This window comes from Ptychodera flava, chromosome 19 (genome assembly GCF_041260155.1).
Source record: "Ptychodera flava strain L36383 chromosome 19, AS_Pfla_20210202, whole genome shotgun sequence".
NCBI lineage: Eukaryota > Metazoa > Hemichordata > Enteropneusta > Ptychoderidae > Ptychodera > Ptychodera flava.
Window position 1 is genome coordinate 28,459,134 of NC_091946.1, and position 144,179 is coordinate 28,603,312.

Sequence of the window (144,179 nt, forward strand, 5' to 3'; positions counted from 1 at the left end):
CTTTTTGGTATTTATATATAAAACCAAATAAGAGCTAATAAAAATAAGCTCAGCACATGACTTACAAGAAGACAGATTTGACGAAAATGCATTTGGGTCGGAAAATGGTGATTTTACGGTACCCTTCAAAACATGACCATAACAGCTATTGCATCCCTACATTTTTTCTGTTAAAATTCCATTTCGTATTCTAGGGATCCCAAGGCTTCTGAAAAATACAGGTTTGTTATCCTGTTGGGGGGGGGGGGTGCACGTAGACCCCCTCTAGCCCACGGACTAACATAATGACCAACTGGCATTGCTATAAAAAAAATCACGATGCAAATGTGTCGCCAAGATTGCAAAATATTTGTGAGCTGTGCATTTGAAAGTTCTTGTGTAAGGTTACTTTTCCTCTTGGCAGTCAATACAGGTGAAAGTTCTGGTTTGGTTGATCTCTTCATGCAACATTGCAAGAATATTTTACAATTCATGGAACGCTAGTCATGATGAATTATCAGGACACCATCCGTCGACAGGCGTGCACGCTTGGCTTTGCAATCACCTCACAATCAACACAAAAGTCGTCTGCTGAAGTTTATTTCTTCAATGACACAAATATACAGCCATCAGACTTGGAGTGAGTTGAAAGTTTCAGCTTTATTTCATATCCATTATAAGACAAGCAGCATGTCATCAAACACGCGTTACCAAAACAGGGAAAACATGTCCGTGGCTTGACAAATTCTTAGTAACGGTAAACATTGAGTGGACACAGACATAATTTGGCATTAATCATTAGAAACCTAGGGAGTCTTTTCGGTGAGTGCTAGCACCCCCCAGTAATCTAGGGAGTCTTTGGCTAGCATCCCCACCCCCACCCCCTCCACAAATCTTTACTTGTACCCAAAGTCTCCCTGGAAGACTATTGTCTCACATTGTCTTATGGATTGACTGTTTGTATCATAAGTGTCTGCAAATTGGCATCACACTTTGCAATATAAAAGTACAGTATTATGTTAAATTTGCTGATAGCATGATAGGAGCAAGATAACTCAGCTAGTTACAAAGCAGTCATCCATGCGGCAACAACAAAATGAAATTCCCAGTATTCTAGCAAAGTCTTTCCCCATTATACTTACGGATAGCATCCTGGACAAAAACCTGATAACACATGGAAAGGATATACAAATATACTCAGTCTGTAGACAAACAGACAAATTGATTCAATAAGCACTTCTTGGCAAAAGGAAGAGCAGAAAATCACATATATTATACCACAACATTTACATTGTAATATTCATGATTCTTCCATCTTCAAAAACTACTAATAGAGTTGCTGACATTATTAAAATTAGTGTTCATTAAAAATGAAAACCATAATTATTTGATAATCGTGATGCTATAACTTGCTTTGCACATATGGCTGACAGTCTCAAGCACAGTTCCAATATAAACATTAATGACAGTTCAGCCTAAAAAAATCCTGCACTTTTTCTGTTTCTTTGACTAGCCTGTACCGTTACCTATCACCACCTTGACATACCGTTGAGGGTGCTGTGAGTTTACATTACCGTTATTACGATACAGATACATCACGCAGGTTGTAACTACACCATGTATAATAATGAAGGTTTGGAGAGATTCTGTTTTAACATTGTACCTAATACTAGAAGAATCATTAACAAAAAAACTGTGGTTTATTAACCAATTTTTGGTCATGAAAGCTTGATTCTATGGCACATTGAGAGTAGATATGTAAATCACAAATATGTACCTGAGAGGCTGAGAAAAAGGAAGGAATATGATATTTAGTAAATATATCAGTTAAAATATATGTCATTTTCTATGCAACAAGATCACAACCCAGGTCCCGAAATCAAAATTGTAACTTGTTTGAGCTTCAATCAACTTTGTCCCCTTACAAATTCACAAAAAAAAATATAACACTAAGAATATACACTGTTATCTAACTCCAAGGTTTTACAAACACAATATTATTGCACAATTATTGCTGATTGCATCTCCAAAGTACATTTATTATGATAAACACGGATTGAATGTGAATCTTTCGATCCAAAGAAAAAATGTTAAACATGCTTTTGTCTGACAATGGTACTGGTATTTTGATTCTTCCTTTGGGTCACAGGTGTTCAGATGATTGCTTCACTTTTGCTCTTTGAACTCTGACCCTAATGACTGGGCCTCAATGGGGCTGTGATCATGAATACTGTCTCCTCACATCACAGGCAATACTTTTCATGTACAAGAACCATGCTTCATGAAATCAGGACATATAGTGATGTAAAAACATTACTTTGCGTTATATTGTAGCTTTGTAAATACAAGTGAAATTTGTGACTTCATCAATAGAATTCTGTTCTATTCTATTCATCGACCCCCCACCCCCCGAACATTACTGATAATGTATACAGTTATTCTGTGGAAAAATTACCCATTTGCATGATAGCAATCATGCTGTAATTTTTCATGTTATGGCAACAACTGGAATACATAATGTTGCAGTGATTCCCAATGTGCATATTTCTACGCAACAAAACTTTCAAACTTCCTTGTTGCTTCTCAACATCGAGAGTTCCGTGTGTCTGTTACTTGATTTATAAAAAACACTGATTTCCAACTCTCTTTGCTAGCCTGCCAGTGCCTCTCATTGTCATCATGACTTGTACTCTACTTTTGAATTCATCAATGTTCACATAGCAACCCTGATGTGAGAGAGAGAGAGAGAGAGAGAGAGAGAGAGAGAGAGAGAGAGAGAGAGAGAATATTATTGGCAATGAAATTGAGCATGTACCTGCAGTTACAGAATCATACAGCAGTCGGCAATTTTAGCAGCAAGCAATTTTAGCAGCCAGAAGACCATATAATTTTAGCAAGCCAGTCAACAACACTGGATGTTATAGCAAATCCATATGTTATCTGAAGATTTCACTTATTGTGAGGTATGTGTACTAGCAAAATGATACAGGCAAATAGGCCAAACCCGGAATTCGAATCGACCATGGTACAAACAAAGCCATGTGCGCAAACGCGCTTAGACGTACGTGTATTTCCATACGCGTTAGTACACATGTGGGCTTGTTTGTACCGGCATCACATGATTATTTGGGCGTACTGAGTCTGTAGAACGCATCGCGTCCTTTTTATTCCGTAGTAGAACCCACTGACCAACTAGTTGAAGATGCATGCTTAGGGAATGCTCCAAAAGCTAGGCCCATGACAGTGGCAAGTCTGCTAAACGTCACACTGAGTTGCTTCTATCAATATTGACATATAATCAAAACAAGGAATACGTGACCCCTATACACAGCACAGTAAACATCAGAGGAGCATTATACATGTAATACAAAATTGATTCATCCAAATGTTGAACATCAAAATTGGGGAAAGAAATCCCCAAAACAGGCAAAGCTCACTTGTAAATGTCTGTGACCTCCATTCAAGTTGAATTCTTGTCTAGCATGGAGGATGCGACGATTGTTGAAGACTGCACACTCTCCAGGCTGCAGTTTTTGCTGAATCTGTACATGATACGAAAATTACAGTTAACGTAGTACTCGCTTGAAGTTGAAAACCTTGAAACTCTGGCTCAAACTTTCTGTAAGGGAACTTAAAACCAATTCCTTTCAAGTTCAAGAACAAAAATCAGGAATCTCCGTGCAAAATTTGGAACTATAGAAACAAATTACATGTTACACCCAGCATTTACTTTTATGTTTGAAATTCAAAATGGCTGCCATCCCTGTGTTACACTCTATAGGATAAATATAAAATTTTTGATTTTCACAAAAATAAGCCGATGAAAACTTTTATCATTCCATAACCTTTAAAATGAGTCCGAATGAGTGGTAGACCAAAAGAATTTGTAAAGGTTTGAGAGTCCAAGTATCTCTCCCCAAGGCACATTGTTGTGCTTTTTGGAAAGATACTTGGACTCCAAAATTTCTAAAGTGCTATTGTGGTCCATGGCTTGTGGGGACTCATTTTGAAGGCCATGGGCATCAATGACGTTTTCATAATCATTTTGGGGGGAAAATTGACAATTTGATTTTCCCAATGGAGTAAACAAATTGATGGCGGCCATTTTGAATTTTAAGTGTTTGTAAATTTTAGGTAATTTGTTCTCTAGTACCAAAATTTGCATGGTGACCCCAAAATTTCATTTATGATTTTGAAAAGGAGTTGGTTTAAAGATTACTCGAGGAAAGTATGAATGCAAGTTTGAGTCTATTAATTTCAGAACTACTTAATATGATAATAAGATCATTATTGTACATAAAATTGCTTAGATATGAAATGATATACAAAAAAGTCATTTCAATATGCTGTGTCTAATATGTATAGGGAGAAGTGAAGATATATCATAATCTACAATCACACAGAAAAATTTGAGCACTCATGAACAATCTACAATAAAATATATTTATGAAGAGAACCGGCTGCCAACGATTTCTTAGTGTCACTTGTGCTATTATTTTATGCCACATAACATGAAGCTATGCTCCACACAGTGAAAGAAGGACAAGTGGACGTTTGAGTTCCATGATCACTGCTGAAAGACACACTAGATGCTGAATATTGAGACATTGTGTCAAAGACGTACACTCATATAAGCAGTCCAAGTCTGCCCTATTGTCCGGTGGCACTTGGAAATTAATAAACCATCTGTGAGCTGACGTTAGTTAATTTATTCGGCCAAAATTGGTTCATTTCATATTTTGCTGAAGAATATACTACACCAAAGACAAAGACAGGGTTCTGCCATACACAGAAAGCAGTGTAATTTTGCTCAGAATCAAATGAAACATTTCAAAAATTTTGTACGATGAGTTTTCTCCTAAGGCATGCCATGTACTTTCTTACATCAAGGAAATGGATCTGCATCAAGGGTACCAGTGGTGTGCCATACTGACATTGGCAGCAAATCACAATGACTGCCAAAATTTTCACTTTATCAAAGGGTCTCACCTTTAAATCTGATTCTTCCAGAAGCTGTGCAAATGTATGGTAGGCTTCATAATATCCCTTGACCTCGTCCTTTTGAAAAAATAAACCAAACAAACAAAATAGAGCATTACTCTGTGTGAAATTCTTACTTCTTTAAAATAAGTGGGGGGGGGGGTTTGAAATTTCAAGACACCTGGTTTGCACCATTTTACTGATTCATTGATTTTTAAGGTACACGTACCAGATCAACAAATTGCCACATTATACTGTAGTTCAGATGACCTACATGTAGCTAGAAAGTAACTTCAGTAATTTTAAAGATACATATACTTTAGCTAGGAGGTCATGTATATACTAGTTGTCCCATACTACACTGTACATGTACCTGTAAATGAAGTTCCAATAATTGTGGTCCATGAAGATTTCATGTGCATGTTACAAAAAAAACAATTTTATTTACACTTTTACTCATCTGCTACAGGTTTGTTACACTGTCAAGAGTGGCTCATACCTACTGTGATTGTATATTGTTAGAAAACGTCTTATTGTATTTATTGCAAACATGTATCATCGGCATACATACACTGGGGCTCACACTCAATATACCGGTACAAGTGTCACATAACATGGGTCAATAAGTCAGAAGGCATAATGACATGAGTGGCCATTGACAGTCAACCTGTGTGTGGCTGCATCCAAGTGTGTGTGTGGATTTCCACACAAAAATGGTCATGTGGATGTGCAGGAGTCATACTTCACACACATGGAGTAACATTTTTCAAGCGTAGAATATGGTACAACACTTTTGCCATTAATTTCTTTTCAATTTGATCCAATGTCAACCAGTGTTCTCCACATCTTTGAAAAACTTCGTCAGGGTTAATTTACATATAAATATATAATTTGCATGTTCTTTTGTCTTGAAATTATATTGTTTTGTATAGTCATTAACATATGAAAAGATCGCTCAAAAACACAGAGATGGCCGACCCCTCATCTCATTTTAGAGAACCCTGTTTCGGGATGTCATTTTAATTCCCACCATTGCCAGATTTCAACAGTGGAAATAACATACTGTTTTTGAATACTGCTTGTTCAAAGGACATCCCAATTTAAAAGCCTGGTATTTGTAACTTTTGAAAACTTTTTTCAGGGTTTTCTTGTGTGTATATGTCTCAGCTACAGTTTCTTGGTCTACTCAACACTGCATATTAAAATACCTAGTCCTTAGTTAGTCAATATGGAATGTACATATGTACATGTGTCTGACATTGTTATGTTGTTAGTGTTTATAACTGAAGTCAGGTCCAAATGGGAATTCAATTTTCAATGATAGAAATGCACGCTACACAGCGACACGCCACACTGACAAACCAAATACTGGGTATTTCAAAATAGCCGCTAGACATGTAGACTGATTAAGAAACCAGTTGATACATTACACAAAAAGAGGGGAAAAAATTGTCAAATGTTTCGGTTACAGTACCTTTACTTTCACCCTTGCAGTTTTTGCTCAGGATATCAAAAACCTGAAGCAAGTACAGTGTGTGCCAAAGTCAATTTTTGTTGCATTTATAAAATATACCTCAGTCAATTTTTTTGGAGATTTTTGCCAAAGATTTGATAAAAAACTTTAGCCAAGAAAATGTGATGTCCATTTGATTCAAAATTACCAAAAAAAATACTGAAAATTCATAAGTATTGGCAAAATGTTGCACTAAAATTTTGCCGGGAAAAATTGCAGCACTCAAAGGGTTAAGGTAAATTACACTTCAGAGACAGATATGTGGACTCACAAATTTTGTTAATTCTTTTCTCATCTATCACTTGTGCATGCTCATTTTAAAGCTCTGGGAATAACAAAAATTTTCACAGTCTTGGTGTTTCAAAAATCGAAAATTTTATTTTTCTTCCTACAGCCAACACAGGGATGATGGCCATTTGAATTTCAAATATCTGTAAACCTTGGGTTATTTGTTTCTCTGGTACCACAATTTGCATGGTGACCCAAACACTTAGTAACTTAAGGACTTCCTCTTGTCATAACACTCTAGAAGATGTCTGAGATACATGTAACTGTTGAACTCACCTCTGGTACTTGTAAAGAGCCTTCAAATGCAGGGGCCCATGTGACACACACAATCTGTAAAGTTAAAGTGATTTCAGTCATTCCACGTATAAAGCTCCAAATATGGAAAGCTCTGCTATTCTGTCAAGAGCAATGCCTAACTTTAATACCTAAACCTGTACTGAAAATCTGCACAGGGGCCAACTTATTAAAAGTTTTCGCATACAAGGAATTTACATGTCATTGCTGCCTATGATGATATTTCAAACACTTTTCTTCCTCTCCAAAATGTTTGTGGAAATGTACTATGTTAAAATAACTTAATGTACCAGTATATGATACACTGATGTAGATGTGATGGTGTTGTTGGCAAATGAATTCTTTTCCAGACTGAAATTCAGTTTTCAACACTAACAATGGAATGTATAGATGGAAAGGAGTTGTCACAGTGACAGGTTGAAACCAGCTATTTGAACAGTATTTGGGGCATAAAACAAGAAACTACAATTTAGAAACAGAACACAAATGACAGAAAGTACACACAAACATACAGCTAATAGAGCTTAATTTAGAATTGCTTATCCAAAATTTGATTGATAACTTGTGTTTATTTTTTGCACTGGTTTCTATTAACAGCTAGTCCACAGTTTACCGCGCAGACACTCATACAGCCCCTTATAAGCTTTAAAACGCACAGTACTAGAGATTTCCCATAATACATCATGATTTGTACCACCGTAGATTCCCCTGTGAAGTCTACCATGTCTCCCATGTGTAGACAAATTCCTGGACTAGTTGTAAAAAATCTGAAAACGTACTTTTAAAAACACCTTTCTTCTCAATTCCCATTTTAAAGGATTAAGAAAATTGTGCTTGATTGAGAAAAGAGAAAAGGTTTTTGTAAATTTTCCACTGATTGTGTCCTCAGCCATACAGAATAATGTGATGGAAAGTAGGGAGACTAGTTGCACCTGTTTTATGAAACAAAAGGATATTGATCTTTTCCAAATAGAAAAGACAAAAGAAATTTACATGCTAACTTTTTTCAGAGAATGACCCCTTCAGTTGGTCATAACTTGTTCCCAAAACTGTGACATTTGTAGTACCTGCAGAATGTGTCTTTTATGGATATTTAATGGTTTCTTTGAAATTTATACTACAATATTTCAACGTACTTTTAATAAATATAATAAATCAATTATCGTGAGACTTCACATTATTGCTTTTATACAGAACTGAAAAAGTTATAAGAAAACTAAACGTCGTTGGTACAAATCAAACAGCATTGTGGGTAATTTATTGTACTATGAAACGTAGCTGTAAAACTGGAAGATATCTGCTGCTCAGCGCAAGGCAGCCCTTCCCTCTCAGAGAGTGTGGCAGAGCTCTCATAATAATAATAATAATAATATTTTATTGCTTGCTTGTAAATATAGGATTTACATCACATTTGTTGCAATAAAAGTGTGATACAAAAACAAGTTCAAATTTTTCTTCAATAAAGATAGAGTATTACAGTATAATAATAGTAGCTAATAATAAATATAACTGGGTATTTCTTTGTTTATATAAAGTAAAAATATAATCTGCAAATTGTTCATTAAAAGATAACTCTTGTTTTGTTAGTAGAGAAGTAAGCCGCTGATTTTCAGTTGCATCATTTGGGAAATTGATTTTACTGAAAAAGTTCTTTCTTTGGACTTTGTATTTCTGACAGACTAATAAAAAGTGTGTTTCATCTTCAATACTGTTGGTGTTACACTGATTGCAGTATCTTTCAGTAATTGGGGTTTTTGGAACAGTGTGTCTCCCTTTTTCAATTGCTTGATCATGATTGCTAATGCGAAGTTTGGTGAGTAATTTTCTTTTCTCACCCTGTAACTGTGTTAAGTAGGGTTCTAATCTAAAATGATGTTTTATTTTGGCATACATTCTTAGTTTACTATTTTCATCATATGACCAATATTCCAATCTATGTTACCAAGTCCTTCTCACTGTCTAGTCCATTTGGCTAACTGGCATAGCCCAGAAGGGTACAGCTATGCAGCCCCAGTCTGCCTCCCCTAGGCAAACCATCAACCCTTTCACCACCATGGTTTGGCCCAAAAGTCATTGTTATCAATGCTTAATGCAGACCTGTTCAAAAGCAATTGGGGTGAACAGGTAAGAGGCACATCTACAAGCAGCATAGCAAACACAGGGTCCAAAGGATGTGTACTTTTGATAGTACGAGCAGCACGTAGATACTGCAATCTATGTCCCATTGGTGCCTGGGAAAAGTCTTCTCTTACACTCACCTCTTTGTTTGGATTAAGGATGATGTGGGGTCTCTGATATTTCATGTACACTGGCCAGTCTCTGAAACATGAATATTGAACGTGATTGAAATTCATCATCTTACAATTTCCAAATTTAAAACTCGTTTAATTTTCAGACAATAACCACACACTTACCTATCAAAATGAATCTTCTGGAAGGTGGCTGGAACACGTACCAGTGTGTCAAAGTATTTTGGATATTTTTCTCTCAGCTCTGCAGCAACTTGGAATGAGTCTAAAAAAAGACTATCGCCACCAGTGACCTCTGGGTCAAATCTGTATAAACAAAAATAAAGTAATAATTCTGACTAGGTAGAGTATCGCAAATCCTGTTCACTGCAGAAGAATACACAAAGGTTGAGAAACAAGATTGAATTTTACGAAATGCATGGTTTTAAAAAGTACCGGCACTTTTTTTCTTTGCAATGATCAAACAGTGAGACAACCAGTGAAATGAAAGCATGTGGTGCAAATAGGCTAGTTTCTCTATCAATATCCTGTGTTTGTAGTCTTTGAAAAGAATGGCAAAATATTCCAGTCTGGACTGTCAAGGCAAAGCCACTCCTCCTAACAGCATCAAAACTACGGTAACTGTAAAACAAACAACCCTTAAGGTAGAATGCGCCTTGAGGATACCTGATAGATATTCACACTCTCAAACTTTTACAATTCTTTTCTGATATACCACTTGTGGGGGTTCATTTTAAAGCTTTTGGTGTAAGAAAACATATAACTTGCTTAGCTTTTACAAAATTCAAAAATTTTATTTTTCTTCATAGATTTAACACAGGGATGGTGGCCATTTTGAATTTAAATATTGGTTAATCTTTGGTTATTTGTTCCTCTAGTACCAGCATTTGCTTGGTGACCCCAAGTCTTTCTTTCTTGATTTTGAACGAGAGAAATTGACAATTCCTTCAGGAAAGTTTGAGCAAAAGTTTAAGTCTTTAACTTTCAATGCGCATACTACCTTAACCCCTTGACTGCTTTGAACGCCGGATATATCCAGCGCCATATTGAATTACCATATACCTTTAGTGCCGGAAATATCCAGCACAGTTAAATAGGCGTATTTGCTTCATTTTTGTGCCTAAAAATCCCGTAATTTTGGCATCGGCATGCAGCGCTACTAAGATAGATGTATTCCGACCTGGCCTGAATGTGATTGAGCCCCCCCTACGTCCGAGTACGGCCAAAATCTGGAAGCAAATGCTATGACCCATGACCTCGACCCAGAAAGGTCAGGCTGATCACTGAATCTGATCACGATGAGAGTAGTTTGAAGCTGGTTGATGTCATTTACTGGCCAGATTTTTATGTTTAATTTTTTAATGAAATGAAATGTTTATTTATTGAAAACAAATGATTAATATGTAAATATGTTCTATTACCAGCTATATTCTGTGAATGAAACTGGAGGAAATATAATATTTTCTATAACCCAGTAAAATTTCATAGCAGCCATATTGTCAATATGACTGGACACATCACTGGTCATGTGATTAGTCATGTGATATGTTGTTCCCTAAAATGTATTTTAAATATTGTGAATTATTTTTTGATAAATCTTACCATTTTAGATGCATGTTTCTGCAAGGAAGACATAAAGCAGGTATTTACAAATAAAATGTGTTGATTTTCAAATACAGAATTATGTCAGATGCTGATGTTTGTGGTTCATTTATTCTGCCTTTTGTGAGAAAAATCTTAAACAGGTACATCTCTAAATAAAGTAAAGGGTAGTTATTATTACGTATATGTAAAGAAAATGCTATGAAAATAGCAACTGTTTTCAATTTTGCGTCATTTATGGATTCAAACACATCCTGATGCTGCAAATATTCTTCCCAAGCATATTCTTTGTCAACTCGGTCACATGATGAGTCATGTGACCAGTCACGTGACCTGGAAATACATAACTTATGTATGAGAAAGTGGGAAATTTTATGCTGATTCAGAAAATATATGGTTTATTGGTACTTACTTAATTTTTACTCTAAGCAGTGTTGATGCAATGACCACACCCCAGATTTTATCAATATTTACTCAAAGGGGCCTGGTATATAGTAATACATTGGCCTTGGTAGTCAAGGAGTTAAGGTAGAATGCACCTCGGAGAGATATTCCAACTCTCACTTTTACAATACTTGTGGGGATTCATTTGAGCTTGAGGTACAAAAAGTTCTTACTGTCCTAATTTTTCAAAAATCAAAAATTTTATTTTTTCCCATGGAGTTAACACAGGTATGGCAGCCATATTGAATTTCAAATATCGGTATATGTTAGGTTCATGTAATTTGTTTCTCTACAGCCAAATTCTTGATTTGGTAAAAGAGGTTGGAAGTTTCATACAGGAAGTATGCATAAAAGTTTAAGTTTCAAGGTGTATGCTACCTTAAAAAGAACAAATCTGTATAGAGAAGTGATTTTAATGATAGAAGAATTGTTGAAACATATCAAATGTCATTACCCTAGAAGAGAATATATAGCCAAACAGTTTAAAGTTACACAGGGGTGCTGCTACATTGTCAAGGGTACGAGAGGGCCACACTATGTAGCCATAATGGCCTTTTAGACTCTAAATGAAAAACAGTACACACCTCATGCAATGCAGCAACTGTAGCCCGGGAGGTGATTCATAGTAGACCAAGTCCATGTGAAACCCCAGTTTGGTGGATGAGTAGGCCACATTGATGGGCTTGGGCGTTGACTGGACATCAAAGATCTGCAGAAAGATAATGCTGGGTTTTTGTAGTGCTTCATATGTCAGTCACCACTAAACAGTTTAGAAAACAGTTCCTTGACTCCATTGGCAGTTTCTACCGGTATTCAGAACCAGTGCAAGCAAAATTAAAGTTACCTTGCTCCCTTTTGGTAAAAATCTTGCGAAACTAGTGCAGTTTTTTGAATATCATAGACCTCAGAAAAAAGTTTGTGAAAACGTAAGGAAGTCCAGAAAACAGAAACAAGATGTGTGTCTTAGTACTTGTAATGTTCACTGGCTTGGACACAGTCAGTTGTTCTCTCCCCCCTTAAAAAAGGGGCAGAAATGTTTTACCTAATATTTGTGAACTGAAATGTTGCTACAGATGTTGTAGAATGTAAATGCAGTGTTGGAGTCACATCTTGTGCAAGTTCAGATAACTCAACATTGTATATCCTTTCACTACCATTGTCCTTTGTAGATATTTCAAACCCCACCTCAGTAAACAATAGCATTGGGTCAAACCATTGCGGTGACGGGGTTACATCATCTGCTGATATATCCCACTTTACTTTACCTCAAGAAACGTTTACCACTAGTAGATTGAGAACTTATCCCACCAAATTGTCAAAGGCAATCGGTCACTAGGAGATTGCACGAAAGAAATTGAAGTGTACCGTGTGCAATCTAATCCTTCAACACTGATATGGTTTGACCCTGTCACCATCAATGCTTTGGCCCAAATCCATTGTTATCAATGGCAAGTGTGATCCTACATTCACGGAAATGGGGGTGAACAGGATAATTACCTCTCCATACATTGTTCTTTGTATCGGTGCTATGAGTTGGGCCACCTGGAAACAAAATAAACAGTTATCAATCTTTCCAATAAAGATAAATGGAGGGTAAATGACCTGTCACAGTTTAAGGTAGTACGCACCTCAAAATTCAGAGGTTTTTTAAACTTTTTCTCAAACTTGCCATACACTAAGTTAACTTTAAACCATTCCGTTTTGAAATCAAGAATAAAGATCAGGGGTCAAAATGCAAAATTTTGCACAAGAGTGGCAAATTACCCAATATTCACAGGCACTTAAATTTTCAGTAAAATAATCCGGTGAAAACTTTATCTTTACTCTATGAGTTTCAAAATTAATCCCTATCAGTGGTAGTCCATCAAAGCATTTTAAAAGTTTGAGAGTCCAATATCTGTCCTCGAGGTACACTCAACCTTTAAGGTCTTTTTGTTGTGACTTTTTTGTATTATCTATCATTTTTTTGTTCTGTTTGTACAATATATAAAATACAGTCTCTTATTCTACGCCCAGACTCATGTTGAAATGAAAGGCATCTAGGCAATCAGCTTGTTCACATACAGTAGCAATGGTGGTTTTGGGTTGAGCTGGTACTTTGGAGTGAAGTGGCGTGGAACGAGGTAGTACTTGGAGCAAGGCGATTTTGGTACAAATGGTTTGCAGATTTCGGTGCCACGTGTCTGTACCCCCGTTACTGAGCATTTACACTGTATTTTGACAAAGCCATCCGGTGATCAGTAATCAAAGCAAATGGTGCTGATTACAAAAAAGTATGAGATATGTACCAACCTTGCCGACTTGGTTATCTTCAGCAGGTACATCTGTGACCAAAGTTACACCATAGTCGTTGATGTCACATAGCCATCTGTCCGAAAGATTGGGAAGAGGGGTACAGATGGAAATTTGGAGTGGAAAGCAGTTAGACAGGCAGAGGGTAGAGAACGTCAAAGGTAGCCAAAAAATGACAGAGAGAGGGGATTAAATGAATGTTCAGTGATTTGCTGGAAAGATTAATTGTTCCTGTGATTTTGAAAATCATTCATATACCAATTTCACCATGTGTGATAGTTTTGGCGTTTCATTATGATTTTAATAATTTGACAAATGCATATTTGAAGAATTGAAACACATTGTAAACTTTTGTACCATTCTAGTGATGGGCAGCTGAAAATGAAACACGGCATTGAGTAATGATCTGCTGGAGAAAAATAACGGTAAAGCTAGTGGTACCACTAGCTAGTTTAGTGATTCTCTGGACCACTAAATCTGTTCACCTTTGCTGGTAAGTTAATACAAGGTACCAGTATGTCAATGAAGGTAGAACGCGCCTTAGAGACAGATATTCAGTCTCTCAAACTTTTACAATTCTTTTTATATCTACCACTTGTGGGAGTTTATTTTAAAGCTCTCAGTGTAAGAAAAATTTTAATCGTCTTAGCTTTTTGAAACTTGAAAATTTTATTTTTCTCCACAGAGTTAACACAGTGATGGTGGCCATCAATATCGCTAAATCTAGGGTAATTAGTTTTTCTAGTACCAAAATTTGCACAGTGACCCCCCTGATTTTTATTCTTGATTTTGAAAGAGAATGGTTGAAAGATTCCTTGAGGTAAGTTCGCGTAAAAGTTTAAGTCTTTCACTTTTGAGCGCATACTACTTTAAGACAGTATGTGCCTTAAAAATGGGAAATCTAAGCGTTTAAATTTGCTCTGACTTTCCTCAATGAATCTTTTAACCGTTCTCTTTCAAAATCAAGAATAGGAATCAGGGGTAACTGCGTACAAATTTTACCACTAGAGAGACAAATAACCAAACATTTACCAATATTTGCAATTAAAAATGGCCGCCACCCTTGTGATAACTTTAAGGAGAAAAATAAAATTTTCAATTTTCTAGAAAACTAAGGTGGTGAAAACTTTTCTTACTACAAGAGCTTCAAAATGAACTCTAACAAGTGGTACATGTAGATTAGAATAGAATTGTATAAAAATTTGAGAGTAGAAATATCTAAGGTACATTTGACCTAAATCATTGGCAAAATGGATGCATTTGATTCAATGCACAGGTACATGACCTTCATATTTTTCGTTAGTGTGTGTAGCATTCAAGACTCATTAAAAGTTTTGCTTTACTGTCTGAGAAAATGCAAATTTTTGTTTGAAAATAAGTTACAGTGGCAATTCAGTAGAAAGTCCAGTCAATACATATCACTGGTAAAGAGTGTCACATCATATTAGTAGTAATACTAGGATGTAGGATCATGTGACATCACAAAATGGCCGCCTCAATGCTTCCATTGTGTAACCAGTGATAAAGTTAACGAAAATCAAATAGTAACAGTATATGAAAGACTACTTCAATTTTTTACCTGAATAATGAATCGTCATCTGAAGAAATGTCCTTGTATGATATTCGGGGTATTTCTCCCTGTGTATAAGATAAATCATGGGTGAAAAAGTTGTAGATTCAAGAAAAAACATTTGTTTGCAGAAACCTTGAAAAATTTGCAGAAACCTTGAAAAATAATGTCTTTTGCAAGACTATTACCATATTCTTGCTCTTTTGAACTTTCACCACAAAAATGAAAGACACACCTTGAGCTTTTTGGTGGCCCTCTCCTGTGCTTGTCTTCTTCTGTTATTCTCTGAATAGCAGTTCAATTTCAACCAATCAAGAGGAATTTTACCTCTGTGACCTTCAACCCCACTCCAGATGACATATAGGCAACCATCTTGAATGTAACCACACAAGTTTAGGAAGTAGTAGGAAGACAAGAAATATAAACACTATTGCATTTGTATTAATATTTCTTCTACACGCTCTTCCTAGCAATGGTTGTATTGGCACCATATCACCTTGCCACGTACACATGTAGTCATGACATTCTTTATCTTACACCAAATTTTTAGTGAGGTCTTATTTGCTATTGTAATTGGATGGTTGCACACTGAATCATAGCCGGTTTCATTCGAATGGCTGTAATAACCTTGGTAAGAACTGCAATTAAATTGATGAGTCTCGGGACTTTTTTTATGATACTATTTAGGAAAAGTAATATAATGTAAGAACAAGTCATCGCTGATGACACAGTCCCCGTTGGATTATGGCGTTTGAATTTCGGTGATTGAATTACATGCTCAGTAGCTTCATTTCAGGGGAATGGGGTTAATTTGTTAAATGTTCGGAAATCACATGATGGGGGGTCATGTTTGTGTATCTGGGACAGTAAAGTTATGGCTGTTGGTGTTTTCCATGGCAAGATCGATAGTTATGTTTATTTAATCAATGTTGGATCGCATCGCACCGTCAATTGACATGCATTGCACACTACAATACAATGTCTGTGTGCCAAGTTTGAACAAAATCGGTTCAGGGATAGTTGAGTTATGGTTTAAAAACATGAATAAATTGCAACAGAATGACCGCCCGATGGCCATATTTGATCGTTTTGCAAAATAAATTAACGTGAATAAGAATGCCACAGTACTTTATCCTTGCACACAGTTTGAAAAAATTGGCTCAGGGGTGACAGAGAAACAACTGCTGACAGACGGATAGACGGGACCCAATCTATAAGTCCCTGCTGGACTGTGTCCGTGGGGACTTAAATTAAGTCAAAATTACCGACAGAGGAAAACGTACCCAAGGACTGAATCACGTTCATTCGCATGAGATTGAAGAGTGAAATTGAAACGAACATTGAAGTGAAAAAAATATTTTGATGACTCAACAACTGACAAGCTTCGTTCCCCTTTGAATCCAGTTTTGTTGCTGTCACTATGCTCACCTGCTATTTTCACTTCAGACAGAGTTGGATTCTGATCTATCTGTGTGTTTTCAAACAACTTCTGTCCACTGTGCTCCTGCTTGCAGATCGAACAGTGGCAATTGTGCCTCAACCAAATACTGTTGAACCTGAAAGAAACAGAAAAGAGAAGAAAAATTGTTGCTGGGGTGCTATACATGCCCTTACTGAGAGTTGGAACATTTAGCACTTATATGTACATGTATTGTTGAGTATCATACAGTATGTATAAAGTATGATTACTTTATGCCACACTATGTACACTGCCTTTAGGCCTACACTTTTTGTCAATTTGTCTATGAGAAGCTTATAATTCTACAGATTAGGTCCTTGAAAAACACTGAAACAGAGTTCAACAAAACAAGTTAAGGTAGTATGTGCCTTTAAAGTTAAAGTCTTAAACTTTTGCTCAAACCTTCTAAAATGAAACTTTCAACTATTTTCTTACCAAATCTAGAACAAAAACGTGGGGTGACCATGCAAAGTTTGGTACAAGAGAAACAAATTACTTAACATTTACCAATATGGCCACCATCCCATAGACTAAAATGCATCACTGTATTTAAGTTACACTCTCTCACAAGCTCTTGTTTGTTTGCGTGTCCCGAACAGTCTGGCAATCAGCTCAAAATGAACGCAGCTGAAGGCCACAAAGTGCGTGCAGCCAACTAAGGGCTAAGAGAGTCTGAGAACTTGCAATTTAACGACAGCTCCTCTATCTTTACCTGCTCAATTGGCCATCAGGCCACAACACCTGTAAAACATCACCCTCACTGGTAACATTCAGCTCAATGTCAGCGTTGGCTTTTGCTTCAGTCTGTGAATAAATGACAATAAAAAAAATATTCAATACAAATCACTTGACTCCAGCTATATCTTTGTTACAACAGGGGACAGAGAATAGGAGTTAACAAATGATGTGCTGGGATGTTTTTATCGGGGAGAGGAGAAGCAGTGAGGATTTGTGGGAGGGGTGGCGAGCGAGAAAAGTAGATAGTAGTCGAATTTTAGGGTGAGGCAATTAAAAGCTTAGAAATGCCCACCAAAAATTCAGTTTGGTTCAAACTGCATCAGAATAGGATCTTCATGTTAAAATACTCTGATTACATTTTTCTGAAAACTAGCTGGCTGTAGCTGCCCTGGGTTACCTGACCGACTTGTTTGCATCCACATAATGTACATGCCTCATCATGACTGTGGTGACATTTTGCTGTGGTCAGACAGGTGTGGTTCTTGTATAGTATGTTTGAACCGTACCTACCGACATGACAATGCAAAAAATTTTACCAATCAACTGTTACACACATCATTGGTGTAATTTTCTGAGTGACAGCATGGCTTCCCTAGTCGTATTGTAAAACGCTTCAAACAGTCACCAAACACAACTCTTTAAGGTTAGAATGCGCCTCGGGGACAGATATTCGGACTGTCAAACTTTACAATTCTTTTTTGATATACCACTTGTGGGGGTTCATTTTGGTGTAAGAAAAATTTTCACAAGCTTACTTTTTCAAAATCGAAAATTTTATTTTTCTCAATCGAGTTAACACAAGGATGGCGGCCATTTTGAATTTTAAATATTGGTAAATCTTGGGTTATTTGTTTTCTCTAGTACCAAAATTTGCATGGTGACCCCGATTTTTATTCTTGATTTTGAAAGAGAATGGTTGAAACATTCCTTAAAGAAGTTTGAGCAAAAAATTAAGTCTTTCACTTTCAAGGCGTATACTACCTTAAGGTCATTTCTCAATCAAAATCTCCTTTCTTTACAAATTCATGATATTCTCTTCAGAGTTTCAAACACTTTAATAATGCGGAGTACATAAATTGATATGTTTGTTATTTCAATTTTGCTATTCTTGACAATTTTTATGGAGAGGTCGACTGCATGCAATTGTTGTCACAGAAGCCAAACACCTTCCACACACTGAACTGCCACGAGATAGTGCGTCTGTAAAATCTTGGCCTGCAAACTAACTGTGGTTAGAGATGTGAATGTGCTTCACCTTTACCCGATATATATTTTACATTCTGTTGACAATTAAGCTGCCTATGTTCCTCTTAAAACAGAAGAATACTACAGTTCATATGTCATAAAAATTACCTGATAATTTTTACACTTCACTAAAGGTTAAAAAACAGCAATTGTTTACATGTAAATTTCATATTACATTAAATGGTAGATATAAAAGGTACAGTACCAATATTTGAAATCTTATTAAGCAGTACATGTAGGTATCAACTTTTAATAACGGTATATATTCACATAACCAAGATTTAACTGGTCCATATGAACAGATTCCTTTGGTTCTATGATCATAAACCCGTACCTTAGACTGAGATATCAAAAAATGATAAAATTTTTATGGAAGAGCAAACAAGACCTATCTAAGTTTAGGACCTACATGTATATTTATTATCTATCCACTGAACGACATTGGAGCAACTTGGGCAGAAAGGAGCTCTTTGTCTTGTGTGTGATAGACTACAGATACTGTCAGTAGAGGTATATTGTGTATGTATTGTAGGTGCAGAGACTACGAAATACGTTGTTCAAGTACAATCCATAAACAAAATTGCAGTTGTTGTTGGCATATCAAAGGTAGAATGAACCACGGGGACAGTTTTTCTGACTAACACTCAAATTTTCACAATCACTTTTCGTGTCTGCTTGAGTATACTCATTTTGAAGCTTGTGGAGTAAGGTGTTACTTTTCACCGTCTTGTTTTTTTTTTTGCGGAAATAAAATATTTTCACCCCACAGAATTAACAAAGGGTCAAGCAGCTTGTTTCAGTCTCAAATACAATTAAACTGTTTATATAGTGACCCCTGATGTTTTATTCAAATGATTATGAATGGTTTAAAGTTTCTCTACAGAGAGTAAAATATTAAAACTTTCTGTTTCTTAAACACATTTGACTGCGAATGACTGGAAATGCATTTTCTCCAGCAAAATTTTTCAAAACTGATAAATCTCACAGAAATGATAAACCCTCACAAATTACAATCATGTCTGTTATCTTTCAATGTCCTTGTTAATAGACATCGACAGTATGGGTATGGGTGAGTGAGTTATTAGAGCAACATGTGCTGAATATTTCAATATTTGCAGAAAAAAGTTGACTACTACAATTAACTCTGAGTAAAGCTAGAATGCACCTGAAAGTGAAAGGCTCAAACTTTTGCTCAAACTTTCTTAAATAAAACTTTCAACCATTCTCTTACGAAATCAACCATAAAAATCAAGGGTCACAATGCAACCATTTCACTCGTGAAACAAATTACCAAACATTTTGCGATATTTGAAATTCAAAATGGCTGCCATCCCTGTATTAATTCTATGTAGTAAAGAATTAAAGTTTGGATTTTCGAAAAACTAAGGCAGTGAACATTTTTCTTTCTCCGAGAGCTTTAAATGAGTCCCCAGAAGTGGTAGATCAGAAAAGAATTAAAGAAATTTGAGAGTCCAAATATCTGCCCCCCAAGACGCGTTCCCTTTCATCACCATGGTTTTACCCAAACCCATTGTTATCAATGGTGATCTTGGACCTGTCTACAGGGAATAGGAGGTGAACAGGTTAAGGTATCCATGTATATGCACAATTCTTCTTCTACAAAGCAATTATTCATGTACAGTGTGCACAACTATTGATAGATTGAAGTAATATCTTGTTGTTACATAATAAATGATAATTTTCAAAGTGTTCAAGACTCTACATACCGGTAGACAGCACACAACTTGACTGGTCTGTATCTCATTTATACGGTGACATACATAAAACTTTAATGAGGCATGCATTTGAATGCACAGAAATGTTTGATCTATGACATGTCCATTCTTGATGATTGGTCGTTTTGTTTTTGTGCAAGATTTCTGACAATAAGCATTTCATAACCAAAGTACAGTGACAGACTGTAGCCATTGTCAACACAGCTACCTACATAATAACATATAATCACATATAAGAAATAGGTTGACCTTTGACTTGGTTAAATGGCTCTGGTATGCACCTTTTATGGTACACCAATTAAACAGCTTAGATTCAGGCGGAAGAGACAAAGTCCAAATGGCAAAACATGACACTCAGTCCGCCACAAGTGATGTATTTCTATTAATATCAATCCAATACATTTTTACTTATACCGGTATCTGTCCTATACAAAGTTCCTAGTGGTACAGTGATTGATATCTATACCGGTGTGTTTATTGCTTGACAGGTATTGTCACAACTGGTGTACTTAATTCTCCTAGTATCTCTTAAACAGTGTCTGTCCATGTCTGCAGGTGGGCACACAGTCCATGTAGCCGACAATTAGATGCAAATGATATGCAGTTAAGGTCTCCTCAACTAACTTTCAGCTGGTTGTTCACTTTCTACTATTTTCATAGTATTTTATACAAAGACACAGACTTATTCTACCTGCAACTTAAAACTGATAGTGATTTTGTAGCTCATTCTTTACCATTTTTCATAGTTTTCGGTAGCCGGTAACAGACACTTCGTGTTCGTGTTGATCTGCCTGCAGGTGACTACAGTATCTATCATATGTAGCACAAGGGAAACGGAAAGCCCTCCCCCCCCCCAAAAAAAAACAACAACAACAACAACAACAACAACAACATGCAGGTCCTGAACTTTGTGGCTTGTAGATGCTTGGATCAGTATAAAGGGGAAGATCGTTTGTGGCATATATTATCCTTTCTCTTGCATAAGAGGCTGGACATAGCCTTCTTAAGTTACAGATCTTCTAGTCTAGGATTTGTATGCAATGGGTATTATGGTTGCAGATTCCTATAGGTAAGGGGGATCCAGTGGTTTTATATAGTCTCCCCTGTTTTTCCATTCCATTGAAACCATCAGCGTCAACATTATATTTGAGCACTGAGACTGAGAAATATACAGCAACTAAATATTCTAGGAGACCCTGTGGGACCACAAACTGCACTGCCAGCAGTTGCATCACAACATGGTTTTCATATCTACTATGAATTGATTTAAAATTGGTAGAATATTTTGCATTCTTTCAATGTTCTGCCTATTTATTAAGTTTTTGTTTTGTGCAGGAGAATTTCTGGAAATTTGCATTTTAAGCCAGTTTTAGTGCAAATTAGCTCAAAATTGTTGTGGCAAAGCTCTATTCTACCGGTATGGAAATTTCTATTCATAAATCTATCCTTGGGAATGTCTCTGACAGTAAACAGGGCACACAGTCCATGTAGCCGACAATGAGATGCAAATGATATGCAGTCAAGGTCTCCTCAACTGACTTTCAGCTGGTTGTTCACTTTCTACTATTTTTATAGTATTTTATACAAAGGCACAGACTTATTCTACCTGCAACTTAAAACTGATAGTAATTTTGTAGCTCATTCTTTACTATTTTTCATAGTTTTCGGTAGCCGGCAACAGACACTTCGTGTTCGTGTCGGCTACATGGACGATCTGCCGTAAACAGACAGATATGGGGACAACCATTTGTTTTCTCAGGGATTATGGGGAGGAAATGGGTAATAATGGCAGAATTTTTTGACACTGTAACAAAAATGTTTTTCTATTGTCAGCCTTTTTTTCATCTCAAGCCATCATAAGATCACATTACTTTTTCTCCTTCACCTGCCAGCAATTTTTTTTTTTCAAAAAAGTCTCCACCCCCTGCAAGAAATCAAATGGTTCTCCCAAATCAAAGCCCCCTCAATTTACGCATGAATAAAGTGTTAAATAACCATTAGAGACTACAATATGGCAGAGTTTGGATATGGCTGTTGATAACAACATCAACAGAAATGGGGAGTAAGCGTTAAGTGGGTTTTATTCACACAAGTGATATCCGATATTTCACAAAATGTGAAAAGAAATTCGCGAGAGAAGTTTTCCATTCAATACGTGAACAACTACTAATAGGAGTTCATGTTTACTGCTGATTTCAATATAGCATATTAGACTTCAATGATCTTAATAAATAACCCCAAGGCCAAAGTGATCAATTTCTTTGATGTTTTTTGCCCCACATGTCTACGTTTTTGGAGATTTTCATGAAAAAAAATTGGGTATTGAAATTTGACTTTATTGTTTTCTGCCTGTAAATCTTCATTTACACAATTTTTTTTTAACGTACTTAAAGTGCCTGCATGACAGCAGAATGTCACATTGCAGTATGAATTCTCAAAGTGGAAAAAAGTTTTTTGCTTCGATTCTTGAAAGGGAACTCATATTAAATGGAAACATTCTAGTAAATATATAACTTGAGTATGTAAAATTTTCTGTGTTTTTAAACCACTTAACCCCACCTCCCTTACAAAATTTTGACTTGACTCTAAACGAAGAATTGAATTACCATGGCCTGATATTCAAAGTGAGGATGGCACGGAACATACATCAGGCAAAATTACAGTTTTGAGGACTGCACAATAATCATGAACTTTGGTTAAAAGGCACGAATCATCAGTGAGAAATTAGGCATGCCCCAGTGTTTCTGTTACCCTACAGTCAGACTCAGAGACATTGTATGAAAAATGGAAGTTCAGCAACAGACTGTTAGATCTTGGATACAGTGGTGCTTTGAACCTGACATGCAATTTTATTTCTGTATTCCACAATTTTTATATTAATTTTCTTTGATTATTTGCAGAATGCATGCTCAGTGTAATGCGGAGGAAGTCTGTGACGCACGAATGCTACTTTATCCCAAATTTGCACACTTTTTATTGGCCGACCTTCATAATCATGTGGCATTTTATTTCCAAAAATCAGCATAGCTAGAACTATTGTCTTTGCAGTTTTTTGCTCCACAGTTTCCATATTTGAACTAATGATCTCACAATGACTGAGTGAAAATACCTTTTAAGCTGTTACCCTGATCTTTGATGGCCTTGGCTACACTAATCTATGGGGATTTTTTTGACAAATATTTCACTGCGGTTGAAACAAAGTTTACAAAATTGAGAAAAGCTTCAACAATGTGCTTGAAATTAATGTGATGCATCAAAATTTTAATTTCTTCTGTAAGCATTTGTGAAAAAAATCTTCCCATTTCTTTGAATGATTACCAAGTTTTGTTTTTACGGAGGCCATAAAATGTCCTACTTTCTCTACTGGCCAAATAAAACTTCAAAATAAGTAAAGTTGAGAATTTATTTTCACACCTACCTATAAAATATGTAAAATATTTGCAGATTCTGGTGAAGAGGGATATCCTACCAAAATCTGCTTTGCTGATACAACATTTTTGAGTTTATAATCTACTGGGATTTACCCCTGAAATGGTTCAAACAGTTTACCAGTGGACTCACCAATTTTTGAAATGTCCGCACACCTGTGGACATGCGCTTCCCAAACTGCTGGATGCCAATAAACTGCCCATATACCACATTTCTTAACAGTTTCTGGACACCACACTGACTGATGCTAACAGCTCCCAGGCTTCTTGACGATGTCTGAGTCAGCATTGAAATTCGAGGGCACCATCTTGTGAGATTTCTGACAGCCATGACAGGACAGCTTGGAGAAGGGAAAAAAAACAACATTTCTGAGAAGTTACAAAAAATTTATTGAAAATGCTGCATGTATATGTGACTGTCAGGAAGTAAAACACTTGTCATTTTACAGAATACGGGGCATGTGCACCTTGAATGAAAATTCCATACAGTGTGGGCCTCATTATAATCCCTGGGCCAGAAGGTGCACCCTGACATAAACCTACGACATTTTGTGGGTTTCTTACCAATCCTTTGAAAAAGAAAATGTGGTATGTCAATTGCAAAACGTTACTTTTTTAAGTTTCACTAACTTTGACAAAATCAAATGACAAAAATCTTTCAAGAATTATATGAATTTCAAGAATTTCATTATAATTTTTTGATGAAGGTTTTTCTGAGGAAGGTTTGAGCAAAAGTTTAAGTCTTTCACTTTTAAGGTGCATACTACCAGAAAAACATGAACATGACTGTCTACACAAGCTGAAAATACAGATATGCGCAATTCTACTTGTATGAATGTGTCCGTGCATGCTAAAAATTCAACCAATGACCTCCAGCATTGGCACAGGTGGTTGTACAATGTAGGTCTGGTAAACATAAGCTCCAATGAGATCTGCGTCCTGTGACTACATAAAATATATTAGTATTTAGACATATTGTGTTTCCTACTGGGAAAGACGTACCGGTACATTCCTTGTAGCCATGGCCCTCATCACTTCATGCATCCCAAAATAACGTCAATGTTTTTTCTGTCTCTGTCTGTTCTAGATATGATGCTTTCTGTGACAAAGACTTGCAATTTAGATAGTGCACAATCAGATCTAAATGAAAAAACCTACTTTTCAGAAAATTTTAACCAGATTTTCTGAAAATACTCCAATGGGAATGGTGAAACTGATAGTTTAATTGTTACCATCAATGTTTCAATTAACACGGCCCGTTAAAAATCATTTGTCAAAAAATCTGAGCACACGTACACTGAAGACAGATGGACAAAGACAAAATTAAAGCTTGGTGCGCTTTGCTAAAATTTGTAACGATAAATATGCAATCACGATCAGTGGTGTTCCAGGGATTCATCATAGCTATGTAATCTTTTTTGACCTTTGTACTCGCTCTGTGTCTGTAGTTCTGTGGTCTTGATTGTCACAGAAGAATATGGGCGATATTTGTTCATGTTTTACACATGCAAGGCAAGGTATTGACAATGTTGTGTCACTATAAAGCCATCACTATTAACCTCCATACAGTCAAAATTTCACCATACAATTTGAAAACCATCACTTCAACATTATAACCACATAATACTTTCCAACTTTATCAGCGAAAACCCTGAGTAACGATGAATTTCACAGACACTGATCGGAACAATGTGCCAAATGGTGCTGGTTTCTGTTCAGTCAATGAGTAATTGAAGCTCCATAAAAAAGTTTCATGAAGCCACTTAAAGAAAATTCTTTGTTTGCTGTCCTTTTGATTTTTGAAAACCTACCAGCCAGCCAGGGGAACAAAACAAACACAGGCAAAAAACGCAAGTGTATTAATACAAGCTTAATTTTAATTTGGTTTCTTTTAGAAAAATAATATTTTTATTTGTAATAGTGTTAACATTGTGTTTGTTTTCTTAATTTTCTCTGGAAACCTATCAGCACATGGACGGCAAACAAACAATTTTGTTTAAAGTGCCTGACTGAAGTAAATCAAGTTTCATGTATCTGATCTCATAAACCTCAAGTTTCACCCATCACACAGCTATGGTTGCAGTGGTGCATGAAACTTGTGGCGCGACCTCTCAGTTACTGCTCTGCACTTTACTTGGCATCTTAAAATTACGAAAACAGGTTACCCCAAAAAGATGCTACCAAACTGTCACAAAAAAAATACGTCCAAGAATTGTATGATATAAAATGAATATCACAAAAGACTAATTTTTTTAATTACAAATATATTCAACTTGCCATCATTTGGTACAAAGGCGGAAAATGTTGGTTTTGGACATACATCTTTGCAGGTCTATCAATGGTTTCGAGAAAACACAGACCTAAATGATGAATTACACATGACGGCTTGAGTCACGACTGATTTCATTCATTCATCGGTCGAACGTGGGTCACCTTATGGCAGCGGAAAGCTTCCACAAATCTGTGGCAATGGAAAATTTGTGCATTGTTACACTGTCAATTTGCTGCGGATCCGTAGCCCTACCACTCCCTTTGCTGGTTATGTTGGGGGAGTGCAAAGGGAGTGGTAGGGCTACGGATCCGCAGCAAACTTTCAATGGGTAGAACCTGCAAAATGCAATACGTCCGAAGTTTACTTCATTGTGAAATATTCAGTGGCGAATACGGTCTCCAACAACTCCAACTTCATGGGGTATTTATCAGAATACGGTTACTCTACCTATAGTATGGAGGTGTTTTACTCCTAGTCCCAGCCCACTCCGAACTGCTGCACCTCTGGCTGTAATATCGCAGCGGTACTTGTGGCGTGTATCGAACGCGCTCGGGTCATTGAGGTGTGGCCATGACCCCAATGACCCGAGCGCGTTCGATATACGCCACAAGTACCGCTGCGCTGCGATATCACAGCTTTACTCAGCTACTGCACCTCTACGTGGCATAGCTGGCATATCCAACATGTTTGATATTTTTTTCCTCGCGAGGAAAATTACTCACCGTGTGCGCCCGACTGAGTAATTTTACTCACGACTTTCTACCTACACGCATGCGTGGAATCACATGACAGTACAAAATGGCTGCCCCCATGGAAAACGATAGTTGGCATAAGACCACTAATTTACTTCCTGGTTCTGGTTAAAAATAGTGCCAATCTGTGCAAATCAAGAGCTTTGATAAAGATTTTAAAGGTTAGACCATGAGCTTATAGTGTTTTAGTGAGAGCAGCATGAGCTCCATTCAAAAATCACATCAGCTTTGCAGACAGTGGTATGATTGAGCTGAAATCTGTTGAGTAATGAGACCCACTTTATGTGTATCAATGGGCCTTGAATTTTGCAAATCACCACTGGGGGCGCTATTTTGACCTCTAGCTCAAAATTTCCGTGGACTTGCCCACACGAAATTTTGATCAGTGTACAAGCTAAAGCTGATTATACACCTGTCAATGGGATTTGGGCCGCTGAATGTTCTAAAGTAGGAAAATTTAACTCAACGCTACCATGGTCGCCTATGGGAAATGAATTAGTGATCTTGTGCCAACTATCGTTTTCCATGGGGGCAGCCATTTTGTACTAACATGTGATTCCACGCATGCGTGTAGGTAGAAAGTCGTGAGTAAAATTACTCAGTCGGGCGCACACGGTGAGTAATTTTCCTCGCGAGGAAAAAAATATCAAACATGTTGGATATTTTACTCAACGCGCAAAAGAGTGATGCAACGCGCAAAAAATCAACCGCACACGGGGAGAAGTTTGCTGAGCAAAAATCCTTTTTACAACGAAGAATGACAGAAATCACTTCTATTAACAAATGTTAACAACAAATGCGGATAAATATACATATTGCTGAGAAGTTAAAACTCTTTCTCAGTATGCCATGTAGGCATGAATAAGCAGATCTATAGAAAATAATGAAAAATACATTGTATAGCACAGACAAATGCACAGCGAGAAAAATAAAATAAAATATGGATGGAAAATAGAAAACATTACTCTGCCAGGAGATATCTTTTCAGATGTTTTTTAAACTGATGTATATGTTTTATGGCTGAAGGAAGGGAATTCCAATGCCGAGTTGCTGCATACTTAAAGTTGTGATGGTTGACCGTGAGCTTTACTTTGCTTTCGTTTTCAAACATACATCTCAAAAAGCAAAAGTTTCTTGGGGGGTCGCTATCCTCACCGTATTTAGGCTGCATTCACTTATGCATATGGTGGTGGGAATTGAAAATTCTCGTGTTTAATAGTAGAGAAGGAACTTGAAGGTCTTGCTGTGTGCATAAAGGTTTTTTGGGGGTCTGAAAATATTTTGGTTCCCTATTTTTACATTTTCAAATTCCAGTTTGCTGATAATTCAATGATATCATCCTGTAATGTCCGAGTCCCTCCCTGTAGAGATTTTATCTCGAAGCGCCCCTCACGCGGCCAAGGCGTGTGAAGGTCATTGACGACTCAGATCGTACGAGAAGCAGATAAGAGATAGTGTGATAGTTTAATTAATTATTGGTTAAGATTTCAATGAGAACAATCGAGAACGGGATATTCCATGGTGTGATCTTATTTAATCTTAAGAAACAATCAAAAACTGGCGGGGAAAATTACCACGTGATAACTTTTGTAATTATGTAAGTCTTGAGATGTATTTAACTTTATAGAGAACTTAGACTAGAGGATTAGAGATCAGACCTTTGACGGTGAACGATACAGTCGCCATCTTATAATAAAGTATACGGTTGTGCTACGATCTACATCTTGGTGCGTCAGCTTCAGTTACTGAAAGCATTACGATCCAGACTGGTACCTCAACTCGTAATTCCCCTAACTACGAGCATGACAATCCAACGGTTCTAATGTAAAATCCGGAATAATTTTATCGCATTTCATGACTTTTTTAGAAAAATAGCATGAATGCCATTGAATTTTCATAAGATAAACAGCAAGAAGACCTTGTAACGGGACAGGAGCTGCAACTGTTGACAGTGTTTTCAATATCTCTATGCAATGTATCCAACTGTTCATTCCTGCTCTTTCCCTACAGCATGCTGAAACACCCAATCTTCAGTTTGTCAACAAAGCCTGAAAATGTAAACACTCATTGGTGAATTAAGAGTCCAGACTAAGGTCAGGGGTCAATGATACAAATACATGCACAGTACACGTATGCAGACTGTGTTGGCAGGCTGAATACTGGACAGTTCAACATGCTGCAGGGAGTAGAACAAGACCCCAGTTGATAAACTGAACAAAAATATTGTCAATATTATCAAAGCTGCAGCTACTGCCCTGTTACTGCCTATGGACAACTGGGACTGTGTCACTGTCATTTTATATCGGCAGTGACAGAGATAGCTCTGACTCTGATGTAGTTGAAGAAGAGTTTGAGAAAAAAATATAAATAAAGGAAAAAAGATTGGGTCACCTTGCTTGATTTTCTGCAAACCTACGACGATAAGTTTTTTTTCACGAAATCACTTAAAATCAATATATAAAACCATTAATTTCGAGTTCATGCCGCACTGAATGAAATGTTCACATTCTCATTATACGATAACACAAAATTAAAAATTTTAACAGTATTCTTAGTTTAAATGAAAATAAATGTGTTAACTTAATAAACGGAATTATATATTTTTTACCGAATTTGTCATTATTATCAACAAACATTCGTAGATTTAAAGTTCATTTATTTATTTAATGTAATATTTCGATCTTATTATCATTATTATAGCATTGTGTGAAACTTTTATAAGTAGCATCTAGGTCATATATGTCCTGTACTTAAAAGACTATTTTTTTCGATATAGGTCGCGGTGACCTAACTCATTATTTGGCAAAATGTAGCCAGAAATTTACAATTTGCAGAATCTCTCATGATCGTCAATTCGGGTGCTCTTCAGCGGGCACCATTGACCCGGCCAGATTTCATTTAACTCAAGTTGGCTTAACTAATAAATCCAAAAAGTCCAATATGATGCTGAAGGAATATGGCTCTACAAACTACTGCCGACAACATTTCTATAACCAGTACAGAACATTTATGCGTGTGTCATAAAAACTAGTGGCGAAGATCTGCTGGCAGAACTGCGCAAATACTTTGTTTACATTTAAGCGCGTAAATCCCAAAACATATTTAGCTATATGATATGATAATTTGGGCGATTTGAAAGAGTTTGATCATATAGATGTAGGGGGATTTGAATTATTTGTGGGTTTGCATAGGATGATCTGATTCAATAGCGATTTCTCCAGACCCCCCCCCCCAGTAATTATAATGCAGTCGTAGGAAATTGCAAAACGTAATTAAATCATAGACTCTCGAGAAAAACGAGAGTCTATGATTAAATATGCATTGGAAAATAAACCAAATCCCATCCGGTCTAAATATCACCCCGAAAGATTAAGTGTACAAATTTGAATGATGTGTGAGCTACATTTTCACCATAATATTGCAAAAGTTAATTACAGATACTGTCGATTCGTGATTTTTAAAGAGGATAGTTGAAAGATTCCTTGAGGGAAATTTGAGCAAAATTTTAAGTCTTTCATTTTGACTTGGTAGTTCGCGCCACGAAACTGAAATACTTCAACTTTTGCTCAAACTTTCAGTGAAAAAACTTGAAACCATTCTCTTTAAAAATCAATTTAAAAAATGGAGTCACCGTGCATATTTTAGGGAACCGTCATTATTTATGGCCTGGGGTCGGAGGAATCTGAGGGGGGTCACTCGAAAAATCGAAAGCTACAAGGGGGATGCTCAAAAGTGGAGAACAAGAGGGGGGCTACTCAATTTTATTGATATGTACTGAAGCATTTAGTGAAGTTATGAATTAATACAACAATAATAGTAAAGAACAGCAATATGTGTGCTTGAGATATGTGTGTTCATACCCGGTATATGTACACACGCACATAATATATATATATATATATATATATATATATATATATATATATATATATATATATATATATATATATATATATATATATATATATATATATATATATATATATATATATCATAATACAGGTGGTTTTAAGTAGAAACTAAAATCTCATTACACTATGTATTTCACGTTATTGTGATCTTCAGACGAGAATGATCAGCTATTCGACGTGGTAAGCCTTATGTTAGAGGCTAGTACTGAGTACATTTTTCAGTATTTCCTGATTAAAGATTGATATACTTGCCTGATAATTCATGAGAAACGTCTGATTTCTATATTCTACATTGTATAGGTTACCGATAGGGGAAATGTGTAAAGCAAGCTAATTCTGATTCTATAAAGTTTAAAACCAGTGGAATGCCTTGACAACTAACCAATCTTTTATTGCAGGAAAATAATAATAAATAATAAATATGAATAAATGTATGTCTGTCGCTATTTTTTCGTTTTCAAAAAAATGTAATCTCTATTGAAATCAGTGAACTGGAATATAAGTTTTGGAATACTGTCTCAGATTTCTGTTCTTGTATCTTTAGATTTCTGTTCCTTTGAGTTTTTATACAAAAAAAATCTGAAAAAAGTACTCCCCAAGTGCCACCAAATAACATCATTTTAATCTCTATTTTTCAAAAGCTCCAACGGCAGGAGGGGGACACCCTCCTCCTGACCTCCCCCCATTGCGCGGTCGCTTGTGGTACTTTTGCACCACATCTTCGCCCTCTTGTAAAAAATCCTAAAGAGAACACTGCATGTCATCACAGCACTGGATACAGACCTGTACATCAGCCCCTGTCACAGCAACGGAACCTCTTTCCGACACAGACATGTACCACAGGGTGTAATCAGGGTCTGTATACGTACAGGGCCTGTCGCAGCAGCAATCCATTTTACTGTATGGATATTTAACGTTTCCCAATTTGTTTTTTTTTTGGGGGGGGTCACTCAAAATTTCTGTAGCAGAGAGGGGGGTTACTCAAACATGCAATGGTTGGCAGGGGGGATTACTCCAAATTTTGGAGTTTCTAAAGCAATTCCTCCGACCCCCCAGGTCGTAAATAATGACGGTCCCTTAGTGAGAGAAAAAGACATTACAAAGTACCTAATAGCCGCTATCCTTGTTTTAACTGTATTGGGAAAAAATAACTTTTCGATATTCAAAAAGTAAGACTGCAAAAACTTTATTTACTTCAAGGGCACCAAAATGAGCCCGAACAGGTGTTATACCAGAAAAAGTAGCGTAAACATTTGAGAGTCCTACTATATGTCCTCGGGGCGCATGTGACCAAAATAGAAGCGCCCTCTGTTGAACAGCATACGCTATATCGTTCTGCAAACATAAGGAAACCCTGCACAAAATAGTACACATTAGCTTACAAATCGACCAACTGGCACATATACATGGTAGCTTGGTGTTTTAAGGGAGCGTTCTGTATTTATATGGCCGGATGTGATTCCAATCCAAATTTTGCCCATAAATAAATAACGAAATACCTGCAAAATAATCATAATTTACTCTTTCAATGACAGGTTAGGATGGATGTCATGAAGTGTTATAATCTTATTTGGGAATACTTTCGTTGAGTTTCTTGAGGATTAATCATGTTCTTATTATAAAGGGTCATCATTTTCCGCTAGTGGTTATGTCGCTCCTTCGCTTGGCTTTCCCGGCAGCTCTTAGGGACTGGTCAGTTTCTTCGGCCTGGGGGGCGGTGGATTCATGGGGTCACCCTGTTTTTGACTTTACTAGTAGGGGGCCACCATGTTTTTGAAATGCCAAATAGGGGGAGGGGGAGGTCAGTGTGTTTTTGAATTTCGACAGGGGCTCATACTTGCCTAAAATGCATCATGCCAGCCACAAATTTTATCATTCAGTTGCATTTTTCGGCGCGCCCTTCGGGCGCATAACTTTAATAATAATAAGACATATTTTTCAGAGCCCCCTCCAAGTGCGAAACTTTCATGCATCAGACATCAGAGATATCTGTATGTTTAATATTTTTCGGCGCGCCCGGCGCAGTACTTTACTATATCAGATATATATGTCAGAAATATCTTGATGTCTAAATTGAAAGTCTGTTTTGCAAATTTAAAGTGTACTAATATTATGAAATCTGTGGTTCATATGAAAAGCATGACAAGTTCCTGATTCTTTTCTGTTTTCTATATGAGAATTCAGTATTAGAAAGCAATTAACATGCGCTAATATTTCACAATCACATTTTTCTTACAACAGTTCTAGACATCTGGTTATGCATACTAGTGTGGAAAGAATACATTCACAGCTCATTCAAAATACTGTATTCAAAGTTTAGAATTGACACTTTTAAGTTCCTATCTTACAACTGGCATGACAACAATTTCATTAAAACTCAGAATGACTGAGTGTTTGTACTAAATTATTGAATTTATATTCCATCTTTTGTTTCCATCTTTTACCTTTGTCGTACACGGGGGGGGGGGTCACCCTATTTTCAAAAGTTAGAATAGGGGGGTCAACCTGTTTTCGTCGGAAGTTGGAATTGGGGGGGGGTCAGCCACTTTTTGACGTCGGCAAAAATAATCCACCGCCCCGGTCGAAGAAACTGACCAGTCCCTCACTAGCGGGCCTGTGAGCCGTTGCGTTCACCCAACAATCTACGCAACAGCCTATCACAGGCACTAACGCGATAGTCTGCTGAAGTTTATTCCTTCAACTTACTATGTCTTGATATTTTTATGCCCACAGACTTGCAGCAAGTCTAGGAACGCAGAAACATGAGAAAATTTACCGACGCATCCCTTCTGGCGCAAGAATATGTGTACAGAAACGTCGATGACGTCACTGATGACATTCTTGTGACAACACTGCCTTGTATATGAAGCGATTGCATCACCCGATCATAACATGAAGAACAGTCTCAAATGCGAGTGCATTTTATGCACCGTGACCCGCTTTGCACGCCTCATGTAATGCTATCGTATTATTATATAAATAATATTATTATATAAACAGTATTTCGATAGCATTTAATGTTATAATATCATTTTTTAGTTTTCGTTATATCATATCCTAACTAAACTCGCCCCGTGACCCCATCTCACACGACGGCCTGCCACCCTAATTCTGTACGGTTATACCATAGGGGTTCGCCTATACACGTCCCCAGGGATGGGTAGGTGTTTTGTTGTATTACTAATATAGCTTTATTCTACCAATCTTTGGTGTTTTGGTCTTTACTTAGCACTGCCCTTGACAATCTTGCGTAAACGTTTTATCAACATGCGCATCTATTATCTGAAGAGTTAGATTGCCTAATGCGCAAAAGCAAGTCGGCGTAAGTTACTAATCTGTGGACGCTGTCACCAGATTATCTTTGAATTACATGTAACTTTGACAAAGTCAACAACGAACGCGCTAGCAAGGTGATACCTTGCTGGTGCGTTCGTGACTTTGTCAAAGTTAAAGGCACCCTTCTCAATCCTAGGTTCTCGCATTAGCGAATGTGTCAACAGCCCATTAACAGTTTGTCATTCTTTTGTTTTCCATTGAATATTTTATCAAGTAAATAATATTTATACTAGATAAATCTGATAATTGAGTGGGGGCTTCTTAATCCGGTGATAATCTCGTGACAGCGTCCACAGATTAGTAAGTTACTGTTGCTTACTTTGGCGAATCAGGCAATCAAACTAGTCAGGTAATAGACGCAACACAGTGACAAAACTTCGCGTAAGATGGTCAAAGGACAATGGCACGGCGAAGGAGAAAAAGAAATCGTTACAAAACCAGTGCTAAAATAAGACAAAGACATCAAAGCTATAAAGAAAGGTTGGTAGTATAATTCTTTATTAGCAATCCATATCATAGTCAAACGTTTTAAAGTAAAATAAATCATAACAAGAAGAACCTTGTGCTGAGACCAAGAGACTACTACCCCCCCAACCCTACCCCTGGGGACGGCCTTTTGTGCAATCCCCTATGGTTATAAAATTTGTTTGGCGCCCGTCTCATCAACATAAGTATTTGTACCGTTAACCACTGAAAACGCATACCAATCTTGGTACATTTAACATTCATGTCATGTAGCGCCGACCTCGTTTATAATATTACGTTTAAACACGTGTCACACAAATATTGACATATGGCGAGGAGAGGTGTAGTTATTTCCGGTATATTTTGGGTCCAGGAGCACAACGACATAATGCTGTAAAGCTTTAATATTTCCCCCACCCCTCTCTCCTTTTATTCTATTGCTGCCGTCGTTTTGTTCTGAACCTTCCATTGTTCTTATATATCATCAAGGTCCCAAAGGGGCATCTTCGCTTGCCACAAGGTCTCTTGTCCGGGCAGCCGTGCGAGCGGACGATCATGCGATAAAGGCTTTACTTAATATATTTCGGCTAATATGTATAAATATATAGGCTTTTAACCGATCGATTGACTTGCACCAGGAACTGACATCACCGAAGCTGACGTGGTGATTTACATATGTCCCATTGGTGTATTTCTGTTTTCTTAGCTTTAAGGGCAAAAAACAATCCTCGTTGAAGGAAAGCTGAATAACTGGCATAAAAGAGCTGACGTATTCAGATGTGTGTCGTATATTATTAATCTTTCACCCTGACACGCGCTGTGCGACCGCAATTTCCCTCACATCGGGTCAAAGGTCATGACGACACGTATGCAGTTTCCACTGAGCGTACCGCTAGCCGCAATTCATACTGGAAACCAAAATAATTGACGTTACAAACTCTCCCATCTGCCTGGTTGTCGTAAGTTTGGCTGATTGGACTTGTCAAGACCATCGCATAGAATATGTCATCTGAGAACGGTACGTTATCGTCGCAACTTTTAGTTCCAAAGACATATGTTTAAAACTCAATGCCGGCTGAGCTGTAATCCGAATCGTATGTAGTGAAAGTACCGTAGTGTGCATCATTGTTTTGGTCAGACACAAAATCTTACTATCGCGATTTACTGTAGTCACCAAGTGCTGCCCTGTCCACACAAACACGAAAGGAAAATTGTTATGGTTGTTACGTAAAACTGTTAGGTGTTCAATAGGCTGAATAGGTATGTAGTCGATGACCTTCGTGGGGGAATGCCCCGCCTCCTGCTCGTGTGCAGACTAACTATAGTGACTTGTGGAAGTTTTGTTTACATTGAGTAGCAAGCTGTGCATGGTGTCTAGCTCTGCGTGGCAGGGCTATGTGTTACCGGCGAGTGTTGCTGCGGATCCGTAGCCCTACCACTCCCTTTGCTGGTTGTGTTGGGGGAAAGGGAAAAGCAAAGGGGAGTGGTAGGGCTACGGATCCGCAGCAACGGCGAGTGGTGCACCACTCGCCAGTAACACATCTAGGAGGCCGTATAACGCCGGTAACACACAGCCCCGCCACACAGAGCTAGGCCAACATGGTGTCAACAAACCGCGGAGCCACGTTCTACGTGTAAAAGGAGAAGCCCTATTGCTTGCTGCAGTTATGCAGCCCACAAGTTTCCCCGGCGATTTTGGGTAGCGGCGGTACTAGGTGAGCACCTGGAGCACTACAAAACCGCGCAGGAAATTATAGTTCCGACTGGTATACTACTCGGAACAATTACGGAATTCGACTGACTAACTCTTCATTCCCCCGTCATCCGAAATCGACGGCGAAAGTTATGGGCTGTGACGGAACAGCTGGAAAATGTAGTATTCTATACAGCGTACCCCCAGCCCCCTTCCCCTCCCCGATTCACTGCGTATAACGTCAGTCTAAACTTGCTAATGCTATCAATAACAGGAAAGGACTACCAAGAAAAAAAGCTTGGTATTTTGGTCCACATTCCCTCAGATTCACTACATGTGATATGGTGGAATGATTTAGTGTGAAGATCTCAATGCATTACAATGATATACTGTTGGGCTACCAGCATGTGTCTGAATATTCATTATTTTGATTGTGAAAATTGGGAATTTTATTCGACGTGAAGTTTTGATGGTAGGTTTTTGTTGTTACCATGGTTTTTATTTCTCTGTACCCACAATTTGCATTTAGTAATACGGTCACATCTGCCGCACGTATCATCTATTACACATCTTGTGCTTAATATAATTACAGGCGTATTCGATCCTACTTATTACATAATTCCAGGCTCGTCTGACTGCCTCGGTATTATCCTGCCACCACTGAAACAAATCAAAATGTGCCACGACCCGCGCGTTGACGTCTATCACGTTTTTAATCTTTGAGCACCACGGACCAATTAATCGTCTTTATCGCCAAGTTTTGATTCTATGACGTACGTATAATAATAATAATAATAATAATAATAATAATAATGATAATAAATATTTTATTATGGTGATTATTATGACATATTTATAATAATATTTCATGATGATGATGATGATGATGATGATTGTTATTATTATTATTATTATTATTATTATTATTATTATTATTATTATTATTATATCATGCATCATTATAAGATCCATGGTTAGAATCTTGGGGAGAACGGCCAGCCTGAGCGGCAGTCGAGACATTTCGCTTGTATTCTATATTGGCAGGTATCTGCGTTTTTATGATTCTTTCAATGCTGCGGCCGAAGGGAACAAGTGCTCGTCCTCTCTAGAAATTCTAACCGCACTTTTTTGAAACAAAAAACGTCACATTACTATCGCTCATTTTCAACATATTTCATAAATAAAACAGTAAAAGGTATTTCCCCAGATATTATATTAAAGAGGATAAGACCCGCTTACATCATGCCATATTTGCGCGTGTGTTGTTTGAAGTGATGTATATACTCTGCTGACGACGGATGAATGCTGATATCACTCATCGATGCCCAGCTGCCGTTTTTTATGCCATACATAAATATTTGATGACATAATTTTTAGCACTATCTTACGAGCCTGCGGGGAATTACATAATTTATCTGTTTACAAGACTGGAGTGCTGCCCATTTGACTAGTATCAACCAATCATATTTCAGTGAGGGAGAAAAATTAGTTGACCAAAGGTGACTAAAAACATTAGTACGCTGCAGTGCACACAGAGGCCTCGACTTCTAAGTAAAACAGTCCAGAGCCGAGCTCGGCCCCGTTATTTTGGAATGCTATTCCAAAACTTCAAGTAGCAAACTCACGGATGAGGTTCTAGACAATCTTTGCCCATAATGTAATTTTGTTTGTTTTCCAGGTTGTGACGACAGTGTTGGAGCTGACAACGTGGCGGAAGAGACGGCGGACGACATCTTCCAAGCCATTAAAGATGGAAACAAGAGTTGGGCTTTCAAATGCGCCAGGCGAATGGACGATTTTCTGATACGCAAGGACGGCCTCAATTTACTGCAGCACGCCGCGTTGTATGGACTTGCCGACGTCGTCACAGCGCTGTACTTTTATTCCGACTTTCCTGAACTTTCCAAGGCGGTGGTCGAGGGTGAAGGCGAGTTCGCGGGTTTGACTGCTTTGCAGCTTGCCGAGAAAGCGCGGAACACCAAAGTAGCCGATCGAATATCTGACTTGCTGGCGGCTGACGAACATCTCAGCGTACTGCATCGAAAAGCACGAATGGGTGACATTGAAGCAGTTAAAAAACTACTGGCTGAAAAGGAGGTTGATGTCAACATCACCGGTAGCTATGGCAACACACCTCTGTATATGGCATCAGCTGCCGGGCGCTTTGAAATCGTCAAACTTTTGATCAGCGCAGGCGCGGATTTCCTCTTGCGGAATTCAAAAGGCTTTGCGCCCGTCCACATTTCTTCCATGATGGGCCATGGCGATGTGGTGCGCTTTCTTTTGGAAAAGGGCTGCGATATCCATGAGTCGGAAAACTGCGATTTTATTCCGCTGCATCCCGCCTCTGACTTTGGACATGCTGAGGTCGCGGACTTGCTGATCAAACACGGCAGTAAGATTGACGTTCCTTCCGGGAGTAAGAGTCAGTGCGCTCCGCTGCACTATGCGGCGGTAATGGACACAAACGTCTGGTGGAAATCCTTCTAGAGAACGGTGCTGACGTCAACTTCGGAACCGACAGTGCTCCAAGGCCCTGCATTACGCCGCCGGGTACGGACATCTCGAGGTGGCGAGGTTATTGGTCGAGCACGGCGCATACGTGAAAGCCGTGAACGAAAACGAACGATCGGCTCTTCATCTGGCGACAGAAAAGGGGCAGAAAGCGATGGCTGAGTTTCTAATAGAAAAAGGTGCCGCGGTGAACGCCCGACCAACACGGACGTACTGCTTTAGAACTAGCGGCTTCAAAGGGGCATTTAGATTTGTTGGAAATACTTATAAAACACACGTCAAGTGTCGACATCAAAGACGAGTACGATATGACCCCACTTCTGTGCGCGGCAGAAAACGGGCACTTTTCGATCGTCGAGAGACTCATACACAGAGGGTGCAGACGTCAACTCGATTGGTCGTCACTGGAATAGGCCGATACACTTTGCCGCCTGGGGAGGGCACGCGAATATCATCGACCTTCTCGTCAGAAACGGTGCGCAGGTGACGGTAGAGAATTTCGCCAAGGTGACGGCACTGAGCTACGCCGCGATGTATGGTCACGAACTGGCAGTGAGGGCGCTGCTCGACCACGGCGCTGAGGTTGATCCCAGGGATGCCGAAGGACACTCGCCGCTGTACTACGCGGCACACAACGGGCATCTCGCCGTCTGTGAGTTGCTCCTCGACAAAGGCGCAGACCCGGGCTTGAAGTGGAACTCTTTCAACTTCAACACGCCGACATACGCAGCCGTAACTCGTAATCACGACGAAGTGGCAGAGTTACTTAAATCGAAAGGTGGTAAAGTGTATCGTTGCCTTATCCAGTGAGACCGCTGTGATGGTGTATTCCCCGTCATAAAGATATCGGTTTTTATATCACTAAACAAAGACTGAAGAAATTGGCAATCTTTAAAGCAGAGAGTGCAAGTATTACAGTTAAACAATCTCATTCTAAAGCACATGCGGGTGGCAAACACCGATAAAGTTTGCAAACTGTCTCGAACTCGATCACTGAAGAATTGTTACTATTTATTTCCATATGAATTTTAGAGGGTGTTTTCTTCCAAAACAACAGCCGGTCGACGCCTTATTCCAGTTTGCTTTCAACCTACTTCCAGTGGCATGCATGAGTAAACGTATGCCTGTCTTTTACGAGAAGTCTAGTTTTTTCTTCTTTTAATCTAATTTTTGACAGAGTTCATTCAGGTTCAAATATGTTGACCATTATATAACGCTTTGTACCATGATTGGAGAAGCTACATGGCCACTGATGACATATATAAGAGAGGTGGCTGTTACGTACAGGGCCCTTTAGTCTATTTAACATATGAAACGTCACGGGACTGCCACGAGGTAAACACTAAAAAGAGGTGTCCGTTCTGTAAGGGTGATCAGTAAGACGGGTTTATCAGGGTTTATCAGGGTCATTCATGAAGTTGAAGAATGTTTTTGCCAGGAATAAGTACAGGTAACTCGGTCAGACGTATGTAGTCAGGCAAGTACCTGTATAAACATAGTATCTACTGTTCGTTCAGAAAAGTAAAACATGTACAACTTGGTAATGGAGCAACCATGGTTTAGTCAAGTGTCTGGCGACACGTACGTCATAAATGTAGAATGGCAATGTCATGTTTCACGTTCACGTTGTAGTATTTTAGAAGATATCTCAGACAGAAGTCACTTTTGCCTGTATGACCATGAGCCTCGGGGACAGATATTCGGACTCACAACTTTTTTTCCATTCTTTTCTAATTTACCACCTGTAGGAGTTCTTGGTGTAAGAAAACGTTTCATAGTCTTAGCTTTTCGAAAATCGAAAATTTTATTTTTCTCCATAGAGTTAACACAGGGATGACGGCCATTTTGAATTTCAACGGTAATTTTTGAGTAATTTGTTTCTCTAGTTCCACAATTTGCACGGTGTCCCCCCGATTTTTATTCTTGATTTTGAAAGAGATTGATTGAAATATTCTTTGAGGAAAGTTTGAGCAAAAAGTTTAGTCTTTCACTTTCAAGGCGCATACTACCTTAATCAGTGGAGAAATATAAGGTTGATGAGCAATGCGAACCTTGAAATAGGATGTCATTCATTAAGTACCACTGACATTACATGACATCTGCTCGTATTGGTCCATCCACACGTCTTCCATCTCCTTGCGTATATTTTTCTATGTTCTAGTAGATTTTGATGAAATAGTGTATTTTTTAGAGCTTGACAAATTCACGGACCCTTACAATGTTTCTTACACAACGAAGAACTGGCGGTCAAAAAGATAAAACACGAATGGCGTCTATGATGTGGGGTTTGAATTTCACGAGCTGATTCCATAGGAACAAGCGCATTTTCAGGATTCATTGCTAGTTATTATTATTATTATATCTTTATTAATCCTCGTTGGGAAATTGGATTGCTCGCCACAAAAATAAAACAGAAGCAAGTCACCACAAATGAAAATACTTAAAAAACATAGCACTAAAAATACATACAGTAAGAAAGACAGGTAGACATAAAAGCATGCACATATATACATCTCTGCATGTTAAGAAGATGTGCGAATGGTCATGTGCACGGTCCTTAGTTTCTATGAAAAAATTTCTGAATTATAGACCGAAATTGCTCTCGGAACAAAAGACATTTGTAACGCTTTGTATTTGTTCGTGGTATTCTCAGTCGTTCACTCCTGTCGATACGTTCATTGTCAAGTCATTGTACAAGGGATGAGTCGTGTCAGATAATATATGTCTCACTTTATCAGTAAGTCGTCTGCTATACAGGTCTTGAATGGATGCCTGGTTTTCCCCTATAATTCTACTGGCTTTCTTAACGATTTTTCTCCACCTGCCCTAGTTATGTGATGACTGTTGGACACAGACTGAAGTCACGATGAGCTGGAGAAGAATCTATTGAATATATAAAACAACGTGCGAATAAAAGCACGAGGAGTGGTAGACTAAAGGGTTGCCGAACATGGAACTGTAAAATATTATGTAGCTCGTAACTACTTTTTGTTAAAGCTTATGGTATTATCGATGAAATCATGGACAAAGAAGTAGCAGCTTTAAGGTGGCTTTACATGAAACAGAGCTTAGTTTGCTCAAAATCACTTTTTTGCAAAGATTCGTTAATTTTCATTAATTTGTCAACCCAATATTAAAATGTTGGTTGGGTTCAGTTTTCAACATGACAAGCAGTCGTAAATTTGGTGAGAAAGAAGCGTACATTTCTGCGAATTTATGCAAAAATGTGTACTCCACTCTAGCTGGGACAATTTTGTTCGGCACTGAAGTTCTTACATTTTGAAAAAGAGTGAGTCATTTAAGTTTTGTTTATCATCAATCTAATCACTTATTTGAATGCCAGTTTTCAATCCCTGCCATTTGAGAATGACTGTAGGCAATGCAAAACAAAATTGTCGGTTTTTCCACATATACTCTAGTTTCAAATGAGACAAAGTTCACAAGAAGTATTAAGTTTATTTGAAATATTTGTATCAGGTTTTCTACCCCGAATATATACCTCTTCATCCTTAGAGTAAACTTTTGCTACCATGCTAAAATTAAGATACTTAGTATGAGGGAGCTCCGTTTTCCTGTCATCTTTGCTCAGAAATATTGCTTTGAAAACTGTGTTGGTAAATACAGCACCACCTTAAAAGAAAACTTACCTTTGAGACCAAATTTGTTCTTCTGTACTTTTTATTTAGCAATAACCGCTTCTCTCTCTCTCTCTCTCTCTCTCTCTCTCTCTCTCTCTCTCTCTCTCTCTCTCTCTCGCAAGTGCACGGAGCAAGTCATCCGATCGTAATCACTTTGCCCACCAACTTTGTATTGTTTGTTAGGCAGTGATATCTTCAGAAAGAAAGAAAGAAAAAAAAAGAAAGAAGAAAGAAAGAACTGTCTGCGTATATATCTTTTATTAGTTTATGGATTTACAAAATTTACAAAAATCTAAAGATGGTTATCGCAATCTGTGTTTTCAGAAGCATGTTTTCTCAAGTTAGAATTATTGAGTGTCTTCCGATCCTTTAATCAGGTTTGATAGGTGTCGACCAGCAGTCGAATTTGGCTTTTTTTTTGAAACAATCCTGTAATGTATTTTGAGGTTTGAAATTGGCAGGAGGTATTTCTGGTAACAATAATTCAAATGTCGTTTGGTTCTGCTTAGACACTAGCGGAATGGAGGGACAATGCACTCCCCGTCGTATTAAGGTAGAACGCGCCTCAGGGACAGATTTTCGAACTCTCAAACTTTTACAATTCTTTTCTGATATACAACTTGTGGGGGCTCATTTTAAAGCTCTTGCTATAAGAGAAAATTTCGCCAGCTTAGTTTTTCGAAAATCGAAAATTTCATTTTTTTTCTCTATAGAGTTAACACAGGGATTACGGCGGCCATTTTGAATTTTACTTATGGGTAAATCTTTGGTTATTTGTTTCTCTAGTACCAACATTTGCACAGTGACCACCGACTTTTATTCGTGATATAGTAAGGTAATGGCTGAAAGTTTCATTAAGGAAAGTTTGAGCAAAAGTTTAAGTCTTAGTTTAAGTCTTTCACTTTCGAGGTGCATACTACCTTAAAGGCCCAATAGCTGAAAACAAGTTCATGGGAATGTACTCATTGAGGGGTGTTTATACAAGTAGAATAAACTGTCCACTGGGACTGCATGTGCAATTTTGAGCAAGATTAATAATAAACGTTTACCCAAACATGAAATGGCGCCCTCATGCAAATAAAGCAAAAACACTGTAAGTCATGTATATATGCATTAGAATCCATGAGAGAAATGCCGAGAGAGTTTGACCGGTTGACCTCGCTGTTAATTTTATGCAGGAAATTACAATAACAATGCTAGGTCGAATGACGCAGTGCCTTGAGGGTGGGATCACCAGTGCTATAGGGGAGGAGTACCTTCCCGATGATGATAAGTGGTGCAGATTACCGTCGCCTAGGTGACTGGCGTATACGCGTGCCAAAAGACACCTATGGTTGATTTCCTGTTGACCAGTCGGATGGCAGAGTTGCAAATACCTGGACTGAACCATTTGGTTTTTTGTGGGTGTCGGTGGTACTTTGACAATATAAGTAAAAATGCACATATATTGAGTTTATTGTCTTGTTTATGAGCGGCCAGTATTTCCAACAGCATAAATTATGTGCATTTGCCCTTGAAGGAATAAATAATTTTCGAATAAAACATCGCGAATGTAACTACATTCGACGTACACTTAAGTGCCCCAAAGAACCATGAAATCGCCCGACTTTCGATTGAAGAGATGAGTTTTGCCAAACCGCGTATACAGAAAAAGTGGCAGATGACTTTATTTTTAGAATCATAGACAGTATAGCGAGATGTAAAAAATGTGAAACAGGCTCCCCACCTAACTATCCTAAATGTTTTTGTGTCGAGTTTGTGTTTGATTCGTTTCGAAAATGTGTTCCTACATTCTTATCCGATTGTTTGTGTTAATGAAATGTTTGTTTCGCTTTGGATATTTGTAGAGAAGTTTGGATTAGTGTGTGTACGGTAATGTTTTGTTTGTGTGGGGAAAGCTTATGGCGAGACGCAGCCGGACCTATGTTGTTACAAAAGTTGATAGAGTCGCCCTTTGACGCTTGCGTTTCGAAACCCGAGTGTGGTTTCTCATCAGTCGCAGTGTAGATTCTTTCCTTAGTTTGTGTTTGTGAAAATTTATTTGATGCATTTTAGTGGTCTTGCTTTCCGATTAGCGAGGCAAGTATATTAATTTTGGTCACGTTGTGAGTCCGTTTGGTGGTTCGGTTTGTTTGTTCTATATTTCTTTACTTCGGTAAATTTTGTTTTGACTGGTGTGTCTTTTAGATTTTTGCGGAGGTTTGTGAATTTTTAGGCAATAAGTACCACTGCGGGGTACGGATTTTATGTTTATTGGATCAAGATACTTACAAGTATCCTGGTTGATGTGCTTGTTCTCGTACATTTTAATTAATAGTTCATTTACTTTGTTTACTGTTTGTTCTGGCTTGTTGTGTATAATACTGAGTGTTACGTAATTGCCTTTCGCATTCGAGTACGTAATCGTTTGTGTTGACAATAACGAAAAACCGACCCTTGTCGAAGGGTTATTTCCCAAAATTTGTCCAATGTTTGCAAGCTGGTTTATCGCGATTCTTTTGGCACGCGACATGTTTTGTTTCCTTGTTTGAAAGGGTATCTCTAGAAGTGCGAGTTTAGCAGCTTCAGATAGCTTTCAAGTTTTGTTTTCTTTTTTTTTTGTTATTCGGAGAGTCCAGTTTGACTTTTCCTTGAATTAGTGTGTTGCGATTGTTTATGTCTCACGATGTAGCGTATTCACATTTTACGACTTTATTTGTTGAAATCCTGAGGTGGTTTTATTCTGTTTGGTTTTGTTGGTGTCCGAATGAATTTCAAGGCTTTTGCCTAGTACTATTTTTCGGAGTTTCATAGTTTGAGCGATGATAGGTTGTTGTTGAATTTCATGTTGTTGTCGGCTTTTCTTTGGAAATAGCTGATTTATTTCCACGGCCATGTTTTCTGTTACGTTACTGTGATTGTTTATTTTGTATTTAATGTTGTGTTTCAGTTGTTTGTTATGTGTACGATTTTTGTTATTTCTTTTAAGTGTTTGTGTGTTCTATGTCATCTTATCGTATTTTTTGGTAGTTCCCTTTTTGGAGTATTGGTGGCCCTGAAAAGGCCGCTTGGTTGGGTTTTTGTTAGCGCTTGGCGCGTTTGTTTTGGCGATAAGCCTAGCTTTTTATGCTTCTTTTCGCCGATTCGATGTGCTTGGTGAGTAGGTGTTTGCCGCCTTCTTGTCACTGTGTGTGCTTACATGGACAGTCTGCATAGCCCTTGAATGTGGTCTCGATTTTGATCAAACTTACAATTTAGGAGTATATATCAAAACTGATAATGATTTATGTGATTACTGTAGCTATAGATAGGCTACATTCAGGACGGGCAGCGACGGGCAGTAATTAGTAGGCAAAACAGGTGGTTTCACCGTGGGCAGAACTCGGTGCAATGATACTGAACATTAATAGTAAGCCTGTCACCTTGAAGGTAATGCTGTAGGTGAAACAAGGACACACGATGGTACAAACAACACCACAAGTGAAACGTACACACAGAAATACACGCATTCCTACGTTGTGCCAACCCGTACCACGCGATTAAAATATGACTGATACTGCTGGATAGTGTTAATTGGGTCGGTAAACAGTCAATTAATAGTTTAATTGACTACCTGGGTGATTGGCAGGTCGTGTCCAACGACGCATATGCAAAGCAGGCCAAAAGACAAAAGCCCCCAAAGTTATTGACAGCTGTCCAGGGGTCACCATGAATACGTAATGAAGCTTCACTACGCAGAAACTGCGTAGTCAAGCCCTTCTTAACCGGTCAAACTCTCTCGGCATTTTCCGGCATGTTCACAGAAACGACAGAGTAGTCAAACATAATGCATAGTGCTGAATGTTTTCCACTGGGACATCATATGCATTGTTTCTTTGTTTTAAAAATGGCAGGAAATCAAAATAGCGGTTAAAATTCAAATTTTGTTGTCCAATTTTTCAGTAGTAAAGTACTATATCCTTTAAATTTGTAGAATTTACTGAAAACCAGAGAAAATAGAAAGCCTTTTTCAGGTCAACAAATTTCAAGAGTTACAGCTACAGGGGCTTTAAGCTCATTCGCAGCTTGGCTATACATCATTCCCGTTTGACGGAGAACAAGTTTTCACGCTCTGTAAGAGTACATTGGAATGGAAAGACAATAAATACGTTCATTTGCAAGATCGTTAAAGTGAATGAGTGGAATTTTTCAGTCCAACACATCTTTTGATAGTGGTATTAGAGCCGAAAATCACTGTCTTAGAATTGTTTCTGGTCATGCGTCCTTTGAAAACTGGGGTGACGATACACATTTATGTAAATGTTTTAGTTCCAGTCATTCGGTCTGCGCTTTCTAAACTTTTAGTCAACAGTTAAGTTTCTCATGTTGTGTAGAATCCTGGTTACTATTTGAAAGGTGGCCGGGGAAAAGTTTTTTTTTTGTGTGTAAAGCACGCCAGCTTCATTAGCTTCATTAAAGGTATGCAGTCACCTGTAATCTAAATATACCCGTATATGGGTATGTGGTCCCTCCACAGGACCGTGGCTGCGTGAGAAGGCTTTCAAGCGATCCGCGTGCTGACCAGAAACAACTCTCTTTTTAGGCTTCGAAATTTCAACAAGGCTGCTTTGGTAAACAAGATACCGGTCAATGAAAATGATTGGTCGGCTACCTTCTTTCACATTTTGATTCGTAAAAGAAAACTGAATGTGAAATTTATGTGTTATAGGCGATACTCAAAGGATAAACACGTCGCCTCTGGCAGGGCCCGAATGCAGACGGGAATTTGATTGTTTCAATTTTGCGTTCAATAACTGGGCAAACTTTGATAACCGCCGGACAGTATCGTTTTGATATCCGACTGTATGCGCTTGTATCGTCTATCATTAAAGGCATAATCACAGTTTTGTGGAGTGAATATGGCATACAATGACATCGGCCCAGGAGGATAGGAGATTGGTTGGTTGCTCTGGCAGAACATCGTTCCCCGACAAATTTGTACCATTATCCCAGGGGTTGTGTTCCTCACAATTTACATACGGGCGTTGTGCAGTACAGGATGAACACATCTACCTATGTATAGTTAGAAATTTTGTTGGGAATTGGAAACTAGACCCACAGTACTGCAGACTTAAGCTTACACTGAAGTTACAAGCTTTGTGAAACCAAAGCTCTTAAAGCTTGGGTTGATGACTCGAGGTACATGTAAACCGGGTCATCAAGCTTACATGTTCGCAAGAGTTGAATGACGTCATGCGTATCGGGGGATGGGGAGTTCAGGTCATTTACTCCAATTTTTATTGATGAGGGGGAGGGAGGCTCAGGTTCTGATGAGAAGTCAATTGATGTTTGGAGATTTTGTCGGGATCCATTCACCGTTCTATGGGTGTACTCCCTCCCCCCCTCCTCAAAAAATTGTACTAATAATCAACCAGGGTTTGTTGTTTGATTTTGCAGATTTCGTTCAATACGTTCCTATCTATTACACATTTACTTATTTACTTATTTAATTATTTATTTATTTATTCATATACTTTTCGGTGCACTGTCCAGTCACCTACAGAACACGGACTAAGTCGCGGCACATAAACCAGTGCTTGTCTGAGGGTGCCTCGTATTACAGCCTCTAGTACAGGCCAGGTATCCACCAGCCCTGCTATTAAATGAAATGAAATTAGCAGATTCGAAAAAAATTATGTGGTGGACAGCTTTGTGAGGGCCGTGCCCGGCCCGTCTGATTTTAGATATCAACTTGTTTCAGATCTTTGGGTGCCCCTTAAAAATCCAAAGATTTTTGAACATGTCGCACGAAACTTCACAAACCTCGTAAATGTCGACGAAAAAGTAAATTCGTTACATTTTACCTATATGTACATCCCTGTGTATATATACGTCATATAGCTCTCTCATCCGAGGATGTTCCTCTTTCGAACACACATAATACACCGTGGCGGCCAAACACGAAGAAACGTCAAGACAACTTGAGGGCGCTATTCATTTCGTGATTGATTCGAATGTGCATCCGGGCGGTCAGATCATTCTAATAACTCAGATGCTCAGTGTTCTCATATATGTTTGTTAAGCTGACCTTAATTTTCACCTTGATGAGACAGATAAGTGTTTCTTTTCCAAATCAGAATGTACACATTACCTTATAGGTTTCATTCCCAACAATTTGGCTCTGCTGAAGAAACAATTTTCTTTTCAGTTGAAGCTCCAAAATCACAAATTAAGCTTCAATCTAGTATTTATAATTTTGACAGAGTCATGTATTGTTCATTGAAAGTGATCATGAGATACTTTGCTGTTGGTTCAGACAAAGTAACTCATTTCAGTGCTGAAGACTGTCACAAATATCTCAGAAAAAATCTTCAACGAAGAAGAAAATGTAAAGCATGAGTGTAGAGTAAGATGTACCCACCATTAGGTGAAAATGGTAGTTGGCCTATTTCTGAGAAAGATATAATCCTAAATCACTAGCTATCTTTTTCAAAATTATTTCTGTTCTGAATCCTGTCAGGGTAGAGTGAACATTTGCTATTTCTCACTGCAACCACAGGGTGTTGTCTAAATGTCCGTCCCCAGGGGTGGGTAGGTGTTTTGTTGTATCGCTAATAAAGATATATTCTACCAAACTTTGGTGTTTTGGTCTTGCACTGCCCTTGACAACCTTGTGTAAACGTTTTATCAACATGCTGCGTCTATTATCTGATGAGTTTGAGTGCCTAATAGCCAAAGTAATCAAGGGTAAATTACTAATCCGTGGACGCTCTCACCAGATTATCACCGGATTAAATTTGACAAAGTCAATAACGAACGCACCAGCAAGGTATAACACAAGAATCAGTTATACCTTGCTGGTGCGTTCGTTATTGACTTTGTCAAAGTTAATCCGGTGATAATCTGGTGACAGCGTCCACGGATTAGTAAATCCTTGCTTATTACTTTGGCTCATTAGGCGACCAAACGCATAAGATAAAAGTTGCAGCATGGTGATTAAACGTTTACGCAAAATTGTCAGGGCAGTGCTAAGTTAAGACCGAAACACCAGAGGTTGGTAGAATACATCTTTATTAGCGATACAACGAAACACCTACCCACCCCTGGGGAAGGACATGTAGACAACACCCTGTGCTGCAACTGCATAGAAAGCTTCTGAATGCAACTTAATAGAAAGCCAGTTTTGAAGGTCAGCAGACCAATTGTGAACTTGTACAGATTTGAATATGTATATATCTGATCATTGTTCATAGCTTGTAATAAATACTATGAAATAACAGTGCAACTTTATAAAGACACTCAGATAATAGCATCTTGAAATTTAGAGAGGTTGCAACTAATTAGCATATTGGTACATAATTGGCATGGTTGAATAGTAAACAAATGTAACGCCATTACAAATGGTTATTGACAGTTGAATAGAGTGTTGTCAAAACAAGTACAGCCCTCAACTGTCAATGCCTTTTGGAAAAACCCTGATCAAGTTTCCTGCTGACTCTACAATTTTGCCTCATCACAGAAACCGTGAATATCAACCATACAGAACAATGATGAGATAGAAGGCTGTGTACTTTAGATATTTTACAGTATTTATTCATAAGAGGTCAGTCAGCATGAAGCATTGTACTACCTACCAACTGCACGTTGAATCATGAGTAGATCACAATATTCAGGCCCGAGTAAGTAGAATCTTTGTTTTGCATCTACACAAGCACAGATTTTCAGAGAGTTCCAGAGAAAACAAGGCACATACTTTTCTTGTTGAATTTTCCATTGTTTGTGATATTCTGCATCAAAACCTAAGCAATGCCTTTTACACTGCGACAAAACACATCCTGAAAGCAGTCATATCACAGCCACTGAACCATGTGATGATGTAAAACAGTGCCCGTCAGAAGCATATAGTCACTGCATGTTGTATGAAAAAACTGTCGAATGAGGGAAATTGATTTTGCTATGAAATTTTTTTCGCGTGTGATAGTTAACTGCTTGCCCACCTACCTTTCAGAATTTTGAGTGGACGTGAAACAAAGAATTTACTTACATCGGCCTAAAGAAATAATCACAGTTACATTCATAATAAACAAATGCATTGGCTAAAACATGTTTCAACCTGAATTTTATTTTCAATCAGATGATCTATATTGTATACTGACATGCAATTTGAAAAGGTTGACAGTCACACAGTATGTAAAGAACTAAAAATCCCGAACATATGGGTATGAATACTGATTTCTGTTATACTGTTCCTGCATTGCCGGAAGAGAGATTTGAGTTGAAGGGACAACATGCTCTGGCAAAGTTTGTAAAGTGGCATTGCCACCAGGAGTGGTCTCTGCATTGTTACTGTCTGTGGCCGATGGCACCGCTATCGATTGCAGGGTGGCGGCCGCACTGGCCACTTCGTCTGACGGGTCGCTGACGACAGTCTGCAACTGCTGCACAGTGTGAGTGTTTGTTGGGCTGTGTTGCCCATTACTTGTCGGAACTTGTACCGAATGTTCGGTGCTGTCCATGTTGACTAAGATATGCACAACACTCATGCTGATTTCAGAGTTGTCTGCGTCCTGCGCGTCGCCACACAGCCCTGCTTTGCTCGTGACAGAGAGAACGGCCCCTGGCGACTCTGATATCATCGAAGCACTGTTTTCCACCTCAGTGGTCTGTATTACTTGTACCTGCCCTGGCGCTCTGTCTACAGCTGTCTCGTTATAATTACTGTCTGTGTCCATTTTTTTTGAACTGGAATGACAACACATTTGTTGAGTTGCACTTCCAACGCACAGATTGCACACATCTACTTGATCTACAGCTTTCTTTCCATCTTTTCTTGGCTCCAAAAATTTCCTCTGTTGTTGGCATTTCTTGAGATGCCATTTAATTGACGCTCTCTGCCGACACTTGAAATCGCAAAAGTTGCACTTGAGCGGTTTCTCGTCAGTGTGCGTCAAATAGTGAACTTTCAAATTCCGACGCTCCCGGAAGGCCCTCGTGCAACCGGCCCACGTGCAGGCGTATTTCTTGTTCGTGTCAGAGTGGGTAGTCATATGTTTCTTGAGATACCGTTTGAGGGAGAACACCTTACCGCACTTTTCATCCGGACACGGAAACTTTGTGCCCCTGTGGACCTTGCACTCATGTTCCTGCAGCTGTGTCTTGGTTTTGAAGGTCTCGTCACATGAGTTGTATGTGCACGCGTGGGGTGAGCCAACCGAATGAAGACTGTACTGATGCCGAGTTAGGTCATGCTGACTGGCAAACATTTTCCCGCACATTTCACAACAATATGGTTTCTCACCTGTAAGAAAAACGAGGGAAGAAGGAGTGTACATGCAATTCAAATCATCCTGCCTCATGATGTGAACGTCTGACCGTTCATGGAGTACATCTTCAGACTCCACGTCTCACAAATCATAGAGTCTTTAGTTCTTACATGAAGTGTATTTATTGATATTATATTTATTGTATTATATATGTCTCTCTGATCTTAGGAAAGACAGCTGTGATTTGCCTTTCTGTTACTTGAAAGAGGTTAAACTCCATCGGTCTCTGCCAGGACAAGAACACCTTGGTATGTTTTTCTTACAATTTAGGGGGTGTATTTCCTAAGACCGAGAGACTTTTGTGTTTTTCTAACCAGTGATTAAATGAGTCAGCAACTTTAATAACTGGCTTATCAACACATTCTGTGTGTACTTTAGATGAAAACGTGTTGATGAACATGCAATTGTTCACAGTCAAGCTGAAAGACCTGTATTTTCATCTGTTCCTTACCAGTGTGTGAACGAATGTGTATTTCTAATCTGCATTTTCTATACATTTTGCCACAGTATCTACACTTCATCTTCTTGACCTGCGGGGGCTTGTTCTCATGTACGGTGGCTATGTGCTTCTCCAGGTTGGCCTTGTAGTATGACTCATAGCTGCAGTCGCTGTGGGTGCACTTGAATTCCTTCTTGCCTTTGTGGACTCTTATGTGAAGAAATAAGCCTGGAGGACGGACAGACAGACAGGCAGTCAGACAGAGACAGATACATGTACAGTTCTTGAGTCAGACTGATGTCAATCATGTGGCCATAAGCATAGGTACATCAGTGTTAGTATTGAGGGAAAGATATTTCGGCTATACCTGGTTCAATGAGAGTTTTCTTTACAAACAATACATTGTTGAGGTGTTTTGGACAAATATAACTCAGCCCAGTTGTATTGAATGCAGGTATGAATACGCACACACAAAGAAAAGACAATAAATGGCTGAAACATAACAGCCTCTTTTCTTCTGCGACCTTACAGAAATTTTTTCAACATTTTTGTATAGTCCACTCTTCAACAACGCTCTGTAAACTTGGACCGTTGAACTCAACTATTGCTCAAACTTTCCTTAATGAAACTTCCAACCATTCTCTTACCAAAACAAGAATGGAAATCAATGGTAACTGTGCACATTTTGGTACGAGAGAAACAATTACCCAATGTTTACTGATATTTGAAATTCAAAATATCCTCCATCCTTGTATTGACTCTACAGAGAAAAATAAAATTTTCAATTTTCAAAAAAAACCAATGACTTTCAAAATTTTCTTATTCCAAGAGCTGTAAAATGAGCCCCACAAGCGGTAGGCCAGAAAAGTTTTAGAAATATTTGAGCATCTAAATCTCTGTACCCATGGCATATGGACTAAATGATAAAATAACAAACTGGGAATTGAGCAATTTATAGAGCTACAGTATGGTTTACCCTAAGACATGAGACCAGTATCAAAATTTTTAAAACACAAGTCATCGTTGATGAAACAGTCCCCACTTGTTAATGGGTGCTTTGATTACAGGTCCTCAGAGAGGATAGAGTCCTCTTCATTAGGTCTTTGATAAAAATACTTTTGAATAAATTCGCTTGATACATGTCTGAGTTGTAGTTCAGGACATGAAAAAATCGTAATAAAAAGGTCACATGGTGGCCATATTGGATCTAATCACAAAACAAATCAACATGCATATGTATGAAATAGGTCAATGTCCTTGTACCAACTTTGATTAAAATCGGTTGAAATATGCCTGAGTTATGGCTTTGTACATGAAAAAATCATAACAAAATGGCCGCACAGCAGCCATATTGGATCTTATCACAAAACAAATTTACATGCATATGTATGACAAATATTACCAATTTGGTCAATCTCCTTGTACCAACTTTGAATAAATTTGCTTGATACATGTCTGAGTTATGGTTCTCAGGGTTCTGCCAAGTCATTTTTGACTGCTGGTCGCTCATTAATATTCATGATCTAATTAATATTCATCAGATTTAAATATTCATTTCCACATCTTCTACCACCATGATTTTTTGGAGGGACTGTGGTTTGGGTACCTTTACCAAAGCAAGTAAATCAAACAGGTTTAATGTTTTCAATTTTTATTGCTCCAAATAAAGGACAAAGAAGACAACTCAGCTTTGATTTCACTATTTATTTACTTTTAATACTATTCAGCAGTAACAAAAATTTACACAGGCACTGAATCAAACATAATACACTGGCATAGACATACAGTCTGATAAAGATAAAATAAGCAGATGGGTTGAATGTTTCTCAGAAGGTTCATGAAATTAAGTGAAATAAATGTAATTAGAATAAATTCAGAACTGTTGTGTTTCCGAGAAATTGTGAGAAAATCGGCCGTGCAAATGTATGCTTGTAAACGATTGAATTTACAGGTATCTGATCTCAGTAAAGCCAATGACTGAAAACATTGACGTGTCAGAATGTTTAGAGTTCAATAGTTCTTCGAATGAACACACCAAACAGCTCGATCATCATCAGAATTTTACTTGGAATAAATGCGGCGATGTTTCTTCTCTGCCCAGACTTTGACGGCGGAAGTGTAGTTGTAGCTGTCGACAGGAGGGCCATCAACTGCAATGCGTACAAGGCTGTCTAAGCTGGACTGGTTCAGGCGATTACGAGGCAAAGTTTTGATCAGTTTCATCTGCGAAAAAGTTCTCTCAGAGTCTGTGGTGTGACACGGTAGCACGCGATAAATTCTGGCGAGTTGGGTGATCACTGGAAACATGGACTGCAAAGGCCGGGTAGTACACAGCAAGTCGACGATGACACCGGGTTTCAAATCTGTCTGCTTCAGTAGCGTGTCTTCTGCGTACTTCTTGAAGCTAGTCCATTCGTTGACAGCATCTTCTTCGTTGTTAAGTTGATTTTCGGCACGCAAATAGTGATGATACAACTGCTTCACGGCATCATTTCCGTATGACGGCTCAGTAGAACTGCGTAAGCTGTGCGGATCAAAGACGTGGAAGAGTCCGAGTACACCAGCATCGACTTCCGGAAACCGAAGCGCGATATTGTTAACCAGCATGTCGATGTATCGTTCTCTGATCTGGGTCCGAAAGAAATCATTGTCATCACTGCGTTTCTTCACGTTAATGTCTTTCTGTTCAAGGCCGGTGACAAATTCGGTTAGTTGCTGCAAATTAGCGCCGTCGGTAGTCTTCATCGCCGCTAACGTTGATATGGTGGACGCGATCAATGGCTTCGAGGTGCTGTGTTCAAATTCGCTGGCCTGGAGTGCCCTGGATAACTTGTTTACATGTGGGAGAAGGTCGCACATCAGCAACATTGTAGCAATAAATCGCCATGACGACATCAGGTTCTGCAAACCAACAGCTTTGGCGTCGCCGCGTTCTTCACCCTCTCTGTCCAGGCTCAGCATAACGCTAACGAAAGTGTCCTTGAGACGGGTGACACAAATTTCTAAACTTAACCATCTTGTCGACGAGGGCTCGAGCGGTTTTAACAGTTTCTCATTCAGTGTTGTCTGGATCGCGTGAAGTCCGGCCATGCGAACTGCGCTGTTGTGGTAGAAGTCATAAAACTGCCGCAATATCGAAGTAAACCGCTTCATGTAAGGTACATCGCGTGCCGCTTGAGACGAAGCAAGTTGAAGTCTGTGGGCCAGGCAGTGTACACCAATCGCCGACTTCGCTGAATCTTGTAAGCGTCGAACCACTCCTGATTTCTTGCCCGTCATAACTGCTGCCCCATCGGTGCCGATACCCACTAGTCTGTTGTAGTCAAGGTGATTCTCTTCCAAAAACTTCGTTACGTGCCGAGTGATGGTTTCTGCCCCGAGTGTCATGCTCTGTTCATTGTCGGTATCTGGTTTCAGTGGTTCAATAAGTTTCAAGAACTTCACTGATAAATTACCGGTCGCGTCTAAATATCTACAGTTCAGAGTCAACTGCTCGCTGATGCTGACATCAGTCGTTTCGTCTAGCATAATAGAGTAAAAGTCCGAATTCTTCATTTCTTCAATCGTATCACTCTCGAGCACCGATGACAGAATACCTAGCATTTCTTGAATCGACTTGTCGCTGCAGTACGTAGCACTTTTACTAACGCGGAGATCATCTTTCACGGATAAACCGAGTTGCGTCAGTAGGTCTAGTACAGGTTCAAAGTTCGTGGTGTGGGGAATTCTTCGCTTGGCTAAAAAGTACAAGACTTTGAATGCCGATGAGATCGCGTCGTTGTTAACTTCGGGCTGTAGTACTTCGGCAATGTTCTGAGATGTTACGGCCGAAAGTTCACGCTTCATCGCGTCTTGATGTGCAGCGGTCTGTTCATGTTCTTTGATGCTGCCGAGTCTCAGTCGCTTGCACGGCGTTTTGTTCCATGTGTCGCGGTCGTAAGGTCGTTTGTTGAATTTCTGGCAGAATTTACAGTACATACCGTCACCAGGACGGTAGTACAGCCAACTCTCACGGCCAGTCAACCACTCCGAGCGAAACGTGGTAGCTTGGCGGCTACGGGGTGACTTCGACTTCTCTTCAATAGAGACTCTGGCCTTCTTCTGAGCTGGGTCGGTGTTTTCGTCGGGCGTTGCGGTACGTTTGGTGGACGTAACGAACTTCAGCAGAGACATGGTGTCAGTAGCGTAGTAAGAATACCGTAGAGTTGTAAACTATAGGAACCTCTCTCTTGCAAAGCAGTGGGGAGAATGATGACCAAAACTATTGCTCAAGATCTTTATAGACAGAAATTTTCAATGTGTGAATATGGTGAGTCGGCATGTTGCAAAAGGCACCACGACTGATACAATGGTAGCGGTGATACTTCAAAAAAAATGCGGCAGTATAGCGACCATCACCCGGGGAAGCCGCCTGGCTGAACCCGCGAAGTACCAGCATTAGTAATCGTTCACACCTCTGGATTTTCTTTGCTTCATTATCAGTTGTTTCTTTGCCTGTCATATCGGCTAGCTTTGATTACTTTCACCGCCCATTTGTTTGATATTCGCCGAAAAAAACACTAAAGGTTCGGAAGAGTATGAAAGGGTCGTGTCATGACCAAAACAATAGTGCCGGACGCTGAGATTTTATTCTGGTCGACTTCTGTGAGTGCTGGTTGCTATAGCGACCAGCGCCGACCAGCGTGGGCAGAATCCTGGGTTCTGGACATGAAAAAACGTAATAAAATGGCCACACGGCGGCCATATTGGATTGTATCACAAAACAAGTCAATGTGCATGTGTATCACATAGGTCGATGTCCTTGTACCAAGTTTGAATAAAATTGGTTGAGATATGCCTGAGTTATGGCTCTGTACAAGAAAAAATTGTAACAAAATGACCGCATGGCGGCCATATTGGATCGTATCACAAAACAAATTGATGTGCATATCTATGACATTGGTCAATGTCCTTGTACCAACTTTGAATAAAGTCAGTTGAAACATGCCTGAATTATGGCTCTGTACATGAAAAAATCGTAATAAAAATCGCCGCCTGGCAGCCATATTGGATTGTATCACAAAACAAATCAACGTGCATCTGTATGACATATGAAGTAATCCTTGTACCAAGTTTGAATGAAATCGCTTCAGGCATCTCTGAGATATCTGCGTGAACGAACGGACGCACGCACGCACGCACACACGCACGGACATGACCAAACCTATAAATCCCCCCGGACGGTGTCCGTGGGGACTAAAAACAATGTCAGGAGAGAAAGTAACTTTAGAATACCTCCATATGTCTTGTAACATCTTCCACACTCTTTACAGCTAAATGATCCAGGCAATCCTACATCACTGACGGCTCTCCTCTCATTCCTGGCTGGAAATCTTGTGCCGTTGGGTACCACTTTTCCTGGTTTCTCCACGACAGTATCACTATTTGCTGCATCGGTTTCATATGTTTCAGCTTTGAGCGTGTCTGATTTTTCAGTTTCAGCCTCTTTGTAATGTGATTCTCCATCTGAGTTGCTATTACTGTCTGGAGATGTAGCTTGAGGAATGTCTGTGCCCTCTGTGGTATTGCTGTTGGCAAGAATTATGCTGTGATGGTTAGAAAGATGCGAATCTACCTTTTTTCTGTCTTAAATCATTCCAAAAGTTAAAATATATTTTGATTGTCAAGATCATTTACTGAGAATAAAAAATGCAGGAGGACTGCTCTAAATGCTGCAGGTTAGAATTTTTTACTGCAACAACATATAATCACTATCATTTACATGCTCTCAATTTGAACCTGAAGCTAACATTATAGACTTGGAATCTACAGCAACCCTTCCACCACCAAAACTCGGTGTATCTCAAACTGTTTGAAATGGGTTGGATGGACCTATATGCAGGGAAATAGTGTAACTATTGCAATTTTAACCTTGGGCTGGTACATGTACATGTACACCTACGTACGTTCAACTTGTGTACCATACATGCCGGTACTGTTTGGTGTATGTTTTCATTGCTAAAATGATGATAAATACAAATCAGTATGTTTGCCCTATGCTTGTGTAAGATCTTGAGACAGCTGCATGCCAAATTGTCCACTGTCAATTGCTGGTCAAAAAATCCGCAGCTTTTTATGAACATTGAAATTTCTTTGTGTAATATCTCAGAAGCAATGTTTTTGAATGCATTAAATATGCAGGCATTTACATACCCTGGATGAAAAATTGTGCAAGACAAACCTGGCAGTAAGACTAACGTTGGAAAGAGGGCCTCCACTACAACTATACAAATAGCCTTTGCATAACACAAAACAGATATTTATAGCATAAAACTTTGCCGGCTATTGAAGTTTGTTAATGCATGAGTCATGATCTCTGTCATTCAGTTTAGAATTTCTTGAAATTCCTAACGGTAATAAGAAAGTAATAAGAAATTAATATATTTTCAAAAGCCTTCTGTTTCTGAGCTTGTTGTAAAAGATTCAAGAATTTGACAATATTGCCATGACATGTTCTTGCATTTTGACACACCCGTCTATAGAATTCCCTGGAACAGAAAAACCCATGGGAAGTCCTCCAACTTAATTGAGAAAAAACATTGTCAATAATGAGAAGCCTATATGTTTCTAAAAATGGCAGACATATATGGTTACATACGTGTATTCCAGCTGGTGCAATGTGTGTGACAAGCATATGCAATGTTTAGATGCAGAAGACCCCCTAAAAATTATTTGGCTGCAATAATTTGTTTGTCACTCAATGAGGAAGATTACAGTAACGTGTGATTTAATTCTAACTCAACAAGTACCCTTGCTACATATAGTCTGTGAGTAGAATGTAACAATGACCCCAAAATAAAATTGAATGACGGAAACAACATCAAAAAATGCAACTCCTGTAACATGAGAGATATTACATGTTAATGAATAGCTTACCTATTTGTAGCTAAACCTAGTCTCTGCCTCTCCATATCGAGCAAATGTTTTAAGAATTCCTTGTCTGATGAGAAACCGGAGAGCTGTTTCATTTTAAGCCATTGCGCCCGAAGCTCTGGTGAATTGTGGATAACTACTCTCTCCATCTTCATTAATCTATTTACTGTCAGGTTCATTTTCCGATGGTCGATTTTGTCATCATCATCATCGTCTTCATCTTCATCTTCATTATCACTGGTTTTTACTCTCTGTTTTCGTAGATTTTGCTTTTCTCGTATCCTGTGAGACCCTGAATAAAACACACAAATCATTTCACCCAATTCTCTGTATAGACATCCACCAATTCTACCAGAAACATTGGAGACAACACCAATTGTCTAGTAGATCTGGAGTGCACTTTCTTGTTCTACTATCCCAAAATATGTTGACACACCAGCTATATTGCTTGTCAACACAAGGTATACACTGTTATTGTTTACAATGGAAAGTCCAGTCCATAATTCACTGTTTAACAATGACAATCCAGCCTAGACATACTGGTATACTAGTTGAGTTGACAAACTGAATACCGTGTATCTCAACATGCTTTGGGGGTAGAACAAGAAACAGTCGTTCCCATTAAAAAAAATACCGCAATTATACGGTGTCGCTCAAATTTGATCAGAATTGGTATATACCAGTATGGGTTACCAATGATCAACAATAAATGTTGTTTCTATCTGTTCAGTGGAGGAAAATTCTACGTTGATGTTATGACAATGATTTCTGCACAGTACAACCAGAAAAACGACAAGAAATATTTAAACCAGAAAAACAAGAATGACAAAAGTAATTAAAGTCTAACTTTAGGTACTGGAGGTCAACTTTAGCAACATGCATATCAGAAACAAGCCCCTCTTAGTTTAGTATAAACGGTCTTCCCCATCTACTGTCTATGGTTGCAGCTGGTCAGTTAATATGTAACAGTTCATAAACAATGACAGGAAATGAGTCAAGATCAGTGGAGTTTGCCTGTTTCTCAATGGCATGCCTCCTGTACATTTGCAGGATTTCACTTTTTCTTACCTCATTTGCACATTTTTGACACTGATGTGTTCATTTGAACAAATTCACATCTCAACCCCTGTATCTACCTGTACATCAAATACTGAGATGGTAGCTTTGGCGGTATGGGAGCCTTTGTGTGTGACGGACATCCGCACATACCCACAAATATACAGACATGCAAATCAGATGCAAATGAACTGATTCAGCTCATAACCTCACATTGGTAAACCAAATGTGAGCTAAAAACAAAAATCATGAAGAAAATTATCATAGACTACAGCTTCTGGCTCTTTAAGCTGTAAATGTAATGAAAAGTAAATGTTATGTTATTTTCAAGGAATCAGTGTTAGCCTCCATTAAACAATTGTTTTGCCATAACCCATTGACATAAATGATAAATTCAGATAATTGAGAACCTCTTTGCTAAAGTAGACCAGGATTGCACGCTGTTGACACTGAAATCATTGACCATAGAAACATTTTTCTGTACAGTTTACAGTGAAATTAATGGTATGATGGAACACTCCATGTATCCATAGACCCTATAGAAACCATTACTCATTTCTGTGATGTACCATACTCACTTCGCACTTCATCAACTTCTGTGCTTAGCTGTTTGTCTAGTGGGCCAGAGATTTCCATCGCTGTTTGGGCTTTGTTAGTTTTCTAAAATCAAAATAAATATGGAGAAAAAACAAGTAATATACATGCTGTTGATGTTTGAATGACACATGGAATCTTCTATAGTTTTGCCAAAGATAGAAAATCTGGTGTGAGTTACTGCGGAAGTCAATTCATACTTCTTAAGAGCTGTTGCACCTGATTGTAACATATAATTTCAACTTTCTTGCCATACGACATTCCAAGACTGCTAATAGCTCATCAATATTTCAATCAACCTTTTTCCTGCCAGACAGTATTTAGACTATTACTTCCCCATCAGCCAAGTCAGTAAAAAGCGGTATTGAGCCAAAACATGACGTATTTTCACCCGCTTGGCTTGGTATGTTATAGCATCTTTAGTCCAAAAACATCAAGTTTACAGTATTTATGTTTTCAACAGCCTTCAAATGTACAGTATTATGTTCAAATACACCATATGGAATATGTTGTTTCATTAATTTTAACCATCTTGACCTGATAGTGAAATATGGACTTGGCAGGAAAAGGGTTAAACAATGAACATGGACAAAGTATGAATGAAAGCCTCATTTTTCAACCTCCATTGCACTCAGCGTGCAGAACAAAAACACGTACGTTAAAATTGCAGAAGGAAAGTTATTTAAAGCATGAGTTACCATTAAGTAATCTGATATATATGACACTATTTGTTTGAAAACCCCTCATACAATAATTTTTTTTTTCTCATTTTAATATAATTATGTGCGCTTTTACACAATTTTGTACTTTCTTGGGATAAATTTCCTGCAGTCTTCTTATCAAGAGGTATCTAAAGGAAACAGGTACGTTTTAATAGGTCTGGGTATCATACCCGTCCCGTGAGTTCCACCGTCGGGGTCAACGTAGAAGCAAGGACGTATAGAAAGCCCTGGTACAAGTGCTAGGTAACTGATGCCGTATGTTGTGGGTACGATCCCGATTGAAAACTAGCTGTATTGTTACAATTGACACGTAAATGCGATCCCTCCTCATATTCATTGGTCGTCCCTCAAAAGGGGCGATTGAGCCTTCGGTCCACACGCATATGCTACATTGTAAATCTCATGGGGGACCAAATTTAAATCTACAAAAAGAATGTCCAATTCCAAGACTTGGCGCAAACTTTGTACCTTCATCCATAGACTACTGTCTATGCTTCATCCGAAACACTGGGCGGGTCCCCAGCCCCGGCGGGCCCCTGTGATTGTGAAACTGCACGTTTTATCGTTTTGATCACGTTTAAAATCGGCACTTCTACGAAAGAAGTTTGAGGCGAAAACCAAAAATTGTGTTATTGAGGAAACACATCCATACCTCTTAAATTAGTTGACAGCAAATGAACTCTCTTTCGTCTCAGGTCTCAGGAATTAAGCGATAGAAATGCGTGGACAGGTCACTAGCAGTAGCACTATAAATTCAATATGGCGGCGGCACATCCTGCACATTCCCATGATCCTTTGCTTTAAGTAAACTTCGTAACCAACGCGCCTCGGGAACAGATATTCGGACTCTCAAATTTCTACAGTTCTTTTCTAATATACCATTTGTCAAAGCTTTTGGTGTAAGAAAATTTTCACCCGCTTAGTTTTTCAAAATTCGGTTATTTGTTGTTCTACTAGTAGTCCAAAATTAGCACGGTGACCCCCGATTTTAAGTTCTTGACTTGAAAGAGAATTAATGGTTAAAAGATTACTTAAGGAAAGTTTAAGCCAAAATTTAAGTCTTCCACTTTCGAGGGGCATACAGCCTTAACACAGAGGGGGGGGGGGGGGTCGTCGGAACTTCAACTGTGCAGCTTTCTCGTTTACAAACAATTTTTAAAAATTAATATACAATATCTAGATGCGTCACCTCAACATAACTGGCTTTAGTAGATGCTTTGTGTTCCCGGCATTGCGCAGCAGTAAATGTATTTCCAGAGCGACCCCTACCTCGGGCGATACGGGACAAATGTGGGGGATTAGACCGTGTTTGCCATCACCTATGCCCGAGGGGCGGGGTAATATCCTCGTGTTGAATCTCCCTACGGTCACTTTCAGTTCATGGACAGGCGCAGAATTTATTAATGCCCAATCCATTAGGCCCTAAGTGGGGGAAATGTGGGAATTTAGGCTACTTGTTTTAGGTGGGGAATTTCTAGATTGTCTTGCCCCAGGGGGTGGGGCATTTGACAAATTTTTATAAGACTTATTATCAAATCCCCAACTATATGCCCGAGGTGGGGGTGACTGCCACATTATACGGCCTGTGGCTATGTGGTGGGAGGCCGTACACCGCCGGAAATACAGCATCGTACATAGGGCTATTTAAGCTGACTAGAACTATCATCAATCCCCAACATACCTTGGATACGTACAGTCTTTACATTGGTCCTATGGGTCACCTGTCAAATTGAGAGCAGTTCCAACGACCCCTCCCCTTTACATGTATCTGAAAGGAAAAACTGTAATTCTAGAGTAAGATATTGGCCTTGATGATGGCATGGGTTCAATTTTCACTTGCAGGTTTTCGGGAGTTTTAGTCACGTGATGAGACAGAGTGCAAGTGTGTGTGATTGAACCCGTAATGTAGGTTATAAATCATCACGGCTTATGCCTATCGAATCTTAATTGGAAAATGCCGTGAAAAGGTTTCATTGAGTTGCCAACCAAACATTTTAGACAGTGAATGAAAACGTTCCTTTTGTAGTAGTAAAAACACACACACATACGCACACCCAATGAATGCAACAGACAGAGCACCTGATTTGACGTGCTACAAAGTACTGTACGTGACTATTTTCCGTAGTTCCGTAACGGAAAATTTCAACTACATGTATTTGACCAGAGGCGGTGTTGTCAGTAGAATGGAGTTTGACTCTGAAATGTCATTTCGAATTTTAAAAAACTAATATCTCTCACTCGTTCAGCGTTGAAGAAATATTTTAAATATACAAATATTCAACTTCTGCCCTTTCTCCGTTCTCCCCAGTACAGTATCAAGTTCTTTGGCCAATACATTGTACAAAATACGTTCTACAGTGAAACCTGTCGATTAAGGACTACCTTCAGGGACAGAGGTGTCTTTATTAGACAGATAACATTTTATTCAAAGTGTAACTTTGGCTTAACAGATCTGTCCTTAATAAAGAGGTGTCCTGATTTGAGAGGTTTCCATAAGGACAGTACAGTTGCAAGCTAACGCTGTATATATCATTTATATTTACGGGATATGAATAAAATGTGCTTGGAGCATAATAATATAAGTATTCAAAACTTAATGATTAAATGGGTATTTTTTTTCTAAAAGATCCATTTAATAGCTCTAGTTTTGACGAATTTCACCTGTTCTAGTTGAAGTTTGTTTTAATTCCGAAATTCATGTTGAAACATATAGCAGAAAGGGGTCTCAGTTCCCCACTCTACTATACCGTGTTCTCCATAGCTTGAAAAAACAGAGGGCTGATAATTTACATATCAATGCATAATTTGCATACTATTTTGTTACAGTTATTAACATATGATTAACTGTTTACAGTTATTAACGTATGAATAGATTCAAAAAAAAACTAGGGTGGCGACCCCTAAAATTGCCCCATGGAGAACTCTGCGATGTTCAACGACACCCGGGCATCACAGTCCTTCCAACAACAGTCCTGCACCAACCCGTCAACACGACTCGCATGTCAGTAATGTCCAGTGTTATCGCCGACAACCGAATTTCAGACCAGACTAGATTTCGCATGCAGACAATAACATGGCATATACGTTTGCAGTGCTGCCGGCACATGGAACTATACTTTGTATTAGATCATAGACCCTCCGAGGGTCTGTGATTAGATCAACGTTTGCTTTTCAGGGACTGGACAGAAATTATAGGGGGGTATTTTTTAACGTGATGCGGCGTGAAAAATAGCGACCCTTCACATATGTTTGCGAGAAAACAAGTGATCCTCCCAAATTTTGCTGTGTAAAAAAGTGACCCCTGCATGTCACACCCGATATCAATATTATCTTAATTGAAATATAATTTCTCATTTGACTTTTGAACTTTAAGAATACTTTTAACCTCCCTTTTATGTTAGGTTTTTCAAGTAATTCAGTAGGAACAGATCACAACTCACGATTAATAATTCTACAATTGGCTATTCAAATTCAAAAGGGACATTATCTGTAATGTTTACTTTCATTGATAGTTTGGCTTGTAATTGCACTACTTATTGTAGCCTTGTAAGTCACTATTGACTAACATAGGCCTGTAGATGCATGGATATAGAAAGTTTTGCCAGGGAAAATGTTTAACGGTTTACCCCTGAAATTCCAATATTATATTTGTTGTTCACATCTGCACTTTCAAACACTGTATCCTGATCAAGTACATGTGTATCAATTGTCGAACACTTGTAAAGCACAGAGTAAGGTAGTTTAGTATAGTGAAAACATTATTCATAGTTTTCTCATAGACCCCCATGGATAATGAAATTTGTATCGATGAAATTCAAAAATCAAATTTCTTGTACACATATGCACTTGACACCACCCAATTCTAATTAAGTACATTTATGCCAATAATCCAACGTTTGTAAATGCACAGGTATTGCTATACACTAGTTTTGTATTGAAAAAATCTTGATAATAGTTTTCTCACAGACTCCGCCCGTGTTTTGTGGATCCACATTTTCGGTGAAATTCAAAAATCAAATATCTTGTACTTATATGTGCTTGTAACCACCCCATACTAATCAAGTCCATTTATGTCAGTTTTTAAACATATAGAAAATACATATATAGCTAGTTTGTTGGGGGAAATTGACATTGTTGATAGTTTATCTAATAGACTCGCATGTATTATGATTTGATATATAGACGAAGCGCTATATCGACCATATCTTGGTTTCTGATAGTTCACAGAAAATGGTGACCCTCCCCTAAAGGAAGGCATGACATTTCGTAACTCTTCAAAAATGCAAATTTCTTGACCCTTCAAAAATGCTTGCTCGAAAAATTGCGAACCACCCCCAAAAAAAACACCCCCCCCCCTGTAATTTCTGCCCAGTTTCCTTAGAAAGCCTTATTTGCCGTGATCAGCTATGCCGGGGAACTTTCACTGCGTAGGTAGCAGACACAATAGCATTTGAATATCCTAAACAATAGTTGAATATCTCAATGCTTTGGGGTACAAAACTGCATAAAGGACCCGGACATTCTCGAGCTGTTACTGACCAAGTTCAGTTCGATTGAAGAGAGCAGCTGGGCGCTTTTGCAATCTTTTTTATGACCAATCATAACGCGTATCCGAGGCCTGTTGCACGTAGGGGCGTCTGGTGTACACACGCCGTGATTGTTCGCTTGTATCACGGTCCCTCCACAGGCCGTGCTTCAAGACAACTGAAGACAAGGTCTCGATCCGGAACAAGCTGACCAGTAGCCGGAACAACGGCAAGACTACTTGTTGAATTATCCGGGAATCTGTCCGCATAAATGTAAACTTCAAGCCCGGAAAGGTATGTATCAGGAACAGACATCAAGGGGAACGTTGTTTCACTGCGCCGGGGGGGGGGGGGGGGGGTATATGCGAACGTTTACCGCCATATACGAATCCGTACAAACCATTGTTCACACAGACTGACACGGCAGTGGTATTATATCACCACGTTGCGTCATTCGTCTCCACACCAGCTCAACTCCGTCTTTTGCCGAAACTCATATCTTCAACCCATACGTCATCTTAATGACTTTTATCATCAATTTGCCACAATAAAGTCCTTATATTCGTCTTTTGCGAAATTTCTATATAAATAGTTCTAACAAGAGGGCGAGATCGCGAGAAATGCATTGAAGCGTTAACTCACTGTGGGATTGCAATCGTCTTTTATACTCATTTGATTGATATGCAAGTACTGCACATTGCATTATACGCAAAGAGAAACTGTCATTGCTTTTGTTTGTCTGTGTCAACGCAAATATTTCTGGTAAACATAGGTCCTCGAGAAAGTTTTTGTTAAGGGTCGACATGATGGAACACCCTTTATGCGTTTTGGGACCGTGAGAAGTCACCATATTTGCATGTACATGCAGACATGTCTCAGGAACATGCGGGTCTCAGTAAAAAGACAGACCCTTTCTGGAGTCCTTGGCAGGCTGCGGTGATTATACCGGAGACCTCATGCGTGGCTGTTGTAACTTGTAGGGTGGATATATTCCTCACAACACGCATATCTTCCCATCAAATATGAACTGAAACGATAGTGTGAAAAGCCAAGAATATATTACTAGATTACAGAAAGGTGTGTATGCAAGTGATTAAGACCAGGTATGTTCGGTTTAGAGACGCATGCGCACGCCAAAGTTAATTGTGAACTTTTATCATAATACAGCGACTTTATTGCCGATAATTTCGGTGCCCATAGCTTTGGCATGGCATGCATACTCCAAGGTGTCGTTGGGTAGTCACAAAAAGGATTACCAAGCGAGGACTTTCTGAGCTCGGTCTTAAAATTGCTTTTGTTGATGTTGTTGCGTGCACTCAAACACCGAAAATATCTCAAAAAATATCTCAAAAATATCGGAAATAAAGTCGCTGTATTCCTTAGATGAACACAGGATGATGACTACGGCTAAGATGACACCAGAAAAAGTAGAGGCAGTAAACTACAAAGTCGACGAGGAAAATTATGGTATTGGCATCATTTTACAAGCGGTATAGCCACAAAATGATGATGTCAAATCGACATACACGATGCACAGTGCCATAATTACAAGGTATCTGTGTTTTGTGTACGGCGATTTGACGTCATCAGTTTGTGGCTATACCGCTTGTAAAATAATGCTATGGTATTTTTTACGGTTCTGTAATATGTTTTTTTTTTCTTAAATTTATTTCCATTTTCAAGATTGCACATAGCTTGTTTACATGCGATGTATAATAGTTTTTCGAATGTTTTTCTAGAAGACAAAGAACTTTCAGCAATTGTTAGATCTTTGAGTCATATAAATAAAACGAAGGTATATTTGAAATGAGTCGTATAGCAGCGTTTTGAGACACCCACTTATATCTGAAGTGGACCCTTAAAGACAATATACAGTGAAATTCAGCGTAGGATGATCACATTGACATAGCTTATCAACAAAGATTCGTGAAGAGGTTTATAAACTAATATATTCAGAAAATCTACAGAGATTTGTATATCGTGTTGTGCCCATAAGTTTCCTAGCTTTTTTTGCAATTTAAAAAGCACGTGTTCGTATGAATTGGACATATTACAAATTTCACAGTTTTCGTCGATTAAATCCCTCACCCTCACCCCCCGAAGAAGTTGGCCACTTGGTAGGATATCGTTTATAATGATGATATTATCAGCTTGTTTTCGTTCGTCAGTCTAGTAGTTTGATAAATTCAAAATGTTGTGCTATTGTCAACTTGAAGCAGACTGAGTGTAAAATTTTATTATGGTATTACTAACGTGGCATCATTGTTTATGTGTATACTTGTGGGACTGGCGACGACCAAGGCAACAAGAAGTCCCCAATTACCACAAGAAAAATGTGAAGTTCACATCACCTCTACACTTTTCCAATGTGACCTTTGACTCCTGTGAATTCAAGATATACAATCTTTACCTCTTCTGGTTCAATCGACGGGGTGCCACGTTGATGACCCTTCTGTATAAGACGACACCCTCGATCGGTTATTTGTGTAGTAACACTATCGCAGCGCCTCAGACATCGAGCTCAAAGTGTCAAACCACACAGAGCTGTCGACGTCTAAGGGTCATCGCACAGTAAGTGAGGCTACCCACAATTCCCCTTGATTTGTTCACTCAGACGTTTTTTGCTAAAGGCTTTTTCAATTTTATCAGTTTCTTAACAATTTTTAACTTACAATTTAAGTTCAGGATTATTTGTTAAAACTATGTTCCAAAATTATTGATTATGTTAAAAATTCAAGAGCAAAGCGAATGAGAAGTCGATGTGTGGAGGTGCTAAAAGTTGCACACTTGTCAAGATAAAGTTATCAGCAACTAAGATGGTCTCATCATATCACCTGTCAGACATGCAAATTTCCTTTGTTACGAACATTAAAAAAATCCATACCCTTTCTTTTGCCAACACAGATGCAACTTATTCCCTTAGTTTCCTTGAAAATATTGTGTATGGCTGTCAAAAATCTATGTCAACAAAATTACAAAATTGCTATCTCCTCCGCGGAAAAGGGGTTGATCTTGTCATTACTCACAGTGAGAAATCAGAAAATTATGATAATCAGAACTATGTTGCCAGAATTTTGAAATATGGACGGAGTTGTTCTGTGTACAGAAGAAATTTGCTTCAGTTAAGTGAGTGATCTTCGGTGTACAGATCATGGAGAATTGTGGGTAGCCTCACATACTGTGCATCGTCCGGGTGCAAGTGGAAAATGCAATTTTTGAAATCTTTTACGTCTGTGTTTACACTTCGTCAATATAAATTTGTACAAGGGCAGTCAATCGGCCGATTTTGAGAAATTGTAACCTTATATGCGTTTTTAATTTGAAGAAGAAAACTATGAAATAATATCTGTCCATCACTGACCTCCCGCTACGATTTGAAACTTTCCCCTCCTGCCTGTAAGTTTCTCATCTTCCCATTTGCCGCCAGGAAATTTCCTCTAAGGTGCACAGTGTTGCCTGTGTCACCACTCTGTCAGTCCGTCTCACGGTCTGCCAATTCCTCTGTTGACCAAATTTGGTGGAGGCCCATAACTCTGAAAGTCGGAATGGCAATTTCGCCAATTTAGGTTTGCTATATGTTTCAGTTGCTTTAAACTGGTAAATTTCGTCACTTTTTTATCACAGAACATGTTTCGAAGGCTGATATACTGATTTTACACATTTTTGACCTTGACCTAAAATTCGGAGTGAAAAGTAGAGATGTTCGTTACTGCCCTCCTAATGGCATACATGCGGATAATACGTTATGTTTCAGAAAACGAGCGGTTTTGGACGTTAGGTGAAGTTAATCGCATCATTTCTGGGGTCGGTTAGGAGGTAAAGGTAGGCAGGGAGAGGATTTTGCCCCGATAGAGTAGAATTTCGGCCAAAAGACCGTTTTTCGTTGCGGTCCGGATCCGGACCGCTGAGTCGCCAGTTATCTCCACAGACCTTTGCAGGGCCGTGGTGGAGGCCGTATAATGTCGGGAACACACAGACCTGTACGCAGGGCTAAACATGTATGAGCTAAACTTGCGCTCAAACTTTTCTCGAGTAAACTTTCAACTATTCTCTTTCAAAAGCAAGATTAAAGTCGGGATCACCGTGTAAGTGTCGGTATTAGATAAACAAATATATCCAATATTTTCCGATATTTGAAATTCTAAATGGCTACCATCCCTGTGTTATCTCTGTAGGGAAAATAAAATTTCCGATTAATTTCACAAAACCATGTGGACGTGCAGAGTTAATATTTAATATTTATTTATTAGTTGGCGGCGGACAAGTGATTTTTCATCATCAGCAGGCTGAAAAATTTACTTTTTTCACTCAGCGATCAACTGACACTTCGTTGAAATCGATCAATAAACATAAATGAAAACGAAATAGCTTAAAACATGTTTGCATCGTTATTAGTCATCCAGACTGAACTGGGTTAGTTGTATTACATGCTAACTGTATGTAGTTCATCATCGGGCCCAGGCGAACACATCGTAATGCGCAGTGGGCTTGAACGTGATACAGGCTTGATTTTGAGAATAACACTGATAACCATGATAACTCCTCTTTGTACCAAATTTTGAGGACAACTACCGTGAACTCGCGTTCAGTCCAAATGACGTACTGTCATGCGAACGATTGCACTTGAACATACCAAAATGGCACCAGGCTTTAAACGAGTCTGAGATCGGCAGAATCGTGTGACATGGATCAGGAGCAATTGCTAGCTTGGGAAGAGGCTAAGGGGAGTTTGAGAGCAGGAGGGGATCTTTAAAGTTTGTAGCGGCAGGACAGTTTCACACCCCCCCCCCCCCCACACACACACATTTGTTATAAATATTGTATTTCGATTTAGATATTGTGCAAATCCACTAGCAAACTATCCCCAATACTTTGGTAATTTTCTTCTCTTCTGATTTTTTTTCATTTTGTTTTGTCCTACAGCTGTGTCAAGATGGCGAAAGTCCTCAGTTGCCGCAATCTCTTGGTCGTTGCACTAGCTTACGTCAACTTAGTGGTTCTCGGCGAGGAACAAAGTACAGTCTTTCCGCCAACGCGGTGATGTCCACAGCGCAAGGGGAAATGAACCACACCACGGACATGGTATGGACCATATAATGAACCACACCATGGGACATGGCACGGACAACGAAATGAATCAGACCATGGAACATGGCACCGGCCATCATGGGCATGGTATGGATCACGAAATAAACAACACTATAGAACATGGTAAGGACCATGGACTTGGAATGAACAGCACCATGGGACATGGTACTGGCCACGAAATGAACCACACAACGGGACATGACACTGGCCATGATATGAACAACACAATGGGACATGGCACTGGCCACGAAATGAACCACACTATGGGACATGGCACTGGCCACGAAACGAACCACACAACGGACATGACACTGGTCATGATATGAACAACACTATGGGACATGGCACTGGCCACGAAATGAACCACACTATGGGACATGGCACTGGTCATGAATGAACAACACAACGGGACATGGCACTGGCCATGAAATGAACCACACCATGGGACATGGTACTGGCCACGAATGAACCATACTATTGGACATGGCACCGCCATGAAATGAACCACACTATGGGACATGGCACTGGCCATGAAATGAACCATACCATGGGACACAATGACCACGAAATGAACCACACTATGGGACATGGTACTGGCCACGAAATGAACCATACTATGGGACACAATGACCACGAAATGAACCACACTATGGGACATGATACTGGCCATGAATGAACCACACTATGGGACATGGTACTGGCCACGAAATGAACCACACTATGGGACATGGGACTGGCCATGAAATGAACCACACTATGGGACATGGTACTGGCCACGAATTCGAAATGAACCATACTATGGGACACAATGACCACGAAATGAACCATACTATGGGACATGGTACTGGCCCTGAAATGAACCACACTATGGGACATGGTACTGGCCACGAAAATGGGCATGGCATAGACCACCCGACAGAGCACGGACTGAGCACGAACGATCCCTCAGGACACCTCGGGGGCCATAATATGCCGCACGGTCAGGATGATGCAGAGACCAACAAACTGAAAGGAGATCAACTGATCATCTTGATTGTTCTTTGGTGGTGTCGGCAATTTTCGCTTTAGTCGTTGTAATATTTGCCTTATAGTATGCCACCTCCATGGTCAAGAATTGGAAAGTGTTGGTAGGAGAAAGCACCCTGGCCAACTGTATGCCCTTGAAAATACTGCATTTACTGACCTTGATAGTGCGTCTGTTGTCAAACGTATTCACACTGCCTGTCAGTGTGATTTGGAAAGTCACTGAGGATCGTGTTCTCCATCAGGAGAATATGCCTTGTTGATATTGCACAAAGAAACCAACGAAAACGCCATGTAGGAAGATCGTAATCATAAGTTCTTAGTTATGACGGTGTATTAACCTCTTAAGGTTGAATGCGCCTCGAGGGGCAGATATTCGGACTCTAAAACTTGTACGATATTCTTTACCTCTTGTGGGGGCTTATTTGGAAGCTTCTGGAGTAAATTTAACAGCTTATCTTTAATATATATATATATACACACACATACACACACGTATATATATATATATATATATATATATATATATATATATATATATATATATATATATATATATATATTATATATATATAGATATATGTATTCGGCGACCCGTGACGTCAGTGTTGCACCCGGTCGAATGGATGCCTCAGTAAATACGTTGATGTATCACCGTGATTATTGTATTGTTTATTAAAAATACTGCTGCTTCTTCTTCTACTCCCGAAATCATGTCCCAAGGCCCGGTTTTTAACTTTTCAACAAGAGTCTGTGTACTATGTAATGTAAAGTTATTGCTACAAATCGAGTCTCGATCTGAACAATTTATTCCTGTAGGCTTATCTTCCATCAATAACATGATTGCTAAAATTGCATATTGCACTGTCTTAACAAGGCTAATAATTTGCATTGCAACATAGGATGAACTTGAAGATGTAGAAAATAAATTGACCGTTTTCTACAGGAAAATTAAAGAAAATATTATCAAAAGATAAAGCAATTATGTGTGAAACGCCATCACTGACGCCAGTGGATCTTTTTCTTACATTTTGGATTTTTATTTAATATGAATAGATTAATTAATTATATGCTTCTGCGCCTGCAAAACGATCCCATGAAGTCAATAGAAGTAAACCTAAGCGCACAGCATTCCGTCAGTGGCTTGATTTTACTGGTGTATTTTCCGAAGCACGGAGACTAAAGGAATTGAACATATGTACGTCATTAATCCAACAAGATCTCAATAAGATTTAATTAAAACACTCCACGTGGTCGGGGATTCAAGCAAAATGAATGTTTTGAAAGAAACCTAGTTACTGTATTTGAACTGCGGCATCAACAGCAATTTAATTTTATCAGCGTATGGGTGGTGACTGTATCCGAATAGAAATTAGTATGTCGGTTAAATTTGTCTGCGTTCTTGATGGCATATACGTATATATATATATATATATATATATATATATATATATATATATATATATATATATATATATATATATGTGTGTGTGTGTGTGTGTGTGGTGTGTGTGTGTGTGTGTGTGTGTGTGTGTGTGTGTGTGTGTGTGTGTGTGTGTTTGTAAAAGATCACCCCCCTGTAGACTAGTTTCCCAGAGGAGACTCTCCCCGTTCCCTGGCCGTCTATCCTACGTAATTCCATTAAGGCCAAATGCTACTTCTGCACAAAATCAGTATTCACACTGCCATCCATACTCAATACATTGATTAGGCCACAGGGGACCCAGGTATCTGGTTGTCGTTGTTGTTGTTTGTTCGTCTGTTTTTATTGTTGTTTATGTTTATATTAGTCGTGTCGTTGTTGTTGTTGTTGACCAGTAAAATTCAACGAACATAACTATTGTGTTGGAGAGAGTTGCATTGGGTCAAATAATGATAGTGTCCTTGTAGTGTTTCTTACTACATTACGATTGAAACAACTCCACAATAGTCATGTATTTTAATTTTAATGGTGAACAACAACAACAACACGACTAATATAAACCTAAACAACAATACAAAAAACAACAACAACCACATAACTGCCGCCCCCCCCCCTGTGATTGAGCCTCTATTTTGACGTAACTTTGAATATGACAGGCAATAACACTTTCATCAAGATCTGCCCGTGGCATTCTATTCAGATTTTCTGACTTTGATATAAAGCCTTTTATTTGAACCTGAAGAAAGTTTTGCCATTTTCTCAGCTTTCTATGTTCATAACTAACTACCACCGTAATTATCTTGACTCAACCTTTTCAAAGTCAGAAGATACCAAGACTTTCAGAGGTGAGTGAGTTTGCGGGATGCGATCCAATTGCAAAGCGGATTTTAATCGTCTTACCTGGAACCATCATTAACGCATGAATTGATCTCCAACAAAGTCATCCAAAAAGAACAGCTACGAATTACTATATATGCTAAATTTGTTTTTGACGAGATCCAATATGCCTGCGTGACCGACTGTTAGTGATATGAGCCATAATCCAACAAAGTGAGTAACGGGGTTATACATCGACTCGCAAATCCACATGGAAATTTCTTTGTGAAACTGTAAAAAACGCCACCACGTGACCATTTTGACAAAATTTTTCACCCTTTCAGAGTGTCATCATCGTGGAAGTGACCTAACCCTTGAAGAGTTGTGCAAGTTTCCCACGCCAAGAAAAACGAAACGTAACTACTGTTGCCATTACTTTTGTTCCAGATAACTAGGCCATTCTCTTATTATTGTCCCGATGGTGAAAGACCGGGGAGTCTGCAGTAACAGTCAAGCGAGCACAACGCTGTGTGTAAATGCAATGATATTGTTGACAAGTGAATTCGAGGACCAAGGGAAATGCAGCAATTATTGTCAACAGCACATGTCGGACATTAGGGGAGAACCATTTGATTTCTGGGGGATATGGAGGATTTTGAGGGAAAAAATTGTCACCAGGTGAGATAGAAGAAAAAAAAATTGATCCTGTCATGGCCTGAGAAAAAAAAATTGTCATAACAGACAGAAGTGAAAAAAAAATTGTCACAATGCACCAGAAATTAGCAAATGTGGAAACATTCTCATGTATTCTTCGCCGGCACGCCGCCATAGGCGGCACAAATGTTTTTACCACAAGCAATTCGTATGTTGTTTTTTTTCCTAGCACTTATGATTTTAGCATGCACTACATAGGTAGTATTTGCACCTCAGTACACTCAATGTTTTCCTTCCCTTTTCTGATCCAATTCAAGAAATCATGTTTCAGGATTTCTGTTGCAATATCTCTCTCGTGCTCTCCCCTTGGGTCTTCTAACAGTTTTACTGGTAAAAGACAAAATACCTCTCGGATTGCACTACACTGCATCGTGGCGCACATCAATTTCTCAAAATTTTCACAGGATCAAGGACAAAACTGAACTGTTGTGAATTCATCCTTTATTATCACAGAAACATGTTTTAATTTACCTCAGTTCAATGACCATTTTGACAGTTAAACATACCATATTCAGGCTTTTCATTAGAAGCTGGCAGCTGGAGAAATGACACAAGAAGGTCACAGATTTTCCGTTCCTGTATATTCATTTGTCTTCAGTCTCTGGCATACAGAACTGTTTTTCACAAATTGTATTGTCATTGTTTGGTTGTTGAATATTGTGACTCAAACACTGATCATGCAAAAAATGCAAAAAATATCAGTGTTCAATGTCATTTTCAAACAGTTTTACCAAGTACAAAATAAACTGAAACTCCTCTCAGATTGCACCATAAAACACATCAATTTCTCAAAATTTCCAATACGAGAGGGGGAACCCCCTCTCGTGCTCTCCCCCTTGGGGTATTCTAACAGTTTCACTTAGTAAAAAATTAAAAAACACCTCTCTGATTACACCAGACTGCACCATTGCACACATCAATACCTTAAAAATGTCCATGCAAGATAGGGGGGAAGCCCCTGTGACACTTTCCCCCTAAGCCTCTCGCGTGTTCTCCCCTGTACTTTCAAATTCTGCCCGGTCAGATATCCTAGTGAAATCCCTGTCATAATACCCATCCAAATTAAACAATATACTATATGGTTAGATACTGCGTGAGCTTTTATATCTTTATTTTATTGTGACTTTGAATTTCATTTTGATGTGGTCACCTTTTTTGAACCATCATGAGATAACTGATGATAGTCTGGCAGGGCACATCAGGATTTGAAAGGTCTTTACTGTTGCTGTATTTTGTAAATTTTACAATTACATGTATTGGTATTTAACTTTTCTAAGTGGGGGATCAGTCAAAATTTCAGAGTTAGAGAGGGAGGTTACTCAAATTCATCATGGTTGGCGAGGGGGGGGGGTTCACTCGAAATTTCGGAGTTTCAGGCCGTAAATAATGACGACTCCCTTATATACAACGCATTACAAACTTGATGACCAATAAAAAAAATTTGCACTGCTACTCCATTTGAAAAAAAAATTGATGCAGGTCTGACAGTAGAAAAAAAATTGCTCTCACTCTGACAGGAAAAAAATATTGCTTCCATACCCACTTCCTCCATACCCCCCCAGAAATCAAATGGTTCTCCCTTACAGCTGCAGACGTTAGTGACAAGTTGAACGCTTTGCATCGAAGTTACACGATTAGTTCGAGAATGAAAACTAGAAATCGTATCTCACAAACAGATCAAAATAGTGGAAAATTAGGGGGAAAGACAGTGATGGCGTTTCTGGGTAACAATAAAGAAACTACGATTGCCAGAAATTCCACCCCGTGTGTTCGACTACCATTTCCTTTAATATTTGCTTTCTTAATTCTAGGAAAAATCTTTAAATCTTCGAAAGTGAAAATCACTCATATTTCCTTATTCATTCCCACGGCTGAAATGGTGTAACCCAGCACTTTGATGCACTCTGACAACCCGGATACAAACCGGACACTGGCACTGTTATTGTAAGTGTTCACCGAATCACGCGGCGTCGCTGAATCAGTTTGGCCTCGCATTTCACAAATCACAAGTGATTTCGTTTCCCCCTCCTCTTGATGTCGTGACTTTTGAAATCAGTAAAGACATAGAACTAACTTTTCCGCCACCGCCGGTCGGGTCGTCAACCCACGCGTCCCCCCGGCTCATGTTTCAGAGAATGGAGGATACTCCATACTTGCTTACCACTCTGAGCGATAGACATCAATCAAGATAGGAACAAGCTGTCAGCTGCGTGGCAGTGATAATTTAACAGCGTGACACTTTATGCACTTTATTGGTAGCCGGATTAAGGTGAAGTACTACGAATTACGTCAAAATTAAGTTGTGGTGTCATTTTCTTGAAACTTTGCACAAATATTCTTGGAAGTTGTGCAAGTGCAAAAATGAAATAAAAAATGGGGGTCACCACGCTTGTTTCCATGGAAACGGACGTTAAAATGGCGTCGTTAGAAATAAATAAAAATGATATAATTCACTTAAACTAAAGAAAGCAATCATAAAACGCTTAGCAAATGAGTTAATTTTAATAAATACCAAGACTTAAGATCCATATCTATCGAATGTATAGTTTTCATGATGTTTGTGAAGAAATTTTGACATAAGTATCGATTACAAAATGACGATATCGAAATTATATCACTACATAATTTTCGAACTTTCTTCCTGTCGCTTTGAATGGTGTCATTTTGACCAAACTTGGCGAATAAACTCCTGACATAATACGATTTAGTTTACACTTTTGATAAAAGGGTGTCACCACGCTACTTTTTACAATATCTCAAGGTGAATGGGTAATTTGCGTCATATAAATGGGAGAGAAATGTTAATTTTTCGCTCATATTGAATAAAAACCAGCTTCCTAGGGGGTCAAAATATGACAAGGTTATAGGTCACATGTATTTCTAAGACACTGGGTCAAAAAATTAGGAAAAAGCGCAATTTCAACAATGACAGGTGATGTTAAAAACATGCGCTACAAAATAACCCATTTGTGGCAGGCTGGAGTTAAATCTGCGCAGAAACGTTCTAAAGCGTGTGCGCGTCCGAATTCGTCGTCCTTTACCTTAAATGGCGACTATTGTGTTCAGCCCCAGGGACACCTTTAGGGGAGAACCATTTGATTTCTTGGGGGGGACGCCTGCAATCAGAAAGTTTACTAGGGCCCTCGCAGTGTATCGAACCACAAGCGACCGTTGTCATGGCAGCTTTTTTTATCAATGTGACAGAATTTTAATTCTATTAAATAGCATAAAAAATTCTGTCACATTGATAAAAAATCAATGTCACAATGATAAAAAAGCTGCCATGACCACGGTTGCTTGTGGTTCGATACACTGCGAGGGCCCTAGGAAACTATCAGTCGGTCCGCATCAATTTTTTTTTTTTTTTTTTTTTGCATATGCAGGAGCAATGCATTTTTGTTACGTTTAGTCGGCAACCGATTTTAAACATACGAAATATGTCATCAGTTCAATTTGTACCTATGAACGGCTTACAGTTTTGTCACTAAGTTGCAGTAAACAGTTGCAATACATGCTTCAGCATCTGCTGTTTAAATTTTAGAAGAAACACCTGGTAAAACTTCATTCGGAGCTGACTGATCTGGGCCGGCCTGCTGTATACTGTATATTGCTTTTAAAACTAGTTTCTTGAATCATGTCTTGTGTGCTTACAATAAATCTGCACTCGTTACAAAGCAAGTCAAACATACATCCCCTCAAAATACTGATCCTGTGAAATGCTTATTGCAAATAAATCCAGAAACATATTTTCCAGGATCTGCCATTGCAACAGAAACACTACGTGCAATGAATTTAAATCAGACTTATGTATAATGATGGCCAAATAAAAACATAGGACTTGCTCCAAAAATATTGAAAATATATGCACCGCCATTGACGTCGTGCGAGAGTATATTGGAGAATCAAATTTTCACTTTGCCGACTGATTTCAGCACATTATTGGTGTCAATTTTTTATTTACTTCTGTCTGTCGGAACATTTTTTCTTCGCAGGAACAATTTTTTTCTCCTTCGCCCGCCCACGTAAGCCCCCATCCTCCCAAAAATGGTTCGCCCCTTAACCCTTTGACCCAGAGTGGCAGGTACATGAACTTGTGTTTGTTGATTCACCTCCCTATTGATAGCGAAGGGATCATAAACTCTAGTCTAGGTGAAGGGGCCCGGGGTGAATGCTCGACACAAAAGGATAACAGTTGACCCTCATTGGACATTTTCGCAGTATACTTGTCCCAGTTCGTGAAAGTTCTCGAAAGCCAACATCCGGCTTTCTAGGGAAGGCTATTTCACACCATTGATCTGTGCTCTATATAAGTGTGCCTAGCCTGTCTCTGTAACCTTGTAGACGGCACCCCTCACACATTCTGTACCACAGGTAACTCCGCCACGGTTAAGACAGAATGTCAGGAGCTGACCAACCCGTGGAAAGTGCTGGGAATTCCACAGAGAAATGCCAAAAGAAGGTAAGCTTAATGTGACATAATATAATGTAATCATGCATTGAAATTTCATCCTAAACGGTAACAGCGCACAACTAGATCGGATTTGTACATCGACCTTGCAAAGCGTCTCCTTATTCTGGCGGTCACCTGTGGTCTATTCCGCTCTGCGTCTATATATGCGCCCCATAGACGTGTGCACATATGTCTAATACACACGTCTATGGGGCATAGATGTGTGTACATATGCCTAAGGCATATGTGTACATATACCTAAGGCATATGTACACACGTCTATATGTATGGGGCGCATATATAGACGCAGAGCGGTACACACGTCTATCTGTATGGGGCGCATATATAGACGCAGAGCGGAAGGCATATGTACACACATCTATCTGTATGGGGCGCATTTGCTGCGGTTCCGTAGCCCTACCACTCCCTTTGCTGGTTGTGTTGGGGGGCCCAGTCTCCCCCAACACAACCAGCAAAGGGAGTGGTAGCACATTATTCGGCCAACCAATAAACCAATTTGCATTTTCAAAAAAGAAAATCGAAATGGAGCTAATTTTCAATTTTCAAATGGTTTTATCATCTTGATTATTAACTTTTAGGCCTATTTCTAAATTTAAAATCTCTGGGCTGAGATTGAAATATAGGAAACAGGTGTATACTGCAGTGAGGATGGCACTTTACGGCCATTCAAATTTCCCTCTGAAAAACTCTATTTCCCACGTTGCGTATTTCCGTTTTTTCAATTTCCAATATACCAAATGTCCGATTTTCGCATTTCATTTGGGGCGTGGCAGCTGATAGTATCTATCTTTGTCCTAGGAATGCATCAAATTGTGACAGTTATTTGCGCGGGCAACTCGTTCAATGGATCGAGTAACGAACATACAAAGAACAATAGTGTTGCGGCCGCCGGAAAGGAAAGTCCGATATAATCAGTTTGACCTGACCTGCTGAAGTTTTGCGCGCTTCCCGTCAACGTCGCAAACTGGACTTCATTGTGTAAATTGTGACAGTCATCAGCCCAATCAGAGCGCGGCATCCACATTTAACTTTATCTGATCAATTTATTCAGCTGTCAATCTTTGTACGCAATGATGTTCTCCTCATAATGATCTTAAAGTTCCATTAGCTGTATCTTCTGGAGATTTTTCCGTTAGTTTTGATTGAAATGATCACTGGCTCATGTTGAATAGCCTGTCAAATAACATAGAATCGCATATTATTCGGAAACATTACGTGCCCTACAACTAAATAACATGTGATTTTACAACGAAAATTTCAATTTTTGTCCGGACAAAAATACAAACTCTGTTGACACGCGGATTGCAACAAAGGCATTCTTCTGCACCTGCGCGAGCCATTTACAGCAATTTCAAAATAAATATTCATTACTTATGCCCGGTACTTACGTCGTAGTCCATTGTCCGAGCACGTTGCGTAGCCAGATGTCTGGCAATCCACTACGCAATGTTGTTTTGATCCCGCAATAAACGTGAACTTGTACATATCGCGTGATCGCGGCGTCAACATTATCTTTGTTTTCCCCAGCACGCTGAGCATGCCAGACGTCAACAAACGAGCTCGGAAGGGCAACACGTTTGAACAAAATTAGCAGTTTTATGTGGCTATAACATCACTAATCATGTTTGTTTCTTCGTAAAACAACATTTTGCAACAAATATGAGCCTCCAACATGGAATTTTCCGAGGTAAAAATGGTCAAAAGTTACAAATAATGGCCCTTTAAAGTAACCAATCATTGTTTTAATCCGTATGCCGGCTCACTTTATAAATTGCACCTGTTCCAGCCCGATCAAAATCTTGACCTTAAAGTCGTTTGATAATGATCATGTTTGAGACATCGTCTAACAGTTCGTTCAGAGATACCACTTGCCCTGGGCAAAACATTTTGGAGATAAATACCTATTTCGCCGTGACTTCTTCCTTTATCACCCATTTCTTGAATTTCTTGCGGCTGAACGCACCAACTTAAATTCATTGCCTAAAGTGCAGGGGCACTCTACCAACCAAAGAACAGTTTTTTTCTTGTCTTCCAGCATTTGAGACGATGTTAGGGACTGGCCAGTTTGTTCAGCATAGTGTGTTTACATCTTTGTTCAGTACACACACTCCAGAGCTTGCAGAAGCCGTCTGAGATAGGGTTCTACATTTGCACTATAAATCGGAAGAAAAAATGTTGATATTGCACTAAAACGGTCACCCCTGTGACAATTTGTAGCTGTGGAAACGCAGCTATTGTTGGCGCATGGCAGGGGGCTGCGTGCGCCGCCAGCGCTATGCGGGTCATCAAAAGGCGGGGTTGACTTTTGATGACCTGCATAGCCATGCACCCTACCCCGCCAACAGATAGCTGCATAGCTAGACAATTTGATGTCCCAGTGAAGAATGTAAGATGTATAATAATAAGATTATCACGAAAATACTGCAAAGGATGCACTATGACATCGGCGCCGTGCATCACCCTCCGCTTCGCGTCGAGCGATACGCACTGCGCCAATGTCCTCGCACATCCATTGCGGTATTTTCATAAACCTCATATTAGAAAGTTACGCGCCCGAAGGGCGCGCCGAAAAATGAAACTGAATGATGAAATTCATGGCTAGCACGATGCATTTTAGGCAAGTATGAGCCCGTGTCGAAATTTAAAAACACACTGACCCCCTAATTGGGCATTTCAAAATAGGTGACCCATCACCAAAGTGAAAAACAGGGTGACCACCATGAATCCACCGGCCTCCAAGCCGAAGAAACTGACCAGTCCCTCATTCCCGCTAATTTTTAAAAGTATCTTGTGCTAATTATCGTAACCAAGCCCCGCCCAGTATATTTGGTCACAATGAGATAAATGTTGCACCTTAATTCCAATTCGATACAGTTATTTCCGCCATAGTATGAAAAGATACTGGGCCAACGCCCCAAATGAAATGGGGAAATCGACATTTGGTATATTGGAAATTGAAAAAACGGAAATACGCATTGTAGGAAATAGAGTTTGTCAGAGGGAAATTTGAATGGCCCTTAAGTGCCATCCTCACAGCAGTATACACCTGTTTCCTATATTTCAATCTCAGCCCAAAGATTTTAAATTTAGAAATAGGCCTAAAAGTTAATAATCAAGATGATAAAACCATTTGAAAATTGAAAATTAGCTCCATTTCGATTCTCTTTTTTGAAATTGCAAATTGGTTTATTGGTTGGCCGAATTGTGCCACGGATTGCTACGGAACCGCAGCAACGTTTTTTAATACAACATCAACACAGCAGGACTTGGTGTGGCCTTGTTTACATCTTTAATCAGCTACAGGCTCTCAGTTACACAACACACCAAGGCCACGTACTACACACAAGTCAGACAGAGAAACTAACAAATCACCACACCTTGAAATGTCATGTATGTTTCTTCTACATTCCTGATGAACAAGTTAGCATGAAAGTTCAGGTAGCTTTGGGAATTGACCGGCTAGACCAGTATCATATAAAACTTACTTGTTCAAAATATTTGTGAACTTCCTGATTGGACTCAAGGGTATGTTTTGCTTTGCAAGAACCTTTTCAACATAGCTATCCCAATTACATAAATGTAAAATATGAAATACGGTTTGTTACAAGGCATCCTTATCACTGAACATAACATAATGAAACAACGACGCTGGAAATTGTAAAAATGCGTGTATATAGATATAACAGTAAACAAGTTAACTAACTGATTTCAAATTGTATTGGTTCAAGTATAATATAACAAAAAATATAGGGAAAAGGTGAACAAAATGTCGTAATTTTCTACACTTTTGTTTTCTTACAACTCAAGAATTAGCCCTATTTAAAGACCTATGACAAGAAGTTGTTACATTGTAACACGAAAAGCAAGGTCATAAAAAAGGAAAATAGAGGGTGTCCGTAATTTGCATTTTCTCGCATAACTTCGTGTGACTACTGTCATTTTTTAAATCGAATCTCATTTCCAGGATGATCAACTCCCGGTGTGGCCTTCGCAGGGAAGCGACATCCGCATATGGTCTTTGTTAAGCCGCAAGAAGGATGGATTCTGGCAAGTTAGGGAGAAAATTTCTGGAGATAAGTTCCTAGTGGATGCGAGAGGGACTTACGACACAAAAAGTAAGTTTACAGCCCTTTAGACCCATCGCCATGTCGGTTGTAACGGCAAAAGCAGCCACAGGTGCTGCGGGCACAGTCACCTGTGGTCTATTCCGCTCTGCTTCTATGCGCCCCTTCTTCTCAGGCATATGTACACTCGTCTATGGGGCGCATAGATGCAGAGCGGAACAGGCCCCCCGGAATAGACCACAGGTGACTGTGCTGCGGGTTTGCACATGGAGAAGCACAGGTTCAATAATGCCAAGTCTTTGGTGAACAGAAGCCCCGGTACGCGATGTATGTAACAATTCGTAATCATGCCCTGTCTTTCAATTGCTGTTACCAAGTAACAACATTATTTGTGCCCGAACCTTAGCCCTGGTGTCCGAACCTTAGCGCGGGCATTGTAAAACCAGAGTCGCGAGCAGAGGACAAGTGCGAAGCCCAGTAACTAACTGTTTAAAGAGACTGCTGAGGCAATACTGTGCACGTGACCGCGCATCAAGTTACCATGCAATGCTATAGTTGAACTATATTGACCTTATTTCTGAGGGTCTCTACTACAACTGCGTGAATTTGGCATAAACACTGATCATCTTTCAGGATTCCAATGTAGTTTGGTACTTTTGCAAGCATACAATAATGACAAATGTTAAATTTTTGAAATCAAAATTCATATTCATAAATGTATTAAATAACACGGTCTGTTCTACAACTGTGTGAATTTGGCATGAATATTCATAAATTTATACAATTTTCATACTCCTGCTATGACCAATAACGCCTTATCCCCCTGTGCCGCAGGCTGATGATCTAACAATTGCTGTTATCAGCCTTTGGTAGAGGGATTTCAACAAAGTATGACTTCTGCCTGAAGCACATGGCTTTGTGGCATACACCAGTATTCCACACTCATCCAATCATACAACAAGTGACATAATATCATTCATGATGTAATAATGGGTCCCATTTATTCTGGATTTGAAAAGTAGCCAGAAACATTGCCGCTATGTGCCTAGGCTCTAGTGCATTCTGAATAGGACTAAATCACAGTAAGATGTCCAATTTCGCAAAATAAGTTGTTTCTGTTCTACTGTGAAAGACAGGAAGTTTGAGCCAATCTCCTCTTGTACGTCACTTTCGTATCCTGTTGGCAGAGCTGCAAACATTAAACATGCAAACCTTCACCTCATTCTATATGTATAGCATTAATATCAACAAACAGAACCTCGTGTTTCCGCCACAATTTGATAACAGTATTCATTAATGTTGTCTTTCATAGTGCAGAGTCCCTGATTTTCAATTTTAAAACACGAATAAAAAGTTTCACCTCTGTACCATTGTCATCTAGCGTCTATTTGCTACACGTAGATTGAGCATGGGGAGCTTTGCCCACTGCCTGTATGTCGAATATGCATGTTATTGTATTGGACACCGTTTGGGCCTCTGGCCTATAGTATCCATAATGGTCAAACCGCTCCCCGGCCTCTGATAGAAAAAAAATGTCTGTCAACAAATCTTTTGCGAACATCTTCTTTTCTCACAAAATAGCTTTGCTGGCTGTTCCTAGGCCTGCAACTGTAGCATAGCAATATTCACCCGCAAACTGCGTTTTAATGAATGTAGGGTCTAATGATTTTTTTTTCAAAATACACGGTGTATTAAAGGGAAAGTGCGCATAAGGAACACATATTCGAACTCCCAAACTTTTACTCTGCTATTGTGATCTACCACTAATGGGGCTCATTTTGAAGCTTATGAGTAACCAAAGTTTTCAGTGACGTACTTTTGTGAAAATCAAAATCAATTTTCCCTTCTCGGAGTTAACACAGGGATGGCTGACAAATGTCGGGTAATTTATTTCTGTAGTTCGAAATTTTGCACGTTGATCCCAGATTTCATTCTTGATTTTGAAGGCAATTATGAAAAGTCGTCCTCTGGATAATTTGAGCAAAGTTTAAATCTTCAAATTTAAAGGTTCGTACTAACTTAAATGTGCCCTCCGGTCGACCTTTTGGGCAAAACGGGTTATAGGCATCTCGCGCTATGTTCTTAAAGTGCGTCTGTCGTCGCGCTGTGCATGTGCGATTTTTTGTTGATAAACATAAATGTTTGTAAACTAAAATGATCAACATCATATATATATACATATATATACATATATATATACAGATATATATGTATATACATATATATATATATATATATATATATATATATATATATATATATATATAAAGGCCAACACTCACAAGCACAATGGCTCGCACAAACATTACACACAAGACCATGATCGGCAAACTAGAGCAGGACACGGGAGTTGCTGTTGCATCGATAAGGGAGTGTTCATGTTATTACGGCCGGGGTTTGGCCGGCAAAATCCATTGAGGGGGTCACCTTAAATTTGAAAACTGCAAAGTTGGGGGGAGGGGGTCATGTATTTTTCAATAAAACAAAAAAAGGTCACTTAATTTTCATAAGTATCCATCCTGTCAAAAATCAGTTTCAAAAAATTCTGGGATATAGAAATGAATCACTGTATGATTTCTTTCTCTGAAGAAAAGTATAATTATCTGTCACATAAACATCTTGCCTTGGCAACTCTGTGAGGCTTGTCTTCTTGTATATCGAGCCAGCAGGGGGGCAATGTACAATTCCCATTACTTACATATCAGATATATAGCCAGTTTTGTCAAGGAAAATATTTTACAGTTACCAGTAGACTACCATGAAAAGTGCAATAATACTTTTGGGTGATATTCCAATATCATAATTGTTGTCCACATCTTAACTTTCAACACCCAATTTGAATCAAGTACATTTGTATCAATTGTCAAACACTTATAAAAGTATATATTTAGTTAGTATTTAAAAAAAATATTCATAGTTTTCTCACACAGTATTATTTCATCTGGACAATCGCAACTCTTATTCACGTATGCTCTTCATCGACTTCAGTTCTGCATTTAATACAATTATTCCTTCCAAGCTTGTCAGTAAACTAGTCGACCTTAGAGTTGGTACTTCCATGTGCAGGTGATGGTACTTCCATGTGCAGGTGGATTTTAAACTTTCTGAGCAATAGACCACAGGTTGTTATAATTAATAACCACCTTTCCTCGTCGACAGTTCTAAATACGGGAGCTCCCCAGGGATGCGTTTTGAGCCCTTTGCTGTACTCTCTTTTTACCTATGATTGTACTCATTTGTATGCTAATAATTTTATTGTGAAGTTTGCTGATGACACAACAGCCATAGGTTTAATAACTGAAATGACGAGTCTGCATACAGAAGTGAAATTGCAAATTTAACTGATTGTGCGATGTGAACAATCTTGAACTCAATGTAAACAAAACCAAGGAAATAATTATCGATTTTAGGAAAGTACATTTTACCCACACCCCAATTACCATAAATGGGAGTGCAGTTGAAATCGTCACTGTTTTCAAGTTTCTTGGTGTTCACCTTTCATATTTAATGATATGGCTTGTCATGGCATGAAAATATAGAACCCCTAGTAAAGAAAGAACAGCAGCGTCTCTATTTTCTCAGACGTTTAAAGAAATTTGGTATGAATCGCTCTATCCTGGTCAATTTTTATCGTTCTGTGATAGAAAGTATTTTGACATATGGCATCAATATCTGGTTCAACAATATCACCAAGAACGAATTGAATGCTCTTGAACGTGTTGTACGTGTATCACAAACAATCATTGGGGCAGAATTGCCATCTTTACAATCCATCTATCACTCAAGATCTATCCGCAAAGCTGAGGCAATAATCAACGACTCGAGTCATCCCGCTCCAACGACTCGAGTCATCCCGCTCACAATTTTTTCACATTGTTACCCTCTGGTAGGCGATATCGGAGTATCAAACGAGAACGGTCCGCTTTAATAATAGTTTTTATCCATCTGCAATACGCATTTTAAATCAATCCTAGCTTTGTGCGCCATTGTTTTTAAGGTTTTGCTCAATAATTGTATTTTTATCAGCGTTTTTGACAGCATTTTTAGTATGTATAATTTTATTTGTATGTTCGGTTTGTCTTGTCTTTTATGAGTGCATGTGGAAAGGCAATTTCCAATGCTTTGTATGCATATGGCAATAAAGTTATTATTATTATTATTATTATTATTATTGTAAGTTTTGTGACCATCTGGTCAAATGGGAATGGTTTACATAACTAAAAAAACTTAAAAGAAATTACAGAATTAAAAAAAGGGTCGATTGGCAATAAAAAATAATCCCGCCCTTAAAACACTAAAACACCCCTTAAAAGTACTAATGAAAGGTTAAAAGATATGACCTGACCAAGAACAAACTTTAAAAAGTAGACTGTGGCACCCCTTATACCAGAGATTAACACTATACACAATAGGACTGTTGTCCTTACGCCTTGTTCATCTTTTGAAAGTTACCCTCTGACTACGACATGTTTGGTATTTATGACAAGGAATATCAGGAATAATAAAGTGCAGTCTGTGATTCGACTTAAAAATGTGTGAAGCAAATTTTTTGCATAGATGATGACGTCTGGTCTCCAAAGTATTTAGGTTTAAGAAATCAAGTGCCTCTCTGTAGGAAATACAAGGGTAGATGATTCTCAATGCTCTTTTCTGCACGTATTCAATTACAGACCTGAGTTTATCAGTTAGACCTCCCTGCCAAACAATGCATGAAAATTCGATGCAGGATCGTACTTGGGTGATATAAATGAGCTTTAACTCGTCTTTACTAGCTCCGTACCTACTCAAAATTCGCAATAATTCTTGTCCAATATTCACCAGATGTTTAACTTAGATTAATTGACCTTTTATTGCGTGTTAGCTTTGGTAAGTGGGTAAGCTTGTGACAGATCGGCCGCCCTTTTAACAAGTGGCGATATCGCAAACATTTTCAACCCGTAACTTAGGTGTTCTGCGATATGTTTTCAAAAAAGGGAACACCCTCACGAGCATGCGCAGCGCGACGACAATCACTCTTTAAAGTTGTATTGACTTGCGAGAGATGATTAAAGAGAAAACTAAAATAACATACCAATTTTGTCCTAGGTAAATTTAAGTTTTATGCTGTACCTAGGCCAGACCCGGAAGAGGTCATTCCAGATGACAGTACACCTGCTTGGCTTGGTATTCCTGGACAGAGTATCGGCGGATCAGCGGACCAGAGTAAAATTTACATGTTGCAATGGACTGAAAAAGATGGTGTGAAAACAATACAAGCAAAGGTATGGCATAATATTAAAATTGCATTTTCTTAACGTACTTGAATTTCCGGTAATTCCAAGCCTTCAGATAAACATAATTCACAATAATTTGCAGTTGAATGAAGTTTTACAGTTAAGCAAAACCTTAGACTTCTATTGTTTCGGCATGTAGATGGGTAGGTATGTATCTGCGATACAAATGTTCTCACACTGACTGACCTTGCAGTTGGAGAGAGAGAGAGAGAGAGAGAGAGAGAGAGAGAGAGAGAGAGAGAGAGAGCTCAAAGACATCACGGACTCAGAATCTCGTCATTTTCTACAAGTACAGATCGGCTCCACTCACATAGTGCTGCCACACCTATCTCTTTAAAGGGATATAGTCGTCGGAACTGCGCCCAAAGGTCGTATGGGACCCATACGACCAATGGCAACAATGTATCCAAGACACAATGGTGATTGATGAAAGTTAAAACATGTCTGTCATAATGTTGCAGCTATGATGATGAGGTGCATCTTGATATCGTACACGAAATACATTGTTTGTAAACAAGAAACTCGCACAGGCGCAGTTCCGACGACTATATCCCTTTAGACGAAAGGTTCATTTTACCCTTCTACATCTAAGATGATCTTTTTAAGGTAGAATATGCTTAGGGGACAGACATTTGGACCCCTAAACTTTTACAATTCTTTATTCATGGAGACAACTTTTCACTGTCTTATTTTTCCGAACATTTTATTTTCCTCATTACCACAGGGATCGTTGCCATTTTCAATTGAGTGTCTATAAATATCATTCAATTGTTTCTTTTGTACCAAAATTTGCAAAGATGATCCCCTAATTTTTATTCTGAATTTGGTATAAGTATGGTTGAAAGTTTCATTTAGGAAAGTTCGAGCAAAAGTGTAAGTCTTTCACTTTCGAGGCCCTTACTACATTGTACCTTAAGGGTCTTGTTCGGTAATGTTACTGGTAAAGTTGTTCCACGAGAAAAAGATAAAATTTCATCGGCATACAAGAGATTGACCACGGTTGTTCTTCTCCCCTCTCCCGTCTTTCAGGGCTTTGAGGCTCCGGAAGACCCCAGAGATCCGCCAGTGGTCAACGACGAGAACGAAGCGCTGCATATGACCTTCCTCATCGAGTTCTTCTCAGCGAGAATGTACGTCAATTTTCGAGATTTCAATCACCTGGTACCTGGTGCACCAGGAAATAATTACGTCAAGACGCGGAGCAAGGGTATCATCGACAGGCTGCCTGTAGAAAGGGAAAACCTCATATCCTCCTGGTCTACCGATCCTGGGCTGCAATATTACATGACGGCAGTATAATTGGAAATGAAGTCTCCGACTTCTCGTCTGGTCTCAACAGCCGTACCTTCCGCGTAATTACGTTGACAGCCTTTTGTTCCATCAAATCATGGTCGACTCTTTTCCAGCTTAATCTAAAAAAGCAAGGATTATTATTTTGACATTTTTGAACTAGCATACGAAGGGAATAGAACGTCAAGCTGTTTCCAATTTCTGAATGCTTCCCTAAATGTGACAAAGTAAACATGCATTTACTCTTAGACTAGAAAGCCATTTCAATCTCGGTCGTTTAACATAACAGATCTCAAAGCTTAGCCTGTCCACATGGAATCCTTTCAGGTAATAATGGACTGAGCCTCTTGCTAGCATGGCTTGAGTTGTTTCCCTGAAGCATGGAACTTCTTACATATTTCAGCGCCTTTCCTGAAATTGCACCTTCTTAAGAAATATATTGCAATTTGTGCTTCCTCCCATAACATGTAGCCTTGCTCCAAGTCTGACTGTTTAAATATCCTAACAGAATAAATTGCAGGAATGAACTTCAAGAAACAACGACATTCAGTACGTGTACTCTCGACATATAGTACGAATAAGCATGTATCAAGGGCAATGTAGAACACACGAGTCAGTATACGTAATTGATAATCTCTGGTAACGGGCAACGAAACATGGTATAAGTAATATTCGATCAACTTTTTTGCACGAACATCATGAAGATTGTCGTTGATGACACCGATCATGACAGTTGAACGAAAATGTTTGTATTTTAACTCCACAGTTAGACGTACGAGATATTGCTAAGCCAATAAATATTATTGATATCAGCTTTGTATTCACGTATTCGTCCGTTCGCCTGTCTGTCTGTGTCTGTCAGTACATATGTATGTATGTATATGTATGTATGTATATATGTATGTATGTATATGGATGTATGTATCGATGTACTTATGGATACATGTACGGATGTATATACATATACATAGAGAGAGACCCAGCGAGAGCGACAGTTTTTCTTTATTATAAAGAGTGCTGATGTAGAGATTTTCTCAATTTCAAACGATTAAGCGAAGAGTGGTGATAAGTTATGTACCTTGCTTCAGAATCGTGTCATGGATTCACACTTTGAAGAAGTAAACTTCCACGACGATTGCTCGAACGGACATATCATTGTAGAACTGTTTGTTTCCTTTCCTGGCATGCAGTAGTATTCACAAAGTGCTAGAAAATGATCATACGAAGTCTTCCTGGTTCACAATTGAAAGTAACCGTGTTTTGTTGGAATTATGGCCGCAAGGCGTGGTCTGATCCTAAAGCGTACCCTTTTGTCCCTGACTCACGCACGCATAAGGCGCTCACGGATTGGCATTGCTCAGGGATTAGTCGATACGCACTCATTCATTTCAGAGTCAAACGACGGATTCGTCTATGATGTAATTTTAGCTCTGATTCAGCAAATACTGTTCCATAACTTTGGCGTACACTGTTCTAATTTCTCATGAACCGTATAAAATTAAGCTAAACTTCGAATCCGCGTTGCGGTGAGGAAGAGTTCAGTTATCATATCCGGACCGGCATTTGTCTTGAACTCATGTCAAAAACTCAATTATTGTTTTCAAATTGACGATTGACGATTCTAGCCACAACACCCTTCGGCCAAATCCCCACCAAATCAAGTGCGACAGTCTGTAAATTTATTACACTAAATACCGAAATATAAAATACACATTACCACTTCTGTTAAAATCACATGTCTGGACCGAAGAATATACGTATTCATTTCAAGTAGTTGAAACGGAATGAATGAAATAATCGACCCGTGACATTATTCGACCAACCATTTTTCACTCTGAAATCAGAGAATGAAAGTCGAATAATGGGCAAATTTCATGATTTCATTGGTTTACTTGACCATTTACATTAAAATTGGACCAAATTTTGATCTTGAATTTGTTCTGTTAGTAGTCTATTTCTGCATTAAGAATGACACGTTCAGCACGGTATCTTTTGCGGCCAACCTTATTTGTAATCAGGAATGCAAACGGATTACGAATTGGGTGAAATACTAAATTGTTGTTGGTTTTCCCGAGTAGGAATAGTTATGAGAACCACCAGTTGTGCAGTGTTAACTGCAAATCGAAATTAGAAATTAGAAATTGGCACCACGTGATGACCAACTTAGGGAGCCTCCATATTTTACAGGGGTACGTGTCGGCGGAAATCAGGGGGTTTAGTTTTACGACACGCCTGGTCAGACATTACAAAACACTGTTGGGGTTTATTCTACTAAGCTTTTTTGTGGAACTATGGCAATAACAACAAAATTGAACGAAATGTAAAACCAACCATGTAGTTTAAAAACTTAAGATAGGAAATGAGTAAATGGATGTAAGTCTGAGAGGGCTAAATTTAGTGTCAAGTTCACTACCCCCATAAAGAGAGTTGACATCCGTGAACTTGAGATTCAACGTAACTCGTCAGAATCAAAGTTGGCGATTGAATTGTAGACAAAAAGTGTCACAGCTACAGAATGTATATACCAGTTCACTGTTCTCATTCGTTTTAAAACTATTACAGTTCTATTCTTCGAATGTTCGTAAACTGCTACAGTAACTGTTGTATTGATGTAGACACCCGCTGCAGTTATTATCGAATGGACATCCATGGCAGTTGTATCAATAGAGAGATTAAGGTTATACTCATATCGAATGTACATCGATTCATGGTTGTGTGTTATGTATCATTCAATTTTATTGGTATTACCATAGATTACTCCATCAATGGTAATCCTCTTCAACGGGTCTCTAATGTCAAGGATTTGGGCATTTACCTTACTTCCAATCTTAATTATTCTGCCTTCAAATCTCTTGGTTTTATTAAGCGTCTCTGCCAGCCATTCAATGACATAGCAGTAATAATTTCTCTGTATTTTGTTTATGTAAGATCTATTCTAGAGTATGGCTCTGTTGTGTGGACACCCCACCAGCAGGGCCTCTCAGAACAAATTGAGCGAGTACAAATTAATTTTGTGAAGTACATTTGTCGTAAACTCGATGTTCACTGCAGCAAATCCAGCTACCCATTTTATTGCAGAATTCTGAACATTCCTAAGTTATACAATAGAAGACTAACCCTTGACATGTGCTTTTTATACAAAATAATCCATTCACATTATGATTCACCACATTTGCTTTATGCCCCCAGTAGAAATTTACGCAAGAAACCCCTTTTTAAACCAGACTTGTGTTCTGTTAATTTGAAAAAATTCTCGACAGTGCCCAGATGCATGTCTGCTTTTAACGATATCTCTTTTAAATGTGATATAGATATTTTTTACGCTGTGTAGTTTTTAAAACTATTTTATCCAGTCATTTTAATAGTTCTCTTTTTTGATTTGTGTATTATTTTTTCAATTCAATGTAACGTGTTTTTTTATGGTTGTCTTGTAAATTTGTCTTGTGATGTTGTGACGTTTTTGTTTCGCAGATCTCTTAGTTCGTTTGCCCGTTGATCTGTGTATCAAATAAAAAAATAAAAATAGTTAAACAAATAGCTTTTGTAAAATGCAACTCCCAAAACTGTCTTTTTAATGTCTGACCCCCGAACAGTGTTGAAAAACTAACTCCCCTGCTATCTACAGACCCCCCTCGTCAAAAAATAAAGTTCCCTAAGTTGGAATCAGGTGGTGCAAATTTCTAATTTGTAATTTTGATTTGCTGTTAAAATTGCACAAGTAAGTTTTCGTCTGTAAAGTCGCTATTTGTACTAGTGGATACCAACAACAATTTAGCATTTTGCATCATTAGAACTCCTCATATTACCACCAAATGCTTCAGCCATTATTCACAACAGTCTGCATTTTGATTCAGGCAGAAAAATATCTTTACAAAAACACTTGACACTAAAGCTCAAACTAAACAAGCATCCATATGCAGGTATCAAAACTTCAAGGTCTGCACTATTTTTCTTCGGAACTATCTGGGTAACGAACCCGGAAGTGAATTAGTGGTCTTGTGCCAGTTGACGTCCCTAAAACTTTCACGGAATGTTGCCATTATTCTGATTTTTTTTTGACATGATTGAGTTGGTATACAGTTATTAGATAACAGTAGACAAAAACAATAACGAGCAAAAGTAGTGTTTGCTTCTCACCTTTTAAGACACATCTGCTGATTCTTATAGAAATATATGCCATACCCTTTGACTTTTTTTTTTATTTATAATATTCATCCACAGCGGACACGATACGTGTACCGACATAGGATAGGATGACTGAAACAGGTGCGAACCACCTATACAAAGCCAGTCACCCTAATGAAATGAAATATGTACAAATGAAAAAAGCAAACAACAATAACATACAGGAGATAAAAAATGAAGAAAGTCTAAAACAAATCAAATAAAATCTACATAGGTCTACACCTGCTACACAGACAACGAGAAATCCACGTACAAGTGTTGTCTGGATCAAAACAGTTATAAAATTTATCCCAATACCATTTCGTCAATGTTACTCTAAATGTACAAAGTGAAGCAGTGGTTCTAATGTCGCCGGTAAATTGTTCCAGAGAATGACAATTCTATTAAAGAGAAGGTGTTGGAAAGTGACAGTTTTACAATGGTTTCTATCCAGTGCATTTGTATCAGCACTAGAACGTGTATTAATTTTAGATGAGTGAGTTTGACATACTTATGAACATTTAAAGAGTATTTCCCAGTAGTACATTTATAAAAGAAAATCAGATCAAGAATCTCCCTGCGAAATGACAACGGTAAAAGGTTTACAGCAACTAATCTTTGTTTATAATCAATGTCAGTGGATAATTAAGAATATACCTTGTTGCTGCTCTTTGGATTTTTTCAATTTTTACTAAGTTGCGCTTAGACTGGGCTGCCCAAACGACACTTCCGTACTCCAGATGACTACGCATTAGTGAACAGTTAAGTGTAACAGTTAACAGTTAAGTGTTTTAGAGTCACATTTGTAGCCACAAGTGCGCTTGATCATGCCAAGCAATCTATGAGATTTCATGCAAATACGATCAATGTGAGTATTCCAATTCAAGTCGAAAGTGAGATCAACACCTAAATCACAGTATTTTTTAACTGATGCTAAGTCATTACCATTCATGATATAATCAAAATTCAGAAAATTTTTACATCGTGTAAAGTGGAGGACATTGCACTTTCCTGTATTAAAAGTCATACCCCATTTGACACTCCAGCTATAAAGAGAATGAATATCTCTCTGTAAAGCTTCACAATCTTGTGAATTTTTTATCACACGAAAACACTTGGAGTCATCAGCAAAGAGAGCTAAGGTAGTCTTAGGAGATACACAGACGGGCATATCATTGACATATAATAAAAATAAAAAAGGACCAAAATGGATCCCTGGGGAACTCCTGAAGGAACAGGCAACCAATCTGAGCATTCACCTTCAACTACCGCTCTCTGTCTTCGATGTGACAAATAATTAGAGAACCAATTATGCAGCATACCATTAAAACCAAAAGAATGCAACTTATTTAATAATTTGTCATGATGTACTTTGTCAAATGCCTTTGAGAAGTCCAGATAAAGCATATCCACCTGTCCTCCTTTATCTAAGACTTCTCCGATGTCATGAACAATTTGTACAAGTTGGGTACTACATGACTTCCCCTTGCAGAAACCATGTTGTAAACTATATATCTTTTCAGATAAGATTGGATAAACTCTATTGAATAAACACCTTTCCATCACTTTGCTGGCTGAGCTCAACAAAGAAACAGGTCTATAATTACAAACATCTTCCCTCAGACCTTTCTTATACACAGGAATAACATTAGCATGTTTCCACTGTGATGGTAGCTTTCCCGCATTGAATGACATGTTAAAAGGTCACACAGAGAAGGGGTAACTCCCTGGCACATTCCCGAAGAAGACGGGGAGATAACTTGTCATTGCCACAGCCTTATTGGGATCTAAATTTTTAAGAACATTGTAAACTTCATCAACTGTAAAAACAATATCACCAAGGCAGGATTTGAATGGGCATCGCTATTAAAATTAAATTCACTATCAGTACAAGTACTATCATGATTAAAAGTTGAATAAAAAAAATCATTAAAAAGTTGAGCTTTGTCAAAAGCCGTTGACACATCTTTGCCGTTACCTTTTAAAATACTAGGCAAACTATGTGATTTAGTCTTAGCACTATAAAAGCCCCAAATCGCTTAGGATTTTTATGCATATCACTTGCTAAGTTGTCAAGAAAACTATCATACTTCAGTGAGAAGTATGCAGTTCACTACGGTTTTTAGAAAACTTTTCAGTCTTCAAACATGTAGGGAGCTGAATAAGGCTGAAGTATAACTATTTCCCGCTGTGTGGGGTTCTAACACTCCTCAATGACATAATTTTAAATTTTAGGAGGAAAATGTGTCTTTCTGACCACGAAATGAAGGTACACAATGATATATCTATATCTGGCCGACTGGTAGGGTGTTTACACAAAACTATGTTAACATGTTGGCGAGAGTGTAATTTGCTGCGGCTTGAATGCATACACCCCCTCAGTGCACCAACGCCCCCAACGCAATGTGCCAATTTACACGGTCTACATACATGATTTAAGCTGACGACACTCTTTTTCTCGATCAAACGTCCAGCAAGTCTAACCGATAGCATGACCATGGGTAGTCGACAGTCAAGAAAGAGTGCAAGGACGGCGATGAAAACCGATGCGGTAGGCCTAAATGAGTCACCACCTGAAGGCGGAGATAGGTTTGTTGTGCGTATCTAAATCATTTCTTGCCGTAATTATTGGCACCGCAAATGGTGCATTTAATTCTACACAGACTTTTTAGCGCTTGGCTGAACATAGCGACAGGCGACTTTGGCATTCGTTCAGTATATGTGTTCCTTTCAGGTGTATCGTCTGAATCGTGCTTGACGAACTACTAGTAAGTATGTCATTGTCTTCTTGTGCAGATTCTGCTGATGTACAGCGTCTCAGAAGCTGATATCCAATTAGATGGCCGAATCTTACCGTTATAATTAAACAATACAAACAGACTCCCTAAGTTGCTGTGAATAGTGACAATCGACCAATCCGATATAACATCCGAGTACTCTGAACACCAGCAGAATCAGCCCTGCAGATTTGAAGGCCGTGGAGTACCCACTGGCCAGGTGGTGTACACCACACTCATAATACTCATAATAGGGCAACGCAATGACGGAAGAGATCGGAGTTATGTTACATCTAGGGGATGGAGGGATCATCTAGTCTTGGGTCTTGCTAAAAATTGAATTGCGACAAAATTCCCAACAAGGTATGGTTGGGGGAGGGCTATCATAAACCAATGTGATACCCTACCATGTAATAGGTAAGAAATGAATACACAAATAAATGAACTATAGCTATTGTTATAGTATGACTGGTGTAAAACTCAACAACACCGATTACGACACCTTGAATGGTGTTTAAATGACTTCAGTGCTTGGGTGCTTCGCATCTCAAATGAAAGACTTTGATTTTTAATAAAAAAATTCCTCAGCTAGGCCAGGCACACTTTAACCATTCACTTTCAAAATCAAACATGAAAATTACGGTTTAACGTGCAAAGTCTGGCACTAGAGAAACAAATGATCCAATATTTCCCGATATTTGAAGTTCAAAATGGCCGTCATCCCTGAGTTATCTCTCTTGGCGGATTCCAGTTTTTCGCAAAACTAAGCCGGTGAAAACTTTACTCCGTAAGCTTTAAAATAAGCCCCTCACAAGTGGTATGCCAAAGAAAATATTCTCAAAGTTAAGAATCCGAATATCTGCCCCGAGGTGCATTCTTACAGGTTAAGTAAGCAATTGCTATTATATCATAACAGTATATTGAATTCTGGCATAGAACGTCAAAAAAAAAGATTTTGGCGCAAGCCGAGAGATCGCGCGTGTGCCAGCCGTGGTATATCGCGAATATACCACGGTTCTTTTCGCGTCTCGACCAATCAGATCGCTGTATTTGCGCCATCAATATACTGGTATGATACAATACCCAATATCGCCTGTGTTCCTTGCGTCATATCAACATTCGTGTTATTTGTGATGCGTCAGACACTCGACTTCGTCTCGAAGCAATAAATCACACCCAGCGAAGGTATACCACTCGATTTGACCAGTTCACTTCAATATGCACTCGCTATCGCTCGTGCATATATGTCGTGAACTGGTCAAAATCTCGTGGTGTACCGTCGCTGGGTGTGCTTTATTGCTTAAATAACCCGTAAGAATGCACCTCGGGGTAGATATTCGGACTCTTAAACTGTTACAATATTTTCTTTGGCATACCGCTTGTGTGGGACTCATTTCAAAGCTTACGGAGTAAATAAAGTTTTCACCGGCTTAGTTTTGTGAAATCTGGAATCCGCCAAGAGAGATAACACAGGTGTCATAACGTGACGGAAAGAAGCTGGATCTGACGACGAGTGCTGATGTATAACTGGAACTTATTTATTGAATACGGAACCATAACTGGGCCTACAGGCCCACCTCTGATACATGAGTCTTAGTTGATCCTTGTTCCCAGTTTCGGTCACTCCACTAGAAAGTGATCGTGGTCCAAAGTTCTTGTTTCGGTCAAAGTTCTAGTTTCTGAGTGAATGTCCTGTCTCGGTCACTCCACAAGAGAGTGACCGTGGTTATCGGTCCTCGAGTTCTCCTTGTTAATTCCTAGCTGAATCTTGGTCCAAGTCTCTGAGTTGAGAATGTCCTGTCTCGGTCACTCCACAAGAGAGTGACCGTGGTTATCGGTCCTCGAGTTCTCGTTGTTTTTTTCTGTGTTAGTGTGTCTATTTATACAGTATCTTGGCTATGTCAGATGCCGACGCCATAAAGAATATAATAAGACAATACTTTGATTTACCGACATTAGAAAAGATTACAAAAGTAGAAATTATCACATGCCCGTGCGTGGCTTGCTACAATTCTTTGTTTCAAACCCACACCATGAATAAATTAAAATGATAACAACGGCTCAATATTACGATTGGTTGAAACACAAGAACATGGTGGTAGTACGCAGAATACCTCCATGAGTTAAGTTACTGGGTAATTCTTTTAAATGTGTAAATGAGCGAGATCATGTTGTCGATACTGTGCTGGTATTTCGTGGCGCCAGCATTGTTAGAGTCCAAGCAAAGAAACGTCAGCTTGATCACTCGCGTCCCAGAACGCTAATGTATTGTGAGCGTGAAATTTTACTAGTCTGTGCGCCAATTTGGAAGATTATGACACAGGGATGACGGCCATTTTGAACTTCAAATATCGGGAAATATTGGATGATTTGTTTCTCTAGTGCCAGACTTTGCACGGTAAACCCAGATTTTCATGTTTGATTTTGACTTATACGATTTTAACTCCGCCACCACAGCTGTCAAAACCAAAACTAAAACCAAATCCCGTGCTCGATCGTCTTACGGCAAGGAGATGGGCCGCCATTTTGTTTCTTTACACAGAGAGTTGCCATATCAACAGGTGTCGCGCGCGCGACATCGCTGTCCCGCAACGCGCTCGCTACCTGTTCGGAGGTAGACCATGCCGTGTGAATGGCAGAATATTTGCTAGAGCTTTTCTAAAAATTTGCAAGAACTTTAACAGAAAAACCATCGGAAAACATTGCAAGACTTAACATATTATTTCCGTATTTAGCAACCCGAAATATCCGTGTTCCTCAAAGCCCTTCAAATTTTTACGTCGGCGACATCGCTTCGCAGCCGGAGAGCGGCAGCCATTTTGTTTGTTTCCGTTGTTTACAATCAAACTGCAAATGTAGATCGGGAATACTCTAAAACCGATTATGTATATCGTGCATATCTCGACGTTTACCGCGAAATAACGCGGCTGATATTTTACGGTAAACGTCACCAGGATGAGGCGACACGGGTATGGGTATAAAAATTAACAGGCGAGGCTTGCCGAGCCCGTTAATTTTGGCTTATCTCTCGTCCGCGCCCATAAATAAACGTTAATGGTCAGCGCGAAGTCCGTTATTTCCATTATATTATCAACGAACCCCAACAGCCATCAAAATTTACGAAAATTTCCCTCGCCAACGACAACGGGGTCCAGGAACTTGTCAGTGAGTAGTGCGCGCGTTGTAAAAATTTTGCAAATCCTGAGATTTTTTCATAAAAAATGTCTTAACTTGGCCCGCAAGAGTTCCATTTTATTTTGTGATTGATTATGATCTTTGTACAAATTGCAATTTACGTTTTAGCTGAAAAGTAACGATGTTTACGATATTATTCATATTCACGGCAAATAAACAAACCAGTATTACGTGTTTGTGGTCGTTCACATGATTCAGCTTGACTAATTAAAATGCGACGGACAGGGCATTTTAACAGAATACCTTATACATGGCTTGTCAGTGTACGCGTAAAAGATAGCGTATATCTCAAGTGAAGAAGCCCCAATCACAATTATGCATAAAAGTGAAGACAGTTTTCACTGGCTTATTTTGTGAAAATCAAAATTGCTATTTTTCTCACAGACTTAACACAAGGAGGGCGGCCATTTTGAATTTCAAATGTCGGTAAAATATTGGGTGTCAATATAATTTCTTTCCCTTGTACCAAGGTTCAAGACAACCCATGCGTGCTACCTAGATTTCACCACAAATATAAGTTTCACTATAATAGTAATATGAGTAGTAAAGTAAACGTGGACAACTGGGATGAAGTAAGAATTTTACACCCCATTTTATTCATTTATCTACATGAAGTGAAGGAAAAATTAACCATCCATGTAACTAAAGTGTGACCCTGACCTATATATGAACTCACGCACGCGCAGCAGTGCATTGTCCTGAACTAAGCGGGGAAATTCCCTGCTGAGTCACACACAACATGTTTATACATGTACGGGAAATTCCGTGTGAGTCATCACCATCAAACTAGCCTATATAAAGGAGCCCCGTTGTCAGTCCGGCCGGCCGGTCGCGGAGTCTAGCTGATGTTGAACACGAAGTTAACTAAATTTCATATCCATTCAATCCATAATGTCTTAAGTATCTTTCCAGAGGTGGACTAAATCCTTCTTGTTTTTGAATTTCTAGCGCCTGATGAAATATGTTCTGAATAAGTTCTGACCCCGGAGCCTCTGTTGTTGCACCTTTTTCTTGTATTTGTGTAAGCAGCTGTTTATATTGAACGTAATAATGTTTATATTTCTCTCGCCTCTTTGATACACCCGTTTTTCCTTGTATTACATCAATAACGACGCCAGGTATAGGAGTTAAGGCTAACAGTACCGGAACTGTTGGAATTGCTGCTATTACAGCAGAGCTTACAAGAATTCCCTTAGTAATATTGAGAGCCATATCAATTCGACCCATTAATTTATAACTTCGTCGATATGCAGCACTTGTTCTTTCTATGTAATCAGCCAATTGTTCAACGCTTTCAACAACTGAGATGTGCATTTTTTTTACTGTATATGTAAGGGATGATAAAAAATAATTGTAGTAATATAGAAATACAATATGGCAGAAGGAGGAGAAGATATACCACTCCAGATTTCGATGATGCAAATGTAAATGACGATGATGACGCTACTGCTGAAACATTCTTTATAGACGATGATAATGCCCTTGCAGAAGTCGATCCTTACCGGGATAGCTCAAGCGCGCGGAGCCCGCAGGTAGATCCTACGACTAGACAGAGAGTAACAATTGAAATACAAATGGCTGAAAAATTCTTAAACGAGAATAATATTACTGATGAAGCAGCACGAAACGAATTAATTTTGAATGCAGAGATTAGGAATGGAAAGCTGTATTATAAAGAACTCAGGCTATCAAAATATACAGGACGTGGATTTAGATCGCTCAAGACAGTAAAAAAAGTAGAAGGAGGTTCTGAATTTGTAAACAAAGTATATAAATATAGTGAGCCCGAAAATGTGAGTCGTACATTGCATTCTGAAGATGTGATAACCGATAAAATACCGGTTGAGAAGATGACGCCAGAAGACATGGGTGTAGACAAAGATGAACTGACATTATTACGACAAGATGCTTCTGGTAATGCAGATAAAATACAAGCTTTTGAAAATAAAATCGAACAATGGAACAATCTAAACCCAGAATATAGAGCTATTAATGATGAATTAAGGATTGCGAATATGCGTCTTGGCGAGCTTAACAATGAAAAAGTTAAAATAAGGCTAGAGAAAAGAGAAGTTGAAAAACAGTTAGAGGAAATTCCTGTAGAACACACCCAAGCAAAGTAAAAGCTGAAAAACTACTAGCTGAACTCATAACAAGAGAAGCTAAAATTGACAATCGAATTGAATACGAAAATGGCAAGATCAGTGGGGCACGTGAAAGTCTGGCTACGACTAGGTCTCTTCGTGATGTAATTTCCGATCCAGAATTGTCACTCAGGCTGAAGCTGACAGAGTTATTTAAACGAAATGGTATAACAATCGCTGCAATACTGACTGCCCTTGGAATGACAATATCAACAATTGCCCTGGCTGTAACTAAAGGAGGAGGAGGAGGAGGAGGAGCGGGAGCAGGGGGAGGAGGAGCAAACGCAGGAGGTTCAGGTCCGCCCAAAGTATATACAAAAGCGAAAGAAATTGTAAAGCAATTTGGCGAATGGTTAAAAACCTTGGCCGCAAAAAGTGCTGCTGCAATACCAGGTTTAATCGGCTCCCTCGTCAGTTTTCTATTAAAAACAGCAGGATCGGTGGTCGGATTTGTCGGAGAACAGCTATGGATATTTTTAACTGGTTTAACATTAGTCATTATAAATAAAATTATGTATTAATATATGACACCCCTACGGCATCGACATGTTTGGTGAAAAGAATATTGCAAAGTTTCTTTCTAAAAATAAAGACCTGTTTGGTTTCTCTGTCGAATTGGAATGGTGCAAACTCCGACGAGTAAATCGACATATCCTTCGAGCAAATCCAGGTGTCCGACTCAAAGATGATAATCTTTATCATAACATATTAGCTTTCGTGAAGGAATGTCAAAAGACTAACTTCTTTAAGCGACTAGAATTCATAGCTGTATTCCAGGATACTGAGGATGACCAAGAGGCTCATCATCTCCAAGAATATTGGGTTCTTCGATTGATTCGCGACACAGGCAATCGATTTATCTTTCAGTCAGACGGAAATATTTATGTAAAGATGTGATTTTTTCTTCTAAGTCATTATATACACGAAGTGAAACTTAATTTTCTTTTTTTCTTCTACTATATACATTACACGAAAATGGGGTACGATAGAACATTATCACCGACTTTCACCAACCGAATACCGAATGGAACGAAGTCAGAAAGAACTCATCATGTGATTGCTCATAATCCAAGTGAGGCAGATCCAGGCCAGACACTTATCATACGATGTCCGAAGTTAGAAAGCGGAGTACTCTTAGTTCCAGATACTTTCGACCTGGTTTTTGATCTCGAAGTAATGGGAGATGAATATAACCGAGTAGTACAAAATGTCGCAAAAAATTGGTGGAGCGTATGAAACTCACATTTGAGGGTCAGACACTTTCCGATTTGAGTAAATATAACCTTATTGAATGTTATCGCGATCTCTTCAAACATAAAAAGGAGAGAACGAACATGACACTGTACGGAATTCAGAACGAAAATCTAAGAAAATTAAGAAGCGGTTCGACCGATGCAGATCAAAACGTCGTGGGCGATAAGTTACTTTTCGACACATATAAAACAAAATATGCTATTCGTCTCACTCACCCCCTCATAACAGGCCATGGAGTTGCATATCCAAAAGCGTTAGGGAGTCATATTGAATGGGAAATTACGTTGGCACCCGCCCCCCAATTACTTGTCAGTAATCAGGTTGTTACAACCAATTATAAATTAAAAAACATTCAAATGGAATACGAGACAATTTCTGACCTAGATCTCGCGAGGTCAACTGCTGGTTATTACAACAACGGAAAAAGTTACCTTTACGAGCATATACATTATTTTAGAACAATCCCATTCAAAGAATCGGACACGGTTATCAATGAAAATATAATGTACCACGACGTAGCATTAGAGGTATCGCTATACTCTTCACTAAAAATCAGAATCAGACAGAACTGAACAGTGAACTTTTCTTTAACCCATCCATTGAATCTGTGTCTGTATCAATCGAAGGCATTGCAAATAAAGTGTACGCTCAGAAGATGATACCAAGACAATTTTGGCGAGAGGTGCGACGGTATTTTGCTGAAGATAAAGATTGGTGTGAAATTGATATAGATGAGGCCGATTATTTGAAGAATAAATTCTGTCTGTTTATCGATCTGCGTAGCTTTAAAGATATTGAGTTTCATGGAAATGGTTTAAAAGTAATGAACACAAAGGACGGAATACAGCTTGAGATCCTGAAGAAAGATGCCTCGTGGGGTGGCGATGACGCTCACAATGATAATATATTTGCCCACATTTATGTTATCAGTGATGCCCTGGTCTCTATTGAAAATAGTAGATTAATGTCTTTACAATATTAACCATGACCCGTCGTCCGTCCTATCGGCCATGTTTCTGCCAGCCATTCGCCCGTGTCTGGATTGTATAACTGCACACGTTTGATATCATTTGGCGCCATCATGATTTTACTGCGCTTTTCACTACGGATTTCTCCAGCCTTTTTCCGTACAAACTGTACAAACTGTGCCGGCTCCGGCTTCTTCCCAGTTTCAAATAGATCTTTATAATCTTCAAAGTTCAAATGTTTTCTAACACAAACATCTTTCACCCCTTTATTTTTTTCGTCTCCGAAGTTGGAGTTCGAAAAGCATACACTTTCGAGCGTATGCCGACAAAATCAAGAATAGGTTCACCATTCAACTCATCTAAATTTACCTATCACTTTTTTATTAAGGTAAAGGGCGACGAATTCGGACGCGCACACGCTTTAGAACGTTTCTGCGCAGATTTAACTCCAGCCTGTCGCAAATGGGTTACTTTGTAGCGCATGTATTTAACATCACCTGTCATTGTTGAAATTGCGCTTTTACCTAATTTTTTGACCCAGTCTCTTAGAAATACATGTGACCTATAACCTTGTCATATTTTGACCCCCTAGGAAGCTGGTTTTTATTCAATATGAGCGAAAAATTCACATTTCTCTCCCATTTATATGGCGCATATTACCCATTCACTTGGAGATATTGTAAAAAGTAGCGTGGTGACACCCTTTTATTAAAAGTGTAAACTAAATGGTATTATGTCAGGATTTCATTCGCCAAGTTTGGTCAAAATGACACCATTCAAAGCGACAGGAAGAAAGTTCGAAAATTATGTAGTGATATAATTTCGATATCGTCATTTTGTAATCGATACTTATGTAAAAATTTCTTTACAAACATCATGAAAACTATACATTCGATATATATGGATCTTAAGTCTTGGTATTTATTAAAATTAACTCATTTGCTAAGCTTTTTATAATTGCTTTCTTTAGTTTAAGTGAATTATATCATTTTCATTTATTTCTAACGACGCCATTTTAAAGTCCGTTTCCATGGAAACGAGCGCGATGACCCCCATTTTTTATTTTATTTTTGCACTTGCACAACTTCCAAGAATATTTGTGCAAAGTTTCAAGAAATGACACCACAGCTTAATTTTGACGTAATTCGTAGTACTTACCCTTAATCTTCGGAAAGTTGGGGGCCACCATGGGTCCCATCATCCCACTAGTATCATATATAGACTTCTCACCATTCTTTAACATCTTCTCGGACTATATCATTGAAAGTTACGTCCGGGTCCGGGGAGGGTATTGGCACACTGTAAACAAAACTATCAGTATCCATGTAGGCTAATCGTATTCCAGGGAACTGGGCCCGAAAGTAATTGTAATGCGTCTCATACATAAGCAGCTTAGAAAGTTCCAGTACTGCGGCGCCGATGAAAACTGGTTTTACATATCTATGCTCATCCGTTTCAGTTCCAGTAGGGCACTGTCGCAGGAATCGCCATCCTCTTCGGAAGTTATGAAAGTTATATGTTTCATCTTTGGATTATACTTCTGAATCTTTTTACGTCCACTATCCGTGCCGTTCCAGTCCGAAACAAATTTAAAGTCTCTGTACTTTCGAACATCTTCTATTGTCTTACCGAACATTGCATTATTCATCAGCTTATAGAAATTCTTTTCGAAATCTGTCCTCCCCTTTGCCCTCATTTTAGTGTAAAGTCAATATATTTCGCGAGACATGGAGCTTCATCGAAAGCAAGCACCCGATAAATCTTTTTCAATCTCATTCCCATCCGAAGATAGAATTCCAGCAACTTGTAGTGTAAGACATAGACTCTCTATCCATCACACTTGTAATCAGTCGACCGCCCTGCCTCGGAAATTCATAGTGATGCGGTGCTAATGGCAAATCGCTGTGTTCTTCATGTAATTCGGCTGGGTATTCTAAGTCTACTTCTAGAAAACTTGGTGGAAAGGTGGAACCAGGTCCCCACGCTCCGGCTCCGCCCCCCGCTCCGCCGGCCCCGCCCCCCGCTCCGCCGGCCCCGCATTCCCATTCCTCCCACTCTTCCATCGTCATCCAATGAAGTCCGCCCGTAGGCATTGCCTGACTCATTGCCCAGCCGTAGAGATTGTTTGCATCGAGATATTTTATTTCGGTCACTGGCTTCTCTGGATCGTAATTCCCGTAAGCAGGATGATTTGTCTGTAAATAATGAATATTACACTGGCTGATACCGCCTCGAATCCCCCTCTGTACGAAATCATCTGCTCAGCATCTTGAATGAGCCCAAATTTATTACCTGTGTAAAGTAACATAGCATCCCATGTCAAGCCAGGCGCTGACATATAGTGGGCTGGATCTAACTTGTACGCTTCTAAACATGTGTCACGGAAATTTTCAAATATATTTGCAAGAAGTAGAACGTCAGTCTACAATAGAATTCCATATAATCACGAATCGTCTTACATCCAACTTCGTCCCATACTCTTAATGCATGTTCGTAATCAGACTCCGAAATCCCCTCTTCCGTCAATTCGCTATAAAATTCCCCCCTCTCCGGGAGCTCACCCTCTTCTAATCTGTCAACCGAGTCTAAATATTCGTAGGGGAAGAAACCTTTCGCCCTTTGAATGTCCGGGTATGAAAGTGGCGCCGCCGTCCACCCGTGGGTCTCCGGCACAGTTTTTGCCAACTTCGCCAATGACCCCATCATCAACTGAGCACTGTCCATAAACTTTATAGAAAAGAAACGTTTCTTTATCTCCCTCTTCCCTCCGGCAACAACAATTGAGGCACTAAAAATAAATGTTTTCGAGAGACCCATAATTCCTCCATTGCTCGTCTTAGCTATGATTTTAGGCTCTGGTCCGGAACCCCCATCATCTCCTTCGGTAACGATTTCATGTAATTCTTTCAAAATAAAAGAACCATCGTATCCCTTGAGGTTGTGAAAGTAGATAGGAATGGTTCTCGACGGTCGACATCCCTCGCAATAAAAAGTCGCCCCCTCCTTCACTACTCGGTATCCTGCCGGCTCTCCACATGCAATACAGACTGGATCACATCCGTCGCGCCGGTAATTAGAAGGATCCCTCATCGGTATTATTTTCCAATAATACGATTTCGAATAATACTCGGCCCGTTCTTATATCCTTCAGAAAGTCTGTAACACAGGAGAGACCTGTGAATGTTCTTTTACCATAAACGGTGGGCCGCCCTTCGCCCCACCGTTCCACCATAACATACGAAAGACAAATTGGAATGTGTCGACCGGTCCCCTTCTCAATAATTGCCTCAGTATCTGCATAGACGACGTAGGGGGCGGGGACCTTCTTCCGATGTCCTTCGAATTGACACACTTCCTTAGGAAAAACTGGCTGGGCGTCGTCTGTTCCACAGTACACCTGATGTATTTCTAATTCTTCTGTTGACTTAAAACCTCTTTTACAAACCAGGCAAATACACTTCCTTCTGCGCTCATTCTTTCGATTAGTACGAGAATTACGAAGGCGATTTAACGCAGTAATTGGTATGAAGTGAGAACGGCCGCCGTCTTCGCCAACTATCAGTAAGATATTTGCTATTTGATTCCTATCGGCTCCGCCTTCAGAACGGGCTCCGCCTTCGGCTCCGCTACAGCTACTATATAACACATTTATGCCGGACGGGGGAGCGGGATCATTTTCGTAGATCTGAAATACTTGAAGTTTGACCCCTGGATTTTGCTGCTCGAAGCGCCTGAATACAGTCATATCGGCGGGCGTGGGCGTGGGTATTCCCTCCCAACAGTAGTCAGCCATAAATGGGGCGTACGTATTCCATTTTCTCCTTACCTGACCACATTTCTTTTCACGAAACTCGGGGTCGGCCAACTTTAACTTGCTACGATGGCGTATTGAAAACAGTTCTCGCTGCCCGAAGGTAGCACCAGATCGCTAACACAATGCTTATTTTTAACCATCTGGGAAGTTGGACTGCGCCAGCCCCAGCCCCGAGTAAAACTTCTACTAGAATTACTTCAAAATTAAGTATCTCCTCGAGAACGAGACCAGAACCCTCAACATTTTCAATTGTATCAAGCATACGATCGTAGCGATCTATTAATTGTTGCCCCACATCCGATCCCGATCCTCTTACATCTTTTGTGTATGTATCATTTAATTTAACATACAATGAACGCGGTTGTGTATTACCAGTTTTAGGATCCGATAATTTGACTTTCATTTCGGTATAAACAGAGTACATCTTTCCGGCCCCTTTAACCATACCTTCAATATCCACCAGCTCCCCGATATCCTTGACTCGCTTGACTTCAGGAAATTCTTTTCGTAAAACTGCTCCCTTGAATGCTGTATGTAATCGACGGGCCATAATAATCTTTATGATATATACTATCCTAAAAAATTTTTAAAATGAAAAAATAATTATTCTATGATAGGTCATCAAAATCCACTATAATATTTTTGGCAGCATTTATTTGTTTATATATCTCGCCTAATCTTTCTAAGTCGACTAGTTCTTCCGCATCTTGAATTTCTGGTTTATTAGGCGCAGCACAAAATATTAATCTCTCAACAGTGAAAGAAAGAGCACGCTTACTTAAGCGCGGTTTAAATGCTAAGAATTCTATCTTACTACCTTTCCGGATATTACGAGGTACAATAGCAGGATTTCTCGGACTGGTAGTAACGGACTCACTGTTTTAAAACCGCAGTCAATTTCTTGAACCATATCAATACATGTAGCGAAATCGTGAGCCCCTCTCCCTCTCCCTCTTTTAAACTGAAATTTAAAATACGCAACTGGCTGAGGCCCCTCGCTCCCTCGCTTCTGATACACTTTAGATGGATTGTAAAATCCGCAGGAATTTCTTGGAGTGAGCGGCCAGGCTTGCAGCATAACTTTTAGCAGTGCTTGCATCGAAACTTTCACCTAGGGTACGGAATATTATTAAATCAGTAAACTTTTGAAGACTCGGTTGCCAACGGACACACACCCATCGCATGTAGCAGGATCGTTGGATCCATATTTAGGTCCGATGTTGAAAACCACTTCTAGCTCACTGTCTACATATATAATAGGATCTACCAATGATTCACCAAATATGAGTTTCCCTTCGTCACTGATTTGAATATTCTCTTCTCCGGTTTCAAGTATTTTTATTGCAGTTGAAATAGAAAGGATTGTCATTGTCTTATCGTATATATCTTAATAAAAAATAATTTAAAATTTTTTTTTTCTATGATATAGTATACTAAAATGTCATACATATTCATAAATGGACCAACTGGAAGTGGTAAGAGTTACGATGCAGTAAATTTGGATCCGTATCACGTACCAGAATTTGACACTAGTTTTTCCAGCAACATTGCCGACTTTTATAATGGGGTGTCACCCACGTTTCGATTGCTGATTTTCAGAACCAGTTTATAGAACATACGCTTAGTTTACAATGTCAGGCTGGGAGGAGGAGGGAGGAGGTTTCCCTCCCTTCAGAACAATACATTATTTGTGACTCTTCCATAATTCAACATCTGACTTTTTCTCGAATCCGGGGCGTTTCCACGGAGTGGGAAGAAAAAAGATTGTTTCTAGAGCATTTGACCATTTACCCAGTTTCATTATCATATTCAAAGATATGCCTTGGGATTATTGCAGGCGGAATGTGTTGACTCGAGCCAGGTCGTACGAAATAGCCGCCTTAGAAGAACTAGAAGAGATTCACAATCAAGTTCAAACAGACTTTCTTAGAAATTTGCCACGACTACAGACTTCCATGTTTGGTAATCGGAACGCTCTTACCCCCCTCGTTCTCAAGAATATACTTAATCCAACAATTGATACTGAGACAGTCGGGCCAGTAGAATATCCACGAGCTTTTGACTTTGGAATTGCATGGAGCGGCGGCAGCCAGGGATTTTTAATAGACGGTTTCAAGGAGGAGGAACTTGAAAAAGCGTACTTCCCACCTAGTCAAGAACAACTAGAACAACCTCGAGTCTCACTAAAGAACCTACACAAACTTCTTAACGCTTGTGAATCTGTGTGTGCTTATAATGCTTCGTTTGACCTACGAGCACTTGACATTATGAAACCCTACGGTTCTGAAAGGGACTTTGAAGTTACTTGTCTATGGCTCATGTCAGTTTGTGTACATTATACTTCAACCAGAACTTATAGATAAAGCTGAAAAAGGAGGGGGACTCGAAAGAACGGACTGTGGTAACATGAGAAGTCGTTTTGAAGATCTTGCAAACTTAATATGTTCAGGAACCGGAGTTACCACCTCATCCACATACGGCCGAAAAAGATGCAATAAGTGAACATTACTTACGACAGTACATGATAAATACTTGGCCAGGTGGGGGGTGGAAGTGGGGTGGTAAACTGACACTTTCGGCTTTCAAGAAATTAAGACTTTTTCCATGGTTCTTATTGAATAACTTTCGTAAATACTTACGTTAGTACTTACGTAGTACTTGACAAGTACCAGCACAGGAACTTACGAAGTTCTAATAACATTTTCCTCTGGCTCCCAACTATTGAAACTTTCTGGATAACCTTTCCATTTTATCAGATAATATTTCTTTCCTCTAATTTTTTCGTCTTCAAAATTCGTTCTACTCTGTACAGCTCGTCGCGTTCCGAAAAGGGCACTCTGAAGTTCATCGGAGTAGAAAGTGCCGAGTATTTCCTCTCCATTCAGATCTTTATTTTGTAAACTGGTGGTGTTCCTAGTCCAGCCGCATACACAACTTTTGAAACCACGAAAATCTCCTCTGTCCAATTTGGTAAATATCCTTTCTTAAAAGTGGTCTTGTATTTTGTAATTCGGACACGTTCTCCCGGCTTGAATTCAGGGTTGGCTCCCCGGCTGCCAACTCAGGACCGAATAGTGTATAAAATGCCTGCCAATCGTTCTCCTCTGTTACGTCCCTGGGTTTCATTTTGATACTTCCGTGTACGGTGTTATTGTAATTCTCAGAAGTTCTGGTAGAATGGGTAGCCAGGAACGTGTCTGTCTGTATGTGAAGTATTTCCACATCATCGTCTTAAGAGTCCGATTAAAACGTTCAACAACGCTAGCTTTTTTGTCACTGTAGGTGTGAAACCAGTGAATTCCGCCTCCTGGAGCCACCCCTGCATTTTTCGGTTAGTAAATTCCCGCCCCTCATCTGTTTGAAGTTTGTCGGGCCTTCTCCCGGATTTCTTAATCACATCTTGTAGCGCCTCTAACGTATCATCAGCCGTTTTTGACTGTATCGGCCTGGCCCATGCATATTTGCTGAGCACATCGATTACTGTTAGCATGTATCGAATGTTACGGTTCTCTTTTGCGAACGGGGGAGGGAATTCCACGAGATCCGCTTGCCATTGAGAGTCTATCGATGTTACAAAAACGCGCCGGCCGCCCGAACCACCCCCACGAGTACGAGGTACCGGTTTATGTAGATTATAAGTAAGCTGAGTTTTTAACCACTCCTGCACCTCTTTCTTGGTCACTTTCAGTCCGCTGGCCCGTGCTGCGTCATACAATTTTTGTACACCTCCAAAACCAGTTTTCGGGTTGTAATATAATTCTCTAAGAGTGCCTTCGGGATTCCTATCGGTGTTGTCGTCTTCCATAATTGCTATATTATACGAAAAATTTTATGCCGTACGGATGCTGAAAATTAAATACTAGTTTACTGAATTGTATCCTTTTCAATTGCTTGATTAGGTCCACGGCATCCCGTTCTGACATCTCCATTCCATGTTCTTTTATAATAGTTGTGTTTTCTATCTTGTTCGGTGTGTAAAATAGTACTAACATCTTTATGTTTGCCCTGAATGGTTTACTAATACTAGTATATTGCTGAGTCAGAACCCAGACAGATAGTCCGTAGTGTCTTGCGTTGAAACCAAGTTGGACTAAAACATCACTGCGCTTCTTCATATCTTTGGACCAGGCGCAGTCGTCGAGTACTATTAAAGTGTTCGTGCCGGCCCATTCGTCCCGTACGTAGATTAGTGTATCATTCACATCATCGGGTCTGACCGGAAACACGAATACGTTGTCATCGGCGAAAATGAATCTTTTATTATACGTTTTATTAATCATGAATGTTGGGCAAATGAAAACTATATATTCGAATTTCCTTAAGTACGGACCAGTGAGGAGATCCATTACAAATTCTGTTTTGCCAGAATCTGTCGGTCCATTTATAATCATGTTGAATGGCGGAGTAGCGTATATTGACATTTCCTCTGGATCTATATACTGTACATAAATGTAATGAATATTGCTAAAGATAACAAACCAATTTTGCCGAATTCGTGAATAGGGTCTGCAGATGCTGCCCGTTCCCGTTCCGAAGTCGGTGGGATGGGAGGGGACGCCCCCCGACTCGTATCAGTCGCTCCTTCGGGCTCGTCCTGCCACTTAACAGGATCCGCCTCCTCCCCTCCTTCCATTTCATGTATAGCACTTTCTCGAACTTCCGTGTTTATATCACCATCACCCCGAAGACCATAGATTTGTTGCATATTGCAATTCATTATTATAACCTGCGATTAAGGGCCCGAAAGGATGACCATCTCAGACGGTAAGAGAAGTAAATTGGGCGAAACTGCCATATCAAGTTTGACACCAGTATTCATTATTGTGTCTTGATATCGCCGATAACTGATTACTTTGTCGGTATTGCGAATTTCATCTTCGAGGAGAACGCCGAATTCTTTTCGGACTTGCTGTGCACTGCCAGTATCACCCACAATGGTACTACGAATATTCGCTTGTGCGCCAAGTATGCAATATACGTAGGCTTCAAGGCTTTCATTGAGGCGGGCTAGGCCAGCCTTTGTCAATCCCGAGTCTCCCTTCAGAGGGATGAAACTATTATATTGTCCCTCCGATCCATCATTTCGGAAGAAATAGTAGTGCGGTCGGTCTTTGTCGGACAGTACGTGTTTTTTCTTTCCAAAAATTGTATGTGTATAGAAAACACCTCCGTCGGCGGAGAGGAAAAAGTCCCGACCGTTGTATATCGCTTTTGGCTGTCGAACAGGGCCACGATTAGTGTAATATTCATATCCATAACCAAGACCTTTATTTTGACCTTTTCGATATCGAAAGTCGGACTTCGTTGGCTTATATTTCCAAATTCTGTACATAGAAGTTCATATTGGACGAGATTGTATGGATTGTCGCCCGCTTTGAAGGTGGGGGTATCGTCTGGAAGTGCAACGCCCATTTCGTGAAGGATACGACGTATTGTAAAATATACATGGAAACGGCAGAATGATCGTATTTGGGGCGGAAATTCTTATCAAAGAGATGGGCGAATGATATACCACAACCAGTAGTGCTACACCATACAGCGAAATTCAGTTGCTGGTCCCAGTATTTCATCTTTGGGCTGCCCAGCCAGACATTACTTTCTTTCGCTGATCGATGAGTGATTACGTTATCTTTGAACACATCCCGTGGATGGAAAGTAAATTTATCTGTCGGCGTTACATATATTTCTAAGTCCATGAGAATAGGTTTTATTCCCCCGTCCGGTTTGAAGGGGGGTATCAGCATGCTGTACTGTCGGTACGCTCGTCTTATTCAATTGAAAAGCAACTGGGAATAGGTCTGTACTCATTATTCGTGTTTCTATATACAGATAGATTTAAATGGAGGAGAATTTTCTCGGAATCCCTGTCGGAATCCCTGTCGGTACGGTTCTGTTAGGGGTACTAACATTCCAGACTATGTTAATACTTTATTTCGGATTCAGGTTTAAACGAATTTTTTATTTTTTAGTAAGAATAGATAACATACTGCAAACAATGGAGAATTTAATAAAGTCATCAGCAGCGGCAAATATGGCAGCGCATTCCGAAGGGGCTTCGGCGCCTTCGGTGCCTTCGGACGCTCAATCCATAATAGAGACAAAACGTGAAAAAATACTCTGTGTCATCGCAAGTGGTCAAAGTAAGTTATTTTTTGTAAGGAGTTTACAGTTAGAGAAGTGGAAACGTGGAACGATAAATTCATAACACGAGCTTTAAAGTCTATGAAGCGAAATACAGTTCTCTTATAAGTGATACCATCACTCAAAGTTTCATAGATCTAGGAGCCCGTGCAATAAGTCAGGTAGTTCCATCGATGATCGAGATAACTATGCCACTGATCTTAAAAAGGATTTTATTCTAAACAGTGAAATAAAACGATTATCAGGACGGATAGCGTACACGTGGGGGCCCCTGATTGCTCTAATTTCCACCGGTTTAATTACGGGTAAACATTTAAATTTTAAAAAAATCGGGTTTAATATAGTACCTGAAATAAATGGATTCAACTTCGCCGACTCAGCAAACGGAAACGACGACGGGGCCCACACCGCAAACGGAAACAACGACTCTACCACCGACACAGCGCAACATAGAGAAAATTTCGTTACCGACGAAGCATCCAGGGAGAGTTGCTGCGGGCAAGAAATTAGCGGAATGGAACAGGCAAAACAAGGAGAAGAAACTAAAAGCAATGAAGGGGGAGGGAGGGGATAGCGATGCGGTAGCGACAAACTGTATAAGCCTACCGCCTACAATGAAAGAACAGTGTGATAATAATTCACGCTGGTATAATAAATGTTATCTTGTTTTAGGAATTGTGGGAGTTTCATTGACTGCATTAGGACTATATTGGGGGCGTGCTCGACATATTTGTCCCGTTAATCGATCGAGTCCAGATCGGAAAGATCCTCCCCAGAAAGCGAAAAAAACAGAGCACGTAGCAGCTCCCTCCGGAACAGTTCCGACAGGGGAGGGGGAGGGGGAGGGAGAGGGGGTGTTCCCAGCTCCTCTACATTGTATGAGATGGATTAACTCCCCATATTTTTTATTTTTATTTTTTATTTTATATACTAGTCAGCAATCATGGATATTAAAACAGTTGTAAACACAATGTACGATGGTATTGTAATCGCAGGACTAGCGATGGGATATCTTATGATCTCCAGCAAATTTCTGAAAATAGAGGTTGGCGATCCAAGTCGACCAAATTTAACTCGCTTAGCAAAATTAGGCGGTGCGACTGCTGCCGCGGTTGCGACCAAAGATCTCCTTGAACAGAAAAATATTATTCCTGCAGAACCTTATACTGTGTAATGGGCACCTTCGGAATAATAATAATATTCATCGAACACTTATACTTAGTAATATATACAACGTACAACGATGATCATTTGGATTGAAAGTCAAACAGGTGAACCTGTTACTGTTAATTTTTACCCTTGTATTGACACGACACAGTTTACGAAGATAAGACTGCTAGAGTGCGGACTATATAATTCATGGCATAACATAACATCGACGAATAATGTAATAAAATATCAAGAAGGTGACCAACCGAAGAAGACTAAATCAATACGTCCAGGTAACTACAATATCGATACGTTAAACAAAGCAATCGGGTTGAAGCAAAAAATTAATTTTGAAAAACATCTGCCGACAAACCATGTTTATCTAACTTTGGCTAAAGATATTAAAGTCTATTTCAATGCCACAGGTAGCTTCGCCAACGTCGTCGGCTTTTCAGATAAACCTGAGAACAACCCAGTTATAAAAAGTACTATGAGTCCGAAGAAAGTGGATTTCTTAACAGTCACTAAATATATAGTTCATTCAGATGTAGTCGATGTTACTGGAAATTATGTTTCATTTGGTTCGGGTGCCTCCGGAGGATACATACAGGGGAAAGTATCGAACTGTTTACAAATACTTCCCATCCGGGATACGAGAGAAATAAGTGAAAAGGTTACTTACGATTTTAAAAACGGAGCAATTTCTATGCCATTGAGAAAAGGGGGAGATTACATGAATTCAATGCGTATCTGGATAACAGATCAGGATGGGAACATGATCGATTTCAATAACTGGCCAATTAGCTTTTGTATTGAATTATTGTAGTCGTTCCGCCTACCGGTGTAACATAAACCATCCCACGACTAATCCTGCAGCAATATAGATCATCTCATATTTCTTTTGCTCAGGGCTGGGTTGATAATAATCTGAGAATTGAACTGGACTTGACGTAGAGTTGCTTTGCACCGCTTCTGCTTCTTCCAGGATTTCTGCATCTGTATCTCTTAATTCTGCCGCAGCATGTGCATCCTTTGCTTGATTTTCTCTTTCCCAGTCAGCCTGTAGTAATCTTTTTTCTGACCAGACGTTGCGATCATGTTCAAATTTTTCTAATGCTTTATCATGTCGGACTTTCTCTTCAATAAGAGCATCACCATTACCAGAAAGCTTTTGTCCGATAATATTTCCTCCTGTGAATGCCGTTGCATTTAATACAGCACCGAGAACTGTCATTCCTATTGCTGAAGCCATGATTGTGTATTGTATATTACAAGGTATTATTTATTTTCACTGTATATAGGTTAATCATGTCTGATCCAAGTGGCTTCGGTCTAGGTACAATTCGTATGCAAAATCTTGAGCTTGAAGATCTGAGTGATGTTAAAGTTAACAATAATACTAAGATGGCTGCTAATCATAATAAGGATTACGTCCTTCGTTATAAAGACCGCGAAAAATATTTCGTTTTAGCCAATGCCGCGGCGCCACCCACGAACATGCTGTAGAATTTTCCGAACTTAAAGACATTGATGAAACTGTAATTGACGCCACAAAGGCTTCGAATGATCCTACTCCTTTTGCTCTGACATGGGATGGGGATAGTCAGAAATTCATGCCTTATAATGTGCCGCGTAACATCTTAGATATATTGGATAGTGAAATTGCAGGAGGTGTTGCTGAACCACCAGGAACTCCGAATGTGATTTATTTTGATAGCAATGTAAACAAATATAAATTGTTAGATTTTCGTAGTTGGCTTACTCCTACGAATCCATACATTGCACTTCTTGGTATACCGATTCATCTTAAAATTAGTCCTCTTAATACAATAATGAAGGCAGATAATACACTAAGAAGGTGGATAAACGAGGGGGAGAATTATTGCTCGTATACAGCTAGCGGAGTTCCAGTTAGATTATTTTGGGACACAACTTTAAAGAAACTGGGTCTTAAAAGTGTCGGTGATGAGGCAGCTGTTCTCACTTTACAGACTGTAAATCAACAGATGACTGATAATATGAAAATACTTCAACATGGTACAGTTCTCATTAGATGTGTAAGTTAGCTACGGGAGATGAATTTGACGATTTGGTTGGATATTATGCTATGAAAACAGATAACAGAACAACTTGTGATATTATCATAAGTATTGATAAAGATCGCAATGAAATGAGTATTGAATGTTTTGTTGGTGGAATAGAATAGAGAACGACTTAGGAACTACATTTGTACGTAGAGATAAAAGAGTGAACACTTTAGATATCAGTACCATTCATCTGAAACGTCTCATATTATTTGAAGTAATGGTCTTCCGTCACATTTTAAGTTCAGAGGAAATTACTAAAATTTTATCTATCAGGTGAACAAGTTAACTAGAGTCGTTCAGAAAATTTTTCTGAAAACTGTAGAATGACAGACATTGAACATGACATCACAAGTTACTAAGCAACTGAAGCCCGGTATTGCGAAAGCGGTATTGCGAAATTCCCTGCTGGAAAGTTCCTGCCTGAAAAGGTATTGCGCAACAGTGTTCCGGTAGGGTAGGGGAAAATCTCGTTCCGACGACTCCAACATAGTGAAAATGGACCAGCCAGCAGATAAAATTCACATCCAGAAACGAGAATCAGCTCCGATACGGGTCTTTGTAAGAGCTCCGGTACTGCTCAGTCAGAATCTATCTAACAAATGAGAGAGAATAGAATGTCGTTCTGTTTTGCTCAGTGGGGGTGAGTCATAGCTACTGTATTGCGCAAGTTCCATTTGGAATGTGAATGACTCAGCAGGGAATTTCCCCGCTTAGTACAGGACAATGCACTGCTGCGCAAGCTGCTGCGCGTGAGTTCATATATAGGTCAGGGTCACACTTTAGTTACATGGATGGTTAAATTTTCCTTCGCTTCATGTAGATAAATGAATAAAATGGGTGTAAAAATTCTTATTAATCCCAGTTGCCCACGTTTTCTTTACTACTAATATGTTCTCGTCTTTTTCGTTCATTAGATAATTTGGCCTAAGCAAGGTGCAAACATTCGAATTTGGTCCCTGTTGAGCCGCAAGAATGATGGATTCTGGCAAGTTAAGGGGAAAATTGCAAAGGACGTGTTCTCAGTTGATGGCACAGGAACTTACGATAGCAACAGTAAGTAGCCCAGTTAAATGGCATAGGTTGGAACTCAGATCTTCTGCGCGATAGGAATACGACCCCTAATAGCATTCTGTGGCACTGATGATTTCATTTCACTTTTGAATTAGAAATTTCGATGTCAGGTACGCGATTTTCATGTGATGTAACACGTGACGACAAGACAGGACGCTACGATGGATACAAATAGGAGAAGATTGTCGGTCAAAAGACAAGATCATTCTCGCGAACCAGAACATGATTTCGGCTCCGCGGACGCACGCAAAAATTTAGGGAACACATGCAGAGCTGTTGCCCAGTGTCGTTTACGACGAATGAACATGAGTGGCCGAGTGCAGAGGTTGTCGCGAGTCACTTGGGTTTTGCGAATGTTCAGCATATTTGTGCCATAGACTAATCTTGTCCCATCTTATCAGTCATAATCTTGTGATGTGAAACAGCCATCAAGTTGTATCCTATGTCGTACACTTGAGAACCAATCGTATTGTAGAAAATCGGTGTTAACTGGTTCTAACCGTGTTGTCGCCGCTTCTCACTATTGGGAGAAGCCCGTTTCCGCATGTACAAGCAACACTTGCAATCAAAATAAACGTCTTGCAGCCACATGGTCCAAAAAGTACGTAAAAGCAAGTACAAAGCAACATATGTGAGAGGAGATGGAAGCCCTCAATTGTAGCACCTCCTCTTCCGAGTTCTCCTGCCGGGCGATGCAGGGTTAGGGACTGTACGCAAATTACCGGGGGCGGGGGGGGGGGGGCTGGGTGGATTGGGGTGGGTCTCAAATTTTCATTCCCATGTTTAGGAGAGGGTCATGCTTTCTTTCAAAATATATTTAGCGGGAGATCTAAAATTTGTCAGCAGAGAATATTTCCAAAAAGGTCCCATATGATTGGGTACTGGAAATGTCATATTGTGACTACTTAAGTGTCGCACTGAGGTCAGTTCTCGACTGCAATAATACACTTACAAATTATCGCAGTAAAACTCCATAAAACGACGTACACTGATCTTTATTTACAACTCCTCTGCCGTGATCCAGATATGTTGTGCTTGAATTTTCTTAGACTCTGGCATACAAGTGTGTCATATACTGTTAGTATATATTGGGTCTCAGAGTGAGAAATTTCGCAAACAAACTGATATCTATGAGTGAGACTTAATCATTGAAAGTCAAGTAAATTTCTTTGTGTAATATTGACAGCAAAGTAAATCTAAAAGAGAGCACTCACAGGAACCTTCAAGCAAAGTTTACGACACAAGTTGTATTTGAGTATATTGTTTACAAAAATTGAAATGGGAAAAAATGCTTCAAAACTGCAAGTCACATTTCTTGTACACATATGCACTTGAAACCATCCTATGATAATCAAGTACATTTTTACTTCTCCTTCATCCCTAATAAATATGTGGCAATATAATAATTTGGGGGACTTGAAAAAAAATGATCATATAGAAAGGGGACTTGACATTTTTGAGGGTATTGAGGGGATCTGAAAAAAAATAAGATTTCAATCGCGATTTCTCCAGCTTTGTGACGTGCTACATCAAACCTCGCCCGATAGTAATATGGTAAAAATGTGGTTTCCGGGTAGTCATGTTTGAAAAAGTTAGAAACAAGTAGTATTCAGCTGAACTTTGTCGGGATCTTTGGTCATAATAAGTGCCTAAAGACAAGATATCGATGAGAGTTGGCAAATTTTAGAATGGATGCGAAACAGTCCAAAAATGGTGAGCAACTATCTGTTTGCACACGGATTCGGTTGCTAGTGTATGGAATCTACCGTAGCTGTGCTGCCAGCGTAAAAAGTAGTCGAAAATCAGCACATAAAAGACAGAAAACCTTATAGAATAGCAGTGTCACGGCTATTGACCCACAGCTACTTTAGAGTTACAGGTAGTGTACCTTTTGCTTATAAAATATTTCCTAAACTGTCACATTCTGACCAGGTATCTTCAGATTCTACGCTTTCAACGACCCGAAGATCATTGATTCCGAATGCGAATGGTCTCGAGAGGTGCCTGACGACAGCACTTTAGCCTGGATTGGAATACCTGGCGACAGAATAGGCAAGGATGCAGACAGCAATAAAATTTACATGCTGCAGTGGACGGAAGATGGGTAGTATTCAAGCGAAGGTAGGAGTTTTGACGAAATGATCATAAGACAGGGAAATACGTATTTGCGGAATCAATGTATTGTCATTCGCATTCAATTATATATAGCATTTTTATGCACGCATTTTCATATCATGAAAAGTTGTGTACAATTGCATGGATTGGTGGATGGATTGAGGACGGACGGATGAACGGATGGGCGGATAGATGGATGGATGGATGGATGGATGGATGAACGCATGCGTATATGTACGCAGGCGTGCATGCATGCTGCATGCATGCATTCATGGATCTCGACGACCTGTCGCCGCGATACCCCGATTGGGGAAAGTGAATGGGAATACACAGTGGAGAATCTGGGTATCGATAATGTTATCTCTCCCTGTCTTGAGTTCATTTCATGATATATAAGATCATTTGTCATTTGAATATTTGAATTTCTGTCTATATACTTTCCAGGGTTTTAAAGCTCCAGACGAATATTGGGAACGACCCGACATCCCGACAAAGAAGAGCGGAAACAAGCAACATTCTTGGTCTCGTTCAATTCATCTACAAACTACTACAACCTTCAGTGCTCGTCCTCAGAGGACCCCTTTGACCCGAGCGGAAAATTCATCAGGACTGTAGCAAGTGGAAATATCACGACCATTAGCGTCAATCCGGACATCAATCAGATTTCTTATGATCCGGGGTTGCAGTATTATCTGCCAAGTGTAGATGACTCTGAGTTGTAGCCCGACGGCTATCTTTAGGTTAAACATTTTATACACTGGGCCTTCTCTCTTTCTGTGTAAAAACTGTGAGACAGTTTTACATACCCAAAAGACTAGTGAGGATTTTCAAAAAGTTCTATGGTAGATATGATGACATTGCGGTCAAATACGACACCTCGGTCACTCAAATGATTAGCGACACAATTCCCAACTTTGAATTATTACAGCGATTCATGAACTTTATCATTTCATATAAGTTAGACAATTTGTAGACAATTTGTATCCTGACGGGTGTAGCATGCTAGCGAGGTATGCTTACCCATTCCGGACACCTGGTACCTCCACTAACTATCAGTGGTTCAGGATGGCCCTTCTTAACTTTGTAAATCACAAACGTCCCAGGAACTTGGTAATGTATCACCTTAATTGCAAATGATTATTTATTGGACCAGTTTCTTGTCTTATTAATAATATGGACTATCGAAAGCTGCTATGACTGTTTAAAGCGGCTATTGCTGGTCGCTTGACCAGTGTAGCTAATCCTTTGCTGTGATATTTACCGATGGCCGGGTCTAATAGAGCTAATCGGATCTTTGTTTGGCATCCAGCCAGCAGGGGAAAGTAATGACTGTTGGTAATTGCCCTTTCGCTGCGATTTGAAAATGTTCATCAACCTATGTGACATGGCTTAGCCTATACATTATCATTATATGCATGTACTTGGATAATACACAAAGTATAGTTAATAGTTGAATCAAATCATTTTACTCCATGGTGGACATTTATGGGGATAAATTATTTTACCAATAAGCTATGCGACTGTGGAAGAACACCACTACCTTATCGCATAATCTGTGGGGTACGTAAGTTATTTTCATGATTGTGTAACTCGGTAATATTCTGCTGTTTGCGTTAACGAGCGAGTGAAAGTAACTTCTGTACCCCACAGACCTCATGCTGAGGTCATGGTGTTCTGTTATTATTGTATATGTTCCCTTTTATGAAAATTAGATGGAATAGGAAGTTTTTTGCTTGATAATATGTTGTCAATAGAGAGTACGTTTGCTCATTTGCATAAAATGCATGTCAATACCATATATTTTGCTGGCAGCAAAGACGTAAACTGGAGTACATATTCAACAAGTTGTTTCAGCACAGTTTATCGTTTTTATTGTATTTTGATTATTAAAGCTTAACAGAGTAAGTATATCACCAAAACACTTGGATTGCATGTCACAGGTTACTGTGTGCATTATTTCAATAAAATTGCATATTTGCATCATTTGGATATTGTTGTTTCATAAGTTGACATTTGGCCACTATTTGATAAAAACAAAAGATCTTAAGGTGGAGCTGCACGTTGCCAACACAGTCTTCTTCCAAAGGAATATTTCTCATCTTAGATACCATGGGACCCCCCGCTTATACTATATATTTCAAAAAGCAGAGAATCAAAAGTTTAGTATGGTACCAATAGTTTACTGGAAGGATGAAGGGTGTATATTTGGGGTAAAAAACTTCAATTTCGATAATAATGAAAAAAATTAATATGAGTCAAAAACTTGACACTATTTTCTTAAGTATAATATTTCACTTGAAAGAAGGGTATATGTAGAAAAAAACGACAACTTTATATTGCATTATCTATCCTCATTGTAAAGTGGCATGGGTTGAAAAAACTCGCACTATAAAAAGTGATTGAAAACTTGAGTAGCAAAATTAAAGTGCCTCTTATTCAAAATGTAAGAATTTTATTTCAAAAAATGGTCGTTTTGTTATAAAGCATTAAAGAACATAATGTCAAAATGTAAGAAAATTTGACAGAAATCTTGAAATTGAGAAAAAAGAGAAGCCAGGAGTATAAGTATAATATTTCACTTGAAAGAAGGGTATATGTAGAAAAAACAACTATTTATTGTGCATCATCTATCGTCATTCTAAAGTGGCATGGGTTGAAAAACTGACACTCAAAAGAAAGATTGAAAACATGAGTAGCAAACTAAAATGCCTCTTTATACAAATGTTAGAATTTTATTGTAAAAAAATGGTCGTTTTGTTATATAGCATTAAAGAACATAATGTGAAAATTTAAGAAAGTTTGACACGGTCAGAGTGGAGTTCAATTCTTCAGAAATCTTGAAATTGAGAAAAAAGAGAAGCCAGGAATAGTGTGATTTGCATACATTTGCATAAAGTAACACTTCTTTATCAAGCAAGTTACGACTGCTTGACAAGCTTAAAGGTGAACCTAAGCAATATTTAATCTTTGGTTAACAAATTAATTAAAATTGAATTAATATTTGCAAAAAAAGTGAGTTTTAAGCAAAATACGCTGTGTTTCGTCCAGCGCCCCCTTAATTGTGATTCATGCCTGATTTACTATATCTGATATTCCTTTTTGGCACTACAGAATTTTGTTTGAACAGATAACCCGTAAGTCTAATGTTCTGTTTAGGAAACGTTAATCTGCAGTACATGATTTTTTTATTTGCACACATCCTTACGAAAGCGTAAAAGCCCATCCATCAGGACCAATATTTTCATAAAATTATTGCACAAATGTTAGTTATACGAGACCACAATATTGTCATAAATACCATACCATGCGGGCGCGACATGTTGTCATGGTACATACCAGTACACCACCCAGTCGACACTGTATTTATACAACAACGAGTTAGAAATTGTGTCTTGCTAAGTATATAAGAAATTGATGTAATTATGCGACGACTGTACTCGAAAAAATCTTACCAAGTAAAGAACATTACAGAATTAATTTATGTGCAATACGGTACGGCATGCCCTGCGTTGACTTTGATGATGATGCAGGGTCCTCATTGAACACAGAAATCGGGGGTCATCGTGCACGATGACCCCTGATTTTTAGTTTTCATTGAGGAAAGTTTGAGAAAACGTTAGGTCTTTCTCTTTCTTGGCACATACTACCTTAAAGCCGGAATAGATATCACCATAATGCCATCGTACTGTAACCAGCCGTGGAACTCGACCATTGGTTTCAACAGTATGAAATGCTATGAGATTATCAACTTGAAACTCGTGACATTTACTAGTAGTCTAGCCCTCTGGCTTCCATATTTTCCAGAATAATGAATGATATGTCTTATTTTACACAGCGTATATGTAAGATATCTCTTAATTCCTCATTCAGTGACTTATTTGCATTTCTCAGTGTGTGTTGTCTTTTCGGGACTCGATTATGAGCTAAGGGATTTCACCAACATTATGACTGTATACAAATCCGTAAGTATGATCGAATCCTTTATTCTTTTGAAAAGAAAGACTTGCGAAAATGTTTTGTTGTCATCAGCGTAGCAACCCATATTGTAATCTGAGCCTGGGGATTTAATATTTCCCAGTCTGATAAATGTTGTGAGAATGGCTCTAATTTACCAGCAGACGATACAGAATGCACAACATACAGAAAACATCCACAATAATGCTCAGAGAGGTTTAAAATTAAACAATTGCTATACACCACCGGAGTTTCTTGGATTAACGTTTTTTGAAAGTGGACTTAAGGTGACATCAATAAAGATATGTGCAAAAGGACTGGAAAAATCTAACCTTCAATTTGGTAGAAAAATGTGCAGTTTCTGAAGATAAAGTTACCACGAGCATACAACAAACACAATGTATTTTCATATTATCATCGTCCATATAAAGCACCAATATATTAGTATTTATTAACAAACGAAAACGTCCTGCCATTAAGAAAGATTTCAAGCAACTTTAACAGTTTAAAATTTCTCGGCTTTACATCAAAACAACCCTTTTTTCCAATTATAAATGATGTCATGTTAACACCACAGACCGTACACATAAAGATGAGGTATTGCAAGCCTTGGGGGACTGAAGATAATGACATGCAAATTGAATGTGCAAAAAACACGATTGGAAATATTTTGGGATAATAGGATATTGTAGTAATATTGGTTTATTCAGTAAATTTAAGCTCATCTACTCTTCTGTTTTTGCAATTCACATGTTTTTAGGGTAATCTGTAATATTGTAACTTTCAGCTATAGGGTACCCGACACTTTGATAAATTTGCACAATAAAAAGATTTCTACCATTTCAAAATGACAGATCCTATTGTTTTCTTTGAAATTGTCATTATTGTTTTGTCCATTCCCCAAGTTTTGGTAATTTGAGAAAATAGAGTGTCATGTCCAAGGTGGCCCTGAAAAATAGAGGGTCATGTCCAAGGTGGCCTTGAAAAATAGAGGGTCATGTTCAAGGTGGCCTTGAAAAATAGAGGGTCATGTCCAAGGTGGCCTTGAAAAATAGAGGGTCATGTTCAAGGTGGCCTTGAAAAATAGAGGGTCATGTCCAAGGTGGCCCTGAAAAATAGAGGGTCATGTCCAAGGTGGCCTTGAAAAATAGAGGGTCATGTTCAAGGTGGCCTTGAAAATATAAGGTAGTGTTGTCATGTACAATTTTTAGACATTTTCAACTTTTCAATTTCAAAATATCTTTTTAATACAAATATTTCACCAGCTACTTGAACTCCTTGTATTTTTTAAGTAGATAGAATAAAAAATACAATTTTAACTATTCTACTTTGCCTTATTGAGGTACTAACTTCAAAAGTATGAAATACCTTAGTTTCCTGAACATCTACCACACAATGAAAATGACAGTTTAGCAAAATAGGAGAGTTTACAATGTACTATCAGCAGTCAAACAAAGTAGTGATTATAACTGTTCGAAAAATCGCAATTTGACAACCGTGATATATCAAAAACAGGTAAAGGATCAAAATTTGTAAGATTCAAAACATTCTGCAGAATTATATGATAAGTACAGTTTGCAAAATTTTGTTTATTTCACTGTATTTACATTTCCAAAAAAGCAAATTTGACTAGATTTAGTAAAAAGCAGTTAACTTAACTTTGTTGCCAAGTAGATTGAACAAAATTAAGAATTTACCTTAGTCTGTAGCAACAAATTATGGTCTGGTGCCTTATTTTTCAAAAAATTTTGACAAACTTTTCAAAATCCTATAAACCCAAAATATTTCCAATCGTGTTAAAATTTTAAAGCTGACAAACGAGAACCTAGCTCATCGATATAAATATTCCACAAAAGTGTTTAGAGAATGCCTCCTTGACAGACATCATTCTTCACTGTAAAGACAGCTGAAACTTCGAACCCTCTTTCCATTCATACTATAGCTGAGATCTGCTCCGATTGAAAAGACAATCAAACTTACAAACATTGAGGCAACGCCTCTTAATGAAAGCTGCTTTTAAAAGTGCCAAATGGTTCACACGGTCAATATCTTGGAAGCATCCATGAAATACAAAAACATAAAGTCCTTAATGAGACTTATAAAACGTTTTGCTTCCTTCTTCAGCAGGTAAATACTTTAATTTGTATGCTTACTTTTCGAGCCAAACTGTTATCTTGTAAGACTGAACAAGTTTCCGCCAAAGACTTTTTTTCAGACGACAATGCTCCAGGTCTATAGTTACTGTTATCATCAGCATCACCAAATTTATTTCTAATGCTGGCACCAGGTCAGTAGAAATCATTAAATCATTGTAGATGGTAAATGTATGGTACATTACATACATAGATACATACATGCATGCATGCATGCATGCATACATGCATACATGCATACATGCATACATACATACATACATACATACATACATACATACATACATACGTACAACGTACGTACGTATACGTGTGTGCTAGCGTGAGTGCTTCACGAACTCTACAGCGAGTGGAGAGGGCGCAGTCAAAAATTGTAACATCCTTAGATCGGTTATGAACCAATCTTTTTTTAGGATGGGGGATTTAGTCGAGAGGTTTGTCTGTTGTCCTCTGCGCTAGGTGATTGGGTGCCGTGCGTTGTGGGTTCGAGTCCCGGTTGATACCATCGTATACATATACATAGAGTGAGACCCAGAGAAAGCGACAGTTTTTCTTAATTATAGAGAGTGCTAATGTAGAGATTTTCTCAATTTCAAACGGATAAGCGAAGAGTCGTAAGAAATATGTACCTTGCTTCAGAATCGTGTCATGGATACACACTTTGGAGAAGTAAACTTCCACGACGATTGCTCGAACGGACATATCATTATAGAACTGTTTCTTTCACTTCCTGACATGCAGTAGTAATCACAAAGTGCTAGAAAATGATCGTACGAAGTCCTCCTGGTCCACAATTGAAAGTAACCGTGTTTTGTTGGAATTATGGCCGCAAGGCGCTGTCTGATCCTAAAGCGTACCCTTTTGTCCGAGAACTCACGCATGTATAATAAGCTTACGCTAACGGTGGGCATTGTTCAGGGATTAGTCACTCACTTATTCATTTCGGAGTCAAACGACGGATTCGTCTATGATGTAATTTTAGCCCTGCTTCAGCAAATACTGTTCTATAACTTTGGCGTACACAGTTCTAATTTCTCATGATCCGTATATAAGCTAAACTTCGAATCCGCGTTGCGGTGAGGAAGAGTCAGTTATCATGGCCGGACCGGCACATTTGTCTTGAACTGATGTCAAAAACTCAATTATTGTTTTAAAATTGACTACCTCAGAATACGTTAAACATTTCCGAACCATGCTATTGCTAGGATTAATTTTAAGCACTTTTTCAATCAATATTTGTGATCCTCGACGGTGTTTGTCACAGCCATGTCGCAATCAGCGGTCATATCTTTGGTATTCATTCCGTGCACAAAGCGCATATATATATATATATATATATATATATATATATATATATATATATATATATATATATATATATATATATATATATATATATATATCAGAGAATGAAAATATGCAGAGAATCACAGTCATTTCTCATTATCTGTTTGTACAAGGAAAAGCGACGGTTCTAACTGCATGTGTAACATTTCGAAAAATAAAGAAGTTATACCCTTTGCGTTTTTTGGACGAATATGACCCCTCTATACCGTTGTCTAATACAGCCACCCCCTCCACTAACCTTTTATGGATTTTGCCACCCTTTCCTATAGCGATTACCCCAGCCATTCTCGAAATTAAGCTTTTATTCAAATAAGGGCTTCTGTTCTTATTCAAACGGAATCGAACTGTTTGACATTTCGCTTTTAAGGGGCCAAAACGTCCACATTACATCGGTTTTAAAAACTTTTACGATACAGGTAAAGCTGCACCATCTATCAGTATGACCAAATGGTGTAATTTCAGAGTCTTGTCCCACTCGCAAAGCTGTGTTGAAGTATGCAGTGTTCAACTGCAGACAGCCTTCAGCTCCACTGTTATCTCTTGTCAAAAGAAGTTAAGCGACTTTATTGGTGTAATTATACGACGACTGTACTCGAAAAAACTTACCAAGTAAAGAACTTTACAGAATTAATTTATGTGCAATACGGTACGACATGCCTTTCGTTGACTTTGACGATGATTCAGGGTCCTCAGAGACAAAGAGGGTGACACATAGACAACTCTATGGCTTAATGCGATAGATACGGAAAGTTTTGGGGGAAAAAATTGACAGTCCAAATAACTGTCATTGAGGCGCATTCTAACCAGTCTGAACAATCGATCGTTTTATGGTCGACGTCCGATAGAAGGTGATTGATTTTTATCTGGCTCTCAAAAGTCAAAGCAGTCAGAATGTTTACCGTCACTCAACCACAACACAGTTTCAAATTTTAAACATGTGACTTGAAAGTCGAAATATGATTTCATCGGTTCACTTGACCATTTACATTAAAATTGGACCAAATTTTGATCTCGAATTTGTTCTGTTAGCAATCTATTTCTGAATTAAGAATGACACGTTCAGCTCGGTATCTTTTGCGGCCAAACTTATTTGTAATCAATAATGAAAATGGGAATTGGGTGAAATACTAAATTGTAGTTGGCTTTACCGTGTAGGAATAGTTACGCGAACCGCAAGTTGAGCTATGTTAACTGCAAATCGAAATTAGAAATTAGAAATTAGAAATTGGCACCACGTGATGACCAACTTAGGGAGCCTCCATATTTTACAGAGGTGTCGGCGGTAATCAGGGGGGTTAGTTATACCACACGGCTGGAGTCAGACATTACAAAACACTGTTGGAGGTTATTCTACATAAGCTTGTTGTGGAACTATGGCAATAACAACAACATTGAACGAAATGTACAACCAACCGTGTAGTTTAAAAACTTGAGATAGGAAATGAGTACATGGATGTAATTCTGAGGGGGCTAAATTAGTGTCAAGTTCACTACCCAGGTAAAGAGAGTTGACATTGTCATAATCAAACGATTGAATTGTAGACAAAAAGTGTCAAATGTACTGATGTATATACCAGTTTACTGTTCTCGTTCGTTTTAAAACTGTTGTTTTATTTGTTACGTGACAGAAAACGAACACAAGGTGAACTCAGCAGTTTCAGTATAAAACGAAATTTATTACGAAAAATAAAACTAATTGCTAAGTCAGCGATAGAATACGAACTGTAAAAGTGTACAGGCTACTTGTCTCAGCTGGGACGGCAAAGCTCCAGTCTCAGAGTTGTAACAGTCAGTCGGATGAATGAACAGTCCTTTGGCCTGCAGGCTTGAAGTTGCACAAAGTCCACGGTATAAATCCAGCGTTGCAGCGAAGGTCTTGAAAAGTCTTGAAATTAATACTGCTGGAGTTTCCAAAGACTTGAAGGAACACGCAAGAGACATGATCCCAAAATGTCTGCTTGCAAGCTGCGCCGGTGCCCTATTTATTCTTATGTCGTATATAAGAGCATAAAAGAACAACCAGCACGATTGGAGCTAATTTGGGATAATTGGATGGTGAAGTAATGTCGACTTGATCTGCAAATGTAACCCCATGTTCTTTTCTTTTTAAGTTACACACTTGTTTTTATGAGTAATTTAAATTTGTAATATTGCAACATTCAGCTATACGGCACCTAACACTTTTGAGAAATTTGAAAAATATGAAGATCCAATTATCCCAAATTAGTTCCAATCGTGTTAATCTAGAACTTTTATTGACATGCTAATTACTGCTCTAAAATTATCTCTCTTACACAACTAATTAAATTAAATTTCCAGAACATTCCAAACATGACTAATTGAATTCAAGGTTGTGAGGTCATGAAGGACAGTGACCTTGAGAATATTCTAGACTAATTAAACACAGGTCATGAGTGTGGGGGAAAATGACCTACATAACAATTCATCGAATGTTCGTAAACTGCTACGGTTGTATTGATGTAGACATCCACTGCAGTTATTATCGAGGGGTCACCGTGCAAATTTTGGTACTAGAGACACGAAATAACCCAAGATTTACTGATATTTGAAATTCAAAATGGTCACCATCCCTGTGTTAACTCTGAAGAAAAAATACAATTTTCGAATTTCGAAAACTAAGCCTGTGAAAAGTTTTCTTACACCAAGAGCTTTAAAATGAACCCCCACAAGTAGTATATTAGAAAAGAATTGTAAAAGTTTTGGGGTCCGAATGTCTGTCCCTGGGTCGAGTCCTACCTTAAATCACGTTACAAAGTCATGACAATTATGTCAGAGAAAAGTGTCAATTTACAGACAACAGCAATATATACCGAAACAAAGGAGCAATATCACTTCATGTCTAGTTGGCACAAGACCACTAATTAATTTCCCATAGGCCACCACATAAGCCTTGAGCTCAGTTTTCCTATTTTAAAACATTCAGCGGCATGCATCCTCTTAACAGGTGTTAGGTCAATGTAAGTTTGATAACTGATGAATTTTTCGTGTGGGCAAGTCCACGGAAATTTTGAGATAGCGATGAAAATAGCGCCCTCAGTGGTGTTTTTCGACAAAATCCAGGCATATTGTTATGATTTCTATATGGGCCTTAGAACTTCTCATATTACCACCAAATGCTTCAGCCATTATTCACAACAGTCTGCATTGTGATTCAGGTAGAAAAATATCTTTAAAATAAATACTTGACACTAAAGCTCAAACTAAACAAGCATCCATGAAGGTAGCAAAAGCGTGCAAGGTCTGCACTATTTTTCTTCCAAACTATATTCTGGGTAACGAATCCGGAAGTGAATTAGAGGTCTTGTGCCAGTTGACGTCCCTAAAACTTTCACGGAATGTTGCCATTATTCTGATTTTTTTTTGACATGATTGAGTTGGTATACAGTTATTAGATAACAGTAGACAAAAACAATAACGAGCAAAAGTAGTGTTTGCTTCTCACCTTTTAAGACACATCTGCTGATCTTATAGAAATATGCCATACCCTTTGACTTTATGCAGTTCACTACGGTTTTTAGAAAACTTTCCTGTCTTCAAACGTGTAGGGAGCTGAATAAGGCTGAAGTATTGCTATTTCCCGCTGCGTGGGGTTCTAACACTCCTCCATGACATAATTTTAAATTGTAGGAGGAAAATGTGTCTCTCTGACCACGAAATGAAGGTACACAATCATATATCTATATCTGGTCGACTGGTGGCGTGTTTACACAAAACTATGTTAACATGTTGGCGAGAGCGTAATTTGCTGAGGCTTGAATGCATACACCCCTCAGTGCACCAACGCCCCCAACGCAATGTGCCAATTTACACGGTCTACATACATGATTTAAGCCACGGTCCCTTTGTGGAGGACCGTGTTTAAGCTGACGACACTCTTTTTCTCGATCAAACGTCTAGCAAGTCTAACCGATAGCATGACCATGGGCAGTCGACAGTCAAGAAAGAGTGCAAGGACGGCGATGAAAACCGATGCGGTAGGCCTAAATGAGTCACCACCTGAAGGCGGAGAAAGGTTTGTTGTGCGTATCTAAATCATTTCTTGCCGTAATTATTGGCACCGCAAATGGTGCATTTAATTCTACACAGACTTTTTAGCGCTTGGCTGAACATAGCGACAGGCGACTTTGGCATTCGTTCAGTATATGTGTTCCTTTCATGGTGTATCGTTTGAATCGTGCTTGACGAACTACTTGTAAGTATGTCATTGTCTTCTTGTGCAGATTCTGCTGATGTACAGCGTCTCAGAAGCTGATATCCAATTAGATGGCCGAATTAAACAATACAAACAGACTCCCTAAGTTGCTGTGAATAGTGACAATCGACCAATCCGATATAACCTTCCGAGTACTCTGAACACCAGCAGAATCAGCCCTGCAGATTTGAAGGCCGTGGAGCACCCACTGGCCAGGTGGTGTACACCATACTCGTAGTACTCATAATAGGGCAACGCAATGACGGAAGAGATCGGAGTTATGTTACATCTAGGGGATAGAGGGAACATCTAGTCTTGGGTCTTGCTAAAAATTGAATTGCGACAAAATTCCCAACAAGGTATGGTTGGGGGAGGGCTATCATAAACCAATGTGATACTCTACCATGTAATAGGTAAGAAATGAATACACAAATAAATGAACTATAGCTATTGTTATAGTATGACTGGTGTAAAACTCAACAACACCGATTACGACACCTTGAATGGTGTTTAAATGACTTCAGTGCTTGGGTGCTTCGCGTCTCAAATGAAAGACTTTGATTTTTAATAAAAAATTTCCTCAGCTAGGCCAGGCACACTTTAACCATTCACTTTCAAAATCAAACATGAAAATTACGGTTTAACGTGCAAAGTCTGGCACTAGAGAAACAAATGATCCAATATTCCCGATATTTGAAGTTCAAAATGGCCGTCATCCCTGAGTTATCTCTCTTGGCGGATTCCAGTTTTTCACAAAACTAAGCCGGTGAAAACTTTACTCCGTAAGCTTTAAAATAAGCCCCACAAAAGTGGTATGCCAAAGAAAATATTCTCAAAGTTTAAGAATCCGAATATCTGCCCCGAGGTGCATTCTATCAGGTTAGTAAGCAATTGCTATTATATCATAACAGTATATTGAATTCTGGCATAGAACGTCAAAAAAAGATTTTGGCGCTAGCCGAGAGATCGCGCGTGTGCCAGCCGTGGTATATCGCGAATATACCACGGTTCTTTCGCGTCTCGACCAATCAGATCGCTGTATTTGCGCCATCAATATACTGGTATGATACAATACCCAATATCGCCTGTGTTCCTTGCGTCATATCAACATTCGTGTTATTTGTGATGCGTCAGACACTCGACTTCGTCTCGAAGCAATAAATCACACCCAGCGAAGGTATACCACTCGATTTTGACCAGTTCACTTCATATATGCACTCGCTATCGCTCGTGCATATATGTCGTGAACTGGTCAAAATCTCGTGGTGTACCGTCGCTGGGTGTGCTTTATTGCTTAAATAACCCGTAAGAATGCACCTCGGGGTAGATATTCGGACTCTTAAACTGTTACAATATTTTCTTTGGCATACCACTTGTGTGGGACTCATTTCAAAGCTAACGGAGAAAATAAAGTTTTCACCGGCTTAGTTTTGTGAAATCTGGAATCCGCCAAGAGAGATAACACAGGTGTCATAACGTGACGGAAAGAAGCTGGATCTGACGACGAGTGCTGATGTATAACTGGAACTTATTTATTGAATACGGAACCATAACTGGGCCTACAGGCCCACCTCTGATACATGAGTCTTAGTTGATCCTTGTTCCCAGTTTCGGTCACTCCACTAGAGAGTGATCGTGGTCCAAAGTTCTTGTTTCGGTCAAAGTTCTAGTTTCTGAGTGAATGTCCTGTCTCGGTCACTCCACAAGAGAGTGACCGTGGTTATCGGTCCTCGAGTTCTCCTCTGTTCTTCCTTTTTGAATCTTGGTCCAAGTCTCTGAGTTGAGAATGTCCTGTCTCGGTCACTCCACAAGAGAGTGACCGTGGTTATCGGTCCTCGAGTTCTCCTTGAGTTCTCCTTCTTTTTCTGAGTTAGTGTGTCTATTTATACAGTATCTTGGCTATGTCAGATGCCGACGCCATAAAGAATATAATAAGACAATACTTTGATTTACCGACATTAGAAAAGATTACAAAAGTAGAAATTATCACATGCCCGTGCGTGGCTTGCTACAATTCTTTGTTTCAAACCCACACCATGAATAAATTAAAATGATAACAACGGCTCAATATTACGATTGGTTGAAACACAATAGAACATGGTGGTAGTACGCAGAATACCTCCATGAGAAAAATAAGTTACTGGGTAATTCTTTTAAATGTGTAAATGAGCGAGATCATGTTGTCGATACTGTGCTGGTATTTCGTGGCGCCAGCATTGTTAGAGTCCAAACAAAGAAACGTCAGCTTGATCACTCGCGTCCCAGAACGCTAATGTATTGTGAGCGTGAAATTTTACTAGTCTGTGCGCCAATTTGGAAGATTATGACAAAGGGATGACGGCCATTTTGAACTTCAAATATCGGGAAATATTGGATGATTTGCTTCTCTAGTGCCAGACTTTGCACGGTAAACCCAGATTTTCATGTTTGATTTTGACTTATACGATTTTAACTCCGCCACCACAGCTGTCACAAAACCAAAACTAAAACAAATCCCGTGCTCGATCGTCGTACGGCAAGGAGATGGGCCGCCATTTTGTTTCTTTACACTGAGAGTTGCCATATCAACAGGTGTCGCGCGCGCGACATCGCTGTCACGCAACGCGCTCGCTACCTGTTCGGAGGTAGACCATGCCGTGCGAATGGCAGAATGTTTGCTAGAGCTTTTCTAAAAAATTGCAAGAACTTTAACAGAAAAACCATGGGAAAACATTGCAAGACTCAACATATTATTTCCGTATTTAGCAACCCGAAATATCCGTGTTCCTCAAAGCCCTTCAAATTTTACGTCGGCGACATCGCTTCGCAGGCGGAGAGCGGCAGCCATTTTGTTTGTTTCCGTTGTTTACAATCAAACTGCAAATGTAGTTCGGGAATACTCTAAAACCGATTATGTATATCGTGCATATCTCGACGTTTACCGCGAAATAACGCGGCTGATATTTTACTGTAAACGTCACCAGGATGAGGCGACACGGGTATGGGTATAAAAATTAACAGGCGAGGCTTGCCGAGCCCGTGAATTTGGCGTTCCTCTCGCCCGCGCCCATAAATAAACGTTAATGGTCAGCGGGAAGTCCGTTATTTCCATTATATTATCAACGAACCCCAAAAGCCGTCAAAATTTACGAAAATTTCCCTCGCGAACAACTACGGGGTCGAGGAACTTGTCAGTGAGTAGTGCGCGGGTTGTAAAAAATTTGCAAATCCTGACATTATTTCATAAAAAGTGTCTTAACTTGGCCCACAAGAGTTCCATTTTATTTTGTGATTAATTATGATCTTTGTACAAATTGCAATTATGTTTTAGCTGAACAGTAACGATCTTAACGATATTATTCATATTCACGGGTAAATAAACAAACCATTATTACGTGTTTGTGGTCGTTCACATGATTCAGCTTGACCAATTCTTAAAATGCGACGGACGGGGCATAGAATACCTTATACATGGCTTGTCAGTGTACGCGTAAAAGATAGCGTACATCTCAAGTGAAGAAGCCCCAATCACAATTATGCATAAAAGTGAAGACAGTTTTCACTGGCTTATTTTTGTGAAAATCAAAAATTTTATTTTTCTCCCAGAGTTAACGCAGGGAGGGCGGCCATTTTGAATTTCAAATGCCGGTAAAAGATTGGGTCATTATAATTTCTTTCCCTTGTACCAAGGTTGAAGACAACCCATGCGTGCTACCTACATTTCACCACAAATATAAGTTTCACTATAATAGTAACATGTTCTCGTCTTTTTCGTTCATTAGATAATTTGGCCTAAGCAAGGTGCAAACATTCGAATTTGGTCCCTGTTGAGCCGCAAGAATGATGGATTCTGGCAAGTTAAGGGGAAAATTGCAAAGGACGTGTTCTCAGTTGATGGCACAGGAACTTACGATAGCAACAGTAAGTAGCCCAGTTAAATGGCATAGGTTGGAACTCAGATCTTCTGCGCGATAGGAATACGACCCCTATTAGCATTCTGTGGCACTGATGATTTCATTTCACTTTTGAATGAGAAATTTCGATGTCAGGTACGCGATTTTTCATGTGATGTAACACGTGACGACAAGACAGGACGCTACGATGGATACAAATAGGAGAAGATTGTCGGTCAAAAGTCAAGATCATTCTCGCGAACCAGAACATGATTTCGGCTCCGCGGACGCACGCAAAAATTTAGGGAACACATGCAGAGCTGTTGCCCAGTGTCGTTTACGACGAATGAACATGAGTGGCCGAGTGCAGAGGTTGTCGCGAGTCACTTGGGTTTTGCAAATGTTCAGCATTTTTGTGCCGTAGACTAATCTTGTCCCATCTTATCAGTCATAATCTTGTGATGTGAAACAGCCATCAAGTTGTATTCTATGTCGTACACTTGAGAACCAATCGTATTGTAGAAAATCGGTGTTAACCGGTTCTAACCGTGTTGTCGCCGCTTCTCACTATTGGGAGCCCATTTCCGCATGTACAAGCAACACTTGCAATCAAAATAAACGTCTTGCAGCCACATGGTCCAAAAAGTACGTAAAAGCAAGTACAAAGCAACATATGTGAGAGGAGATGGAAGCCCTCAATTGTAGCACCTCCTCTTCCGAGTTCTCCTGCCGGGCGATGCAGGGTTAGGGACTGTATGCAAATTACCGGGGGCGGGGGGGGGCTGGGTGGATTGGGGTGGGTCTCAAATTTTCATTCCCATGTTTAGGAGAGGGTCATGCTTTCTTTCAAAATATATTTAGCGGGAGATCTAAAATTTGTCAGCAGAGAATATTTCCAAAAAGATCCCATATGATTGGGTACTGGAAATGTCATATTGTGACTACTTAAGTGTCGCACTGAGGTCAGTTCTCTGCAATAATACACTTACAAATTATCGCAGTAAAACTCCATAAAACGACGTACACTGATCTTTATTTACAACTCTTCTGCCGTGATCCAGATATGTTGTGCTTGAATTTTCTTAGACTCTGGCATACAAGTGTGTCATATACTGTTAGTATATATTGGGTCTCAGAGTGAGAAATTTCGCAAACAAACTGATATCTATGAGTGAGACTTAATCATTGAAAGTCAAGTGAATTTCTTGGTGTAATATTGACAGCAAAGTAAATCTAAAAGAGAGCACTCACAGGAACCTTCAAGCAAAGTTTACGACACAAGTTGTATTTGAGTATATTGTTTACAAAAATTGAAATGGGAAAAAATGCTTCAAAACTGCAAGTCAAATTTCTTGTACACATATGCACTTGAAACTATCCTATGATAATCAGTACATTTTTACTTCTCCTTCATCCCTAATAAATATGTGGCAATATAATAATTTGGGGGACTTGAAAAAAAAATGATCATATAGAAAGGGGACTTGACATTTTTCAGGGTATTGAGGGGGATCTGAAAAAAATAAGATTTCAATCGCGATTTCTCCAGCTTTGGTGACGTGCTACATCAAACCTCGCCCGATAGTAATATGGTAAAAATGTGGTTTCCGGGTAGTCATGTTGGAAAAAGTTAGAAACAAGTAGTATTCAGCTGAACTTTGTCGGGATCTTTGGTCATAATAAGTGCCTAAAAACAAGATATCGATGAGAGTTGGCAAATTTTAGAATGGATGCGAAACAGTCCAAAAATGGTGAGCAACTATCTGTTTGCACACGGATTCGGTTGCTAGTGTATGGAATCTACCGTAGCTGTGCTGCCAGCGTAAAAAGTAGTCGAAAATCAGCACATAAAAGACAGAAAACCTTATAGAATAGCAGTGTCACGGCTATTGACCCACAGCTACTTTAGAGTTACAGGTAGTGTACCTTTTGCTTATAAAATATTTCCTAAACTGTCACATTCTGACCAGGTATCTTCAGATTCTACGCTTTCAACGACCCGACGATCATTGATCCCGAATGTGAGTGGTTTGTAGAGGTGCCTGACGACAGTACTTTAGCCTGGATTGGAATACCTGGCAACAGAATAGGCAAGGATGCAGACAGCAATAAAATTTACATGCTGCAGTGGACGGAAGATGGTGGTATTCAAGCGAAGGTAGGAGTTTTGACGAAATGATCATAAGACAGGGAAATACGTATTTGCGGAATCAATGTATTGTCATTCGCATTCAATTATATATAGCATTTTTATGCACGCATTTTCATATCATGAAAAGTTGTGTACAATTGCATGGATTGGTGGATGGATTGAGGACGGACGGATGAACGGATGGGCGGATAGATGGATGGATGGATGGATGGATGGATGGATGAACGCATGCGTATATGTACGCAGGCGTGCATGCATGCTGCATGCATGCATTCATGGATCTCGACGACCTGTCGCCGGCGATACCCCGATTGGGGAAAGTGAATGGGAATACACAGAGGAGAATCTGGGTATCGATAGTGTTATCTCTCCCTGTCTTGAGTTCATTTCATTGATATATAAGATCATTTGTCATTTGAATATTTGAATTTCTGTCTATATACTTTCCAGGGTTTTAAAGCTCCAGACGAATATTGGGAACGACCCGACATCCCCGACAAAGAAGAGCGGAAACAAGCAACATTCTTGGTCTCGTTCAATTCATGTACAAACTACTACAACCTTCAGTGCTCGTCCTCAGAGGACCCCTTTGACCCGAGCGGAAAATTCATCAGGACTGTAGCAAGTGGAAATATCACGACCATTAGCGTCAATCCGGACATCAATCAGATTTCTTATGATCCGGGGTTGCAGTATTATCTGCCAAGTGTAGATGACTCCGAGTTGTAGCCCGACGGCTATCTTTAGGTCAAACATTTTATACATTGGGCCTTCTCTCTTTCTGTGTAAAAACCAGTGAGACAGTTTTACATACCAAAAAGACTAGTGAGGATTTTCAAAAAGTTCTATGGTAGATATGATGACATTGCGGTCAAATACGACACCTCGGTCACTCAAATGATTAGCGACACAATTCCCAACTTTGAATTATTACAGCGATTCATGAACTTTATCATTTCATATAAGTTAGACAATTTGTAGACAATTTGTATCCTGACGGGTGTAGCATGCTAGCGAGGTATGCTTACCCATTCCGGACACCTGGTACCTCCACTAACTATCAGTGGTTCAGGATGGCCCTTCTTAACTTTGTAAATCACAAACGTCCCGGGAACTTGGTAATGTATCACCTTAATTGGAAATGATTATTTATTGGACCAGTTTCTTGTCATATTAATGATATGGACTATCGAAAGCTGCTATGGCTATTGCTAGTCGCTTGACCAGTGAAGCTAATCCTTTGGCCGGGTCGAATAGAGCTAATCTGATCTTTGTTTGGCATCCAGCCAGCAGGGGAAAGTAATGACTGTTGGTAATTGCCCTTTCGCTGCGATTTGAAAATGTTCATCAACCTATGTGACATGGCTTAGCCTATACATTATCATTATATGCATGTACTTGGATAATACACAAAGTATAGTTAATAGTTGAATCAAATCATTTTACTCCATGGTGGACATTTATGGGGATAAATTATTTTACCAATAAGCTATGCGACTGTGGAAGAACACCACTACCTTATCGCATAATCTGTGGGGTACGTAAGTTGTTTTCATGATTGTGTAACTCGGTAATATTCTGCAGTTTTGTGTTAACGAGCGAGTGAAAGTAACTTCTGTACCCCACAGACCTCATGCTGAGGTCATGGTGTTCTGTTATTATTGTATATGTTCCCTTTTATGAAAATTAGATGGAATAGGAAGTTTTTTTGCATGAAAATATGTTGTCAATAGAGAGTACGTTTGCTCATTTGCATAAAATGCATGTCAATACCATATATTTTGCTGGCAGCAAAGACGTAAACTGGAGTACATATTCAACAAGTTGTTTCAGCACAGTTTATCGTTTTTATTGTATTTTGATTATTAAAGCTTAACAGAGTAAGTATATCACCAAAACACTTGGATTGTATGTGACAGGTTACTGTGTGCATTATTTCAATAAAATTGCATATTTGCATCATTTGGATATTATGTTGTTTCATAAGTTGACATTTGGCCACTATTTGATAAAAACAAAAGATCTTAAGGTGGAGCTGCACGTTGCCAACACAGTCTTCTTCCAAAGGAATATTTCTCATCTTAGATACCATGGGACCCCCCGCTTATACTAATATTTTCAAAAAGCAGAGAATCAAAAGTTTAGTATGGTACCAATAGTTTACTGGAAGGATGAAGGGTGTATATTTGGGTAAAAAACTTCAATTTTGATAATAATGAAAAAAATTAATATGAGTCAAAAACTTGACACTATTTTCTTAAGTATAATATTTCACTTGAAAGAAGGGTATATGTAGAAAAAAACGACAACTTTATATTGCATTATTTATCCTCATTGTAAAGTGGCATGGGTTGAAAAAACTCACACTCAAAAAAGTGATTGAAAACTTGAGTAGCAAAATTAAAATGCCTCTTATTCAAAATGTAAGAATTTTATTTTCAAAAAATGGTCGTTTTGTTATAGTAGCATTAAAGAACATAATGTGAAAATGTAAGAAAATTTGACAGAAATCTTGAAATTGAGAAAAAAGAGAAGCCAGGAGTATAAGTATAATATTTCACTTGAAAGAAGGGTATATGTAGAAAAAACAACTATTTTATTGTGCATCATCTATCGTCATTCTAAAGTGGCATGGGTTGAAAAACTGACACTCAAAAGAAAGATTGAAAACATGAGTAGCAAAACTAAAATGCCTCTTTATATAAAATGTTAGAATTTTATTGTAAAAAAATGGTCGTTTTGTTATATAGCATTAAAGAACATAATGTGAAAATTTAAGAAAGTTTGACACGGTCAGAGTGGAGTTCAATTCTTCAGAAATCTTGAAATTGAGAAAAAAGAGAAGCCAGGAATAGGGTGATTTGCATACATTTGCATAAAGTAACACTTCTTTATCAAGCAAGTTACGACTGCTTGACAACCTAAAAGGTGAACCTAACCAATATTTAATCTTTGGTTAACAAATTAATTAAAATTGAATAAATATTTGCAAAAAAGTGAGTTTTAAGCAAAATACGCTGTGTTTCGTCCAGCGCCCCCTTAATTGTGATTCATGCCTGATTTACTATATCTGATATTCCTTTTTGGCACTACAGAATTTTGTTTGAACAGATAACCCGTAAGTCTAATGTTCTGTTTAGGAAACGTTAATCTGCAGTACATGATTTTTTTATTTGCACACATCCTTACGAAAGCGTAAAAGCCCATCCATCAGGACCAATATTTTCATAAAATTATTGCACAAATGTTAGTTATACGAGACCACAATATTGTCATAAATACCATACCATGCGGGCGCGACACATTGTCATGGTACATACCAGTACACCACCCTGTCGACACTGTATTTATACAACAACGAGTTAGAAATTGTGTCTTGCTAAGTATATAAGAAATTGATGTAATTATGCGACGACTGTACTCGAAAAAATCTTACCAAGTAAAGAACATTACAGAATTAATTTATGTGCAATACGGTACGGCATGCCCTGCGTTGACTTTGATGATGATGCAGGGTCCTCATTGAACACAGAAATCGGGGGTCATCGTGCACGATGACCCCTGATTTTTAGTTTTCATTGAGGAAAGTTTGAGAAAACGTTTGGGTCTTTCTCTTTCTGGCACATACTACCTTAAAGCCGGAATAGATATCACCATAATGCCATCGTACTGTAACCAGCCGTGGAACTCGCCATTGGTTTCAACAGTATGAAATGCTATGAGATTATAAACTTGAAACTCGTGACATTTACTAGTAGTCTAGCCCTCTGACTTCCATATATTTCCAGAATAATGAATGATATGTCTTATTTTACACAGCGTATATGTAAGATATCTCTTAATTCCTCATTCAGTGACTTATTTGCATTTCTCAGTGTGTGTTGCCTTTTCGGGACTCGATTATGAGCTAAGGGATTTCACCAACATTATGACTGTATACAAATGCCGTAAGTATGATCGAATCCTTTATTCTTTTGAAAAGAAAGACTTGCGAAAATGTTTTGTTGTCATCAGCGTAGCAACCCATATTGTAATCTGAGCCTGGGGATTTAATATTTCCCAGTCTGATAAATGTTTGTGAGAATGGCTCTAATTTACCAGCAGACGATACAGAATGCACAACATACAGAAAACATCCACAATAATGCTCAGAGAGGTTTAAAATTAAACAATTGCTATACACCACACGGAGTTTGTTGGATTAACGTTTTTTGAAAGTGGACTTAAGGTGACATCAATAAAGATATGTGCAAAAGGACTGGAAAAATCTAACCTTCATTTGGTAGAAAAATGAGCAGTTTCTGAAGATAAAGTTACCACGAGCATACAACAAACACAATGTCTTTTCATATTATCATCGTCATATAAAGCACCAATATATTAGTATTTATTAACAAACGAAAACGTCCTGCCATTAAGAGAGATTTCAAGCAACTTTAACAGTTTAAAATTTCTCGGCTTTACATCATAACAACCCTTTTTTCCAATTATAAATGATGTCATGTTAACACCACAGACCGTACACATAAAGATGAGGTATTGTAAGCCTTGGGGGACTGAAGATAATTAAATTATGAAAATCGAATGTTCAAAATTTTACGTCTGAACGTGCAACCTATGTTAACGCTGACAAACGAGAACCTAGCTCATCGATATAAACATTCCACAAAAGTGTTCAGAGAATGCCTCCTTGACAGACATCATTCTTCACTGTAAAGGAAGCTGAAACTGCGAACCCTCTTTCCATTCATACTATAGCTGAGATCTGCTCCGATTGAAAAGACAATCAAACTTACAAACATTGAGGGAACGCCTCTTAATGAAAGCTGCTTTTAAAAGTGCCAAATGGTTCACACGGTCAATATCTTGGAAGCATCCATGAAATACAAAAACATAAAGCCCTTAATGAGACTTATAAAATCGTTTAGCTTCCTTCTTCAGCAGGTAAATACTTTAATTTGTTTGCTTACCTTTCGAGCCAAACTGTTATCTTATAAGGCTGAACAAGTTTCCGTGAAACACTTTTTCAGACGACAATGCTGAAGGTCTACAGTTACTTTATCATCAGCATCACCGAATTTGTTTTTAATGATGGGATGTATGTATCGATGTATTGATGTATCGATGTATGTATGTATGTATGTATGTATGTATGTATGTATGTATGTATGTATGTATGTATGGATGTGTGTATGGATGGATGGATGTGTGTATGTATGGATGTATGTATGTATGTATCGATGTATGTTTGTTTATATATATATATATATATATATATATATATATATATATATATATATATATATATATATATATATATATATATATACATACAGGGAGACCCAGAGAGAGCGACAGTTTTTCTTAATTATAGAGAGTGCTGATGTAGAGATTTTCTCAATTTCAAACGGTTAAGCGAAGAGTGGTGATAAGTTATGTACCTTGCTTCAGAATCGTGTCATGGATTCACACTTTGAAGAAGTAAACTTCCACGACGATTGCTCGAAAAGACATATCAT

The 144,179-nt window shown here is 38.9% G+C and overlaps 6 protein-coding genes and 1 long non-coding RNA gene across 11 annotated transcripts; 4 read left to right on the forward strand and 3 right to left on the reverse strand.

Annotated features, from left to right (window-relative positions):
• Positions 1 to 620: 620 nt before the first annotated feature.
• On the reverse strand, positions 621 to 26,875 carry LOC139119182 (gamma-butyrobetaine dioxygenase-like). 3 transcript variants are annotated; one of them, XM_070682846.1, is made up of 16 exons: positions 26,537 to 26,651; positions 24,820 to 24,916; positions 23,951 to 24,158; positions 17,383 to 17,474; positions 16,640 to 16,767; positions 15,447 to 15,583; positions 15,221 to 15,279; positions 13,642 to 13,717; positions 12,847 to 12,891; positions 11,934 to 12,058; positions 9,469 to 9,609; positions 9,313 to 9,373; positions 7,037 to 7,090; positions 4,969 to 5,037; positions 3,417 to 3,521; positions 621 to 2,705 (listed from the first exon to the last, which is right to left on the reverse strand). In XM_070682846.1, exons 2-16 carry the CDS (start codon positions 24,825 to 24,827, stop codon positions 2,598 to 2,600), a joined length of 1,416 nt encoding a protein of 471 aa, XP_070538947.1. In that variant the 5' UTR covers positions 24,828 to 24,916; positions 26,537 to 26,651; the 3' UTR covers positions 621 to 2,597. The 3 variants fall into 3 exon arrangements, with proteins under 3 accessions (XP_070538947.1, XP_070538949.1, XP_070538948.1); XM_070682848.1 differs by lacking the exons at positions 24,820 to 24,916; positions 26,537 to 26,651 and adding an exon at positions 26,812 to 26,875; XM_070682847.1 differs by lacking the exon at positions 24,820 to 24,916 and having other exon boundaries at positions 26,537 to 26,712.
• A 7,615-nt stretch (positions 26,876 to 34,490) lies between these two features.
• On the forward strand, positions 34,491 to 42,299 carry LOC139119161 (poly [ADP-ribose] polymerase tankyrase-like). The gene is made up of 2 exons (XM_070682826.1): positions 34,491 to 35,571; positions 37,925 to 42,299. Exons 1-2 carry the CDS (start codon positions 35,556 to 35,558, stop codon positions 38,734 to 38,736), a joined length of 828 nt encoding a protein of 275 aa, XP_070538927.1. The 5' UTR covers positions 34,491 to 35,555; the 3' UTR covers positions 38,737 to 42,299.
• Positions 42,300 to 50,458: 8,159 nt separating this feature from the next.
• On the reverse strand, positions 50,459 to 62,197 carry LOC139119162 (uncharacterized). Of its 2 annotated transcripts, none has more exons than XM_070682828.1 (6): positions 62,055 to 62,197; positions 60,665 to 60,746; positions 59,034 to 59,322; positions 57,393 to 57,685; positions 52,131 to 52,346; positions 50,459 to 51,654 (listed from the first exon to the last, which is right to left on the reverse strand). In XM_070682828.1, the coding sequence occupies exons 2-6, from the start codon at positions 60,720 to 60,722 to the stop codon at positions 50,555 to 50,557; spliced, it is 1,956 nt and encodes a 651-aa protein (XP_070538929.1). In that variant the 5' UTR covers positions 60,723 to 60,746; positions 62,055 to 62,197; the 3' UTR covers positions 50,459 to 50,554. The 2 variants fall into 2 exon arrangements, with proteins under 2 accessions (XP_070538929.1, XP_070538928.1); XM_070682827.1 differs by having other exon boundaries at positions 57,393 to 57,703.
• A 4,375-nt stretch (positions 62,198 to 66,572) lies between these two features.
• Positions 66,573 to 69,438, reverse strand: LOC139119163 (uncharacterized). Its single transcript, XR_011548856.1, has 2 exons — positions 69,290 to 69,438; positions 66,573 to 66,955 (listed from the first exon to the last, which is right to left on the reverse strand). It is a non-coding gene; the product is annotated as an uncharacterized lncRNA (long non-coding RNA).
• Positions 69,439 to 79,083: 9,645 nt separating this feature from the next.
• Positions 79,084 to 90,902, forward strand: LOC139119164 (uncharacterized). The gene is made up of 4 exons (XM_070682829.1): positions 79,084 to 79,451; positions 83,428 to 83,578; positions 88,613 to 88,788; positions 89,830 to 90,902. The coding sequence occupies exons 1-4, from the start codon at positions 79,389 to 79,391 to the stop codon at positions 90,097 to 90,099; spliced, it is 660 nt and encodes a 219-aa protein (XP_070538930.1). The 5' UTR covers positions 79,084 to 79,388; the 3' UTR covers positions 90,100 to 90,902.
• Positions 90,903 to 96,567: 5,665 nt separating this feature from the next.
• LOC139119192 (uncharacterized) lies at positions 96,568 to 122,952 on the forward strand. Its single transcript, XM_070682870.1, has 4 exons — positions 96,568 to 96,850; positions 118,698 to 118,836; positions 120,787 to 120,975; positions 121,414 to 122,952. The coding sequence occupies exons 1-3, from the start codon at positions 96,746 to 96,748 to the stop codon at positions 120,960 to 120,962; spliced, it is 420 nt and encodes a 139-aa protein (XP_070538971.1). The 5' UTR covers positions 96,568 to 96,745; the 3' UTR covers positions 120,963 to 120,975; positions 121,414 to 122,952.
• A 9,255-nt stretch (positions 122,953 to 132,207) lies between these two features.
• Positions 132,208 to 140,611, forward strand: LOC139119187 (uncharacterized). 2 transcript variants are annotated; one of them, XM_070682861.1, is made up of 4 exons: positions 132,208 to 132,463; positions 136,398 to 136,536; positions 138,479 to 138,666; positions 139,111 to 140,610. In XM_070682861.1, exons 1-4 carry the CDS (start codon positions 132,359 to 132,361, stop codon positions 139,387 to 139,389), a joined length of 711 nt encoding a protein of 236 aa, XP_070538962.1. In that variant the 5' UTR covers positions 132,208 to 132,358; the 3' UTR covers positions 139,390 to 140,610. The 2 variants fall into 2 exon arrangements, with proteins under 2 accessions (XP_070538962.1, XP_070538963.1); XM_070682862.1 differs by lacking the exon at positions 132,208 to 132,463 and adding an exon at positions 134,724 to 135,043 and having other exon boundaries at positions 139,111 to 140,611.
• The last annotated feature ends 3,568 nt before the right edge of the window (positions 140,612 to 144,179 follow it).

What these genes read in the sequence shown, in the direction of transcription:
- LOC139119182 (XM_070682846.1), bottom strand. An exon ending in GTCTGAAGTGAAAATAGCAG is followed by an intron (nt 15,584 to 16,639) that starts GTGAGCATAGTG and finishes GTTACATTCAAG; the next exon opens with ATGGTTGCCTATATGTCATC. An exon ending in GAGGTCACAGACATTTACAA is followed by an intron (nt 2,706 to 3,416) that starts GTGAGCTTTGCC and finishes CTCTCACATCAG; the next exon opens with GGTTGCTATGTGAACATTGA.
- LOC139119162 (XM_070682827.1), bottom strand. Translation starts at nt 60,722, where the DNA reads ATGGAAATCTCTGGCCCACTAGACAAACAGCTAAGCACAGAAGTTGAT. An exon ending in AGAAGTTGATGAAGTGCGAA is followed by an intron (nt 59,323 to 60,664) that starts GTGAGTATGGTA and finishes TGTTTTATTCAG; the next exon opens with GGTCTCACAGGATACGAGAA. An exon ending in CTAGGTTTAGCTACAAATAG is followed by an intron (nt 57,704 to 59,033) that starts GTAAGCTATTCA and finishes TAACCATCACAG; the next exon opens with CATAATTCTTGCCAACAGCA.
- LOC139119164 (XM_070682829.1), top strand. Translation starts at nt 79,389, where the DNA reads ATGTCAGGAGCTGACCAACCCGTGGAAAGTGCTGGGAATTCCACAGAG. An exon ending in AGGGACTTACGACACAAAAA is followed by an intron (nt 83,579 to 88,612) that starts GTAAGTTTACAG and finishes ATTTTGTCCTAG; the next exon opens with GTAAATTTAAGTTTTATGCT. An exon ending in TGAAAACAATACAAGCAAAG is followed by an intron (nt 88,789 to 89,829) that starts GTATGGCATAAT and finishes CCCGTCTTTCAG; the next exon opens with GGCTTTGAGGCTCCGGAAGA.
- LOC139119192 (XM_070682870.1), top strand. Translation starts at nt 96,746, where the DNA reads ATGACCATGGGTAGTCGACAGTCAAGAAAGAGTGCAAGGACGGCGATG. An exon ending in AAGGCGGAGATAGGTTTGTT is followed by an intron (nt 96,851 to 118,697) that starts GTGCGTATCTAA and finishes TTCGTTCATTAG; the next exon opens with ATAATTTGGCCTAAGCAAGG. An exon ending in AGGAACTTACGATAGCAACA is followed by an intron (nt 118,837 to 120,786) that starts GTAAGTAGCCCA and finishes CATTCTGACCAG; the next exon opens with GTATCTTCAGATTCTACGCT.
- LOC139119187 (XM_070682861.1), top strand. Translation starts at nt 132,359, where the DNA reads ATGACCATGGGCAGTCGACAGTCAAGAAAGAGTGCAAGGACGGCGATG. An exon ending in AAGGCGGAGAAAGGTTTGTT is followed by an intron (nt 132,464 to 136,397) that starts GTGCGTATCTAA and finishes TTCGTTCATTAG; the next exon opens with ATAATTTGGCCTAAGCAAGG. An exon ending in ATGGTGGTATTCAAGCGAAG is followed by an intron (nt 138,667 to 139,110) that starts GTAGGAGTTTTG and finishes TATACTTTCCAG; the next exon opens with GGTTTTAAAGCTCCAGACGA.